This window comes from Pectinophora gossypiella, chromosome 4, assembly GCF_024362695.1.
Source record: "Pectinophora gossypiella chromosome 4, ilPecGoss1.1, whole genome shotgun sequence".
NCBI lineage: Eukaryota > Metazoa > Arthropoda > Insecta > Lepidoptera > Gelechiidae > Pectinophora > Pectinophora gossypiella.
The window spans coordinates 12,219,273-12,333,784 of NC_065407.1; the positions used below are offsets into that span (position 1 = coordinate 12,219,273).

Sequence of the window (114,512 nt, forward strand, 5' to 3'; positions counted from 1 at the left end):
ATACTTTGGATTATTACTACGTCACACTCACAGTATACAGGATGTTCGTGACATCGTAACGAATACTCAAAAATTAAAAAAAATTCCACTTGATATCAACTCAAAATCATGGCCTCAATCACCCCTCGAAGTTTTCGTTACGATGTCACTAACATCCTGTATATACTTATTACATAAAGTTTAATATAGGCATGAAAATAACCTCTTATGAAAAAGAAACAATAACCCGTGCCGTAAATACCTTCATAGCGAACCACCGCTCATTTGTATTGCGATATTTTAATAATCGCATATTTTTATACGAGTCACAGTCACGCTTTGCGATCAGACATTTTGTGAAAGAACTGGGAATAATAAAGTTATTGTACGATAGGTTGCAAAAGTCCAATCAGTTTCTTGCAAAGTAATAAATTAACTGGTTGCACTTAAGACCTCCTGGTTACATGTCGTTTCTGTAATAGACCAAAAACACATACATTTTATAATTATGACAGCTAATGGTTCATAATTTCGCCACTATTTACAAATAATTCGCTGGGCTCAGTGACTGCACTTTTGCTCTTTGGTTGTACTACTGCTGAATGTAGAATAAAACTCTAGGTACCTATATGATATAGCAAAGATCTAATAAATAAGTCCGTGGTATGTAGTGGAACTAATTGAAAAATCATATGCAGATATGCAGATACTACGACACTAGCGCCGTGGTCGCGGAGCTTCTTTCATGTCTGACTCTACATTGTATTATCTTACCTAAGCACGTATGTTTAACTATTTATTCCAGTTTTTTTGAAGTTAGGTATTGCCCACTTTGGCGAATCACCAAACACGACTACTGTCAGATGACAGTACGCGGAATTTAATAGTAGAGGTGCACCGCGCGGCGATGCCGTATTCGTTTTAGATATCAACGGATTACCTACTTTTAAGTACATACAAGTCAATGCCACCTAACCGAGCGCTTCACCGCCAACCTATAATTTTATACCCCGTAATAAGTTACACTGCCCTATTTTTCCCTAAAAAAGTAGCATGGAGAATGCTACACTGACAAGAGCGTGACTCTTGAATTAATGATGATGAATAAGTTACAATGAAAACACTTTTTTTTTGTCGTGAATAATTGTTGATTTACCTCAGGATGACATTCGCACCAGCATTATTTACACGATTCACACATATATGTTTTCGAGAGCTTCATCGTCCGATACAAAACTTGAAGACAACAGGTGCCTAGCTGGGAATAAAAACTAGTGATTGTTTTTTTACTAATGAACATTTCACAAATTGTCTCAAATAGTAAAACTGTCTGCAACTGGCGTAAGCCCCCATCCCACGCCGCCGTTCGGCGTGTCTTCAGAATTTTAATTAAATCGTTCATTGGCTCAATTAAATCGATTATGAAACCGAACAGTGTGTACATCGCATCAAGTGACATAGCGAAACTTTGTATGGTTACTATTTATTGAAACTGTACAAGATAAACTTAGGTTCTTAAGTATATTATTGGAACTGCGTTTTACCGAAATTACTTAACTCCGATATCGCGCCAGCGTGGTCGATGATTTCCCTCATTCAGCGCTTATCGCTATCGACCCACTAGGATCGATTAATTCTTTCAAATATTATCCTCTCAGACGATGCCCTGAGCCGAGGTTCGCGCCCAACTGGGCACCCTCAGGGCTGTTGTCTTAAATTTACAGAGCCCTTAGCACTCCCCTATTTGACTAACTGACTATTAAATATGAATAGAATAATAGAATAGACTATTAAACTAATAAATAAATATAATAAATGTTCTCCGGTTTGATTCCCAGTCGGAACAATATATCAGACAAACTTTTTTGAAATTGATTTGAGTCTGTTTCACCGACGCGCTGTAGAGTAGAGATGAGTGGTAGAGTACGCTCCGTACCCCTTCCAATTGATGGATAACGGACGGGAGGCCCAGAATAACTATTGTTACCATTGATTTACCACTTAAATCTATCATTGTTACCGACACTCATGACTTTAGTACTCTGCATCATCAAATTCAACCTTATTCTTTTTTCCACAAATAAACAATCACAATAACCACTTATGTTACTCTGAATCGAAAAATCCCACTGATTATGAAGATATTCTATTGAGTGATATTTTGTATTTTTATATATCTCTATTCGTTCTATGATTTATATTATGAGTTCAGACACCTACCTTGCACCTTATATATCTAATGCTAAACGTATTTAATTATGTACTTTTTTTACAATAAATAATTATTATTATTGTTTATAATATTTACTTAAGTAAAATTGCATTACATAGTCGAATTGGGAATGCCTGTAATGACTATGTAAATTGTGAATAAATAAATAAATAATAATTATTTTTATTTTTGTGATACTTATTTTGAAGGTGCTTCATACCTCTCTTCGTGGAGTTATAATAACACAATTCTATTAAAAGTGAACATTGTTGCAAGTCTAGGAGCGAGGTAAATTGCGTTTTGTTAGCGGAAGTGAGTATCATTACGATGCAGAAATAGCAGCCAACTATGTTACAGAACGGTTGCAGAAGTGGTATCATAAAACCGAAGGCGGTTTCTGAACTACTGTTTTAAAATACACGGATAATAATATTCATTCTGGCCCAGTAATCGGAAATCACATCAAGAGAAAATTTTGGGACTTTTTCTCTACTGAAGCTCACGCGTTGTAATAGCTCACGAGTATATCCCAATTAGGGTCAAAGGTACATCGCAAGATGAACTAGGTACACCACACTTCACGCTTCGCTAGACCAACGTTATAAGTGGTGAGTCGTATCGCCCCGTCAATAATGCTCGAGCCAACTGTGTTAGTGAAAATTGCATAAAATAAACATATCTCCTTCTTCTAATCTTTCTCTTCGCGATCTTTTGCGCCTTCTGTAGCTTGCTCTCATGTCATTCCGAGTTTTTACCTCACAGTCAACTGAACGTCGCCAGGTCTCTTTGGGCGGCCCCCTTTTGCGTTTTCCCCGCGCACACCAGGTCAGAGCTCGTCAGGACGGGTGCTCCACAGGTCTTCTAAGGACATGGCCAGTCCACCGCCATTTCCGTGTGCGGATTACAGCCTCCACAGTATTTTGCCCAGTCAATCTCCACAGTTCTGTTTGTAATAGTTTTAGGCCAGAAGATCTTTAAAATAAACATAATATGACATAAATTAATAACTCATCGGCGCAATTCCGGTACAGGGGTTTGAACCGGTGCTCCCTGATTGAGAAGCAAGCTGGTGTACCACAGGATCGCAGTGACTATAAAGCTGAAAACAGACCAAAATTCTTCCCCATCGTACCCGTCATCAATTGTTTCAAAGGAACATATGATTGGATAATGTGACCTACACTTTGAGGTCTGAAATGATAAACTGATAACTAAAGGTCACTCAATGTCTACCAGATATACCGTCATGTTGAACCTTTTAGAGGGTATTACTACGGTTTAGGATATTTCCTACCTTATTTCGTAATAATTATGTCTTTTTAGCATTTCATCTAAATCCAAATCATTTTCTGGCGGGTTAAAAGGGCCACATCGAAGCAATTCATCTAAAAAAGCAATATTGCAATTTTCATGTTTGGTCACGTGGAATCTAGTATTTGTGCTCGATTAATGGCAAAAGGCTCGTCCCCTATTACATGGGACAGCTGTCTAGCTGTCGAAGAGCGGGTGCAATACTATACCCCTCTGCCTACCCTTTCGGGAAATACAGTCGTGATGATGATCTATACATACAAAATAAATACATAAACAGCCTATATACGTCCCACTGCTGGGCACAGGCCTCCCCTCAATCAACCGGAGGGGGTTTGGAGCATTATCTAGCACGCTGCTCTACGTCATGCTATGTTATGGTTATATTATTTATAAAGTTTTCTTACAAAATGTGCGCCCCGTGCACTTAACGCAATCACCGCCGGTAATTATTGCAATATCGAATTATTGCATCTTGCCGTGTAGGCGTGTACTACAACATTGCAGTAACTTGGCCACTTTTATTATATTAATAAATATTTCAATAGCTTTTACTTATAGGTAGGTAGGTACCTGCTGACAATAGCGTTAATGTTCAACAAGAACAAGATTTGATGATTTTTGAGTGTCGACAATGAAGATGCTGATTTTAAAAATTTTGTTTTTATAGCACTTACACGTGTTTAGGAAAACTCAGAAATGCCGCCGGCGGCGTCGGCTTAATGACGATACATAGGTCGAAAAAACTTCGCATGGACAGGAGGAGGACCCGATGGTGTAATCGTTAACACGCTCGTCCCGGCTTGACAAAAGCTGCGGGTTCAAGTCCTGTCCAAGTCAGAAATTTTGTCCATTTAAATTTTCTCGACAATGGTTTTTGGATTGAAGGCGAGCTAAAAAGATTTATCTTAGTCGATAAGAAAGACGGTCGTAAGAAGAAAGGCCCTTCACTAAAATATGTCATCTACGTATAATGTAGGTACATGTGACAATATTATAAACCCCAAACATGCCATAGAATTAATAAAAGCCTTATGCCGTAGTAAGTAAGATTGGCATATGACCACGGCTATCTCCTAAACAAAAAAAAGAGAGCGACAATTATTTTCTTGTTTCATATCTACTTTTTCGAGCGCGTTCCTTAGTCGAGTTTTAGTTTTTAAACTTCTATTTGTATATGTATAATTACCCTAATAAATAGGTAATTTATACATTTACCTAAATCCGTATGAGTGTAGGTCCCTATGATGTATTAATAACTTTATTTATTTTACTCATAACATATATTTAAGCCCGAACAAATAAAATCAAACTCAAACAATTAAACATAGTTAATTATGTTCTATGATAAAATCCCTAACGTTGTGTGTACTTGTGCTATTGTTCTCGGCTTGAAGGCGTCTTATCAACAGTAAATGTGTGACATATTGTGGTATAAATTGAGGGCAATTAGTGGGGCTATAAATCGCCTCTACATGGATAGCCCCCAGGGCGTCATCGATACCTAATTTATCGCCTTTCTTGTGCGTGCTGGTTATACAGGGTGTTAGTGACATCGTAACGAATATTGAGGGGGTTGATTCAGCTCGTAATTCTAAGTTAATATCAAGTGCTATTTAAAATTATTTTCAATTCTATACTTTTGCGATGGAAAATTTCACTTGATTCTAACTAAGAATAATGAGCTGAATCATCCCGCTCAGTATTCGTTACGGTGTCACTTACACCCCGTACAAGTACGTACAGATAGGTAGCCAAACGAGTAGGCCCATGACTACTGTTAGTGACACCGTAACGAATACTGAAGAAGATGACTCAGACAATGATTCTGAGTTGACAGGAAGTGGAACTTCCAGTCGGAAAATTAATGACGATATTAGTATTTTTTTTTAAATTATATTTAGTTCCATACTTTTGCGACGAACAATTCCACTTCATATCAACTTAGAATCATGGTCTGAATCAATCCTCAAAGTATTCGTTACTATGATAGCTCACCGCCCACTATCAAATTCTCGCTACTCATACTTTGCAATACGAAATAAGATTTCGCAATAAAATCCTCATTAGCGACGTCCAATAAATCATCAAACTGTTTTTTATTCAATCCCTATTCTCACCCTTGCATATTGGCAAATTAAAAACAAATATCTCATGGAACTCGCGTGTCGAAGCGCCAAAGTTTTAACTCTTCCTGAACACATGTTCGGAAGAAAGTTCGGTTTAAGTACGGAGGGCATGATCAATCACCCACAATAGGAGAGGGCCCTCGAGGAAAAAACTTAGCGAGCGTAAGATTTATCGGCGTAGTTCGAATTATCACCATTTGCAATTCTTGCCGCGGCGAAATTTTGCAAACAACTTGGGATAACGACCTCTGGGCGGGAAGCGTTCGAAAACCACTATGCCTGTGAAGGCTATAAAAAAAACTGATGACTCCGTGCTTGGAAGGCGCAAAAAACCATTGGTACCGACTTCAATTAACTGTAATAAGTACGTAGTATGCACATGAGCCATGTCAGAAGCCTATAGTGGCTCATATCCATCATAAGACTTCGTATCAACAGTGGCTGCAAGTTGCCTTAGATTACTTACGGCTCTGCCTACTCCATTAGGGATTACTCGCCTAAATTAAACGACATAGCATTGTCAGAACTCATAAATAGGAGTCACTATGATCCTGTGGTATACCGGATTGCTTCTCAAACTGGAAACCGGTTCGAACCCCGGTACCGCACTTGCACCAATGAACTTTTAATTTATCTTAGTGCAATTTTCACTTATAGACGGTGATACGGCTCACCACCTATCACGGTCTGGCAGAAAGTCACCACGGTCGTGGTGAGGTGTAGGCACTTACTTAGTTCATCTTACGGTGGATCTACTTCTGACTACCCCATTGGGGAGTAGTCCTGAGCTTATACATAACATACATAAACAGCCTATATACAGGGCACAGGCCTCCCCTCAATCAACCGGAGGGGGTATGGAGCATACTCCACCACGCTGCTCCAATGCGGATTGGTGGAGGTGTTTTTACGGCTAATAGCCGCGACCAACGGCTTAACGTGCCCTCCGAAGCACGGAATCATCTTACTTTTTCGGACAATCAGGTGATTCAAGCCTGAAGTCCTTACCAAACAAAGGACAGTCTCACAAAGTGATTTCGAGAATGTCCCCATCGGGAATCGAACCCGGACTTCCAGATCGTGAGCCTAACGCTCTAACCACTAGACCACGGAGGCTGTTATGAGCTTATGTTATGTTATAAATATGAGTCATAAACAAATTTCAAACGAATTCAATATCCATACCCGTAACGGTTTTTCAATGGTATCACATTATACATAATTTATTATGGTAGCGTCGTGGTTCACGCCGCGACTTGTTCTGAGTGAGGCCCTTTTATCTCAGGACGTCCACCATTTTTGTAATTGTTTTTGTGAAATTTTTAAATCAAACAATTTCTATTCTATTCTATTCTATTCAAACAAATACGTCTATGAATCCGTTAGGTACGTATACAGGTAAAAGAGTTTTCCTGTCTGCAGTTTCAGTGCGGTACGTTCGCCTGGGGCGTCGACAGATGACACCCGAGGGACATCTTAGACCGCCCGGCAACTTCTTGAACTGAGCTTCCTATAGCATACGTTCGAAGAAAATGGTTAGGTATATCAGTACTTGCCTTTAGTTTTGATTTCATACAAGACTATTAACCCGGCTTCAGGGGGGACAGAGTCACCTTCTCTGCTCTCCACTGGGGCAATTCCTGTTTGGCGCGTCCTTGCCGCGGGGGCACCTCTTACTTCCCGCCGGAGTGAGATGGTGGCTGAGTTCAGATAGGGACCCAGACCTACGGGGTATAGCACTTATGATTCTTTCATATCCGACACAGACTGTGTCCTTCCTAACTTGATGGACGATAGGTTGATCTCTTATCACTATAAAGTTCATCATCATCTTACATAACACATAACATAAACATTAAACAGCCTATATACGTCCCACTGCTGGGCACAGGCTTCCCCTCAATCAACCGGAGAGGGTATGGAGCATACTCCACCATGCTGCTCCAATGCGGGTTGGTGTTGTTGGCTAATAGCCGGGACCAACGGCTTAACGTGCCCTCTGAAGCACGGCATCAACTTACTTTTTCGGACAATCAGGTGATTCAAGCTTGAAAAGTCCTTACCAAACAAAGGACAGTCGATTTCGACAATGTCCCCATCGGGAATCGAACCCGGACCTCCAGATCGTGAGCCTAACGCTCTAACCACTAGACCACGGAGGCTGTTATCATCATCTTAGGACTTTGTTTTAATAACTCATTGTCTGTGATTACTTATGGCTCTGCCCACCACATTAGGGATTACGGTCGTGAGTTTAGGTATGTGCTTACACGATTAGCACTTCACAATAACGACACGACATCCGCCTGACACTACAAGCCTACAGCGCAATCACAAACGACTTTAGCGTAATAAACGGACCCCACGAGCATAATCGCCAATCGTACGACCCTTAACCCGAAGTTAACACGCGGAGGACCTCAACGCATTAACTAGTTGCTAGTTGCGGACGGTATAGCTCCTCGACGATTATCTTAAAGTTAACCCCGTCGTTACGATCCTTATTTGCGGTTGCAACAAGCTTGGGTGTTTAGGTTGGGGGCACACTGGCCGTTCGGGTTGACTTATTGGTGGCACTTCTCTACTTCTTCTATCGTGTGGATTGTGAGGTGAATTACCAACCCCATCAACCCTGGTGTCAGGGTTATTACTATGCCGCCATAGGCCCCTGACATGACTCATGTAACGACTACGTACTTACATCAGTAAGTAATACCCGGGACCAACGCCTTAACGTGCCTTCCGAAGCACGGATCTTTTTACTTTGACAATCAGTTGATCAGCCTGTAATGTCCTAACCAAACTAGGGATCACAAAGTGATTTTTGTGATTTGTCCCCACCGGGATTCGAACCCGGGACCTCCAATCGTGAGCACAACGCTCAACCACTAGACTAGGCATACAATTAAAAAAACATGATTTTGTTTATATAAGGGTAAACTGATCAGTGATCACTATACGTGGGTCTGACTATAAAAGTAAAATGCGCAATGTCCACAATATTGCTTTCTTAGATAAATGCCTTTTGAAGCCTTTTGAGACTCCCAGTTACTGATATTATCCATCTTAAATGTAAGCTAATTGCCTTCTACTTATTGTGGGTCTGCCCACCCCTTAGGGCTCAAGAGTATGAGTTCATATCTACAAGGCCGAGCAAGCCTTGGATCTACAGCTCCTAAAGATGAAAATGACAAAAGGATTTAAAAAATATCCCCGTATCCTAACAAACTCAAACATAGGTACTTAAGTGTAGACCCTGGCTATTTCAGTAGTTATGAAGTCGCAAAGGCAGTTATACGATTCCCCGAATGAGATGCGTCGCCGATGGCCGCTTTGTGTCGCCGCCAGTCGCCGTCGCCACGCTATTCTCCCGATATTGCCCGTTACCGTCAGCTCCTGTGACTTCGATTAACTCTCGTGCCATCAAACTGGTACAATTCAAATTTAAACCCACGAAGGATCCGGGTAAGACTCTAACGACCCCGTTTTTCGAATCATTGCTTACTTTGAAATAAAACAGTATTTTACCGCAATCGGTAGGTACAACAGGTTACCTTCTTATTTTATTATTAAAACCCTGTAAAATATAACAATAAAAACATCAAAAAAATAAATTGCATAATTTGAACTTGTCATATAATTTAAATCAAACATACATGCGAGACAACTCTTCTCCCATTGAGATATCTTTATTCAAGATAGGCATTGCCTCGCTCAACAGGTCGCACTCCAGATCACTCATAGGAAAATTGCTGGAAGTTCTAACTATACCATAAGGCCCGACAGTTGAAGGTCCAGAGAAAAATCTCGTGCCAAAATGCGGATTTGCCGTGTAGCTGTGAACTTCGACTTGTTGACCCCAAAGAGCATCGATGAGTTTTTCCACAAATTCGTTTATCGCCCATGCCACCGCTAAAGAATCATATTCGGATCCGCCTTTGGTCATGAAGACATCAGTCTCGGCTCTCCTTATCAGCCTTGTCAGCACGTCGGCTTCGCGACCATCCAACACATAAAACTCTGGCATCATATTAGAAAATAAAGGAATTATGGTATCTTTCGAATGCCCCCCTATGACTGGTATCGACAAGTGACGCGGTGTTGCTTGCAACAAATCCGCAGCCAACGATTTAGTTCTTGTTACGTCGTCATTCGTTACTCCAAACACTCGAAAGGGATTGTAACTTCTGTATTTATACAGCATTGCACTCGTGAACGGCAGCATAGCGTTTATAGGGCTGGTGGCCACACATAAGAATGCGTCAGGATTTCTTTCGGACATCGCTTTGCACAGTTTTTGAACGAATGGTGCGTTGGCATTGAGGACTTCCTGAGTCGGTGTTGTGGGAGGAGAGGATACCCTGGACAGCATTAGTATGAGGCTGGATAAAGTGATGGCTGCGCTTAGTTCATCGTCCCCTGTGAAACCGACCGCGGAAGGACCGAGAGGCAGTTGGTTCAACTCCCGCGCGATCCCCTTCACTTTAGGATCGGAATCATACAGCTTCAACTTGGCCACCTTCGGATTCTGCTTCAGCAACAAACATACATTGGAGCCAATGCTGCTTGCGGCTCCTATGACTGATACCTGAACTTTCCTCGTGTGCATTGCGTCCAGTTTATATGACGATGAATAACGATGTGTTAAATGTGACACCGCGAGCAATCTTCGAGTAAGCATTTTCGCTGGAATTTATACGAAACTTTAGTTATATCTTACAGTATTTTAATTTTTTAAATTATTTTTATCTTTTATGCCTGACATGACATTATGTTTTAGACAAGTTTTAGAGTTACATAGAACTTTGATTATATTGTCTTTGGAAGTTTGTGAAGGTCCCCCATAGACTTCTCTCATTCTCGTACTTTGTTCTCGTAGATTGCATTACAGCAGGCCCAGCACGTTATGTAAGCGCACGCGACACGACGTGAGATAAAATAAGGTCCTTGGTACGCGCGACTACTGGGACATCCGCGATTTTTTTCGGTCTGCGTCACTCTACGGTGTGATATGTGTTAACCAAAACAAAAAATAATTATACGTTTGTCATTAAAGCAATGAATTTTTATCGTATTTTCTCAGGAAATGTTACGAAACCCGCCATCAAAACATATTAATACATGCTTTACTTATAGAAAATATTATATACTTATATCACCCATACATAGAGAAATAAACTCTTTAAGGCGATAAAATTAATACCAAGGACATCAATATGTTAAAAAAAGAACCATTCCTCCTTTATTTCCAAGGAAAATATAAAACCTCTAAAAATAAGGACTCTGTGCGTTTACGTTGTCTTTGACATCTTTTTAATCACATTTTCAAAAGTCAATTATATAGTAATTGAGGAACAAAATTAATGTAAAATTTTTAGTGATATATAAAATAGAATATGATAAAATATAAACATTAGAAAAAGCTATAATAAACACGGAAATGTTTACGAAAAAAATTTTTAAGTCTGTGAAACTTTTGATAAATTCGGTGAGACGGTACAATGTGACGGTAGTGGGGGGTGCGAGCGAGCTCGGCCAAGTGGTGAGTCTGTTGCTGCGCGGCGAGCCGGCTGTTACCAAACTGACGCTGCACGACACTGTGCCGCGCACCAGCGGCGTCCTCATGGACCTCTCACACATCCCCTCCCCCTCCCTCCTCGCCTGCTACAAGCAAGAGGACAACCTCATGAAAGCCCTCCTCGACGCAGACATAGTCCTCGTCACCGGAGGCCACCTACTCTCCCCAGACGTCCCAAAAGACGATCTCGTCGCCACCAACACCAACTTCATCAAACAAATAGCACCCAAAATATCCAGCATCCGACCCATGCCTCTCATAGGCATCGTCACAGAACCCATACACATACTCGTTCCTATGGCCGCCGAAATAATGAAATGCTACGGTCACCTCGACTCAAAGAAACTATTCGGCGTTACCGGAATCGACTCGCTCAGAGCGCAAGCTATATACGCCGGGATGCTCAACCTCCATCCGCAAAAATGTTCGGTACCAGTTATTTGTGGGCATACTGAAAATACTATTGTTCCGTTGCTGTCTCAAGCGGAGCCTTCTAGAAAGTTGGACTTCAGACGTATGCAAGACTTTCTTAGGAAGGTGCGCCAATCAGATGAACTAATTTTAACAGCAAAATGTGGATTTGCACCCAGCTTATCGATTGCTTACAGTGTTTTAATATTCACAAGAGCACTCATGGCAGCTTTAGATGGTAAGGAAAATACAAAGGTCGATGCCTTCATCGAAAACAATGATTTTGGGACTAGTTACTTCGGGGGTCGCGTGCGCTTGAACCATGAAGGAGTGGCTGAAATGGAGAGGTATCCAACTATGTCCGAAGGCGAATGTGAATTGTTACAAGCAAGCGTTAGTAAACTAAGAGCAGACGTATTAACCGGCAAAAAAATGTTGGAAATGGAATAAAATACGCCTCTAGATCAATTTAAATTAACTATAAGTTATGTGTTTTAGTAAAAAGGTTAAACGAAAAAACAAAGTTTACTTTCGAATGTGTATTCGAGTTTTATTTACAATACAACCCTGGTATACTCGACAAAGTAGTATAAATAACCAAGGATAACCTAATCATATCACAGTGAACAATTAATTCATCAACTTTTGACTAAAATAAAATCATTAGCAACTAGGAAAAGACCACTTACACAACAAACTATTTTTAATTTAATAAGAATCAATACTGAACACTTTCTTTTTGGCTATCCATTTGATTATTTTATAAAAATTGATTTTAAAGAAAATATTTCTCATTTAACCTATCTAATCAAATTTCCAATCAATTATTGAAATGCAAAAAAATATTGGTCCTTTAGTTATCTGTTCGTGATTTAAGAATGAACCACATCTGGCGGCATTTCATGGCACTTTCCTATCCTTATCTGTTACGTGGGTCAGAACCTTTATTTGCTAGAGCGAGACAAAGCGACCGTCTATCTGTCACGTGCGGTCGCTCTCTCTCGCTCTAGCAAATGACAGTTCCGTTTACCAGAAAAGGATAGAAGTATAGGAAAGTGCGATGAGGTGCTGACACACTGGATATCATAACTATAATTTTCATAACTAAAGAAATAACTTTAGTTGTTGTGCGTGAACAAGAACCTATTGACAAAAAACGTTTCTTCTAAACAACTTATATAAATGTTTTTCAAAATTAATGTAACATTACATTTTGAAAACGGCAAGTTTTACCAATAATCGTAAAGCAATATGTTGTACTTCTTAAAAAAATATAATAAGTACATAATTATCTAAGAGTGGGTTTACACCGAAGCGAAGAGGACACGAGCAGAGTCGTGCGGAATCAATCAATCACATCGTGGGGAGAGAAGACGCTCTATCGCTATCTCCCTCGCGGTAATTGGTTTTTACTAACTACCTAACTCAATTTGTCAACTAGTTATAGTTTCAAAATAGCCTGTTACAGCTATTCGAAATCAAGGAGCTAGAAAGAAATGGCAATAGTAACGCGCGACGTCACGCGTTTATAGTGTCATAGAAGCTATCACTAAGCTACATACAAATTCAGTTTTGCTAGAACGGGACGGAGCATCCACTTATTTTAACTATGAATATCTCCGGGGTTAAGTAAGACATTGACAAACGGATTTCAGAGATATCTTCAGCGTGTTCACGTGAGTAGCTGGCGTCTTGCGATGTTGTTCACGACAGTACATTGATGAAAAAAACAGTCAAATACGCTATCCACGCACTTCTCCGCTCGTCTCGTGCCTTCGCTTCGGTGGAATCCCACCCTTATTAGTGGGAAACAGGATTTCGAGTTTCTGATTTCAATACAAAATTCATTTGGACTTTACACTAGGACATAGAAAACGTTAACAATAATTGGACTACTCACGGCGCCTACTCCGTTCTAATACTCTAAATGGTACAATCAACACTGACCACAAACCTTATCCTACATACTGTCGAAACATATCGACGTATCTGAAACAAACAAAAAAACATGTATTATAAAAGCTATAAACATGTACAATCGAAGAGCAAAAGTCCAGTCACTGCGCCCAGTGAATTATTTGTAAACATACATACATAAACTCACGCCCGTAATCCCTAATGGGGTGGGCAGAGCCACAAGTAATCAAAGACAACTTGCAGCCACTGTTGATACGATGTCGTAAGCTGGATATGATGAACCTTATGGTGATAAGGGATCAGCCTATCGCCCATAACATTAGTCTATCATGTTAGATGACACAATCCCTCTGTCGGTTTTTACGACATGCCCGGGAAGACAAGCAGCTGAACGTTTTCTATGTTTTTTATTTGCTCCCAGAACAGCATAGAAGTATTTGTAAACAGTGGTAAAATTATGAACGATTAGTTGTCATAATTATAAAATTTATGTTTTTGTAGGTGTTTTTGGTCTATTACAGAAACGACATGTAACCAGGAGGTCTTAAGTCATGTAGTTAGTGTAGTTCGGGTTTGGAAACCCCGGAACCGGACTTGCACCAATGAGTTATTAAATCCTATGGGCAGTTTTCACTAACACAGTCGACTCGAGCATTATAAACGGCGACACGGCTCATCATCTATCACGTTGGTCTAACAAAAAGCTCGGTGAGGTGAGGCTCGGAATCGCCCCACGGCGATTCCCCCGATAATGAGTCTGTACAGTGACCTCTTGGCGGTTTTTTTATAAAAGCAATCATGGTCTGAATCAATCCTCAAAGATTTCGTTACGATGTCACTAACACCCTGTATACAGTAGGTACTTCTTAGCCAATGATAAATTTTCTCTCAATCTTCTATCGTGTGGGTCGTGAGGTGGAGTACCAACCTCATCAACCCTGGTGTCAGGGTCACTATTGAGCCGCCAAAGGCCCATGACATGGCTCACGTAACGACTACTTACTTACATAAGTAGTAACCTGAACCAACGGCTTAACGTGCCTTCCGAAGCACGGATCATCTTACTTTCGGACAATTTGGTGACCAGCCAGTAATGTTCTAACTAGGGACCACAAAGTATTTTTTTAGGATATGTCCCCCCACCGGGAATCGAACCCGGGACCTCCGGATCGTGAGCCCAACGCTCAACTACTGGACCACGGAGGTCGTTACAAAAGCAACCGCCATTGACCCTTCAACCTGAAGAAAATAAAAGCCCTGGCTACTGGCCTGGGTACCAGGTTTCATACTCTACACAAGACATCACATGGCTCCAAGAACATTTCATTCTTAATGTGACACTTCGAATTGCCACCTCGCCTGTTGATATTGTGTCCCTGAACGTGTAAGTACGTGGTTAAAAGAAGAATAAACTCACCTTTATTCTTCATTACTTTTACTAATATCGCTGCCAGTATCGCTGGCCGAAGAAGACCGCATACTGATGGAGGTCTCTTTAAACTGGCTGATGAAGTCTAGAAGCTTCTGCAGGTTGCGCTGTGTCTTGATCTGAGCTGCTAACAGTTGTCGCTTCTCTGCGTTGTGTTCGTCGAGGTTCTCCTTCAAAGAAGCGGCCCGCGCTTCCAGTTTACGGAGCTCTACGCACAATTCGATATTTTTCTCTTGTAGACGTTTCCGTTCTGCTAGTTTGTCTGAAACGACAGAGGTTGGCATAGATAAACGTTGGTGCTGATACCAATACACACCTTCTAATTTTATTTTAAGTTATACCTATCATTTTCTTATAGGAATAGGAAAAGGACGGGTAATCGACTCTCAAAATTTTACATTGGCCAATAACCCGACAGAATTAAGTTGATTGTACATGTGACACGGTATGCATATCAGCGAGCATACATAATTCGCCGGGGTTATTTATCATTCGCTCATTTATTCTAAAATTAACAGCTTTCAATCATTCGTCCCTTTCCTTTTCGGCGGATAAGAAATTGACGGGTATAACTTAAAATAAAAAATAAATAAATAAAAGAAATACTTAAGACAAAGAGACGCGTGCTTACGGTGCTAAGCCCGCAGGGTCGTGTTTTTAAAAGAAATCATCATCATCAGCCGTACGACGCCCACTGCTGGGCATAGGCCTCCCCCAAGGATCTCCACGACGATCGGTCCTGCGCTGCCCGCATGCCTACCCACTGAACGTCGTCCGACACGTGGTCGCCATTCTAGAACCTTTCCGCCCCATCGACCATCGGTTCTCCTCGCTATGTGTCCTGCCCACTGCCACTTCAACTTTGCAATTCTCCAAGCTATGTCGGTGACTTTAGTTTAGTATTTAAAAGAAATAAATATAATTATATATGAACATTTGTGTGTTTGTAGGCATACCTCTGTAGAGCTGCGTGTCGGGCACGTGCGGCGCGGCGCAGGCGGCGGGGTCGGGCAGAGGGGCGCGGCAGGCGGGCGCGGGGCAGCGGCCCTCCGCGCTGCAGCCCGTGTGCACGCACACGCCGCACGCGCTGCACCACACCAGCAGCGACGGCACATCTACAATAATAAACAAGGCAAGGCATAAAAATCAAGATTTATATTTGTCTGATGTGTTGTGACTTGAAACGTCAAAACGGTATCGGTTTCATACATTTAGTATAGTAACGTTCATACTAGTAATGCGTATTGTGTTTTGATGGCTTGTATTGTGTCTCATCAGAAACGATCGCGGTTGTCAGAGCTGTATTGATTCAAAATATCTTCATGAGACGTCAGAACATAACATATAAATGTGAAAACTAGCCATCACGTCACGACACGACACGTCAGAACACATCACACAAATATCTATATCTTTATGTCTTTAATCCACCTTTATTCTTTATTGCATATGGACTACTTAAACCGACAAACGTAGCCTACAACGCAGCGACTGTGGCAACGACCAACAATTTAACGGATATATCCTTTAAAAATCTGCAGGCTCTGCACGGCACGAATTTCGAATGTTATTTATTTTCCTCAGCCATAACATGACACCGCTAAGTAACGTAAAATCAAAAATAACTATAAAATTTACCATCCACAGCGATGATCAAGTTTTCTCCGCCGTAATTTTGTAGAAAAAATGGAGTATAATGGCACATTGTACAATGTATTGTAATAACAATCCGGCTAACTGTTACCCCGCCGCATTATAAAACGGCCATGTTTTTCAAAACGGCTAGCCGTAATGTAATACGGCGGATATTACAATCCGGCTGAGACAGATATATGACTTACCGTTTCTCCCGCATCCATGACAGACTTTCTTCGACGGCGGGTACACGGGCTCCACCGACAGCCCAGCCGGCAACGAAGACGCCCACGCCGGCTTGCCGTTACTCCAACCAGAACCTAGATTTTTAATATTAATAAATATTAATAGGCTTGGCTCCGGAAGCCCCGAGTTCGAATCCCGGTGGGGACATATCACAAAAATCACTTTGTGATCCCTAGTTTGGTTAGGACATCACAGGCTGATCACCTGACTGTCCGAAAGTAAGATGATCCGTGCTTCGGAAGGCATGTTAAGCCGTTGGTTCCAGTTACTATTTACTGATGTAAGTGAGTAATGGCATGAGCCATGTCAGGGGCCTTTGGCGGCTCAATCATAACCCTGACACTAGAAGCCAGTAATTCCACCTCACAACCCACACGATAGAAAGAAGATAAGCTAGTAACCATGGTAGCTCAGTTGGAAGAACCCTGTCGCAGGTTCGAATCCCAACACGGGCCTAAACCGAATTCATATTTGGATCTTAAATATTTGTCACGTGCTCAACAGTGAAGGAAAACATTGTGAGGAAACCCACATTCCCGAGAAATGCGTTTCGGAGGTATGTGGCCTAGGAAGATCAGACAGGCAGTCGATACTGTAAAAAAAAACCGGACCTGTCAAATATCCAAGTTTAATTTGCGAACCCTGTGAAAAATGTACTAAATAAATGGGTACATAAATTATATTTCATTGTTAATGACCATTACGGATTGAATTATCCGCATAAATATATATTATTATTTATTATTTGTATACCGTTTCCATATCTTGGGCCTATTATTATTAAGAATGACGGTAAATAACTAGCTAGCGGCGGCGGCTGGCGGTAGCTTTATCATGATTACCTTTATTTTCAGAAGACGACCCTGATGGCGAGCCTTCTCGCGATGATTTGTTCTGGTTCTGAAACAATTTAATACATCGCCTGACTTGGTATTTAGTTTCACACATAACTTCAGTATTGTTGGGAAATTAGTAGTAGTTTGAACCAGAATTTTATTCCTTATTTTCTTAGCATTATAAAACATAACATCACGGCTATATCAGATGAAGATTGCCAGAGGTACATCCATCGCAAGATGAACTAAGTATCCACGCATCACCAAGCTTTCCATCAGATCAACGTGACAGGCGGTGAGCCGTATCTATAGTCGAGCCAATAGTGTTAGTAAAAACTGCACTTAAGATAAATAGCATTTAAAAAATAAACAAATGTGGTGCTGATACCAATACACATCATCTAATTTTATTTTAAGTTTCACCTGTTATTTTCTTAACTGTCGAATAGGAAAGACACGGGCAATCGACTGGCATAAAAATGGAAAACACGTCAATTACAAGCAAAGATTTAAGAACCCCTCCCAAAATGTATATTGGCCAATAACCCGACAGAATTAAGTTGACAGCGCATGTCAAACAGCTTGAAAAGCAGCGGGATACCAATTTTACTCGCCCGGGTTATTCAGTCAGAAAATGACAGGTGTAACAAAATAAATTAGGAGGTGTCTGTAGGAATCGGGGCCACTATGTATATTATTATGTTCCCCTTAATAGAGACAGTATGAAAAGTGCTAATGGACACATTCTTAGTTATACCATAGAACAAAAAAAGTTAACCCCCCCCCCCCCCCCCCCACACACTTTATTCTAAATGGCCGCAAAAACAATAAGTATGAATGGAGACATTCTTCGTTATGCCATAAAGAATAATATTGCGTATAGAACGGTATCCCTCCGGCGCGCCGAGGCCTACATTTACATCACCCCCTACATGGCTGTAACCCGCTAAGGAGTAAGGCCGGGTTTCCACTGACGACACGGAGATGGGAGGAGAAGAGCGGAGATGTGCGGATTTGACCAATCGCAGCGTTCGAGAGAGCGAAAAACGAAGACGCTCTGTCACTCTCTCCCTCACGGTGATTGGTCGATTCCTGCACATCTCCGCTCCGCTCCGCTCAACTCAGCTCCGCGTCAATGGAAACGCAGCCTAACGGCAAGCGCGAGCGGACTGTCTGTCTCTCTCGCACTTACGCAGTAAGGCGAAACACGGTAATAAAGAGATTTCTATATGGAGTAGTGTCCAGGGAGTAGTTTTACTCTACTTAGCAATTTAAATTAAAATTCAGTTACTTCATAGTATTAAAAAAAATACAAAGCAAAAGAACATAACAAAAATGTACCTGTTGCTTCCGTAGCTTCGCAGAGCGTGTTTGTGGAGGGTCGTTGTGTGTCTGCAGATACGGGAACTGGTTCAGCTTCTTGCGTTTCTGCAATGATATAAAAGTGCAAGTATTTTAATATACTAATAACATAACATTTTATTCTGAATATGTGTACATTACAAATAGTCAATATTTTTTTCTTCCATCCAATTCAAATTCTTATTTTTTTTTTCAATATAATATAACATCATGCCTGAAATCCAGCCTTATATTATATTATGTTATGTAAACTTCTTATTTAAAAACTATAACGAAACTGAATTTAAGTAAACGGCGAAAGTATCATGGTTTGAGTTCAGATTTTTATTTATGCCTTTTACTGTGGAAACAATCAGCCCATGGGGTTCAGAAGCACGTCAGTATTTGAAAACAAATACAGACTGTCGAGAACTGACAGTTATATAACCCAACGAGCCAGTTTGGAGGTGCAGAGAGAAGACAAACCTCCGTAGTCCAGTGGTTGAGCGTTGGCCTATCGGCCGGAGGTCCCGGGTCCGAATCCCGGTGGGGACATATCACAAAAATCACTTTGTGATCCCTAGTTTGGTTAGGACATTGCAGGCTGATCAACTGATTGTCCAAAAAGTAAGATGATTCGTGCTTCGGAAAGCACGTTATGCCGTTGGTCCCGGTTACTACTTATTGATGTAAGTAAGTATTTGTTACATGAGCCAGGTCAGAGGCCTTTGGCGGCTCAATAGTAACGCTGACACCAGGGTTGATGAGCTTGGTAATTCACCTCACAACCCACACGATAGAAGAAGATTACAGTTAATATTCTGAGTGTTTTTGCAATGAAAAATAACAATGAACTTTATTTACAGGCATCATGTCATAGTTTCCATAGAGGAAATCCGTTCTGTTGGTGCTTGTCGTGGATCGCTTGCGGCGCTCACTACGCTTTTTCTCTAATATCTCCTTTTGTGAGTGTGTCACCAAGCCAATGAGTCTGTAACAAAAAGTAATACAATATACATACACTATAGAGCAAAGGCCTCTTTACTCTTACTCCTTTTACTATATTTGACTATATCGTGACTGAAATCTATCAAATCTATATCCAATAGGGACAGCTAGATACGGTATTAGTATGTATGCCGCATATAAATACCTCAAGAATGTCTCCTGAGAGACCAGCTCTCCGGGCTTAGGCAGTGGCGGGGGAGAAGGCGTTGGCGACAATTGAATGCCTGAACAGTCAGAGTCAGACCTCTGCTCATTCCATTCACTCGCTTGCTGCTGCATCTTCACCCCACTGGAAATAAAGAAGGGATTTATTATAATAAAAAACTCTAAAATAGCTCATCTTTGTTGGTTAGTTTTTGTATGTTTGAATGACTATTTGGATGGACAAAATCCTATAACAAATAATAAGACAAGGCTGACATAGTAATTCACAAAACAACATTAATCGGAGTAGAATAGATTTTACATTTGTAGAGTTGTGTTTGTAGAGTTCATTTGGTAATTTTTACAATAATTGTTTTCTAATGCATATCTGTTCCTCGCTATTCTTAGCCAAAGTGGGCCTTCTATATTCTTCAGACCATCTGAAATCGCTAGAGGCCTTTGTTTCGAAAGGATGCATGACACAGGGGACTGTTGGTACTTAAGAATTACATTTATTTATTTTACCATTGTAAACCTAAAAATCAAATAAAAGGCATTGAAATTGAAATTGAAAAATAATTGTTATTAACCTTTAAGATGTTTCATTCTTAAGATAGTCTAGGATATTTGTTTTATAGTTAGGGATGCTTAAGCAGTGGGATCTTATAGGCTAGATTAGTTAAGGATACTTACATAAGGGACTCCTTAACTTTGTTGAGTGCATTAGCAAAGTTACTCCTGCTGTCGTGGACTGTGGTAGGCAACTGAGAATAGTTCCTCTGATATTTATCCTTCTCATCCATCTCACTATGATTTGAGTTCTCCTTTTCATGTGATTTACTTTCATTGTCAGAGTCTGATATATTTTCTTTAAGATCCTCATTATTATTTTCTGCTTTTATATGGATCTCACTAAGGACTGATGGCTTCAACAGGGACACAGATCTACTTCGGCTACAATATTGCAACTGGTGGTCCCTCAATTGTTGGGCTACATAGCGGTTGTCATTTTCTATATTAATCTGCTTGTTTCTTGCTTTTAATCTCTGTTGATACAACTCCAACTCACGTCGTAATCTTTCTACCACTAGTTTCTGTAAAAAAATATACTATGTCTATACCTATTATCAAAATAAGGAAAATAATAAAATTATCTTGTTTTAAGCAACCCTAACTAGGTTAAATCAACTAAGTATCTACATATTACTGTTTTAATAATTGCACAATCTATCGAGACTTATATATTATTTAATTGTACTTACTTGAGTCTGGCCGATAGAAATTATTTCTTTTTCTGCTTCCTTAACTTTTGTCTTAAGATGAAAGTTCTGTAAATAAAAGTTTAATTAAGAATAAATTATGGTTTTCATAATAACGCTTCTTTCGGCTTCGCTGAAGTCGGATAACAAAAATAAATAGTACAAAACTTACGCTTTCATCATCTTGAAGTCGTGCGACCCAAATCTGTAATTAGACAGAAGAGAAGTTGAGAATAAGTCTTTTTGTCCATCAATTCTAATAAATGTCCATAGTAATAATTTAAACGTGGCAATTTTAGATTACAACACTATAAAGTTAGCACTGCATATCAAGTTAAATTAAATTAACTTACCTGATGAACTCGAATTGCATTTTTCAAATCCGACTGAGTTTTGCGAATCTCTTCCTTTATTTTATTAGACACTTCCATTGTAAATAAGACACTAATAAACTTATAAATAGCTTTTAGAAAACAAGGTCACAGAGAAATTCATTAATTACGATATGTTTCAGGAAGAATGAAACTCCGAACAAAACGACTAACACCTTATCACTTTACAGAGGTAACGACACAAGAACAATACACTTTATTATAAAACTTGCATAATGAAATGCACAAAAACTAAGTTAACTTTGCGAATTTTTATAAAACTCTACTTTGAGTCCTTGTAATTTATATAAGTACGCAAAAATAAAATAATTTCATTTGATTGAGAGAAAATGAAATGAAAAGGAAACTTGTGATTACAACGAGCTGTACGAGCCGTATGAAGAAAAAGGATAACATTATACATTCAGTGCTTCGTCTCGCTTCTTCACAAAAAAACGTTCGATGATTGGAGAAAGGACCAACATCTATGTTGTCTATGCTCTGTAAATAAACAATTACAAGAAACATTTATCATAAAAATGGTGCTAATTCCTGTAAATACCATCTAATTTTATTTTAAGTTCTATCTGTCATTTTCTTATCCGCCGAAAAGGAAAGGGACGGATAATCGACAAGCATAAAATTTATGGAACACACGTCAATTTTAAGCACAAATCTAAAACAACCGTCTAAAAATTCGCCCGGGTTATTCATTTATTTACTCATTCGTCCTAAAATTAAGAGCTGTCAATCATCCGTCCCTTTCCTTTTCGGCGGATAAGAAAATGACAGGTATAACTTAAAGTAAAATTAAGAGATGTCTGCAGGAATCGGGGCCAATGTGTTTTTTGAAATAATGGGCCTACAGTGAACATATTTACATCCGTATTCTATAACGGGATCAATAAACTCACAATCTCGAGAATGATCATGGTCATGCATGCATTATGGGATGATAATAAATATTGCACGTGTAAGGTACCTACATGTAAGGTACGCCAAGCCAAGCCAACCCACATCAAGCCACAAGCCAAGAATACCAAGAATATTATCAAAGTGGCAACACAGAGCTGTCACTTTGACAAATCATCCATAGACGAAATTAATTGTCATTTTACTTTTTAATCCATTTCAAAAGCGCAGCAAGGTGGTAAATGCTGCACTTATCGCGTTGTATTGAAATTTGATTAAAATTCCTTAGTTACAGAACTAAAATCCGAAACTGATTGTTGTTAACTATTTATAATCACAACATATTATACCTTTTATTTGGACAGTGGAGAAATCTGTGAGAAAATGAAATAATATAACCCGCCATCGCCACGGCACAAGACTCGTCACATTTGTAGTTTACTTAACAGTGTAGTGCATTCGACTTAGAATAATGTCTATTAAGAGACAAGCAACCACAGATTTAAACCATGAAAACTGGGATCAAGATGATCCATCAGAACATGAAGAAATGGGCACGTTTAAAAGTGCGTCCAAGGACGTTCTTGAAAAACGTGTGATAAGAACAGCTAAGAGAAGATCACAAGCTTCCGGCGATCAGGTAATATACGAACGATATGAATTATTTACCCTGTTGTAATACTTTTAAACACTTAAAGCAATTTAAACTTTCTTCTATTTTCAGGCAAATAAGAGTGTATTTAGTGGTTTCAGCGGTTTCAATAAAACACAACCATCATCCTTCGATTTCCTGGCAAATTTAACGAATGGTAGTAAAACTACTAATGGTACAACCACCAGTAAAGCTGATACAGCAACATCTTCAAGTCTTTTTTCTAGCAAACCAAATTCTGGACTCTTCAGTACATCTGAGTCATCATCAACACCTAAACCTACTTTTGGCATTCCTACTACACAGACATCTTTACCTGAAGGACAGTTAGGTGGGTCTAAACCTACCATGCAGTCTCCATTTGCTGTTTCTAAATCAGAATCATCTACAACAGATAGTCCTTTCAAAGTTCAATCTTCACCAATTGGATCAGATGCCAGTGTTAAAGATACAAAAACTGAAAATGCAACTTTTGGGACAACATCTGTGTTTTCGATGAACAAAGATAATACTTCGCCATTTAAAATGTCCAATACTACTCCAAAACTTGATTCCACTGGTACAAGCAAAGAGAAAAGCCTTGATGACAAAAATGAGGACAAGAAATTAAAATACTATGCTAAATTAAAAGGACTAAATGTGTCCGTATCAGACTGGATTAAGAAACATGTGGAAGAAACCCCTCTTTGTATATTAACACCCATTTTTAAAGATTATGAAAAATATTTAAAGGAAATTCAAGATGAATTTGAAGGTGCCGAAGACAAATCCAACAAACCCAGTGAAAATTTGACTTTAAACACAAAATCTAACAATGTTAGTGCTGCAGAAAAAACAAGTGACTCTGGGTCCTCTTTATTCTCAAATGCTAATAAGAAGGCAAACATTTTTGGTGTTCAACTTTCAGGAGAGAAGCCTTCTGGATTTGCTTTTGGTATCAACACCTCAACTAGCTCCAGTAAAACTACTTCTAGTGGAGGTTTTTCTTTTGGAATAAATAGTGCTCCACAAACAACTACAGCCACAAACTCATCAACATTCTCATTAGAGACAAAACCAGGAGCAGCACCTGCTGCTTCTGCTCCATTTTCCTTTGGGACTGGGAAACCATTTAGTTTTAGTCCCAATACAGTACAGAAGCCTGCAGAAGTAACAACTGAAGCTGGTGATGAACAAGATGAGCCTCCCAAAGTAGAGTTCACCCCTATAGTGGAAGAGAACAGTGTCTTTGATAAACGATGCAAAATATTTGTTAAGAAAGATGGTAATTTTGCTGACAGGGGTGTGGGTACTCTATATATAAAGAAAGTAGAAGATAGTGGAAAACATCAATTGTTAGTGCGGGCAAATACTAATTTGGGCACCATTTTGCTAAACATAATACTGTCTTCAAGTGTACCTACTCAGCGTCTAGGCAAGAACAATGTAATGCTGGTGTGCATTCCAACCCCTGATGCCAAGCCACCTCCAACTTCTGTTTTGATAAGAGTGAAAACACCTGAAGAAGCTGATGACTTACTAGAAACACTGAACAAATATAAAGCTTAAAGAAAGGCTGTATGTAGGGCTTTCAAAAGTACCTTAGTCTAGATATTGTCCTATATTTGGTCTAGGGGCTCTAGGAACAGGTAGACAATGTATCATTCTGTGTGTGTCAATGTCATTCTGTAGAGCATTTTATTACTGAAATAATTTTGCTCTAATAATTAAAATTCATCAATTAACATTATTTATGTAGTAACACAGATAGTATCTGTCAGATACCTCCTGGAAATAAGTAATTTTATTATGCTTTTGTCTGCAGTCCCTAGCAATGAGGATAAAATGTGGCAATGCATGCCAAATGAAACAAAATAGTATGAAAATGTAATCAATAATTATTTTCTATTATTTTAATTTGTATTGTCATTTTGTTCAAAATTTCTACAGAATTAAAATTCATAAAGATACAACATATATGCAGTGTTTCAATTTAAAATTAGAGTTAATATAATAGCCACTAGAAGTAAAAGAAATATTTAGTAAATGTACCTTTTATTACACTAGAAACAATACAATTCATATAAACACATTTCTCTCATGGCACGCTGAGCATATCATACACAGTCGATCTACATACAAAGTTCTATGAATATAATATATTTAAGATATAACAAGCTATGTTACCATTAACTTATAAAAATATATTTTCCGATTGCGGTCATGACTTAAATTAATTTCACCTATATTATCTGTTTTATACAACAATTTACATCATGTAATTATTTTGATGTCAGTTCCAGATTTAATAAATATGCAGTATATTTTATAAAATTCAAAACTGCAATTTTTGTTTATTCAAATTATGTATTATGTACCAGCAAGATAGCTACTGGACATTTGTCCCAAACCCATTTGAATTCTTTGCATGTGGATCTCCACTTTGTTTTGAAACAGTTTCCGGTGTTGAGGTTCCAATTTCAATTTTATTTGGTCCATAGTACCTTGCAGAACGCTCAACTCATATGCATTTTGATCTGAATCTGATAAACTCTTCACTTGTAACATGAGAGCTGTGAGGTCAGTGATGATGTCAATTATATTTGAATCCTTCACAGTTCCATTATTATTCTTTTCCACCAACATTGATGCTTCTTCTCGGCATTTTTCTCTTAGATGTGATGGAGCCAACATGGCTGCTAAACTAGGCCCAGGTGCAATCTGCTGGCAATACAGTTGAATTTCATTGATGTATTCTTGTAAATCCATATTCATTCTTTCTAGATCTATCACAACTGCAGCATATTTCCTCTCAAAATCTTCAGGCATCTTTTGTCCATAAGATTTCCTTTTTTCAGCTTCACAATTATACTCCTTCAGTTTATTTATTTTGCCACGTTTAGCATGTAAAATTTTTGTTAATTTTACAATAAGTTCCAAGAACTGGAATGGGTAAGAATTGACAGTAGACTCCAGTTGCTTGGTAATATCTGTGCATCCAATCATAGGATCCCCTTGAGAATTGCTTGTTGCTCCTGAGGGCTGATACAAATTGAAAATTTCTTGCATTACATAACGTGGTCTGAACTTCTGAGTAATGCTAGAAAGGCATAATGTGTCTGGTGGGTCATTGGACAAAACTTCATAGTCTGGAACAGAATGTGTCCCCAGTTTAGGTCTTTCAAATGTGATCCTGTATGTATTATTAGATGTGTCCACAGCATCAATACAACCAGTGAATAAGCCATCTTGCGGTTTGCGCAACCTTGCTGTTACTTTCGTGCCAACTACTAACTGCATGGGAATTTCATTTGGCAAATCTTTAATACAAATATCGGCAGTCTTCCTCTGCTGTACATATCGAATCAATTTCCTTTTTCTTTCAAGTTCTTTCCTTTCTTCAGCAAAAAACTCTTGAGAACATCTTCTAGGCTTGCCCATCATTCTTCTGATCTTGGCCCATTGAACTTGTGTTAATTTGCGATTTGTCAATTGAGGAAAAGATTCTTTGAGACAAATCATGAAGTCATTTTCACCGTCAAAAAGTGCCTTATCAATATTACTGTAGAAATATTCAAAACATACCCATTTATGAGCTTTGGGTAATTTTAGTAAATTTCTCAATCTCATACCAATTCGTTGTCCAGATTTACGATCAGGTGATTGATTAGCAACATTTTCAGATTTATCTTCATACTTGTCTATATTTCTTTGCACTTTTGAAGGTGACTTTTGCTTTTTAGCACTTGATTGTTTGTTAGGAGTCTTTGTTATCATTTTTGGGGTTCTCTTTGGTGACTGCCTAGGAGGTGAAGTATTTACAAAGTCATCAACAAAGATGAATCTGTTCTTTTTTCTTATCCTTGCAGGCATTCCTCTGGCATTAAGTTTCTGTACTGGTTCACTTGGTGTTGGTTTTGGCGGTAATTTAGTGCCAACTCTATGCAGCCCCAGCGCAGCAGGGCCGAACGCAGGCGGCTCCTCGTCCTCCTCCGGCAAGTCCATATCCATAGGTTCATCTTTGACCTTGTAGTCCGGTTCGGATGATTCACTGTCTTCATCTCTCTCTCCTAAAGAATAATAAGAACGTACATCAATATCTGCACATTACGAACAAAAACAAAAAGCACTTATTCGTTCAACTATCATTTAAGATTATAAAGGGGCCACAACTAAACGTAGTAAATATACATAGCAATGTGCGATATGAGTGATACAATTCAAATTTAGACAAAAATAAAGTGACAATTCGTCTACAAATTTGAATTTTTTCAAATTTTGAATCTAGCGTATACATCGCATTCGAAAATACACAGTACTGGAGTGTTTGGCAAAGTCGTGTAGAGGTAAGAAAATAAGCATATTTTAATATTTAAAACGGTCATGGGCCTAACAAGCAATATTGAAAGTAGTAAATTATAAATAAAACTTACTTTCTGATTTATCCGCCATGTTGATACTTAAATCTTAGATTTTGATTTCATTTGACGAGGAAAGCGCCAAGAACGAATCGGTATGTTCCGTTTTTATACATTAACATAGCAGGAACAGAAACATATCATCTGCCTCTTTTTAAATTCAATATTAAGAGCGAGATAGTGTATAAAATCTCAAAATGTCACATAATAGCGTGCAATGGAATATGGACCTTTTAAGTTCTAATTTAAATATAAATGGTATATTTTGATTACTATGAAAATACAAATTCATGACCCAATTTTAAATAATTTTCTTTTCAAATAATGATTCTCTAGCTTTATAATACAATAAAAAGACATTCACTTTCGGAAGTACCTTAGTGAATAGTGCTTCACCAATTAACCGATAACTATCGTAAAATAGTCATCATTCTAATTTTTCAACTCGACATTTTGGTATGACTATATAATATAAATAATATGAAAAAAAACTACTTAAATAAAACTCACATTATGGTTGTTTATATTCCTTTATGTATCGTCGATTCGTCGTATAATCGCCGCATCGCCGTATAGTTTTGCAAAATCACATGTGTGATTTTTGTTAATAATACCTCGATATACACTCACTAGTTTCAATTCAGGTAAAATTTTTAGTCTCAATTTTTACCTGGAATAAAATTAGTGTTAAGTTAAAATAATTTGGTTTTGTTGAAAAAATCACATTCGAATGTAATGTTTTAAATACGCTTACGTGGTTTTTAATTTGGCGACATTATAGATTCATAAATTATCGTTACATAAATTATTTATTATTACATTTACAGATCTGCTGAAGCCTACAAAATGAACCTAATTAAATTTATATCAAGATTAAACTTATTACTTATTTGCGCCCAAACATCAAAATGTAATATAATTGAATCTAAAATAATAGCCTGTCAAGATTTTTTTACTTTACTTGGTTCTGAGAAAAATACAGCAAAAGTCGTTGATGTAACAAAGGGGGCATCAGTGCACCTATACTGTCGCTTTTGGTGGGTTAGTTTAAGTACTTCCGTTAATTCTGCTAAAAGTCGCTGTACGTAATGTATAATATCAATTTATGGTAGCGTTACATGGGTAGGTCAAGAAACAGATGTCGCAGTGAAAGAAATGGCACTGTGGAAATTTGAAGAAGACAAGCCCAGTATTGAGGACTCAGATCGTAGAGACTAGTAGCATGAATTTTAATATTGTAATAATTTAGAAAACTTTTCAGCTCCGAAAATGATAATGATGAAGCAAAGTTTTGGTATTTTAAGAAGCGAGGCAGCTTTAATCCAGTAAAGGAAATAATGACTGAAGAAAAAAACAACACCAATAAAATATCTGTGAAAGCAGATCACACTTTAATAATTAAAAAATATGATCCATACATGGATTCTGGAATATACAGTTGTAAAACTGGGGATGAGATTGAAGGAAAAATGTTTACATATGTTTTAGATGGTAATTAAATTCGTTTAGTTTATATTTTTTGAAAATCTATCTTTTTTTTTTAAATTTAATAATTGTTCATCAGGTATTTATCTTAATAATGCACCGCCTTTCACTGGCGCCCTAGATGAGTGGTCAAAATACAAACGACAAATACTTAGTCGTATTAATGAACAATTTGAAAATCCCAAAGAAGAACCTTTTGTATCATTTGGCAAAGATTTCAATTTTTCATTTAGGATTAAAACTGCATGGGAGCCTTGGGGACAGTGTGAAGTTACAAATAAATCAAAAAGCATTCGCAGAAAATTGGGAAAATGTCGCTTGTTTGTTCTGCCGCAAAATATAACACAGGTACAGCAAAAGATCGTCTTTGTAAAATATATAAACGTGACATTAGTGGTTGATTTATTTATGTAGACATATTTTAAATTTTCAGAAGAAGACCACCCGTACAAATACTTACATACATCAGTATTATGCTATTGATAATTATGATGTTTCTTGTCAGTCAATAAACTTGGATGAGAAATTACCTGAAATTAGTAAAATCGTACGAAAAATACCAGAGTTTGAAGCTGTAGAGTCTTGTACCGTACTTCTAGATATGTTTATAGGTATTATTTGAAATATTTTAAATTATTCGACTTAACTACTCCCTTCAACCTATATGCACCTATAAAACAGATAAAATAAATGCAGGAAAAGGAAACGACAACAGCGAATACAAATATACATCAACAAACCAAATTGCAGAACAAAGCCACAGTATTCTGACTTGTCCTGGAGCTACATCAGATTCTAATGTACAGTGGTACAAGGATGAAATATTACTAAATTCTTCTTATAGGTAAAAATATTAATGGATCTTACTATTACTTATATGTACAATTTACTTATTTCAGTTTATTTTATTACAGAAATAATATGGGTGAAAGTGAAGAAGAACCACATATAACTATTGATTCCTATAATTCACTTTACATTTTTCATGCGACAAAGAAAGAAGAAGGAACTTATTCTTGTACTTTAGATGGCAAAAAAATAAAAAAATATGAAATTAAAGTCGTCGCTAGAAATAAACTTCTAAATGATGGTAAACGTAATTTTGATATAGGTGCTACATGTATTTGGTAACGAACGGTTAAGTAAAATTACTTTTATTTGTTTCAGATTTTTTCCGATATCTTTTTTATTTAGGATTTATTTTATCATTAACTATAACTTGTTACTGTGCCGGTATATGTGTAGCTTGGCATGGTAAAACTTCTTTTGCAGATCCATTAAACTTGAATATCAATAAAATTCAATATAAAAAAATAATTTCTGATCGAGATCCGGATTCAAGACCTTGACTATGGTTTGGACCAATTTATAGACACTACGGTCTTTTTAACAAAATGTAATAAAAATATTCAATTCGCATTATTCATTCAATTTCATTTAAACATATTTTAACCTCTTAAAGCCTGCATTTCTAGGCATCTGACCGGTAATGACTATAAAATAAATATCTTATGACAAAATGTCAACATGGAAACGCAGCTCAGAATTATATACTACGTATTTCGTGTCTTCGGTAAATTATCGGTTTTCAGACGATGCAACCATGGTGTTAGAAAAGGATAGATAAATAATTACTGCAGAAGTTAAACAAGGATAAAAGTTATTTTTTTATCGTCGTTCGACGTCCAACGACGTTCAAGTTCGCCGTCTTGTTTGCCCGTACTTTGCTTGTCAATGTCAAAAGTTTTTGACAGTGTTGTGGTAGTGTGTGTGTGTGTTAAGTTGAGTTCTCTACAGCTGATGATCGATGTTATTTAGATAATGAAAACTTTTATAAGGGAGAATACATTTTATACACGTTCAGTTTAGGAAGTGAAAATGAATTACAACGGGTTATTCTTGTGTACCGTAGTTGGCCTACTATTGTTGGATGGAGTCAAATGTAAGTATTGATTTCACTGCACATAATAATGACACGGATATGTTTTCTCAAGGTAAAGTGAGAGTGATCGTGTGGTTTACGACTCCTGCGGCTCATGAATTAATTCTGCTAGGCATGTCATAATAAACTTTAATTTTTTATATGATTAGTAGTTTATTATACCTTTCTACTATCAACAACTAAAAGTACCTAATTAGAAAACTGGACTTGCAACTTCTTTGTTACAACATAATCGTACAACATAGTCTAAGTCTATTAACTCTTTGATTATTATTGCCAATATTCGCATGCATATGTGACATTTACATTATTAATGAATTTAGGTTTTTCCTTATTGTTTCTTTGCCAATTATTTCATCTCTTTATTTTTATTTAGGTTTGCAAAAACGCTGCATCCGGTGTAGGTCTCGTGGTGAACTCGGGACCTGTGGAGACCCATTTCCATTTAATGTGACTGAACCCGAAGCTGATGCTGGCATCCATGTTGTAGCATGTCCCTCCGGCTGGTGTGCCAAGATTATTGAAGGGACTACTGGAACATATAGATCTGATGGTATGTGTTTGTTTACAGAGTTTATATACACACATATTATACCTATTTCCTAAAAGGGTAGGTAGGGCCTATGGAATTCTACTTGCTATAACCCTAACACACCACATCTCCTTTGTTTCTCCCACACTTTTAAGTATCTTCATATAAGACTAGATATTAAAGATAATTATCTGTAAAGTAATGAAAAGGGCTGGTTTAAAGAAACATTTCGTCATTCTCTTAATAATGTTTTTATTTTTTTTATTTTCTGCCATCATGAAGAAGAAAACAAAATCGTCCATCTCCAAAATGGACAAAATGTGTTCTTACCAATAAGTACTCAGCAAAAATTTTGTTTTTTCAGACTATGGGGCAGCAACACAAAGAATGTGCCTGCAAAGACCTCCAAGTGATTATGAGGAGAGGTGTGCATATACCTTATTTAATCACAAGAAGGTGTACATGTGTTTCTGTAGTGGAGACCTGTGCAACTCTGCTTATAGCATCTCTGCTGTCAAGTTCCCTATAACAATGTTATGTACAATATTTGTCACCATCTATATTTTTTTTTTATAATCATTTAGTAAGTCGAATTGAATGTGTGATAATTTTAAATACCTTTTGGAAGAATTTATAGAGTCATGGCCACAGTCTATTAGGGAACAAAATATTTTATTATAGTTTAGCTAACGGTTGCTATTACAATAATAATATGATGAAATCATAATAAGTATTATAATTTTATCCTTTTTAATGTATTATAATTATATCCTTTTTGGATCTTATGTTTTTTAATGAAACTTTTATTATCTTTTTACAAATGTATTTTGATACTTTGACAAATAATAGTGTACAACTTACGAATCTCATATTTAAATATTTTCATATATTTTTCAGTTTTCATCAAATACTTTGTTTTATCAATACAATCTATTTAATTGTTTGTGAGTGAAGTCAACTCATTAAAGTTATCTATCAAGATAAGGGGTAAAAAAGATAAGGGTTAAAGTTAAAAACTCATCAGAGATAATTACTTTTCATTAGACCTTTTGAATGTATCTTATAAAGTTATCTATGACAGACACATGAATTAGAAAGAAAGAAAACGGTTGAAATGCAATTTGATGGAAAAAAGAAATCACAAGATGTAAACGTTAAGTGTGCTGTGTTTGTAGATATTCCGTCCTTTTATACTCAATTTTATAATTAGATTTAATGAAACTATTTTTTATTATACTAAGAAAATCACAGTTAGCATAATAATTACATGTACTTAATCAGGATATTGAATACTCTATGTTAAGAAATGCAATATAGACTGAAATTGTAATAATCATTATCACTGCCATTTTTGATGATTTTGAATTTTTGATATGTCCATTACTCTGAATGTGTTAATGTTTGATGGGTATGTTATATATGGAATGCTTTAAGGCACACAGAGCTGTCAAACAATTACATTAATATATGTATAGGGATCAAATGTGGTAGTTGGGTATCTACTCTCTACTACGTAAGTAGGTAGGGTAGATAATAGGTATCTACCTATTACTATCTAGTTTATCACAAGATCTATTAATTAACGTCCAAAACACAGATAATGAGGTATACATTTATTATTATCAAATGCGAGTAGATTAATTTATGACTTTCTGTAAACGAGTATTTTTACATTTTTACAAGTAATAAATATATTTGATTATTTTTAATGTTTTCTTTATTTGTTCTGCTACGGTCGGTTGTATGGCCAGGTGTGTCGTATGCTGCCTAAACGATGGGGCTTCAGTCGGTTCTTGACTCGTAGTCCTTGATTGGCGAGAAGGGACTCAATGTGTGGAATATCGTGGAAGTAGAGCTGGCCGTGGTCCTTCGCTCTCGTTACCGCAGCAATAGCTTCCGAGCCTTCTAGTAGGTATGGATCCAGGGTATCTGATCCTGGGGGAAAAATGAGGCACATTAAATATACTTTCTGAAGGTGATACATTTAGCAGGTGATGACTCATGACATAACTGACACTCGTAACTTGCTGACTACATCGTTGCAAGTTCGATGATCAACCTGATCAATCCTGGTGTCTGTTACTATTGAGCCGCCAAAGGCCCTTGGCTCATGTGACGATTACGTGCTCTCTGTAGCACGGAATCATCTTTAGTTTTCGGACAATCGGGTAATTTCAGCCTGCAGTGTCTTGACCACGTCTTGACCAAACTAGGGACAGTCTCGTAAATTTATTGTGCCCACCGGGTATCGAACCCAGGACCTCTGGAGCGTAAGCTCAATCACTGGGCCACGGTGGTGATAATACTGATTACTGTTTTTATAGAACTAAGTAGTTCAAGTTCCCATTTTCTTTGAATTAGGACTGTCCCATCCAATTAGCTTTCCCCCTCATCATCTTCCTAGTATTATCCCTGCGACCTCAAAGTGAGAGGCAAGCGTTCTACCAACTGGGCTACCACGGCTCTAATCCAATTAGCTTTCCCCCTATTTCAATTAATTGACTGATTTGACAAGATCAAAAGCACCCTTCTGAATCGTAGACCCACCTCGAAATTTGGTGCATGCGTTTATGGAAGCAGCGTGGTAGAGTTAGAGGCTGGTATGTGTCCAGTTAATTTTTAAAGTGTTAGTAAAGGCCGGAGCAGTTGGACATATGCCCCGAAATTAATTATCCTATCCCCCTCCCCATATATGGTAAAGTATTAAAAAGGATCATTCCAAAAACAAAAAAAATGCATTATGTTTGTTATCCATGAAAATAGAGGGTTACGAAGGAAAAACTGTACAGCGCCTAGGAAGTCCCTCGAAAATATGGGAACGCGTGCATACAATCATTTTTTATGGCTTACTTCACGACCATAGACTAGCCTGAAAGGTAAAGACGAGACCTACGATGGAGCGCCCATCACCTAGAAGATGTTTGTATCGTCGGGTTATAAGAGCTCGAAAATACTTACATACGTTGACAGTCGTCACTTTCAGTGTGTGAGTAAGTAATATAAATTCAGTCACTATGCAGGTAATTACTATTTATTTTATTAGACCAGAAAGAGCCACTTTTCACCACTTTGTAGTGTATAAATATAATTGGTACTATTTACAAGTTTTACCTGATACCTGGCCGGAGTCTGAGCGACGGTTGGCAGCGAAGGTGTAGGGCCGTAGAGGGGGCAGGAACAGACCTTCAGGCCATAGCGACTCCGGGTCTGGCGAGTCCACTTTGTACGGAGACGGTGGAAGCACAGGGATTGGTACTTCTGAAATTATTTTGACTTATTAGCTGGACACATAACATAAACAGCCTATATAAGTCCCAGTGCTGGGCACAGGCCTCCCCGCAATCAACCGGAGGGGGTATGGAGCATACTCCACCACGCTGCACTGCAGGTTGGTGGAGGTGTTTTTTACGCCTAATAGCCGGGACCGACGGCTTAACGTGCCCTCCGTAGCATTGAATTAGCTGGATACATTGAACAAATTGGACACCTCCATAGATAGTACGGTCTACTCTGAACCGGCGTGCGTGTGTGAAACGATTGATGAATGTGGAAGAAGCGAGAGAAGTGTGTCAGGACCGAAGCAAATGGAATTCAATAGTCTCTGCTTACCCCGGCGGGAAATAGGCGTGAGTTTATGTATGATTGTACTTATTAGGGATCGGGACTGAAGAAGAGACAGAATGCGATTATGTGGCGCTTTTCATACCAAAGGGATTGGGTCCTATCCAAAATTGACATCACTGGGATGTCATAGAAACCAGCTAATGCTTGCTGCACACAGGGCCTTCGGACTCTGCGGATGGGAATATCGTTTGTGATTTCGTAAGTCCTGTGTCGAATTCTCTTGGTGCACTTACCCAGTTCTGTGTGATTCAGGCTCGATTTGGCAAAAGTGGCTGCAAGTTCGAAATTTAACTATTTGTCGCTCTAATAGGTATCTACTTATTACATAACTAACATAACATATACGGCCTATATATACTTACGTCCCTATTTGCGGGTTGGCGGGTTGCTCTAATACTTACTTATTATTAACAGGTAAGTACTTAAACTATCTTGTAAGTGTACCTTGAAAACTATTTTGCTGCCACGGCGAAATGTTGAAGTTGCTGGCAGGCCTCTCTTCGTTGTTGAATGGTATTGTCGGTTTTATTCTAGGGTAACCATTGCCTTGGTTCTGTGGTCCTGCAAAAAATTGAAATTTTGGATTCAGTCAATGTGTCCGCATGAGGTCCGCATCCATACGAAGGTTTATCTTCTGGGTATTTGTGGATTTATCCACTGTACTTATTCTTATTAGTGTTTAAGGACGTGAGCTTTTGAATTTATGTGTATTGTATACATACCTATGTACCTACAAGAACAATAGGAAATAGATAAGTTGGGCCCATCATGATAATAATTTACATTATATACCTACATTCCAGGATTTGTAAAAAGATTTAGAAATAAACATCTTTTTTATATAATAACCATAACCATCATAATAATGAGTGATTGGTAGTTTTCTGCACGTCTCACTTCGCTTCAGATTCTGTCTTTTTCTTCTATCGTGTGGATAGTGAGGTGGATTATTACTATCCTCATCAACCCCGGTGTCAGGGTTACTATTGAGCCGCCAAAGGCCGCTGACATGACTTACGTAACCACTACGTAAATAAGTAGTCATAATCATCAGTAATCAAAAGTAAAGGGATGTAAGGGGCTCCAAACGACACCTTTCGGAGCCCAAGCCAACCTCGCCTGCACGCGGTACATCCTGCTATTCAACGAAAGAGGCTCTGGCGACCCACCAACACGCACTGGACCAGCGCGGTGGGCTTATGGTCCAAACCCCCCCCAATATGACCTCAACACATAAAAAACGGCCCCCAGTCCCCGGCAGCCCCGTTGTCCGTGGCTACGGTAGCGGCTACGGTAACGGCGGGGCAGGGGGTGCGAAGAATCTCCGGGCTGGATTCGGCTACCACCAACGACGACTGTACCTGGCAACATACAACACGTGCACACTGAGGACCGACGAGAAGCTTACCGAGTTGGAAGAATCTATCAGCAGGTTACACTGGGATGTCATCGGGTTGTCTGAAGTCCGAAGAAAGGGCGAGGACACGATAACTCTGGGCTCCGGTAACTTGCTGTACTTCCGGGAGGGCGAACAACTGTCCATGGGTGGTGTCGGGTTTATCGTCCACAAGTCCCTAGTCAACAACGTGTTGACCATCGGTAGTGTTTCGAGCAGGGTAGCGTACCTGGTACTCAGAATATCATCGCGATATTCGCTGACTGTCATCCAGGTATACGCTCCGACCTCGGGACACCATGACGACGAAGTGGAGACTATGTATGAGGAGATTTCTAAAGCCATGCATAGCCATAAAAGCCACTACACGATTGTGATGGGGGACTTTAATGCACAGTTGGGGAAACGTTGCGGTAACGAGCTGAGAGTGGGGCAATTTGGATTTGGGGTCCGGAACACCAGAGGCGGGATGCTTGCGGACTTTATGGAGAAGGAGAACCTCTATATGATGAACTCCTTCTTCAGGAAGCCCGCGACCCGCAAATGGACCTGGATAAGTCCCAATGGCAGGTATAAAAATGAGATCGATTTTATCATGTCGACGAAAAAGCACATATTCAATGATGTCTCTGTGATCAATGCCGTTAAGACGGGAAGCGATCACCGCATGGTAAGAGGCACATTGAATATCAATATCAAGCTAGAAAGATCGCGACTGATAAAATCCACGCTCCGACCGGCGCCAGCCCAGATCCAAAACCCCGAGCGCTTTCAGCTCGAGCTTCAAAACCGCTTCGAGTACCTTGAGAACTGCGCAGACGTGGACGATATAAACGACCTGATGGTGGATGCTGTCCGTACGGTAGGTTCTAAACACTTTAGAACCCGCCGTACCAAAACGCAGAAACTCTCCGCACACACACTCGAACTCATGGATAAGAGACACGAAATGAGGCTGCAGGACTCAGCGGATGTCGTACGTTATAGACAACTTAATAGACAGATCTCGAAGTCTTTGACGAGCGACCTTCGCCAATTTAATACTAAACGTATTAAAGAGGCTATAGAGCGGAACAAGGGCTCCAAGGTGTTCGCAAAAGATCTGTCTATTGGGCAAAGTCAACTAGTGAGACTGAAAACTGAGGACGGCAGAATCATTTCGTCGACTCCCGAAATCCTGAGAGAGATTGAGAGTTTCTATAGACAGCTATATTCCACGAAAACACCAGGCGAAAGCATGGCTCGAGACCCTCGAGCCAAGCTTACCCGACACTACACTGAAGATATCCCGGACGTCAGCCTGTACGAGATTAGGATGGCCCTCAAACAACTCAAAAACAACAAAGCGGCAGGAGATGACGGAATCACAGCAGAACTTCTGAGAGCGGGCGGAACGCCAATACTTAAAGTCCTCCAGAGGCTCTTCAATTCCGTCATATTTCAGGGCAAAACGCCGAGGGCATGGAGCGGAAGCGAGGTGATCTTGTTCTTCAAGAAAGGGGATAAAGCCCTACTGAAGAACTACAGACCTATCTCGCTTCTGAGCCATGTCTACAAGTTGTTTTCGAGGGTCATTACGAATCGTCTCGCTTGCAGGTTTGACGACTTCCAGCCTCCCGAACAAGCCGGTTTCCGAAAAGGCTTTAGCACCATAGACCACATCCATACGCTGCGGCAGGTTATACAGAAGACCGAAGAGTATAATTTGCCACTTTGCTTGGCGTTTGTGGACTATGAGAAAGCCTTTGATTCGATCGAGACCTGGGCTGTGTTGCAGTCTCTTCAGAGGTGCCAAGTGGACCATAGGTACATCGAAGTGCTAAGGGACCTCTACCAAAATGCCACTATGTCAGTTCGAGTACAGAACCAGAGCTCTAATCCGATCCAACTGCAGCGAGGAGTGAGACAGGGAGATGTCATCTCTCCGAAACTGTTCACTGCTGCATTGGAGGATATTTTTAAGCTTCTGGACTGGAAAGGATTTGGCATCAACATCAACGGCGAGTACCTGACGCACCTTCGATTTGCCGATGATATAGTCCTAATGGCTGAGACCCTGGAAGACCTGAACACCATGCTCGAGCATCTCAGTAACGCATCCCAACGAGTGGGTCTTAGCATGAACATGGCAAAGACAAAAATTATGTCCAACGACCATGTCGCACCCACTCCAGTTCAGGTTGGGAACGTTACACTCGAAGTTGTAGACCAGTACATTTACCTAGGACAAATAATCCAGTTAGGTAAGTCCAACTTCGAGAAAGAGATCTCTCGTCGGATCCAACTCGGATGGGCAGCGTTTGGGAAGCTGCGGAATATCTTCTCGTCCAGAATACCTCAGTGTCTCAAGACGAAAGTCTTTGACCAGTGCGTGTTGCCAGTGATGACCTACGGCAGTGAGACGTGGCCGCTTACTATGGGTCTCATGAGGAGGCTCGGTGTCGCTCAGCGGGCAATGGAGAGAGCTATGCTCGGTATTTCCCTGCTGGATCGAATCAGAAATGAGGAGATCCGCAGGAGAACTAAAGTCACCGACATAGCTCGGAGAATTGCAAAGCTGAAGTGGCAGTGGGCAGGACACATAGCGAGGAGAACCGATGGCCGATGGGGCGGAAAGGTTCTGGAGTGGCGACCACGTGTCGGACGACGCTCAGTGGGTAGGCCCGCTACAAGGTGGACCGACGATCTGGTGAAGGTCGCGGGAAGCCGCTGGATGCGGGCAGCGCAGGACCGATCGTCGTGGAGATCCTTGGGGGAGGCCTATGCCCAGCAGTGGGCGTCATACGGCTGATGATGATGATGATGAATCATCAGTAAGTAGTAACCGGGACCAACGGCTTAACGTGCCTTCCTAAGCACGGATCGTCATACTTTCGGACAATCAGGTGATCAGCCTGTAGTGTCCTAACCAAACCAGGGATCACAAAGTGATGTTTGTGATGTGTCCCCAACAGGATTCGAACCCAGGACCTCCGGTTTGTGAGCCCAACGCATCAACCACTGGACGGAGGCCGTCAGATTCCCTTATTGCACTACGACTAACTAAACGGATCAACTAGTAGATTCTGTATAAACGCGTCCTTAGCTGCACAATAAATTCCGTTACCACGTCGTGATATTTTTATAAGTAATACTAAACATGTCATAATCCGGTTTCTCATAGTGACGTTACGAACAATGACCTCAGAGGTCAACATTAATCACAATTCCTAGTAACTATGTACCGTTGCCGCGGTCTGCGGTTTCTAAGATCAACTTTGACCACAACATTTGTAAAAGAGGTTGATACTAACTCTGTTGAATTAGAAAGATAAGTAAAGTAAAATATCGTTGATTTCGTTGCTTGATAGCAGATGTATGTGACCTAACCTGTATTGGGCTGGTTTTCCCTTCGAAGGAAGGTCAGACAGGCAGTCGCTTCTGACTAAAAAACCTTTTTTGACGCGACTTATTGTAGATTTGCCGCAGAAGGCATTAAATACTTGGCGGGACAAATGGGGAGCATTGAAGGCTCTCACCCGGTACAACGTTTAAGACAACAGGCCTGAGGGTGCCCAGTTGGGCGCGAACCTCGGCGTCGTCTGAGAGGAAAAATATTTAAAAGAATCAATCGACCCTAGTAGGTCGATAGCGATAAGCGCTGATTGAGGGAAGTCGTCGTCCACGCCGGCGGGGTTGGTATCGGGGTCCTGAAGTGTTTGGTGTCGCGAGCTGATTGGCTGCCTCTATGGCTAGAGTAATCGGGTTGTAAAAAACCGGACCTGTCAAATCTTCAGGACCTATCAATTTATCTACTTACACATTAATCTGAAATCCGTGTTAGCTCTGTCCAGAAAACGCATGACTTAATACATCATAGTTCACTATCGTTAATTTATTTATATCGTTAAAAAAGACGAAAAATCCATGTATTTTAGGATTTATTTCTACGTCATTACTACTTGACTGGATAAAATAAAAATGCTATAAAGTAAAGAAAAAGACATTTAGTTTTATTCCGAAGTATCTATTGCACGAGTCATCATCATCTCCATAGCATTATCCCGTTTTTCACAGGGTCCGCTTACCTAACCTGAAGATTTGACAGGTCCGGTTTTTGCACTGCCTGTCTGCCCTTCTAACCCGCGAAGGGAAATCCAGCTCAATACAGATTAGGTCACATACCTCCGAAAATGCGTTTCTCGGGTATGTGGGTTTTCTCACGATGTTTTCCTTACGCTGAGCACGTGATAATCATTTATGATCCAAACATTAATTCACGACCTACCTGTTTCACGAGTACATCCTGGAAATTCTGTTTCTGTTCATCCCAAGTGGATGTGGGTTAGGTAGTAACTCGGACACATGAAAACTAGCTCGTGTGCCAGTTGACACTAGTGCTGGGGTTATGTGGTTGACTCCTACGAATCTCTCGATAGATTACTGTGTGGAATCGTGTAGTATTACATAAAATAAGCTCACAGTTACATCCATCGCAAGATAAACTAAGTAAGTATCCACACCTCACCGAGCTTTCTGTTAGAACAACGTGATAGGTGGTAAGCAGCATCGCCGTCTATAATGGTCGAGCCAATTGTATTAGTGAAAACTGGAGGGTTAAAATGGTCACATCGAAGCAATTCATCTAAAAAAGCAATATTGCAATTTGACATTTGCGCATATAAAAGTAAGTGCGCAATGCAATCAAATGTCAAATAGCAATATTGCTTTCTTAGATGAATTGCAATTGTGACCACACAGAAGCCATTCATCTAGAATTGAATTGAATTGAATAGATGAATTTCTTCGATTGAATTTTTTCTGTGTAGTTTTTTTGGTAAGTAAGTATGTAACATTATCTAGGATTGCGTATTAAGTGAATAATCTTATGTCAATGAACTTACGTCTTCCATATCTCAATCCCGGTCGTTGCAGGGGACTCTGATAAGCCCTCCTCCCGGCGGGTATTGGATCCCCCACGCCATGGGAGTAACTCCTGGTTGGAGTGTTCACGGTCACGTGGGAAGAGAACTGGGACCCTCCAGACGCATACGACGTCTGCAGCACCAGGACAAGAAGGCTGCAGAAACTCTTGATCTGTTTCGTTGAGGGCTTCTGTAAAGGTAATATAGTTTGTGTACGGGGAAAACAAAGGAAAGCAATACCTTATTTTTTGACGTGACTTATTCTTGGTTGACTTGTAGGGCTATCATTAGCAACGTGATAAAATTTTGTCACGGTCATTTTATCGATTCTAACGATATAATTATGTCGGTTTGTCTAACAACGCCATCTAGGTTGTATTATTTTTGAGGAACGTAGCCTAAAAACTCCTCCTGGTTTTCTATTGGTCTTCCCTCTTCTTCTTCTTCTATCGTGTGAGTTGTGAGGGGGATTACCAACCTCATTAACCCTGGTGCCAGGGTTACTGAATCCATATAAGTCATGTCGTTCTGTCAAAATACGAATAAAATCACGTGACACGCATGTTAGAGAAAAACAAACTTATCGAATTCGACAAAATACACAAAATTGATTGAATCGATCGATAATTTTATCACCTTAGGCCTGCTGGCCGTATATACGATAATAATGCGTAGGTACGTTCACCATCCAACGCTGACGAATTTCTTTCCGACAATTTTTGGGTAAGTACAGGAAATCGTTTTAAAATAAGTAATTTTGTTGTTCAGAGAAAAATAAACGAAACCTACAATCTATAAAAACCGATTGCGTGAGCAGTATAGGTAAACAATTAAATTACTTATTAAAAATATCTGCCTACCTTAATATTGTGTTTGCGTGATACTTGATAGGATTAAAAGATGCTTAGTACTTATACAGGCTGTTACTTGTTAATTACATCGTAACGAAAACTTTGAAGAATGATTCAGACCATGATTTTGATTTGATATCAAGTGGACTTTTCCTTCGCAGTGTCACTAACACTCATACGTACTTGTATGGCTACCTGTACGTACTTGTACGGAGTGTAAAGTGACATCGTAACGAATACTCAGGGGGATGATTCGGACGAGGACTCTGAGTTGATATCAAGTGGAATTTCCCATCGGGAAACAGATCAGCTCTTTATTCTGAGTTAATATCAAGCGTGAAACTTTCCACTTCAAAAGTACAGAATTAGAAAATAATTTCAAAACCACATGGAGAATTTTGCGACGGAAAATTTCACTTGATATTAACTCAGAATCATACCCCTCAGTATTCGTTACGATGTCACTAACACCCTGTATGTATGTTTATAAGCGACCACAACATAAAATTGATGCGTGTCCGTACATTAATCAATGATTGTGACATTGATAGGTATTTTAGTTAGAAAAGCCAAGTTAGTAGATAAACCTAGCATCTATTTATTATTTATTTATTAAATCTTAATACTAAATATACAATTTATCCTATCGCTTATACCTACACGTAATGAAGAGTGTTTATCTCATTGTTTTATCATACCTTAATTCATTTAAGTAACTGTTTCATTGTACCTACAATACAGTGAACACCAACAGGACATTGCTGATCACCTGATTATCCGAAAGTAAGATGATCCGTGCTTCGGAAGGCATGTCGTGAACCATACATAATCATGTAAGGTCACGAATTATCTGAATTCTGAATCATATTCCAATACTGAATATGTGCATTAGATAGATATGCACATGCATCTGACTACACTATGTCTCTGCAGTGCTCTTACCTACTACAATAATTGATGGAATCAACAAGTTGTTTAACTATCTGAATATGGGGTAGAACCCCGCGAATGGCCTCCAACCGCCCCTTACAGCCATCCCTGTCCACCTGATTGAATTGATATGTTCAACTGATTGCCTGATAGAATCACCACAGCGATATTACCTACTGAATGCTTTACTGTTTACTGTCTGTTGTTCTATTTGGTAGTAACATTTCTGTATCAGCTAACACACATATAGCATAAGTGATAATTAGTAAAATATAACCAGGAAAACTGTATTAAAAGACTTACTGATAATTCTCCTTCCCCAACACACTAATATTGCTTATAAAACAGAACTATTCTTCTGGTTTTAACTACTGTAAATTATATCCTTTTGTTATATTCGTAAACACCGCCGGCCATCTTCCATAGAGTCATCGCATTCCCTTTTTTCTGGTGTCAGTGTTGTCATGTCATAAATGACACTACAAATCGATTACTCATTCGAGTAAATATAAAATCGATTGGATGCTTTTATTATGACAAATTATTATGAATTCGATTATTTAAATCGAGAACTGATTAAAGTTCGAGACACTGCCCGCCGCGAAAGTTATGAAATAATATAACAAAATTAGTTTGACATTTAGCTTTAATATTCGAAAATTAAAGAAATAACAAATAAAAATGGTAGTAGCATACTTGAATCATTGAATTGTGAATAGTAGTAATTAAATGTTTCTTTCCCTTTTACAAAATTATACTGATCAGCTGTTGCGTCCACTGTTTGACTTTCTCTCTAGCTCTCTGGGCAGCTTCTCTCTTCGTCCCAGTTTTAATCTGGTCAACTTGTTCAGTAGAATCTGTGCGACCTGATATGTCTAGTCCTGATACGTCATGTGTCGGGGTGTCTCGATATACAGTAGGTGTTGTTGGTGTTTCTGAATCTGTTTTTGCTGTAATATGAACTCCGTCTGCATTGTCATCTTCACTGTCTTCGAACTCGAGGGGATATAAATGACCGATTGATCGGGTCAAAGTTTCTCCATTAGGCATAGTTACTTTCACAACTCTGATTTGACCGTCCGAACCCTGGATTACCATTGAGATACGCCCAACTTTCCAAAATGCTCTACTCTTATCGTTTTTAATTTGTACTCTATCTCCAATATGAGGAATCTTGTTTACAACAACTCGTGATTGTTTATGAGTGTTTCCTCTCTCACGCAAGCTGGTTAAATATTGTGAAATAAACATGTTAATATATTCTTTTAAAATCATCTGACCTCTTTTCCATCCTTGAATTAAGTTATCCTTAGTCACTGTCGCGTTGTCTAAAAATTCTGTTTCCGATATATCTGTCAACTGTGGACCACCAACTTTTAAGAAATCAGCTGGAGTTAAAATTTGTTCAAATTCTTGTCCAACTGTAGTAAGAGGTCTGTTGTTTACCACTGCCTCTACTTCTTTTATAGTTGTACACAATTGGCTGTGGTTAAGCAGATGTTTATCAATTGTCCTTTTCAGGCAATTTTTAACTATACCAATCAAGCGTTCATAAAAGCCCCCAAACCAAGGCGCTAGTTCGGGAATAAAACGCCATGCAATTTTATTTTTGATGCAAAATTCTGAGGTTAATACGTTTGAAGTCAACTTAAACTGAGTGGCATTATCTGATGTGATAACTTGTGGAAGTCCTCTTACAGCGACAAATCTTCTAATAGCCATTAAACATTCCTCGGCCGATAAATCTCTAATTACCTCCATATGTATAGCACGGACCGCTAGACAAGTAAACAAGCAAACCCATCGTTTTTCTGCAATATCCTCCTGAATTTTAAGAGGACCAAAATAGTCTAATCCCGTAAACGTAAATGGAACTGAATATCGTACTCGTTCTGCTGGTAAAGGTGGCATTAACGGCATTTTGTAAGGCCCTCCCCCATATTTCCGACATTGCATACAATTACGTAAAACTCTTTGAACTTGTGAGCGACCTTGCAAAATCCAGTACTTATTCCTGACTGTGGCCAAAGTATGTCCTACTCCAACATGGTAATTATTTTTATGTATATCCTCTATAATTTTGTCTGTGAATTTAGAATTTTTAGGGAGAAGTATTGGGTTCTTCTTATCATCACTCCAATTTGCGTTTCCAAATCTGCCACCACATCTTAAAATACCTTTATCGTCTTTAAATAAGTCAAGTGACCTGGATAAATCTGTTTTGCAACCTTGTGTTTCTTTAGGGAAGTATTCTTTTTGCAATTTAATAATTTCTACAGATTTTGCGGTTTCTTCATTTTTTAAATTATTGCTTGCTTCTCTCATTTCTACATCTTCCTCTGTCATTTCCTCTACGTCTTCATCTGTTACTACGTTTATTTTTTCTGTGGTCTTTTCTTTATTTTTATCTGTTATATTTGATGACTGATTGTTTTCCTGTATCTGTGTATCTATATTTGTATTTTTAGAAGATTCTCCGTTAAGCGAAGAAGTTTGAACCTGAACCTGATCGATATTGTGATCGTTTTTGAATAATTTAGGCCATTTTTCTGTTGATAATGTTAAAAATTTAGGGCCTGTCAGCCAATATTTGTTATTAACTTCTGCATTTATTGGTCTGGTAGCTCCATCTGCTGGATTTAATTCGCCAGGAACATAACGCACGTGCAGGGTTTTATTCTGTTTTAATTCCTTTATTCTTCGTGCAATAAAAGGCGGCAACAATTTATTAGAATTGAACCAACTTAATACAATCTCGCTGTCAACCCACAAGAAATGATTTTCTATATGCAGTCGTAAGAATTTGGCGACATATTGAATCAATCGGTTTCCGATTACGGCACCTAACAATTCTAATCTTGGTATTTGCAATTCTTTCTGATCTTTTATAGGGGCAACTCTGGATTTTCCCATTACAAAGGTCGTGTAGGCTTTCCTTTTATTATTACTGTATACACGTAAATATACGACAGCTGCATAAGCTTGCATCGATGCATCTGCAAAACAGTGTAGCTCATAAACCATCTTATCATCATTTTTATTGGCAACGGTGTCAATGAGTGGTCGAGGAATATGCATGTCATTTATGCAATTGAACGTAGTCTGTATAGTTTTCCACTTTTTTGATATTTTTTCAGGTAATGTCTCGTCCCAATGTAGTTTCTGTTTCCAGAGTTCCTGAAGCAACAATTTCGCAGGTAATATTATCGGAGCAATAAACCCACATGGATCATAAATAGCTGCAGTTACTTTAAGTACTCCTCTTTTTGTGTTTATATTTGTCGCAGGTTCATAATTGGGCTTTAATCTTAATTCATCTCTACTTGTGTTCCATTCAATACCAAGAATTTTAATCACTTCATTGTGATCACGGTCATCTATAGGAATTTGATCAACAAATTCTTTTGAATTTGAGTTCCATTGGCAAAGATTCATAGACAGATCTTTAAAAGTGTCCTTTGCTGTTTTATATAATGTTAAGGCTTGTTCCGTGGTACAGCTACCAGAAACCACATTATCAACATATATATCTTCAGCAATTTGTTTGTTAATTGTGCTATCTGATTTAATCAAATGAAATCGAAGCGTCGCATTCAACAAAAAGGGACTGGAAATTACACCAAACGGAACACGACAAAACCGTAAATGTAAAAGATTGTCTGATGTCGCTTCTTTGCTGAGATCTTTAAGCCATAAAAATCGAGTGACGTCGCGATCATTCTGTTGTAGCCCGATTTGCAAGAACGCCTTTTCTACATCAGCTACAATACCAATTTTATGTTCCCTGAATCTAATCAAAAGTCCCGTTAACTCCTCTAATAAAAGAGGTCCTTTGTGTAGACACTCATTGAGACTGCTATTGTTTTTAATTTTAGCAGAAGCGTCGTATACAATTCTTAATTTAGTTGTTTTATCTTCTTGTTTGATGCAATGATGTGGCAGGTAATGTACAGGATGATCGTCAGGTAATGAATGATCATTAATATCTTCAATAATACCTTTGCTCAATTGATCTTTTAAAACATCGTCATATTGTTTGATGGTAACAGGATCAAGACGTTTAAGTAAATTTGTTAACCTACCCAAGGCTAAACCAAAATTCACTGGCAAATTTTCAGGTGGATACTCCGTCCACGGCCATTGCACATAATAGCGGTTTTCAATATATTCAGTTGTCTCGTTGAACCTTTTTATGGCTTCTTCTTCCCTTGTAGTTTTAGGGGAATCTACTATTCCAATTGATTCTAAATCCCATAACTGTTTTAGATTATCATTTTGAAGGGGCAAATCAGGTTCGTAAAAAGGAGTCATGGTATCTATGCTGGATTGAAAATATGTTAATACTGATAGGTGATCCTTTTCATGTTTGGACATTAGACACTGTCCTGACCACATCCAACCAAAATCTGTTTTAACCAAATATAAGTTTTCGTCAACTTTGACTCTTTTATTAGCCATAAATGAGTAATAGTAATCATTCCCCAATAGAATGTCCACTTGATCATCTCTAGAACCATCGTCAGCCAAAATTATATCTTCATCATGTATCAACTCCTCTACATTTCGTATATTGTCGTAAGGACACGGAACTCTATTTGTTATTAGCGGTACAATATTTGCATGAATAGTTGTTCTGGTGTTTGTCCGAGTCACGATATCAAAGGCTACTAATGGACTGTCAATCTCTTTAGGCGTTTGTGCACCGAAGGTAAATACTGTTAATTGATTTTCCTCTATAACTGGTAAATTCAATTCCTTTGCGACCTTGCTGGTTACGTAAGAGCGTTGACTTCCACAATCTAACAATATACGACAGTTAACATAGCTTGAGTTATCTCCTACTCTGTGAATATGCGCTGTGCTGGTTTGTAAAACTGTAATCGATTTAGACGTATTAACATGAAGCGTGTTAATATGACTCAGACTAGGAACAATACTGGGGCATAGAGCACGATTATGTATTCCGTACTTATCACAATGTCTACAATTTCTCTTTGCTTTGCAATCACTTCCTTTATGTCCTTTTCCAAAACAGTTAAAACAATGACCCTTTAACTTTCCTTTTCTGTCCTGTAGTGTTTTGAATGTAGAACATTCATCGTTAAAATGATCTTTCTCACAAAAAATGCAAACAAGTTTATTCCTTTTTGGTGCTGATGATTCGTACTGAGTTGGTTTAGTATTGTCATAGGGCCGTTTTTTATTGAAGGGTCTATCAAATTTCTTGTTGTCAAACTTTTTATAGCTTTCTGTTTTATTTTGTACATTGTATTGTCGTCGTCCTTGAAATCTCTTTCTGCTATTATTCTCTGTTTTTACGTGAAGTGTTTCAATAGTAATGTTTTCTCCTACATCCTTTTCAGTTTTTCTTTTAATTCTATTTGAAGTCTCTCTGGCTGATATAATGTATTCTAAATTCTTTCTAATATTCTCAATCGAATCTTCATCTGAGCCTAATTTAACCCTAAGCTCATAAATCAAGTCTTCGGGAAATTTCTCCATAATCATCACTCTTAGGTGATTATGATTTACATCTTCGCCTAGAGATTTCAAAACTCTTAAGTGACTTTCGACTTCACTGAATACGTTTCGACACTCTTTAACTGAACTACCTGCTGTGGGAATACGATACAGTGCAACGTAATGAGCATCAATAATTACGTTTGGTTTGCCATAACGTTCTTTAAGAGTTTCAATAGCAATTTTGTAGTTCTTGCTTGTGGTATCCAAGCCTTCAATAGCTTGTTTAGCTTCACCTCCTAAGACGGATTGTAAGTATAACAATTTGTCAACGTCATTGATATTACGACTGTCTACGTTTGACGCAAATTGATCCCAAAACTGGTGCCATTTAAGTACATCGCCATTGAATTTGGCTAGCTCCATTTTAGGTAACTGGCAAGTAACATTAATACCAGAATTTTCTCCAATTGATGTTGGTGAGTTTGGTTTCAGTTGTGTACGGACATCTAGCTCAGCTACGATTTCATCTGCTTGAATTTGGAGTGATGTATACTGAGATAAGTCATCTGCTGAAGGCACTTGTACTAATTTGTAGTAATTGTACATTTCTGACACAAAACGCTCGTTCATAGTTTTAAGTTTATTATTCGTAATACACGCCTCTTCAATAGTAATACTTTTATCGCGTAATTTTACTAGAGCATCTTGAGCATCGATTAGTAATTTTTCTACTGAATCGTTTATGAATTTTAGACGGGTTCGGACTACTTCCTCCATCTTAATCAAACACCGTATGTACGCAAACGAGAATGTTAAAAAACCACCGACACAAGACTATGTTGACAGTAAGTATTTCTCTCTGTAACAATATCAATTAATATTGTTAAAAACATTGATGAATTAAGAAAAAAAATCTAATTATGTATTTGATTTGATAAATTCTACTTTTTGTATATCCCTTTTTTTGATAATTTTATCTATTTATTTATTGAATTTATATTCAACTATTCCTGTTACACTAGCAAGACATTTAAATTACAAACAAACGACAATCATAATATTTTACTCTGAAATATATGCATACTGATGATTTACTACCTAACATTATGATGTATATAATATGCGTATTAAAGACAATAAAGTAAAAGATAAATAAAAATATAGCCAAATAACACAATTTTTTCAATAAAAATATTTTTAGAATCGATTAAAAAAATCGATTTTTATTTTATTTTTTACTAAACTTTCGAATAGGCTGACTATGAATGATTTCATTGCTTGTCCAGAATTTGTGAATATAACTTATGGCGGTAAAAACGTTTCCCGCTTACCAAATAAAATTGTTATTATGATGTTATTGTAGAATCAACAATAATCATTCAACGCTTACAAATGAACTGAATTATTCAGAGATGTTGATCTCTGCTGACCAAGTATTGATTAAGCACCTATTATGTATCTGCTGACTTTGTACTGGGTTATAACACTAAATTACATTATTTAATCACAGATCCCAGCATCTCCACCATGTCGTGAACCATACATAATCATGTAAGGTCACGAATTATCTGAATTCTGAATCATATTCCAATACTGAATATGTGCATTAGATAGATATGCACATGCATCTGACTACACTATGTCTCTGCAGTGCTCTTACCTACTACAATAATTGATGGAATCAACAAGTTGTTTAACTATCTGAATATGGGGTAGAACCCCGCGAATGGCCTCCAACCGCCCCTTACAGCCATCCCTGTCCACCTGATTGAATTGATATGTTCAACTGATTGCCTGATAGAATCACCACAGCGATATTACCTACTGAATGCTTTACTGTTTACTGTCTGTTGTTCTATTTGGTAGTAACATTTCTGTATCAGCTAACACACATATAGCATAAGTGATAATTAGTAAAATATAACCAGGAAAACTGTATTAAAAGACTTACTGATAATTCTCCTTCCCCAACACACTAATATTGCTTATAAAACAGAACTATTCTTCTGGTTTTAACTACTGTAAATTATATCCTTTTGTTATATTCGTAAACACCGCCGGCCATCTTCCATAGAGTCATCGCATTCCCTTTTTTCTGGTGTCAGTGTTGTCATGTCATAAATGACACTACAAATCGATTACTCATTCGAGTAAATATAAAATCGATTGGATGCTTTTATTATGACAAATTATTATGAATTCGATTATTTAAATCGAGAACTGATTAAAGTTCGAGACAAGGCACGTTAAGCTGTTGGTCCCGGTTACTACTTACTGATGTAAGTAAGTAGTCGTTACTTGACCCATGTCGGGGGCGTTTGGCGGTTCAATAGTAACCTTGACACCAGGGTTGATGGGGTTGGTAATCCACCATAGAAGAAGAAGAAGAGTGAAGACAAATAGAAAACAATGAGAGACTTTCCAGGCTTCGTTCCTCAAAAATAATACAACCTAGATGGCGCTGTCGAGATTTAACTTGCTAATTAACTACTTAATTATTTTTTCATTACTCAGGAACATAAATCTACACACATTGCCAGAGTATACGCTGGCAATGTGTGTAGCTCACATGGCTGGTGTGGAGCTCACATGCGGCATGGCGTGCGGGGCATTTGCATGCCTCGCAAAAATTGTACCTGCCTCAAAATTAGGCAATGGATAATAGATAAAGTTATACATTGTTTTAGGTTTACGCGGTTATTATCATAATTAAAACACTGGGAGTTTGGGAGTCTCATATCCCTGATTTAAACGCGGCAAGAACCCGTTATTATGTATAAAGTAATTATAGATAAAGTTGTAAAGAATAAATGGTATTTCAGACATTTTAACATAGGATTGCATTGCCTAACATTTACTAGAAGATACTTACTTATACTTTTAACAACTACATACCAATTCGAGCAGCGTTATTAACATGTTTTATAATATAGGTATCACAAGTTATTTTCGAAACTTATGTATTTAACGATTGTCTGAATTTTGTTCACTGAAGTTGCAAAATTGTATTATAATTCTTCTTATGAAACGTTTCCTATTTCACATGCCAACATTGCACATACCATAACCATTTTATAACTCACAAAAGCTTCATAGTTACAGGATGAATAAAATAACTCTGCGATACTGTGGCTTTATAATATTAAGTATCTTGATTTTCTACTATGAACCGGCGTGCGTGTATGGAACGATTGATGAATGTGGAGGAAGCAAGAGATGTCAGGATCGAAGCAAATGGAATTCCATAGTTTCTGCTTACCCCGGTGGGAAATAGTTAATAATATATATAATGAGTTTCTGTATGTGTGTTGATAAATTTCTTCAACGGTTCAATAGTTCCAGACATTATCTCTTACCATCATACATTCCAACTACTTATTTATCTCTTTATAAAATTAGATACTTTTTTGAGTACTTAAAACAAGTACTTAAAAAGTATGTTTATATAATAATAATAATATAATTTTTATTTTTCTCCAGTAAGTATTTTACAATATCGAAATTGTGGACCTGAAATTGTTTATAATGCAAATACAATTTTACTTTTTAAAGTGTTAGATAACATCTAGCCATTTTATAAAATATTAGGTGTGTATCACTCATAATGATATTTCACAGTTAGATCATAAAAATCACTTTGTGATCCCTGGTGTGGCTAGAACGTTACAGGCTGGCCACCTGATTGTCCGAAAGTAAGACGATCCATGCTTCAGAAGCCACGTTAAGCCGCTAGTCCCGGTTACTACTAATGAGTTTACCGGTTACTACTACTAACGAGGTTGGTAATCCACCTCACAACCCACACGATAGAAGAAGAAGACAGTTAGATATGACAAATCTACACTGCTGATTCCTAATCGTGCCATGAGCTAATCACGCTTAATAAGTAAGTATAAGGTTTAAGCTTGGTTCGAACTCTAACCAAGTAAATTCAACTTTATTGAATTTAAATTCATGTCTTGGTCATAGATAATTGATTTCACTTGGTATCCATAGAGTCGCTCCCTATTACATGGGACTTCAACATAGTTGGCGAGGAGTGGGTGTCTATACACCTAAGCCTACCCCTTTAGGGATACAGGCGTGATTATGTCAGGCTGGAATCTTTACACTTGAGAGTGCCTAGAGACGCGAGAGAACCAAGGCGGAGACCGCAAATGTTCCTGGTGCAGCCCTCGAGAACGAACATGGGGGACTGTGGTTGTCACTAGGGCATTGCGCTATATTAATGACATCATAAACATAATCATAAACTGCCTATATACGTCCCACTGCTGGGCACAGGCCTCCCCTCAATCAACCGGAGGGGGTATGGAGCATACTCCACCACGCTGCTCCACTGCGGGTTGGTGGAGATATTAATGACATAGCGGAACGTAACTACGAGGTTGACTTATTTACTTGTTCGGTGGGTACTATATGTTATTCATATTTTGTTTTATAAAATGTTTAATCGCATTTATGTATCGATGTCGCATTGGGTATATAAAGATATTGTTTAAGAATTATGGAAATAAATAATTAAATAAAAGTTGATATGTTTAAGTAAAGGTTATTTAGTGACACACGCATACTAAACTGAAGTACTTCATCAAGGTACGCAAGCAAGTCTCAACATTGTCTTAGCGCTAACTCCCAAGCCCTGCAATTGCTAGGTCGCTACTCCAACCCATTATAATTAACTTGTCCAACCATGTCATTACCCACTGATGACTGTGATGAGTCTGCCCAACAATAGTGTACCAGACCTAGATTGCTGTCGGTCCATTAGACCTACCAGCATGCTCTCACGCAGCGTTTTGCAACACAATGTCGTCTGAATTGGTTTAGCGCGCTGATTCGCGTCCAGTGCGAGAGGTTATCTGCGGTATCGATTGCTTATTTCTGTATTAATTTTGAATGTGTAACCATAGAATAAATACTAGAAGCAACTCTCCGCTCCTCACCAGCGGCTAAGCTACTTTTACCTGACCCCCTCTCGGTTTTACTTTAGTCTTGAACGGTACGGCGTCAGACGTCACACACACAGATGCGCGTGTACGATAACGTCAATGTGTAGTGTCTGTGTGCAACGAGGTGTTTTGTATAAAGTGTCCGGGGTGTGGTATAATGATCCTAATATTGAATATCACAGGAGACATATCAGTGGTTGTGTCGTTGAATAGATACAATATATGTTTGTGTACTTAGGTATGTAATGGGAATTAATTCAGTGTACAAATATAGTTAAACTAGGTATGAAGTAGGTAGGTAAGTACGGCAATGCGGGACGGAAGGGGCAAGTCGCCGGGACTGTAACCTGGAACCTAACAGAGTGCCTAAGTACGGCTTTGAAATAGACTTCTCTGGGCCCCATCCCATTCGCGTCAGACAGAATAATGTGGGGCGGAAGGCAAGAGGGAAATTACTGCCCTAAAAATTAGCATGAAAAATGCTACACCGACAAGAGCGTGGCTCTTAAATTAATGATGATGGTATAGTAAGTAGGTATGTCTTTGATTACTTGTGGCTCTGCCCACCCCATTAGGGATTACGGGCGTGAGTTTATGTATGTATACAGTATGTATGTATACAGTATGTATGTATGTATGTATGTATGTATTTAGTATTGTGCAAAGTTTGCAAAACTTTTTTAAATAATAACATAAACTTACGACTATATTCCAGATAGTGTAGTCAGAGATACATCCGTCGCATGATGAACTAAGTATGAGCCGTAACTAAAGTGATGAGCCGTATTACCGTCTATAAGGTGCCAACTGTGTTAGTGAATGTATGCATAATTAAATAAAATGCAGTTTTTCAGTCACAGTCAGAAGCAGCTATGTATATCAAAACTTATCTTTGAAGTGTACCGATGACATTAGAAGCGAATTGGTGACGCGCCGGCGCCGGCGGTGCTCGCAGTGGCGAAACGTGACACGTGGGACCTGTCACTTCTATTTGATGATAGGGATTGATGCGGCTAATCGCGTTACGAGACTTACAAGAGACGGGCTGGTTGCTTGCAATAATGTTCAGGTGGATTGAGGACTAAGTTAGTGTGGATGCTCTTTTTCTCATTTCGACGTGTTTTATTATAGACTCGCGACCCGCCCCGGCTTCGCTCGGGTGCAAATGCTGAGGAAAAAATGAAATTATTTACGACATCACATTAAATCCTCAAAACTAAGAGTATTTCTCCACTATTTAATGGATGTTATTATACATATAAACCTTCCCCTTGAATCACTCTATCTATTTAAAAAAACCGCAACAAAATCCGTAGCATAGTTTTAAAGATTTAAGCGTACATAGGGATATAGGGACAGAAAAAGCGACTTTGTTTTATACTATGTAGTGATTTGCCGCAAATGGCATTGAATGGCCAAGTATGGCCGGACAAATGGAGAGTGCTCTCACCTGGTACAAAATTTAAGACAACAGGTTTGAGGGTGCCTGGTTAGGCTCAGGTTTCTAAGAAGATTAAGTACTTATTTTTTTTTAAATAGCTTTTACTAGGTCGATAGCGATTTGCGCTGATAGAGAGCATGGGTACTCGTATGTCCAAGATATGTATGTGGGATGTGCCTTGTTATGTAGAAAATAGGCCCACAAAGGCCCCATGGGACCACGGAGGTCGTTATTAAATAAATACATAAACAACCTATATACGTCCCACTGCTGGGCACAGGCCTCCCCTCAATCAACCGGAGGGGGTATGGAGCATACTCCACCACGCTGCTCCACTGCGGGTTGGTGGAGGTGTTTTTACGGCTAATAGCCGGGACCAACGGCTTAACGTGCCCTCCGAAGCACGGAGTCATCTTACTTTTTCGGACAATCAGGTGATTCAAGCCTGAAAAGTCCATACCAAACAAAGGACAGTCTCACAAAGTGATTTCGACAATGTCCCCATCGGGAATCGAACCCGGACCTCCAGATCGTGAGCCTAACGCTCTAACCACTAGATCAAAACAGTTTTTACAACAGGAACAGTCCGCCAGGTTGGGAACATCTCGAGTACATCACTATTTACACGAAATCATGATTTTAGTCAACAGACCGTTGCTTTATTGTTTAGAATGGGAACAACAGAATATGTATCACGATTTTGTTTTCACTTCACAGTAGCAATCTATTTAGTAGGTCGCGACACCGAGGCTGAGAAACTGATTTAGAAAATATAGATAAGAAACCAACGGATTGATAAGATAAGTAACGGGATGCGGTTAGTCTATTGAATGACTACTTTTAATTTAAATTTTATCTCCTTTTATGTCGTCATTCGGTGATTCCCAAATGAAAATGACGAAAGTGTAACTATGTTACCTACTGAATAAAGATATTTCTTAATTTGAATTTGATATTGATAAGCAGTCAGTAACGTGTATGATAAAGTAGGTACTTATTAAGAGACAAAAAGTAAAAGAGAATGATTAAGATAATATATAAAAAATATTATAAAAATAGAGTTACGGAACAATGGTGAAGTATGCTATTCTCAAATGGGTTTTGTTTGTGTGTTTGGGTTTGAATCCCGTCTTGGGCTTTTCACCATCGAATTCGACTTTATGAGTTCGAATTTGTATTTGGATCATAGATAATTGATATTCAAATTCAATTCAAAAATATCTTTATTCAGTAGGTAACATAGTTACACTTTGAATCGTCAATTTTACATAACGAACGTCTCATCCGCCTAAAACTACTGCGTCTTCTCACAACCTGTATAGCCGGGGAAAAGAAGCTGCAAGAAAAACCTCGGCACAAGGCCCTAGACGTTCTTTAAAAAAATAAACATAAAACATAAAATATTGGTATACAATTGAGTAATTTAGCTGCCTAATATCAGTTCTCAGACAGTTAATCCCATGCATTCATATCTTCTAAATAATCACTAACTTTATAATAACCTTTTTTGTAAAGTTTTTGTTTAACTACTGTCTTAAAACAGTTGAAAGGCAAATTCTGAATGTCAATGGGAATCTTATTGTAAAAACGTATACATTGCCCCTTAAAAGATTTAGTAATCTTATGTAATCGACTGACTTGTAAAGCAAGTTTATTTTTATTCCTGGTATTAACAATGTGCCGATCGCTATTTTTTGCAAATAATCCTATATGTTTTTTTACATATATTAAGTTTTCAAAGATATATTGTGATGCCAAAGTTAAAATATTAATTTCTTTAAATTTATTTCTAAGTGACATCTTGGGTCCCAATTTGTAAATCGCCCGAATGGCTCGCTTTTGCAGAACAAAAATGCTGTTCATGTGGTTTCCATGGATAGCTGGCGAGGAGTGGATGTGATATACTATACCTCCTGGTTACCCCTTTGGTGATACAGGCGTGAAGCTATGTTATGTATTTGGTTGCTGTTCTAATGTATGATTTATTTTTTAATACTTTTTCGAAATGCTCTAAAGCCTTGTGTGTAACACTAGAACTTCATACAAAAGACATCAACGTTTTTTTTTTGACGTGACTTATTGTAGATTTGCCGCAGATGGCATTAACTATTTGGCCGGACAAATGGGGAGCGCTGAAGGCTCTCACCCGGTACAACGTTTAAGACAACAGGCCTGAGGGTGCCCAGTTGGGCGCGAACCTCGGCTCAGGGCGTCGTCTGAGAGGAAAAATATTTGAAAGAATTTATCGACCCTAGTGGGTCGATAGCGATAAGCGCTGAATGAGGGAAATCGTCGACCACGCCGGCTGGGTCGGTATCGGGGTCCTAGACATCAACGAGATTTTTACATTTATTGAGTAAATTCTAATAATATGAACTACTTATACCAAACTAAGTAATTAAAGTACGCAGACTCGTAATAAACGGGAGTTAGCATGGAAAACTAATCCTTCTAACTATGAGGTTATGGAAACGTAAAAGGTACAGACACATACATAATCCAAATTGGAGATGTCCTTAGAAAAGGTTTAATACGATCTACTCTGATACCAAAACCTACTCTACTCTAATTTTCCTGTACCCAAAGGTTGCCTGGAAGAAATTGCTGCATGAGCAATAAGGCCGCCTGTTGTGCTTTTCTGTATATGTTGTCCTTATCTCTGTATTTTGTGTCCATTGTGCTCAATAAAGTATTTTATCTATCTATCTATCTGAACCGGCGTGCGTGATGAATGTGGAGGAAGCAAGAGAAGTGTGTCAGGATCGAAGCAAATGGAATTCTATAGTCTCTGCTTACCCCGGTGGGAAATAGACGTGAGTTTATGTATGTATGTATGTATGTACATACATAAGAACACGCCTATATCCCGTCGGGGTAGACATAGACCACGGAATTCCACTTACTACTAACTACTACTACCAAATACTCCTTTTCTTGTGAATGTGGGAAGGGCCAAGTACCTAAGCTCGAAACGCGCCTATACAAGTATGATATATTATGTTTCGATGTGGCCGTTTTAAACCCGCAGAAAATAAAAGTAGTTTCTTGACAGATGGATTTCGTATGTTCTGGCATTAATGATTTGTGGGGCGGAAGTTAGAAGTTGTTAAAAGATGGAATTTGTGCTGATTGTTATGTCAGTTGTACGACAATGGACTTTTATTATCTAAACTAGAGACGTAGTAATGTAATCATATTTTAAAATTATATACATGATACTCGTATCGCTTTCGGTGTGGGCAGAACTATAGTTTACTCATCAATAAGAAATTGACACTTGTGGCAATTAGTAACATCTACATCTAAGTATTAAGACAGTAGTTAAACAAAAACTACAAAAAAGGTTATTATAAAGTTAGTGATTATTTAGAAGATATGAATGGGATGAACTGTCTGAGAACTGATATTAGGCAGCTAAATTACTCAATTGTATACCAATATTTTATGTTTATTTTTATTTTTTTAAAGAACGTCTAGGGCCCTGTGCCGAGGTTTTTCTTGCAGCTTCTTTTCCCCGGCTATACATGTTGTGAGAAGACGCAGTAGTTTTAGGCGGATGAGACGTTCGTTATGTAAATATTTACGATTCAAAGTGTAACTATATTACCTACTGAATAAAGATATTTTTGAATTTGAATATTTCAACCTATATATCTGTGAAGTTAATTAACTATCGTGTTATCTTTATTTTTAGGGAACATCTGGACTACATCATTGGACTTCCCACCGAACAGTCTTCAATATAATTTAAATGTAAGTACCTACCGACAATTTTTATTTTAGTGTTTTTTTCTTCGGTACTTTGACGTTGGCAGAATTATCGTTTCTAAACGATGCAGCCATAAATTTTTGAAAAGTGAAGCGAAGTATTTGATCGTAATGCGTAATCTTATTAATTTTATCACGGAAAATATTAACTATAAGTTGCGCTATGGCACAATGTTATTCAAAACGTTAATCCATCCATGGAACTTTCAATCAATCATTCAATAATTATTTTCAATAGACAAAATAAGCACAATGGGCGGCCTTATTGCTACACAGCAAAATAAAACATAACAAGGCAGAGATGTATAGTATAGAAGCCCACTCCTCGGCAGCTATGTCTAACTCCCATGTAATAGGGGTTCGCATATTGCCATTCCATCACCAGCCCATTAAAGTCCCCATTGCTAGGGCACGGGCCTTCCCTATGGATGGATAGATCGGGCCTTAACCACCACCACGCGGGCCCAGTGCGGATTGATGGTTATTAACGACTGCTAATGCAGCCGGGATCAACGGTTTAACGTGCCTTCCGAAGCACGGAGGAGCTCGAGATGAAAACTTTTTTTTGTGGTCACCCATCCTATGAGCGGCCTTTGCGAAAGTTGCTTAACTTCAACAATCACCGAGCTCCTACTTGGCTTATTGCTATTAACCGGGCACAAATCCTGGAAACCACGTAATTTCAATCATCTATGATCCAAACTAAGTACTAAGCGTTTTCCCTCTCCCATTTTGATGCGAACTGCAAAGGGCTGGAACTATCTGCCGCCGTCGTCTGTTTTTCCGACTCGTTATAACGTAGGAATCTTCAAGGCTAGACTGAATAGGCATTTGCTAGGTAAGCGTGATCCACCCTAGACCACATCGTCACTTACCATCAGGTGAGATTGTGGTCAAGCGGGAGCTTATTGTATTAAAAACAAAACATGAATTCAATATCGTAAAGTCGAATTCAGAGGTTTGAAGCGCTAACTGAGATTCAAACTTGTGATACTTCGATGTAAGTCACGCGTTCACCTAACAAAGCCATCACAGATTGAAAATAAAATATAAAAACAACAAAATAATAATTTTATTATAAGTAAATATCTCTTTACTGACGTATGTAGGTATTTACGAATTGCATACTTAACCGATTATCAGGAAGGTACATTTGCTTGTCAAATTAAAGTAACACTTTAGCATTTAATTACGTAAACTGTTGTCCGTCAGTTTTGCAGACACACGCCTATTTTAAGTACGTGTGTCAAGTGTTTTGCTAAGCAGTAAAGTTTGTTTGGATGGCTTTGTGCTTTGCGCGGAAGCATGGTGAAGTGAAGTACGGCGTGATGTCTCTCTCTTCTTAGCATTTATTATACCCATCTGATGACGGGGTCTGCCTTCTTCGTACTTCGCTCTGTCAGACGTGTCGTTCTCGGAGACATTGCACATGCACAGGTCCTTCTTTGACCACATCCGCCCATCTTGTTTTGGTCGTCCTCTTGGTCTAAGCCCTGGTATGTGTAGATTGGCTGTAAAATTACCCACATAATTTGGCGGTCTTCTTTTTACGTGCCCAAACCAACGGAGCCTGCTCTCTTGTAGCTTTTCGGAGATGTCGCGTACGCCGAGACTGCCGCGCACGTATTCGTTACGGATTTTGTCGAATAGTACGGCGTGATGTGTTACTGGCTTATGATCGTTTTATTTTAATTTTTGTACTTCGAATTCTTTGAGAAGTCGGTTGATTTTGCTGGCAGATCGAGACTGTGGTACCCCAGTTGGACAAACGCTTAAATCTTTCAATGTCCGAACAAATGATTTTCAAATTTGTTCTTGAATTCATGTTTGGAACATAAATAATTATCACGTGCTCTGCGGTGAAGGAAATCATGTTGAGGAAACTCACATTATATGTGACCTAACTTGTATTGGTTCTCATTTCGCGGGTTAAAACGTCAGAAAGGCAGTCGTTTCTGTAAAAAACCAAACCTGTCAAATGTTCAGGTTAGGTAAGCGGATCCTGTAAAACAGGATAACGCTAGGGATATTATGGTCTTCGGAGGTTGAATTTATAGGAGCATCTGGCAGCTCAATAATAACCCTGACACCAAGGTTGGTGGGGTCGGTTATTCACCTCACAGTCGCATGATAGAAGATGAAGACATATTCTCTCAGAAGTAATTGTTTACTTGCTCTTACTGTTAGCTGGTGACGAAACCGACCGTGACCTTACAATGGTAACAAATAGATCTCATAATGATCACCATCCAACTCCCCGCTAATGGTGCCGTATGATCTGAACATTATACCAAGGTAACGATCATCACAATGCTAAAATGCGTAACCCTGAAGACGGAACACGGATGAGCACGAACACTTAAATAGAACTATATGGTGGCGCACACGCATCGAAAAAATCAATGGACCACTCACGGATGATACTTGTCTACAAATACAAAGTAATCGCGCAATTACATTAATTAAACGAGCTTCCCCATAGCGCGATGCAATGCGTGTGATATCGGAACAAATGAAGATTTGAGTATACATTACCTACATTCAAATCGTCACAATAACAACCTAGATATACTTTTTACATTGAAATTGAGGCACCATGGACTAAATAATGGAGCTCTCAGTTTGTTAAATTCATATCTAGGTGATAGGATACAAAAGGTACAAATCAATAGTACGACTTCTTCGGGCTCACGTGTTCAAATGGGAGTTCCTCAAGGATCCATTTTGGGGCCGTTTCTTTTTTTAGTGTACATAAATGATTTACCTTATGTAGTACAGAACCAAGCTGACATTGTACTGTTCGCGGATGACACTTCTCTTATATTTAAAATCGATAGAAAGTTAGAGGAACTTGACGAAGCAAACAGCGCTGTGTCGCAGGTTCTAAGCTGGTTTGCAGTAAATAACCTAGTTCTAAATGCTAAGAAAACGAAGTGTATTAAATTTGTTCTACCAAACGTAAAGAAAGTAAATAATAACATTAAAATTAACGACGAGAAACTAGATTTTGTTGAACACACCGTTTTCTTAGGAATTACTGTAGATTCAAAATTTCAATGGGGCTCACATATTGTATCACTAGCGGGCAAGCTAAGTTCAGCAGCATATGCCGTCAGAAGAATCCGACAACTCACAGATGTACCCACTGCTAGACTTGTCTACTTCAGCTACTTCCACAGCATAATGTCTTACGGTATTTTATTATGGGGTCGAGCCGCTGATGTAGAAACTATTTTCATTATTCAAAAAAGGGCAGTTCGCGCTATTTATAATCTGCGTTGTCGGGACTCTTTAAGGGAGCTGTTTAAAGAAATAAATATACTGACGGTCGCAAGTCAATATATGTATGAAAACATTATGTATGTGCGTAAAAATGTATCTCTCCTTCCGAGAAACTGTGAAAGGCATAGGTACTTACAATACAAGGAATAAAAATAAAATTGTTGTTCAAAATTCTAGATTAAGTAAATTAAATTCATCTTTTTTGGGGTTATGTATACGTTTTTACAATAAAATACCAGATAATATTTTAAATTTGTCAGAGAATAAATTTAAAGCTCACGTGAAGCTTACTTTATGTAAAAAAGCTTATTATAAGATTAATGATACTTACCTAAATGATAAAAATGTCTGGTATTGAATGTGATTCTCTAGTTATTAAATAACTTGTAATGTACCCTCATTGATTTAAAAGATGTGTTGCTGTTGCAGTTTCTTGTCATTTCTTCTCCTCAGCCATAACACCTTGCGAAATGACGTAAATTCAAAAATGTTACATTGACCTTCAACAAGTTTATCCATGATAATTACGTTGAATAAATGATTCTAATTCTGATTGTCAAAACTGTCTATGGTATGAAATATTGAGATATGACTTCGTTTTAAATTGTATAACGTCGAACTTAATAAAAGTAAAATAAAACTCTTTATAACATAATAGTCTAAACTAGCCATCTTACCCTAAAATTGCACATCCACGCGATATCAAATTGCGGAGTACGGAAGATCCCAGTGCACACGCATACAAAAAGTCAATGGACCACTCACGCATGATCGTTGTCTTCAAAACACAAAGTTATCGTGCAATTACATTAATTAAGTTAAAACGTACCTTGTCAGGAACAATCAATCTATCAGTTGTCAAAAGCTTTTGCAAATTGTAATAGGTACAGCTCCCTCAAAACGTGACTCCAGTTTCGTCTGGTCGTAATTATCGATTCACCGATTTTACGATCGTTTTGGTATTGCAAAATTTAGTTTAGGTCCAATCCAGTGATGTAGCAAGATGGCACCCGGTCATAGAATAAGGAATAATACTACGTACAGAACGGCAACACTCCGCTCCCCACAAGCGGCTGAGCTAGGTTTACCTCACCCCCTCGGTCCTACTTTAGTCTTCAATTGTATGGGCGTCAGACGTCACCCACACAGATGCGCGTGTACGATAACGTCATGTGTGTAGTGTCTGTGTAAAACGAGGCGTTTTGTATGAAGTGTCCGGTGTGTGACGCGGTGTAATTATCGTGATGTCAGCCCAAGAATGACCACCACCATTAGGTAAAATATACCACCACTTACCATTATTTATTTATTTATTTATTTATTTATGAAACTTAGTTCATCTTGCAATGGATATACCTCTGACTAGCCCATTGGGATATAGTCGTGAGCTTATGTTATGTTATATTAAAATATATGAAAGTCAAACAGCAGTATAGCATAACCTATGCCTATCCCTTCGGGCATACAGTGGTATATTGTTTGAGATTACAACTTTGACGTTTGAGTCGCGTTTTCCTAACTTAAAGAACCTCCTGTTCATTCTATATTACAGAGGGTAACGCTGCGAGGGGTATGGGTAGGTACGTGTGGAAGGACATAACATTCATAAATAGCCTATCTCTCTTTCTAACCGGATGGGTTGATGCTCCACCACGGGGTGGTAGAAGAATAACTTGGGGTAAAAATGGCTATATGTCGTAGTGATTTATCATGGGAAACCATTATGTAACTTTTGTAATTATCATTTTTTTCCCAGGGGCCAACCCAAAGGGAATCCAAGGGAAAGGGAGCTGCCAGTACTATTCAGAGGCCGAGGACAGGAGTCTTAGTTGGCTTTGTAATAGACTACTCTGGGCGCCATCCCACTTGCGACAGACAGAGTACTGCGGGGCAGAAGGCAAGAGGGAAACACTGCCCTATTTTTCCCTAAAAAAGTAGCATGGAGAGTACTGCTACACCGACAAGAGCGTGGCTCTTAAATTGATGATGATGACCCCAAATGGTGGACCACCTAGCTACGCCCCTGTATAGTTCGATTTAGGAGGTAATCAGGTCGACTCTGGATCAAATGGTCGTAAAGCGACGCTGGTGCGAGGTTTATCACGAGAAGCGCCGGCGAAAGAAACTGAGGCGGTGCTAAAGGACGAAGCTCTCTAAACTTAATGTTATTACTTAGTTATTAAAAATAACTACGTAGACAGTGCTTTTGGAAGTCTCTACGACCGATTTAATTATAGTTCTAGAAGTCACAGTAGAATCGTCCGCCTAGCCCGATTTTTCACAGGGTCCGCTTACCTAACGTGAAGATATGACAGGTCTAGTTTTTTACAGAAGAAGCGACTGCCTGTCTGACCTTCCAACCTGCGAAGGGAAAACTAGCCCAATACAGGGAATGTGGGTTTTCTCACGATGTTTTCCTTAACCGCTGAGCACGTGATAATCAAATTCGACAATCATTGGTTTAGGCCTGTGCTGGATTCGATCCTACGACCTCAAAGTGAAAAAGGCACTGTAGAATCCGTTCATTATAAGATCAATAAAAGTCAATAATGTAAGTACTCCCCCCGGTTGATTGAGGGGAGGCCTGTGCCCAGCAGTGGGACGTATATAGGCAGTTTATGATTATGATATGTAAGTCTTCTTCTTCTTCTTCCTAGCGTGAATCCCGCCGTCTTGCGCCGGGGTCCGCTTTCCTACTGTTCTTCCTCCACTTTGCCCTATCCTGGACATCGTCTTCGGATAACCCGCAACTCTCCATGTCTTTCTCCACGACACTCAACCATCTCAGCTTAGGTCTTCCTCTACGTCGCTGACCAGTAATATTGAAGTCGAGTGCCACGTTGCCAATGTACTCAGGCGGTCTTCTTTTAACATGCCCATACCAACGCAGCCGGTTTTCCTGCAGTTTGTCAGCCACGTCACGTACACCGAGGCTACCGCGCACATACTCGTTGCGAATCTTGTCGAGCCTCGTCACGCCGCACATCCAACGTAACATCTTCATCTCTGCAACTTGGATGGACTGGACATGTTTTTTCGTTACGGCCCACGTCTCGCTTCCATAGGTTAAGACAGGTCTTATTACTGACTTATAGATAAGCCCCTTCAGCTTTACAGGCATTCGGCTATCACAGGTAACGCCAGTAACTTCACGCCACCTGAGCCAGGCTGCTGATATACGGTGCTGTATGTTGCTCTCCAAATTTCCGGAACTGCAGATTATTGTCCCCAGATATTTGTACTCCTCGCACTGTTGAACAACTTGTCCATCTACCACTATAGGGTCAGCGCTAGGGTTCTTGACGTTGCATTCCATATATTGGGTTTTAGCTACACTAAGTACTAGCCCACCTGCCTGCAACTGACTTTTCCACGCTGCGAGGGCATTCGCCAGTTCTTGTCGGCTTGATGTGCAAATCGCTACGTCATCTGCATATATGTAGGTCCATGTGGCTACTTTCTGAGCATCTTCAGTGAGGGTATCGAGTACGAGACTAAACAAATACGGACTGAGTACTGAACCTTGATGAACACCCTCAGTCACGGGGATGGATTGTGTGACTCCTACTGTAGTTCGTTCAAAAGAGCGGACATCCTTGTACATGTCGGCTACGATGGTGACGTATGCCTCGGGAACATTTTTCCTTCTGAGACTCCAGTATATTGTATTTCGGGGCACACGGTCAAAAGCCTTTTCCATGTCTAGGAATGCAATGTAGTGGGGTTCATCTTTTGCTCTGTGCTCTTCAGTAACCACGGTCATTGCAAAGATTGGATCAATAGTTGAGAGCCCTGGGACGAAACCATACTGATTCTGAGAGAGACAGCATTCCTGACGGAGACGGTTATCTATGATTCTCTCATATAACTTCATGGTATGGCTCATTAATTTTATACCTCGGTAATTATTACATTCATAGCGACTTCCTTTGCCTTTATAAAGTGGGATGATTGTACTCATCCTCCAAGCATCCGGCATGCATTTAGTCTCCAGGAGCATGGTGTTGAACAGATTCTCCAGTATTACGACTCCGGTATCACCCAAGCACTTCCATGCCTCAATTGGAATGCCATCCGGACCCAACGCTTTCTTATTTGACATTTTATTTAGCGCGATCTTAATTTCTTGAGGTATTATAGGGTAAATCAAACCCAGATTTACATCCTCCTGAGGCAAATTTATACTTGCAGTGTTAATATTTAATAGGTTGTCGTAATATTTGTACCACGTTTTCAAGATGTCGTCGTCTCTAAAAAGTAGATTGCCATCCGGTCCTTTAAGTACTTTTGTTTTGACGATATCTTTAGTAGCCTGATCCCGTGACTTCGCCAGCTTGTAAATGATTTTGTGACCATCCCTACTCTCTAAGGAGTGGTACAGATCTTTGTTCGCTTTCGATCTCTCGACAGCAACTACTCTTCTGGCAATCTTCTTTTTCTCCTTATATATATCCCGATCCTCTGTGGTTTTAGTAGACTGCCATGTTTTAAAGGCTTGTTTCTTATCCCTGAGTGTTTTCTGCACTGGTTCTGTCCACCACCAAGTATCTTTAGATATTCGTCTTCCTCCCTTAGTTCGCCCGAGTACTTTGTGTGCTGCCTTTAAGATCTGAGCCTGTATGTGCTGCCACGCTATATTTACATCTTTTCCAATGTCGTCAGGGATACAGAGGTGTTCTAATTCCTTCCGGAACCCTTCAATATTCTCACCCTTTAGAATCCACCATCTGGTGAGTTCTGGTTCCTTTTCTTTCTTAGGTTTTATTTTCCTTCTGAATTCCAAATCCATTACGACAAGTCGATGTTGTGGCGTCACACATTCTCCGGGTATGACCTTGCAATTTTTAACTCTTCCAATCAATGTTCTATTTAAAAGCAAGTAGTCGATTTGCGAACAATTTGTGCCACTTTTATATGTGATGAGATGCTCTGGCTTCTTTATGCAAAATGTATTAACTATTGCAAGGTCGTGAGACATGGCATGTTGCATAATAGTTTTGCCATCTTCATTCGTTGAACCAAAACCGTGACCTCCATGTACTCTCTCGAACGGCTTAAATTCCTGGCCCACATGGCCATTTAAGTCGCCACCAAGAACCGTGGTTTCATTGCTTGGTATCTCCCGTAAAATGTCATCCAGAAGAATCCAAAACTCCTCTTTTTCCGTTTTAAGACATCCTGTTTGGGGTGCGTATGCAGCTATCACATTTACCACTTCTCCTTCTATGACAACCTTAACGCTCATGGCTCTGTCACTAAACCGTTTTACTTCGACGACATTATCCAGGTGTTCCTGACTGATTGCAACAGCTACTCCATTTCTACCTCCTTTTGAGCCTGTATACATCATTTTGTAGCCATCTCCAATGTTGCGAGACTTTGCCCCTTGCCATCTAGTCTCCTGAAGACAGATAAAGTCTATCCTGCGGCGTTTACATAAGTCTGCGAGTTCCTTTGTCCTTCCGGTTAGTGTTCCAACATTTAATGTGGCAAAGCGGACTTTTAGGTTGCTCTCCGGGACTTGCGTCTTTAACCGAACCCGTCCTTGATCCGGTAGCCCTTGCAAATTTGTCACAGAGTTAGGGCGATGTGTCTGCGCGTCGTTATGCGGCGACGCCCTATCCATTATACAGTTATTATTTGGCAACCTATTCATCTTCATTCTACTTTATCGACGATTTGGGGTTTATTATGCTGATGCCGATTGTCATCTGACGCACCAAAACCTACTCTCTAGAAGTAGGAAAACCCCCTAATGCAGTACGCTTGCCGATTTATGAAAAGTATCCTCTTCTACCGCCAACCGCTTTCTGGTACTAGATCCTTTCGGTTCCACGTCGACCTCATCGTTTCTAGCCCAGTACTGAAAACGCTGCATATATCCGTCTTCTTGCTAGTTTTGGTTCGCGCCAAGTATTTGATTTCCCTGGTACCACTCATATCTGAGAGGCATTCCTCGATCCACCACCTGAGGACGCGCTCGATGGGAGGTTATAGCAACTCCACACGAGTGTAAGTACTTAGTAAAAAAAACTTGTTGTATTTATAAACATATTTAACGTTCCACATCGTATTGTTGTTGTAACAGAATTTTAACACGCATTTATAAGTTTCTACTTCAAAGTTTTACGCAAATAAAATATTCTATTCTCTTGATGTTAACTAACGAATGAATATTATTTCAATAAACTTGGGCGCAGATTGTGATCTAAGTACTTCTAATAGCCTAATTTAGATACATCAGTCAATTTTAAAAGCTTAAAGCAACTCCTATAGAAGGTCTTGTTATCCGTAAGTACATCTTTACGGATTTGCTCTAGCTCTGTTTTGTCTCGAACGGTCACGAAACAGTCACGGGTTTATCAAGGACACCTCAGCACTTGCGCCTGCGACGTTGACGAATCGCTCTATGATTGAACTGACAACTAAAAAGAAGAGGTGAAGACAAAACTGTCTGGCGCTTGTAAAGCGTGAAGAAATCGAGATTAGAGAATAGATAAAAATAGACAGGTCGTGGCGAAAGTTTCAGTTCGGAATTCAAAATTGACGATGATAATAATACTTATCTTAAGGACTTTTTTAAATTTGTATAATGAAAAGCCTGATGCTATTTGAGTTACGTAACCAAAGGTTCCAGAGGTACTAGAGGTTAAAGGGAAGAGAGGAAGGGGTAGACCTAGGATAACATTTATGAAACAAATAAAAGAGAAGGTGCACGTCGTGTCGTATCGGGAGGTGAAGGTTTTGGCGGGAAGAAGAGAGGAATGGCGATTACTCCACCGACAAGAGCGCAGCTCTTAAATAGGGCGAGAACCAAAGGTTCGTCGCCATATATGACATCTATACATAGGAACGTAGCCAATTATGCATGAGTCTTTCATTAAAATGTTGCGCACTGTATAGATACAATAGGTATAATTCTAGACAGTCTTGATCAATCTGGCATAACAAACTTTGTTAAAAACCCCTAAATGAAAAGAAAGGTACTATACAAAAGTATTTATTGTCGTCATCATGTCGTCCACACCGTATCCGGCGACGGCGACTCCTAAATATCTATCCCGGGTCGTTGTTGTGGTGGTCTCTGATATGGCTGGCGAAACCGAACTTAGACCTTCAGGTCCGGTCACATGGCACATTATAAAGCTGTGTGTGTGTGTGTGTGTGTAGTATTTATTGTACACAGATAAACACAACAAATAGAAGAATTAGGTATGTATTTGTATATGATACAAAAACATAGCTGGGGAGAAGTCAGTGTAGCGTTCGGGGCGTATTTAATTCGGGGATGCAGGCGTAATTTTACGTTATGTACGTGCACGAGCATTAATATGTATACACTTTAGTACCATGTCACATTATTTTTTTTGACAAATGGAACTGTAAGTCTCACTAAATGTCAAATATGTTAGTGCGACAGAGTCCTAAGGTGGGTACATTATATTGCTCATGACTATGTATATGTATGTGTGCATTATAATAGTTATTAATTTAACGTCCTTGACCATAAAATGCTGAGTGACATGATAGTGATATTATATAAGTAAACATTTTGTTTTGCCCATGCAAAGTCCGTTTCGTACTGGAAATTCTAATAGCATAATACCGTTATAAGTTAGCAGAACTTCAGAGATAAGATTCTGTGACTCAAAGTTGTTTATTTCACGCTTGCCAAGTTCCTTGAACTCGTATAAGTGCTGTGTTATGGTTATCCTTTATAATAAAAAAAGAACAGGAAAAAAAATCTAAGTTAACAAAATATGGTAGTTTTTGTCATAAGCTGTGTGGCCTTTAGAACTACGCAATACTTATACGAAATAATACCGACATGGGGTAATCAGATATAGGGGTTGTGTTCTTGTTATGGGCTATAGGCTGATCCCTTGTCTCTCTTAGGACTTCGTGTGTGACTTGTGGCACCCACCACCTCATGGGGATGAGGGATTACGATTGTGACTTTATGTATGTCATCATCATCACTAATTTAAGAGCCACGTTCTTTTCGGTGTAGCATTCTCCACTCTTGTCTATGAAAGGCCAATACTTTCACTTCCTTATAAGACACGACGTTAACCTTCTTTTTAATCTGTTCCATGTAAGCTCTTCTTGGTCTTCCCCTCTATTTCCTTGTAGCTTCCCTTTTATGATGTTTTTAATAAATTCATGAAGATGAATTGATGATGTGTTTATTTATTTATTGAAATTGGTCTTATCGATGTAAACTTACGCTAAAACAACTACAAGTAATAATTGCAAGTTTGCAAAAAGTCCCTATATCTACTTACAATAAGATAATCTTCCAAGATATTTTTTGGTTTTCCTTGTAAGCAGCTAGGTATCTTTTTGTGTATGTGTATGAAATGAAGTGTTTATTCATTCATGTATCTATGAAGTAAGAACCTTAACACTCCCTATTTGCTCGGTCAAGTAGTTGATGACTCGATGAGCTGAGGCAAATCAACGACAATCGACGTACAAAAATCTCACGTGGTTTCACACTGTGTTCAATAATCAATATAAAGCTCAATTTATAAAATAAATTATACACAAATTAAATTATTTTCTTTAAAATAACATTTTGGACGGTTCGCATTCAGAAGCGTCCCTTTAGCATATTATTAAGTATTATAAATATCATGCATAATTTTTGATTTCATACATCGTCATTTTCTTAGTGACGGGTTATAATAATGACAGCAAATCTCCCTAGTGTCGCTACGGTTCGTTATCCGAAAAATAACGTTACATACTTTACATCAATGGCATTAAGGTCAAGATGACGTATAATGACCGCCTATTGTGTCTCGTGTGGTCATTATCTTACATATATGATCAGGGGGGTTAAAATGGCCACATTGGAGCAATTCATCTAAGAAAGCAAAATTGCTACTTGAGAATCTGCAACCGTTAGCAATATTGCTTTCATAGATGAATTACTTCGATGTGGCCATTTTAACCCCCCTGATCTGGATCAGGGATATTGTCAAATTGATTCTGCTGGATAATAAAAAAAAGTTTCCACATTTGCCCGGAACTTAACACCCGTGTCGTTTATCATGCTAGAAAAGAAAGGACACAATTCCTCTGTCGGTTTTAACAACATAACTATTAAGCATCTAAAAAATATATTTTTTTGATATCACGTGATCTGAATTTTATTTTCTGAAAAGTTAAACGACGCTAAAAAACTTGCCTAGGATCCATTACCATAACATAAACAAACAGCGTATCTAAGTATGTCCCACTGCTGGGCACAGGCCTCCTTTCTATCACCCGGAAGGAGTGTGGAGCATACTCTACCGCGCTGCTCCACTGCGGGTTGCTGGAGGTGTTTTCATGTTACTTTAATATCCTTACAAAAGAAAGGACAGTCACACAAAGTGATTTCGACAATGTCCCCATCGCGAATCCAGACCTCCAGGTCGTGAGCCCAACGCTTTAACCACTAGATCACAGGCTGTTGTAAATATTAGCTTTACTCGTATTTAATCTAACACGCCTTGAAGCGTCTCATAAAATTCTCAGATACATAAACGTTGAATAGTTTTGCGAAAAGTTGCCTTCAAGTCTTACTGCAAGGTCATAGGGTCCAAACATGCATGTTATAATGGTGCTAATTCCTGTAAATACCATCTAATTTTATTTTAAGTTATATCTGTCATTTTCTTATCCGCCGAAAAGGAAAGGGACGGGTAATCGACAAGCATAAAATTTATAAAACACACGTCAATTTTAAGCACAAATCTAAACCAACCGTCTAAAAATTTTACATCCGTCAATAACCCGACACAGTTAAGTAGACAGCACGTCAAACGGATTGCATACCAGCGACGTAACTTTTGATTCGCCCGGGTTATTCATTCATTGACTCATTCTTCCTAAAATTAAGAGCTGTGAATCATCCGTCCCTTTCCTTTTCGACGGATAAGAAAATGACAGATATAACTTAAAATAAAATTAGGCGGTGTCTATAGGAATCGGGGCCAATATCTATCATAATAATATCATGACACATTAATAATCTGTATTATTTCGCAACTAAATTAAATTGGTGCGATAATTAAGTATCGAATATCGCGATATAGGTACCTATTACTATTTGAAATGGAGTTCTAATTGCTAACCAGCTACTTAATTACTTAATACACTTGATAGATTCTCGTATGTATACACAAGGTCGTCATAGTGTAGATCTTTATAATTTTTAAGCTGTTTTATTTACAATAGGTTCGCATGTGATCTAAAATGGAGTCACTATTAGCTTATGATGGAAAAGGGGAAGTAAATAAGAAAATATTTACTCACAAATTCAAATTATGTATGGTCACAAACCTCCCCCACTGACACCATGAGTTAGAGGGTTGATGAGGTTGGTAATTCACCTTACAACACACACGATATAAGAAAAAGAAGAATGAAAAGAGACTTGATAAAAGAATAGAAGTGTTAAGCGAACAACAGTGTATTAATTTAAAGAACCTTCTTGATCTGTAGCAATGCAATAAATACATTTGTATTTGAAGATGGTAAAATAAAGAACTATTAAATGAAAAGCATTTCGTGAAATCATGGTGTAAGTCCACAAATAAATAATAATTAAACTGTATTGTAAGTAAATATCCTGAAAATTCGGCATAGTCATTTAATATTAACCCTTTCACGGACAGAGATCATGGGTCATTGATCATAATAGGTAATATTACACCTTGGGATCGGAACGTCATTAGACGTTCTGTCCTTGAAAGTGTTAATAAAAAACCCAACAAGCATTTGTAATGTGACACAGTTGTAATTAGCAGTAGCGCCTGGACAATATGCAACCATGGCAGCACAATCGTGGCCAGATAGCGTTGCATGTGCATGTGAACGGGGCCGATGGGATCCATTGCATCGCCCCACTTCATTGATCACCTTGTTATAGAGTAGGGATATAAATTAGTTGTTAGAACGTTAGGCTCACGATCTGGATGTCCGGGTTCGATTCCCGATGGGGACATTGTCGAAATCACTTTGTGAGACTGTCCTTTGTTTGGTAACGACTTTGCAGGTTTGAATCACCTGATGTCCAAAAAAGTAAGATGATTCCGTGCTTCGGAGGGCACGTTAAGCGTTGGTCTCCGCTATTAGCCGTAAGAACACCTTCAGCAACCCGCAGCGGAGCAACGTGGTGGAGTATGCTCCATATCCTCTCCGATTGATTAAGGGGAGGCCTGTGCCCAGCGGTGGGACGTATATAAGCTGTTTATGTATGTATGTGTGTATGTATATGGAATAGAATAGAAAACCCTTCTAGAGGGCCAAAGGGCCTTGCCAAGTAGCAAACATTTCTATTTCTACAATCGTCAATGAGTGTGTCTTGTCTTTTACGTGTTTTGAACTTTTGGATTACCTAAACGTATTACCTAAATTTTGACAAGCCTAGTTAAACAGACATACATAAGTACTTACGCCTGTGTCCCACCGGGGTAAGCAGAGACTATGGAATTCAATTTGTTTCGATCCTGACATACTTCTCTTGCTTCCTCCACATCCACAAACATACACGCACGCCGGGCAGAGTAGATCGTACTGATCCTTTTCTAAGGACATCTCCAATTTGGTCAATGTACGTCCTTCTAGGTCTTCCTCTGTCAGCTCTACCACCAACCACCGTTTTATATACTGCTTTCACAACCCTATTATCCTTGTATGTGCTCAAACCAATTAAACATACCAGTAAAGTATAGAAATGATGTAACTTGGATTCTAATAATGATTTTAATTAAACTACTCTGTACTTTCTAGATTACTACAGATATTCAAATGCATACTCAAAATGTTATAAAACGGGCCTAATATGTATGAGTGAACGTCCATTTACATATAGATATGGGTAAGTGCGTTATAGATATGGTGTCCTGATTTTCCTATACTCCATATTGAAGGCAATTTGCGATAGCCACTCTCTCTCAGCCCTTTCTATTGCGTGATAGCATCCCGTGGTTAGGTCACACCAAATATAGATTGCAATATCATCCGAGGATTCAATTCTGATTGCACAAGGTATTGAATCGCTGATACACTTTACTTCTAAAGATTTCCGGGCTCCTACCAAGTATGAATACTCGTAGAACACTGTTTTATGTAAGTAAGTACAATTTTCCGGCCAACTAGTTAATGCCATTTGCGGCAAATTTACAATAAATCATATTATATATTATAAAATGTTTTATTCGTAAATTAAAAACAATTAGTCACTTATAAATTAAAGTACAATTAATTATTATTTTTTAGGTCAGACTAAAATGCCGTCCCCTCTCGTACCTGGTTCAGAGGTGCCCATTATACTGGCGGCGCACTATTGCCAAGGAAACCTGTTGAACCAGGAGCGAGCTGGCGCGGGGGTCACTGCCGCGGTCCCTCAAGCGCCTCCCCAACACGCGAACAAAATCCTTAGCCGCCGAGCACCACACACCTGAAGTTTCGACAGCAAAAGGGACAAAATCGTGGTGGGTCCGCGTTAAGTTCCCACTACAACATAGTAGGTAATAATGTTCAAAATTGTTTCAAATAAAATAAAAAGAATATTATTTATTTTATGGCAAACTAAGAGCAAATGGAACAAGTGTACTTAAGTACTTTAAATTTTATTTCACGCTCTTCTTGTTTTATATATTTGATCATTAAGACAATTGATAGTTCTCCGCCCACTGTTTTACAGTCTCCTGTCCTGAGTCGAAGCTCTTTATCCTTGAGACACCTACTAGACTACGACTGAATTGATCTAGGTAATGTTACCTTTTACTATCTGCATCATATTTCATCGGAGGAACTCTAGTGGGTCGAAATAGCTATCATTTCTGTTACAACCTACTTACTTACGATACTTCAAGTCTACTATGAAATACAACTACGAGTGGTTTTTTTTTTGACGTGACTTATTGTAGATTTGCCGCAGATGGCATTAACTACTTGGCCGGACAAATGGGGAGCGCTGAAGGCTCTCACCCGGTACAACGTTTAAGACAACAGGCCTGAGGGTGCCCAGTTGGGCGCGAACCTCGGCTCAGGGCGTCGTCTGAGAGGAAAAATATTTGAAAGAACTAACCGACCCTAGTGGGTCGATGGCGATAAGCGCTGAATGAGGGAAATCGTCGACCACGCCGGCGGGGTCGGTATCGGGTATTCGAGTGGACACAACAACATTTATTATCGTACTATGGTATTAAACCTCATAAGGCATAATGAACCACGGTTTCCATTGAACAAGCTCGAATAAAAGTAATATTTCTTAGATTACTGAATAGTGTATCTGGTGACTGGGTCGGACACACATACATACATACATAAACTCACGCCCGTAATCCCTAATGGGGTGGGCAGAGCCACAAGTAATCAAAGACAACTTGCAGCCACTGTTGATACGAAGTCCAAAGATGGATATGATGAACCTTATGGTGATAAGGGATCAGCCTATCGCCCATAACATTAGTCCATCATGTTAGATGACACATTCGGACACATTCGGATGGGTCGGACACATTCCCAAGAAATGCATTTCGGAAGAATATGTTTCTAAATTTTATTGGGTTGGTTTTCCCTTCGCGCGTTGGAAGGTTTTTTGACGTGACTTATTGTAGATTTGCCGCTGATGGCATTAACTACTTGGATTGACAAATGGGAAGCGCGGAGGGCTCTCACCCAGTATAAAATTTAAGACAACTGGGTACCTAGTTGGGCGCGAACCTCGACTCAGGGCATCGTCGTAATTAATCGACCCTAGCGGGTCGATGCAATAAGGTACGAATGAGGGAAAACGTCGACCACGCCGGTGTGTCGGTATCGGGGTCCAGTCGGTGTCGCGAGCTGATTGCCCCTCTATGGCTAAAATAATCGGGTCGTCAGCATCGTGTCTCGTTCGTACCTTCGGGGGCTGATATTTTTCACTTCCATCCCTAAGCGGGATATATTCGGAAGCCGCAACTACCATGGGATTTCAGTGGAGCGGAATCACAGAAAGCAGAATCGAAAAGGGTGGGAAGGTCAGACAGACAGTCTTCTGTAAAAAATCTGTTAAATCTTCAGGTTAGGTAAGCGGACTCTGTGAAAATGGGATAACGCTAGAGAGATGATGATGAAGATTAGTGTATCTGATGGGTTTGGTCCATGAGTGCAGTATTATGTAATATCTTCTTGTTTAACATACGATGATTTAATAATTAAATGAAACCAGTTGAACAGAAAAGAGCTTCGTCTTTACAAAGGTCAATAAGAGCGAATATTAAACCAATGGTATCGACTCCCAATTGACATTACCCATTACCTGTTCTAATTAACGTTATTGAAATTCCGACCGTATATAACACTAATAAATAGCTCTGGCTCTGGTTTATTGAACGTAATCATAGTCATTCTTTATTCTATTGTTGCTTCACCAATTATTTATGCCTTCGAGCGGTCAAAGGTACTTCATATGTGTCGGTGACCTATTAAAAATCAATCGCAATTGATCGCCATAGCAAGACTTATATCCCCTTACATGTACAGTCATGAGCAAAATAATGTACCCACTTTAGGACTCTGTCGCACTAACATATTTGACATTTAGTGAGACTTACAGTTAATTTTGTCAAAAAAGTTAATGTGACATGGTACCAAAGCGTACACATATTAATGCTCGTGACCGTACCAGCACATTTTTAAAAAGTCCCACATTAGGACGATTTTTTTGTTTGAAAAGGGACTGCAAATTGCCCTCTGATAAGATTATATAATTATCTGTAGATATGTAATAGCAAATTAAATATAAAATAGGATTAACGGTCATTCGTGGATTCAAATGGCCTGAAGATGACGCTAGTTGGTCAGTCATGTTTTTATTCTGTTGTTAAGAAAACTTTCCTATCACAGTAATCATTTAACCATGTTGATATATGTATCATAAGAAATCATAATGTTAGTACTAACTCAACTATAGTAAATGTATATAAGTACCTACTTATACTAACTTTCTGAATATATTTGTTTATGTCATGATTTGTTGTTTTTTTTAAATTGATTTGAAACAGAGCTCTGTTTCCAAAATTATCAAATAAATATATTTTATGTATCAATCGCCGACATAGATACTTATATTAATAAAATGTAATGCAAGTTTAAGTACAATGCGTACATCCTCGTAAATGCACGGCATATTAAGTATTAGGTTTTCTAAAAAGGGATATCTTTTAAGAGATAGGCAATAAACCTAGTTTAAACAATGAGACCAAGGCTGAATGAATGGTACGAATGGAATAGAAAACAATTTTTGTTGCTCTTAAGGATCTTCTGTAGAATTCAGAAAAAAATGGGTTTTATTAATATTCACTGTGCTTAAACGGTCACGAGCATTAATATGTATACACTTTAGTACCATAACTTTTTGGACAAATTGAACTGTGAGTCTCAGTAAATATCAAATATGTTAACGCGACTTGATTCTAAAGTGGGTACATGATTTGTACCCGCTTTAGGACTATGTCGTACTAACATACTTATTTGACATTTAGTGAGACTTACAGTTCAATTTGTCAAAAAAGTTAATGTGACACGGTACCAAAATGTATACATATTAATGCTCGTGACCGTACACATTTTGAAGCTAACTTGTTCGACGCTGACTAGGCAGCGTCTAGCCTGTGCATCTTATACTCTTATTTTGATCTACTGCTTACCTATTTAATTCATTTCCAGTCTAGCTTATAAGTGAAGTGAATTAAAATAGATGACTTGGCAATTAAATATTTTTGTTAAATCATCTAGGAAAGATGTGAAGCCTGATGACGATGTTATTAATATTTTTGTGTGTCTGTAAGTCTGTCGGTACTTATATGTATGTTCGTGCGTGACACAAATTCCGACAAAATTAATACTATAAGTATATAAGTAGGTAGTAAGTCTGAAATTAGACATGGTTTGTGTCATGCACAAACACATACATTTTTTAACCCAGATCACACCCCGGACACTTCAAACAAAACACTTTGTTTTACACAGACACTACTTAGCATTGACGTTATCGGGCGCCCATACGATTGAAGACTAAAGTAAGACCGAGGGGGTGAGGTAAACCTAGCGAAGCCGCTGGTGGGGAGCAGAGAGTTGCCGTTCTAGTATTATTCCTTATTCTATGCCCTAACCACAATATTGCTACCCGCGTCGTTGTAAACGTATATTAAAAGCTCACCATAAAGTTAAGCTTAGTACACATATTAGGTAGGCAAAGACGACCGAAAAACAATTAAATATTTAATGCGACCTTTATCTATAAAAATGTTAATAGTAAGGTTAATAGTAATTGATAGATCGTAAAATAAGTTGTACGCGAACAAAATCGCAGACACTTACTATCACTTCTATTGAAAGATGGGGTCACCGGATATGAAAGTAACTTAATAGTCATCAAATAATATTGACTTTATGTGACTACTTGCGAAAATGTTAAAAAGCTGCTTACACAACAAAATTATTTTAACACAAATTAATAAGTGATGTATTGGTATAACATGTATTGTTAACTGGGGGGTTAAAATGGCCACATCGGAGCAATTCATCTAAGAAACACCACACCCCACCACATGGTCATCAAGATATATAATCATATCCCTTGCCATATTAGGAGTATAGACAAACCTACACTCTTTCACAGTAATTTAAAAAAGTTCCTTGTAGGCAAATGTTATTATAGCATTCAAGATTTTTTTGCAGATAAACTAAATACTTAAATGCTTCGATGTCTCTTTTTTCTTAAGTTGTTTTTTTTTTTTTCTAATCTTGTTATTAAGTTTTACACGTGTGGTGCGGTACACACACTAAACAACTGTATGATATAATTTTGTACCTACCTAATTACTTAATAATAATATTTAGTTAGTTGTTATAATATTATTATAATAAGGCACCTAGTGTCGCCTCTTTTATATTGCCGTGCCCTTGCAGGGCGTCACATGTACCTTTTTACTATGTTCCACCTTAATTTATGTTTGTGACATGCAATAAATGAATATGAATGAATATGAATATGAAAGAAATAATGCTATTTAACATTTGTTTGCATTGTGCACTTACTTTTATATGCGCAAATGTCAAATTACAATATTGCTTTCTTAGATGAATTGCTTTAATGTGGCATTTAACCCCCCAGGTAACTAAGTATAACTTAACACGTTCCAGGATTGAGCGTTGAAAGACGAGCATAGAATTCTAAATTGATGCGACACAACGGCTGCCAAGAATAGCTTTAAGTTTGAATTATAAGCTAAACTCAAAGCAACCAATCGTAATGCAAAATATGGAGGCATGATGTATAATATTAGTGGCGTATTGTCAGGTTATTGGAAACCGTCACATTGTCAGTTTTACTTGTAGAAATGTGTAGAAAATAAATTTTAAATCAAAATATTCTTTATTACACACATATACTAATCTATCTACTCCTTTTCTTCCATAGTATATGTAGTAGTTTAAGTAGTGATATTTATTTATTATAACAATTATAATTATGTGTATTATTATTATTATTATATTTTAGTTTATGTAGTCGAAAGTGTATTTATTTTTATATGCACAAGTATTCCCATGCTGCACTATCCCGCTATATTACTTAATATTTAATATCTCCTATACTTAAAGGTTGCCTGGAAGATATTGCTACTTAGCAATAAGGCCGCCTATTGTACTAATTCTATTTCTCTTTTGTTTTGTATTTTGTTTTTTCCTGTTTGTGCAATAAAGTATTTGTTATGTTATGTTATACCTACACGAAACATTTTAAAACATACAAGTAAGAGCACAATTGCCGACCTTACAATACACCTACAGCATAATACAGGGTGTTAGTGACATCGTAACGAAAACTATAAGGGATGATTCAGACCACGATTCTGAGTAGTTATCAAATGGATTTTTCCGTATGATTTTAGCCTTTTGCCTCTTGACGCTCTGTTCAGGAACGTGTTAAGCTGTCACATAAATGAGGTACCTATCTCAACGTTGTGTGCTGTGGGGCTGGAGTTTATATGCAAACGGTTTAGTTTCGAAGCGAGAGCGCGTTTATATGTGGACACAAGGGTATCTACTGACTCGAAAAAACGAAGTATGGTCCCGGATTGCCGCCCCCGGTGCTGCTTCTTTTACCGTATGAGAGTCCTCAGCGGTCTCCATTTGTCCGTGCCAAGTAATTAATGCCATTTAAGGCAAAAAGTTAAGTCGAGAAAAAGTCAGCGACAAACAGTATCGGAGTTTTTTTAGGTAAGTATACTTACTACCAATTCGTATAAGTATAAAAAAAATACTTATTATGTTATTTCAAATCCATAGGTTATGTATGTTAGGATTTTATGCTAAACGCAGGATAATATAATGAGGAGCTTTCCAGGCTACGTTCCGGAAAAAATACAGTCTGGAAAGTCCTTCATTGGATAGTTTTAAATGTGACATTACGTTACATAACATATGTAAAATTCGGAAGATTGATATGTAATGTGTTTTGCAAATACAATAAAATTGTATGAACTAGGGCATAGTTCCGCCTCATTATGAATTCTGACTGAACACGGCCTATGGCGAAAGTTTAATGTTGTGCTAATCACTGTAGGTACCATAGGGGACATATCAAATATGTGATCTACTATAAGGATGGGTTACCTACATAATGGGTTATTTGGTATGCCTTTCTCCGGCCAAGTAGTTAATGCCATCTGCGGCAAATCTACAAAAAGTTACGTCAAAAAAAAAAAGGTATGCCTTTTTAGCAAGAGGTTAAATTGGAATACTTTTTTAACTTTTTCAAGATACAATCTATGCTATGCTTCTCAAACGGGAAGCGCCGGTTCTAACCCTGGTACCGGACTTGCACCAATGAATTATAAATTGTTTTAAGTTTACGCGGTTATTATCATAATTAAAACACGGAGTCGAGTAAACGGTGCCCTCACTGTGCGCGGGAGTTCACTGTAAAGATAGGCTACATAAGCCATCTTCGGGCGCATCAGCGTCGTGCCGACTAGGAGTCGAAGTGGTCGCCATGGCCGAAATCGGTCGGAGAGATCAATCAATCAATTAAAACACATAATAACGGGTTCTTACCGCATTTAAAATAGGGATGTGAGACTCCCGATATTTCGACACTGTTGCAAGTGCCATGATCACGGGATGACTGTCATCCGTGATTATGTGTTTTAATAAAGAGTTATAAATTTTCCTAAATGCAGTTTTCACAAACATAGTTGGCTCGATCATTATAGACAGCGATACGGCTCACCACCTGTCACGTTGGTCCAACTGAAAGCTTGGTGAAATGCGGGTAAGTACTTAGCTAATTTTACGTGGGATGTGCCTCTGACTACCCCATTGAGATATGATCATGAGCTTATGTTTGTCATGTGTGGGTATATAAGATGCGATTTTTTAAGCGATTAATGATTACCTAAATGATAAAATGCCTGGCATTAAATGTGTTCCTCTAGTTATTAAATAACTTGTAATGTATATGTAATGCATATGTTGTGTGTTGTAGGTCGTGTCGTATCGGGAGGTGAAGGTTTTGGCGGGAAGAAGAGAGGAATGGCTGTTACTCCACCGACAAGAGCGCAGCTCTTAAATAGAGAGAGAGAGAATGTATATCTACATTGATTTATAAAAGATGTGTTGCTGTTGCAGAGTCTTGTCATTTCTTCTCCTCAGCCATAACACCTGAATGACGTAGATTCAAAAATATTAAACTGACCTTCAACAAGTTTATCCAAGATAATTACGTTGAGTAAATTATTCTGATTTCTGATTTTCACAGACTTACAATAAGTAAGTCAATAGTGAACTAAACTAAAAAACTTTACTGAACTAAGTTAAAACTTACTAAATTACTAATATTATTATTGCTATTAAAGCAATAAGGCCGCCGGATGTACTTCTCTTGTCACGTAATTGATGTTCGTGCGTCACCCAACAGGGTCCACATAATATCAGCGTCGTGGTTCACGCCGCGACTTGTGCTGAGTGAGGCCCTTTTATCTCAGGACGTCCACCACCACCTTATGGTCATTTCGACAAACATCCGTCTTGCTTTTTTGTAATTGTTTTAGTGGAAATTGATATGATGTTGTTGTCTTTTTTTTGTGTGTGGCGTCCTTTTATAATAAACTTTTTCTATTCTAATTGTTCTTTAATGTTGTGTTTCAGATGTGGTATAAAGCGTTTTTGTCTTGTATTGTAAAATATACATAAGGATAGAGTAACAAATTCTCCTTAGTTCACGCGCTACGTGTTCATCCTTCAAATAAGTACATATTTACTAAGTAATCAATTTTTCACGCATGCATCATCGGATAGACAAGCGAAATATCCCTATTGTAGTCAACTGGCGGCGTCACGAATAACCGAATCTTATAATGCAAATTGATAGTTCTCAGACAGCATCACATGTCGGCGAAGTGGAGCAGTGTTCGTGATCCACAACACGTAGGTAAGTACTACAATGAGAGCATTTTGCGAGACGTTCGATCCATTGTGCAACCTAACCTTCGAGCGGTTTCGGCGTCCCGTTCTATATAGACGCCATAAATCGTATGCTGCATTGCAATAGCCATCTGAAATTGATTATACTGCGCGTCTATTCATCTCAGTTACAGTTTAGAGTAACCAGACGAATTGCACTTTCGGTATGCCCGGTAAAATGCTTCATGCTATCCGAGGCAACTGTATATATTTTCTTTCTAATTTCGAGCTATTTGCGGTCGGTCGTGTCATACGCAGGTGTTTAAAATTGTAAATTTTTGGGCGTTTATAATCCTGTGATTACATGGTCCCCGTTTCTGTCCTCTACGTCAATAGAATGTTCAACTCTATATTAAGTATAAAGAAGTAAAAGTTTGTAAGTATGTTTATAAGTTTGTCTGAAGGAAGTAATCTCTGGAACTAATGAACCGATTTTCACCAGTTGAAAGCTAAATATTTATTCCTGAGTCATATAGGTAAGTACTTAGTTTGAAGCAGGTGGATTCGCGAGCCGAAAGTTAGTGTACAATAAATCACAAAAAATAATTTATTTAGGTATATAATGATAAAAATGAACTGTAATAAATTATGCATCATTATCGCTACAAAAAACACGATGTTGTTTTGGCAACGAAAATTAAAATCGATTGAACAATTTAAAGATTTTCGTTTTGTCCCAAATTATGTGTTGGAAATAATTCTCCCTCCATAAACTAATAATAACTATTAAGTTATTATATTAGCCTGTATTAACAGGCTGATGTATTGTTTGTTATTTTAAACGTACCTAAATTGTTGGGATTTCAAAAATAAAAAATTGGTTGTGATTGTTTGTAAAGACAAAAGCTCTTTTGTTATATTATAAATCGATTTATAATCGTCAGTTTTCAGTACGACGACCCGAGGTTCATCACGAAGGCTTTTGTTCCAGTTGCAGTCAATTTTCCCAGAATTTGACGTCATCGATATTTTTTTTATTTGTAGGTATTAAGTAATTAGGAATCCGTTGGGCCGGATATAGCATGTAAATTCGTACATCTCTGTGTAATTAATTGCTGCAATTTGTACGTTTTTTTCAATAAGGATCTCTAAACGATACCTACACATGTTTTAGTTTAATTAAGCAGTTCAAAGTAGTCCGGTGTGGAATTAAAAAAAATACTATAATTTCCGTCGTTCTGTGAAGCGAACTCATCAATAAAAATAATAGAAATAACAAGGTTGTCGGTTAATTGCGATCGGAGAAGATATTTTATCGTACCAAGGACCATCACGAATAATCACGATGCGTGTTTCAAGTATTCGGCAGCCATTTATTGTTACACTAATTACGACTGATACATTTACGATATTAACAGCTCATGGCCAATTCAGTGAGTCAAAGGTTATAAGATTTATGTCATACAATCAGGATACGGAACACGTATTTTTTTAAGTACTTTTTGGATGTGTTATAATTACTAGTTTTGGAACTTGATTTTGGAGTTTTAATTATGCATCCATAGCAAGATAAACTATTAGATTGCAAGGTAAGGTTGTAAATCCTTTAGATCGTTTAATCCATTCACATAATTGGATGTGTAAGTGTTGTATTCATCGTTGAATTGAAGGTGATTATATGAATTAGGCGCTACTTTAACAGACATTCAGTCATTGCATTCATAGACATCGCATTGAGATCTGTATAAGTCGATTCAATCGATAAAATAATTTCATATCCAATATCGATAATTATTGGCAGAAGCATGACGACTTCCGTTAGTTCCAAATTGCTTAATGGTAGACTATAAAATATTGATTGAATTAGAATGATAACCCTCTATAACTTTTATTTTAAGGTCGTTACTTAATCTTTTCGTTTATCTTCAAAAGGTTTGTTTCCGGTTATTGATTTTTACCATAATTTTAACAAATAACAGATAATTTTACATATTAATCGTCCATCATAGAAAGAAAGAAAGAAAATATTTATTTCCATATTGGACGCCACATTTACATTATTTTTTTTATAGTGGTTTATGATTATGATTTTTTTACCACAACACAAATTACGCACTTGAGTTTATGTATACAAGTAAGTATAATACTATGTGTGTTCTACGGAAAGGCTTTTGATTAATTTATTATGCAAATTACTCAGCATTTGTTTAGTAAAGTGCTTTTATATAATACTAATGAAGTACGTGAACAGAAGCCGACTACTTATCACGAATCTACAACTACGCCTAATTGCATATCGATGTAGTTCGTATTTGTCTACTTTCGGTAGATTTGTCGAAATGTTTGCGCGTCAATTAGTAAACTTTTATTGACGTTGGCTTAGCTAATCATTATGATGACTGGTAGGAACCTGCTTCAGTATTAGCAGGGTGATGGATTAAGTACCTACAGAAATTGACATATATGCGTGACTTTTAGATGTTTGGTCAAGAAGTGTCTTTCTACATCGATATATAAGTAGCAAAATTACACGTACATGTGGCCATGGTATAAGAAAACCAGGTATGCTCAAAAGTGACAGCTAACATTTCAAGGTTAGCCCAGCTGACGTCATCCCAACCTGCGTTACCATTTTGGAAAAAAAAACCCGCCACCAATGTTTCTAATTGACTTTGCAAGGAAATTTTGAACTTTCAGTAAAAGATTTACTTACAGTTTTAATGAATATTATATATGAGACAAGTAATAGTAATTAAATATATTAGTTAGTAATTCACTTAATTGTCAGTAATAAAATTCACGTCCTTTGGAGATACCAACTTAATGGTAACACACAGTGGTAACACTTACGTCATAAAAAGGCTGGCAATGGCGGCTTGTCATAGGATTGAGCATACCTGGTCCTCTTATACCATACATGTAGCATGATTACAGTGACTATCTCACGTCTATTTCTTACTAAGCTGTATACTTTTCGTGCGAAAGAGAAATATCTCTTGTCTCTTTCACACCAGGCGATGTACTAAATCTTTGTCCTGCTGTCATTTTAATCTCTGCTACGTTAAACAGGGCACGTTTACTGTATCTATGACAATGTGAGTAAACTTATATGTAGTTATTTATAGAAATACACACACATACATACATAAACTCACGCCTATTTCCTGGTTAAGCAGAGACTGCTAATTCCATTTGCTTCAATCCTGATATTCTTCTCTTGCTTCTCTTGATTAGTAGAATAATCTTCTTTCACCCTAAGGTTGCCTGGCAGAAATTGCTGTTTAGCAATAAGGCCGCCTATTGTGCTTATGTTTTATTCGTATGTTTATGTCCTTTGTTTTGTTGTTGTGCAATAAAGTATTATTGATTGATTGATTGATTGAATAATTTTCAGAAACTAGATATGATATTTTTCTTCATCTTGGATCGATAAATGTACCTCTGACTACCCCAAATGGGATATAGTCGTGAATCGAGAGCTTAAGTTATGTTCAGACTCTTGATTTATGTAATGTAGGTACCTAGTCGATAAGATAGATAAGATAAGATTCTTTATTTGCCATAAATTCAGTGTGACTTTATGGCATTTAAATTACATAAATCATGTAAAATCTATAAAGTCGGGAAGAAGTACCCAATTATGAATCAGTAAAAGAATGCCTTGGATGCTTTTCGAAAAATGCCACCCATTAGAGTTTAAGCGTAATTACAACATTTTGCATAAGTACCTACCTATGTGCGTGTTTTCTATAGCGTTTATCTTTCTCTATGTAAAAAAAAATATGAGTAGACATGTTATGTGAAATTGGTAAGTAAAGGTAATCTCCCACCTAGCTACCCAGTTAATCTACTACGACTATTGAGTACTAAATCTTGAGATCTAAATCTCAAGTAACAAATAGGTCGCATTAGCATCTGTTCCTACACAAACAGCTTTCCCAGCAATTTCTAAGATGTACAATAATCAAATATGACCAGACTGGCAAGTAAAAGCTGCAAATGAAAGTAAGTAATCAACGCCGGACAATCTGAAATCTGCGACGATTACGATCTCCTTTCTTCTCAAGTGAGCTACCGACTACCGAAGATTGTAGGTTAGCCATCATTCTGTGTGGCTTCAGTTCAATCATAATATTATGCATTATGTAAGTAATGGGACTTACAATAGGCTTTTTATATATTTCCTTTACCTAGAGTTATTGTTAACTCGGATGGGAGTTCTCATTCAGTACTTACTTACAATAAGCTAAGCTATTTATACTAAAAATACTTATAAGTTATGGATATAATTATAAAAGAGAATTCATAAAAAATGTTTCATATTTCTTCAATCCATACTCGATATTTTAGATGCATTAAAATATTTAAAAGCAATCCATTAGTAAGTATATAGGTAAGTAAGTATGTAGTGCGGATATGTAATTAACTATGATAAACAAAATGGCATATAACACCGAAAAAGCTTTTATATAAGTAGTTATGTTTCCATTTGGTCTGTTTGTATGAATTTAGAAAAAAGTTACGTACTCGTTACGTGCATGTTTTTTTCGAAATCGAGAGTTAATTTTCTAGATAGTAGATAGAATTATAGGTGTCTTTTGTTTATAGTTAGGAAGCTACTTACGGTCACGAAATGCTATATTTCTGCTGATTCGCAACAATCTGTCGTGACATGATGACAATTTAGTAGGTACTTATGACCTTCAAAGGTAATTTAGAGAGTCGCCTACGCGAAATGCCTTCGCGTTTTGACGCTATATTGACATCGGTAAACGTTATTTTGTAACGTTGCCAGCTTTACAGACATGAGACAAAAATCAAATTCATTCTATAACATATCTACCTAGTAATAGTCCATAATAATACCGGGCCGCGGAGGCACGTGTTGCTGTATGATAATAAATTATAAAATGAGAAAGTGACGTGTCACAGAGATCGATCAAAACCGAAGGGTATATAATCCAGAGGCGGTCTTAGCTTATTATCAAATTAAACCTAAGACCTTTGATTTTCATTTTAATAGATCTTAGGTACTTATCTATCGAAGTATCAATGATAAAACGTGTGTTTTGTTTTGTTGTTTAATTGAAGTATCGACATATTTTAAATAATTTTTATACTATACTTTGTGCTACTATTGAGAATATATTAAGAAGATCATATTGTGATCCCTAGTTTGGTTAGGACATTACAGACTGATCACCTGATTGTCCGAAAGTAAGATGATCCGTTCTTCGGAAGGCACGTTAAGCTGTTGGTCCCGGTTACTACTTACTGATGTAAGTAAGGAGTGGTTTCGTTGAGCCATGTCGGGGGCCTTTGGCGGTTCAATAGTAACCCTGATACTAGGGTTGATGGGGTTGGTAATCCACCTCACAACCGACACGATAGAAGAAGTATTAAGAAGTAATACAATTTTAATGGATACATCTACATGTACAAGTAAAAGTAAAGTCCCTTCTCAATTATTGTTTAAGACCTATCTATATACGTATAATATAAGATATGTAGATATAAGTAGAAGAGGTAAGGTAGAGTAAGGTAGATAGATAAGTAGATAGGAAAGTGCAGGTCGTGTCGTATGAGCAGGTGAAGTATTTGGCGGTAAGAAGAGAGTAATGACGATTTCTCGACCAACAAGAGCACAGCTGTTAAGTTATGAGAGAGATAAATTCTTTTTTAAGAAACTTCTTATCTAAAACGAAGAATCACGTTGGTTTATATGTAGGTAAGTATATACCTAAGATATGTTTACGACGTCGTTAAATGAGGTAGGTAGGCGAATATGTTGAATACTCCTTTCCATATAAGGGGACCTCCGTGCAGGGGAGTTCTTTACAACACAAAGGAAGTGGGCAGTTGATATAGAGCTGAAATTTTATCTACCATCTGACGAACAGATGGACTGGAAATAAAATTATGAAACTTTCGATATTTCTGCTTTGGTTCAGTGGAATGTTAAAAGCACATTAAGTTCTTGTTGCGGTCAAAAATAATGAACATAAGCATCAATATGAGCGTAGGAAAGGCCGGCAATGCACTTGTGACCTTTCTGGTGGTGGTGACTGTGGACGACGGTAATTGTTTGCCATCAGACGATCCATCTGCTCATTTACCAAAATTAATAAAATGTAACTTAAAACCAACAATACCTATAAATCCTATAAATACACAACAACCAACAAGTATAAATATTAAATTTTACCAATAAGTACTTACTTACAAACATTTTATTTTTTTTTGGCATGGGAAAAGAAAAGTAACAGCCTCTGTGGTCTAGTGGTTCGAGCGTTAGGCTCACGATCCAGAGGTCCGGAGCGAGATACTCAAACCCCTCTTGCTAAAGGGTCTTTTTGCAGGATTTACTGAATAATATTAATTTACTAGAAGTATTGTTTTTGGTGGCGGTTACTCCACCGACAAGAGCGCAGCTCTTAAATAGAGAGAGAGAGATTGTTTTTAACAATACTTTCCCCTCCGGTTGATTGAGGGGAGGCCTGTGCCCAGCAGTGGGACATATATAGGCAGTTTATGTTTATTGTTTTTAAAATTGCAGGTATAAAGTTAAAGGTACTTAGTTAATTTACATCATTGTTCGGCGTGTGATATTTAAGAGTTAACATTTATATTTTCATTTGATTATGACACTAGTGATGTTCTATTTTATTTACTTATTCATGTATTTTATTTTACTGCTATGGATTTTCCATGCATACAGATATATAATATATATATGTGGTAAGTACCTATGTACTTAGTACCTATGAGTGTAGTTATCCTTGGCTAACAGACAGATTGTGAGAAGCTGCAATACGAGTAGTTCATTTTTTTCTGCAGCCTAGTTGATGTCCCACTGCTGGACAAAGGCCTCCCCCTTTCCTATCCAACCATTCCTGTCTTGGGCATCGTTCTGCCAGATGTTCTGGAAGTTCATCTAGCTCGTCCCTTCATCGTCGTCATAGTAGTTCGTTAGTAGAGAAAATATATACTTAAGTATGTAAAAAATACGCTTCAAAGTGTAACTATGTTACCTAAACAATAAATAAAAAATATTATTTATTGAAAAATTGAGGATTCCAATTGTAATTTAATAAATAAAGTATTTTTGAGTTTAATTTTGATACCTGATATTTTATTGATTATATTTTTTTAAATAATAACAATTAATTTTGAAAATAATTAAAGTAAATTTTGTTTATTGTTAATTCTGTACGTATCTGTAGGTGTTAGGTTTCCTTTTTTAATATTACTCAAAAGTATATTAATAATACAATATTCCTTAAGATTTCTGGTACGAGTAGACGTAAGTATAGTAGTTTGAATGATGCTTCTAGTGGCTTTATTCAACGAACAAAAAAAAGAAGTAAAGAACTACTTGTAGTAAGTTGTGTTTTTAAGTCTGGAGCCAATCCATCAAAGTATAAAAAAAAACGAACGCTATAATCCTCCCGGAACCTTTGGATTTGGTTATAATCATTTTTGGCTTAAATACTGAAAATTCCAGTTTGCCAAAGCTTACTACTTAATTTAATTAAATGGTACTTTTTTTGGCTTAAAATTCCAGTTTGCCAAAGCTTATTACTTTAATCAAATGGTAAAAGGTTAACATCACTAGGTACTCAAAAACGGACTACAAAAAACAAACAGCCATTAACTTAAAGGCTGAGAAAATACAAAAATCTTGAGTTCTTTATTTTATTATGTTAGGCAAAGAAGAAAAATGATTTACTTACTATATAAATGTATAGGTAAGTATGGTATTTTTTAAAATTCATAATAGTACAGTACCTACTTTATAAACGTGAAAAAAAATATTTTGTAAGTAATTGATATGTCTTGCAATTCAATTACAGTAAACACAATTGCAATTTTACGACTGCACAAAAAGCTTCATAATGTTTTGCAAGATAGTACAACGTATATTCTTTAATAGGTACTTACGTGTAATAAGATTCACTTTAACAATTTATCGAATTGCTAAATATAAAGTAAGGTATGTGAATGACAATATTCTATTATAATAGTACTATTATTAGATTTTTTCCCTTACTTACTTACAATAAATAACAATAATAAAATAGATCCCAACTAAAATTATATTCAAATTTACAAATACATATATTTATTTAGTAGGTAACATTTACACAGTTACACTTTTAATCGTAATCTTTTACATAACGAACGTCTCATCCGCCTAAAACTACTGAATCTTCTATTTCTATACTTATATAACAAAATAACTCAAAACAACATCGCGCTTGTATCTCCTAAGGGGTAAGAAGAGATGTATAATATTTAGGTATATTACACTCACTCCTTGCCAGCTAGGTTTGTTTAAGCCCTGTAATTAGGAGCGATCCTTTTGCCGTTTACAGGGTACAAATCCAACAACGTTAGAATGAAGCAGCTACATTGTATGAGAATGTCAAATTTTCCTTCAAATCTGTCTGTCTTGCAATCTTTGAGGGCTAATTACTTAGTTTTATGCCCTTATTAAGGGTACTTTTTTTGGATGTTTCTAAAAGCCTATTAAATGGAGCAGTTTTTAGAAATACTTTCAGGGTCCATGACAATCTCATGTGTTTATTATTCTTCGGCGAAGTATTAACAACTGTAACAATTTTGGTCGAATTCTCACTTTGACTTCCGATAACTTTTTTTTTATCTTTGATTTCACTTTGATTTATCTTTGATTGAGCGGTACACAGCCTTAGGCATAGTTGTGAAGTAAAATAAAATAATTATTAAGAAAGGGATAGCGACAAAATGATTATTTCTGAAGTAAGGTAGAAAATCTAGAAAAAGGTACAAAATGGGTCATATCTCCTAAACCGTAAATAATTGCTGAACATACATGGGGGTGTTTCTGGTAGCTAATGAGCCCCTCTATCTAATTTTTCATTTTGAACCTGAACTTCTGGGCCACCCTGTATATGCACATGTTTTAAAGGTGAAACGTTAAAAAGTTCCGGGTTACTTACCATTTTAATTTAAAAAGTAACACGTAAAACAAGACAAATATTATAAATTCGTTGTTTCCAAATAAAAAATATTCACTGTCAATAGCAACACTTTTAAAATTAAAATCAAAGTTCAATTTTAGGTTTCGACAATAAATAAAAACAAAAGTGCGTTAGTTTAGTTTCCCGCGTAAAAGCGCGCGGGAAGCGGCCGGTGTTAGTACGAATGCGCGAGGCGACCGCGCGGATTGTCTTCTGCGTGAGAAGCGCGCGCAAATCCGTTCACCCACCATCCGCGCCGGCTCTTTCTCCTGACAAAGCACGTGATGTCTTATGAACAGGGTAACCATGCTTATATACGTATGTTTGTGTCTAGGTAGTTAAGTATGAATAAATGACTTTAAATATAACAAAAGCTCGCGCGCTTCTTTCTCTACTAAGTAGGTATGTCTGAGGTACCTACTTATATCTATACTACTGAAGCTCACTTTTATGTAAATAATAAGTAAAGTACTTACCTAATACAATAAAAAATCCGTTTCCGGCGCTGAAAAACAACAACCTACATATTACATTATAATTTTGTAATTCATTAATTACCTATTTAAAAACTTATTGCAGACCTTAATATATTAAGAAAGTAAGGATACAGGCTGTAAAATATACCTTCTCTTAAGATTAAATAGGGTTTCCAGCTTTACTAGTTTTAAGTTTTAATGTAAAGCTTGGGAACCCTACAGTAGCTAGAAATTACAGTGGAATTGACCGGTTAAACAAGATTTTCTGTGACCGATGAACTGACTGTCTTAGTAGTGTACAAGGTAAGGCTTTCAAGAAATGAGGATCGGAAGAGCAAATAATGTATTTTTGAATAATGATGTAGGTGCCCGAGCAATGAGAAATAGATAATTATTACAGGTTAAATTTGTACAGTGCCATCTATAGTTTTTGGTAGCCTTTAAAGTCCCCGTGATGAAACTATTATTTTATTATTAGGTAAGTACCTACATCACATCAGTTTGTTAGCAATAGACTTCACGGTTTCATATAAAAGACATCAACGAGACCGTGGTTTTTCCTAGGTTTTCCATGGCAAATCGTTTTTATTTTGTGGCTACCTAATTAAAATTTAATTTGAGTGTTTTAGTAAAAGTTCCATTCTTCATTTAAGTATGATATTTGTAAGTGCAAGAGATAGTTTAGGAACAAAATCGCCAAAATCGCCCCCCAAGTCTTAATCAAATTGTTGGCAACATTTTTTATTGTAATATACATATTTTGCTCAAATAATATTACTGCACTTACGCCGTGGGCTTTGCCGACGAGGTATGTTTTTCTTGTCTTTTAACCTATGTAAATTATTTCCTAGTTTGATTAATTAAAGTCCGATTGAACACCATCTCGAAGGAGTTTTATTTACCGGAGCTAACACCGCCTCCAACATTGGTTGTCCGAGTGTCGTCAACACAGATTTCGATGCATATTAGAGGTGGTAGGGACCTTAGAATATACCTAGAATATGTAATACATACTTTTTTCTTTGCTTGCTGTCTAGATTCCGGCCAAGTAGTTAATGCCATCTGCGGCAAATCTACAATAAGTCACGTCAAAAAAAAAAAAAAGCTGTCTAGATACAACGCGGGAGAGCCACAAGTCATACAAAACCAAACATCAGCGTTATTGTAGAGTAAAATACTGAAAGTTAAGATTTTATGGTATTTTCGTATAAACGATACTCTTTGGAACATTATGCCATATCGCCAAAACATTTCAAGACGTAAATGACAATGACATGAAAAGAACAGCCGCGACATTTTGTATTGAATGTAGCCGAAATAATTTCTGATATATTTACAATTTATTTTTATATCAATGCTGGATTTTATAGATAATGTACGAGACGAATTATTTGAAGAATTTATAAATATTTTAGATTATTTATCATTTGAAAGCAATAATCTTTATGACAAGATAACCGAAAACCTCATATTAACACTTAGGTCAAGATTTAGGAAACCTAGATGTGGTCGAGACAAATTTTTGGTATGAATTAAGTGAGAATTTCATTTAAGGGAGGGATTTCAAATTAGTTGTAAACAATGGCTGATGACATGACGGGAGATGAAACCAAGACTGCCGGGGCGGCTGAAGCAGGAGCCGACGCTCCGCCTGAAGGAATGGTGGAGGGTGAACCGAAAACAGATAACGAAAAACCCAATGAAGAATTGTCAGGAGAAGGAACAGGTGCAAGTGAAATCGAAGATTACGAGGAAGACTTGGAGGATATGGATGAAGAAAGCGAGGAGGGTTCTGAGGAAGCAACGGTAGAAATTGAACAGGAGCTTCCGAAAGATGATTTCCTTGAAGAAGATATGTGGGCAGAGATGGAAGGTGAATTCGAGGATGAAGGAGAGGAAGAGGGAGAAGGGCAGGAAATTTTTGAAGAAGAAATAGTAGAAGAGGGGGTAGAAGAAGAAGGACCTCCAGATCCTGCTGCCCCTTACAACTTGACCGACTCTAGTGAAGCTCTTAAGGCTCCGTTCGCGTTAAGTCCTAATCAATTTGCTGAAGTTCAAGAACTGTGGCAACTTTATCAGGATTATACACCCGCATACACTGAACTTGATAACTATGTCACCTCAGTGGAATTAGTATATATGTTAAAAGCATTAAATCTCATGACGTACACTCCTGAACAGATGCAAGAACTCATAGATTTCTGTGTAAGGCCACCGAATGAAGAAGGGCATGTCTTTTTTGATCATTTTGTTCATATGGTAACCATACGACAAAGAGATATGCCCATTGAAGAAGATATACGTTTAGCTCTAGAAGTAATGGATCCAGAAAAAACAGGACTTCTCGACCGTGAATATGTAAGAGAAGTTCTTGGTAACAAGGGCTACAAAATGAAAACTGTAGATATGTTCATAAAAGAGGTAGACATGTCAAATGATGGTACACTGGGTATTGAGGATATTGTTGGCACAGTGTGCCTCGATTTGAATAGAGATGATATTATAATGTTATATAACAACATTTATCCTCCTGAAGAGAAAACTGATAATATTGATAATCTTATATAATCCAAAATTGGGGTGCAAATACGTATAAATGTAAATCTTGAGTATATTAAAAAAACTACAGAAACATAATAGTTTTTTTTTCAGAATGTACCTAGCCCAATTTATAGGGAAGCTAAAATTAGTTTGATATCAACTAGAATAAATATCAACTATTAGAATAGGATAGGTGACTATTAGTACGCCAGTATTCTTATTGGGGGCAGAGAGAGACCTAGAACCTCAAGTAATTAGAAAATCATCTTACGACAAAGAAGCCATCTGCCGGGCACCTCTAGTTTTATTTTTAAACTTGTTTGTTTACCGCCTTGGGGAAAGGCAAACTCGTCGTCTAATGCATTTCGGACCCACGATACCTCCATTGTACACATTTCGTATTACCACGTATCATTTGAAAACCAACGCGCACAGCGCGTTTTGTTAGTGACAAACAAAAACAACATGTAAGGCAAGAATCAAACATCAAACGCTCAAAGCTAGTTAAAAATAAAATAAAACCATTAATTACTCTGTCTACGATTACACTGGCACTGACAGTCAAAGCAAAGAAAGCTTACCGATAACTAGGCAGCATGGTCATCAGTTCTTAGCCTTATGTAGACAAAGAAAAAAAAAATACACTGACAGTGACAGTCAAGTCAACAAACCGATTTCGCCGCGGCTTGTTGTGCGGTGAAGTTGTGTTTGCGATTGAAACGAAACGACGTTTTAACGTTTTTTGGTTCAGATTTTATGTATAAAATGAAGCTGTATGTAGTTTCGTTTGTTCTACTATCGATATTTAATCAAAGTAAGTGAAACATTAAGTGGATTTAAAATTACAGGCACATACTACAACGGTCAAGTTTATTGGGTGTGGTGTTCTGAATGGGATTCAAACTTCGGTCTCAATGGCTGAAGAATATAAGATCAAAATGTATAGTTGCATTGTGTTGATGGTTTATTTGTGAACGATGAAAGGAATATCATGTTTCATTCAACATTTGGAAATGTTTCTTCAGGTCTTGCAATATGGTGTTATCAGTGCACAGCAGCTACCCCTGGGTGTGTGGAGTTCAACTGGCGAGCTATGGGGTACCTGGGGAACCCATGTCCTGATGCTGAAGATATTTGTGTTAAACTCATTGAGAGGAAAGGAGGTAAACTATATTCTATGTAGTCTGTTGTGTAAGTCCTCAAGCACAAGCATAAAATAAACAAGAATATTTAATTATATAGAAGGGCCACTCCACCCTGTAAAAGTACAAGCTTGATTGGATACTTTAGTATTTAAGCCAATAAGGAGTAAGGGTGAACATGGGGAATATTTGTTTCGCTCACACAGAGTGTGTGGTGGCTTACTGCATCTGTGTTCTCTCTGTGTAAGGATATTTTGTATGGAGTGTCTAGGCTGTCCAGGCTGTCACACGTTTCATTATTCATAGTTGTGTAGAATCTCCTTTTAAGTGGTCATAATTATTTACTTTTATTTTTCCTACTTTCTGCATCACTATAATATTTGTATATCGGTAGTTTAGTGGGTATATGTGAGTGTGTACAGTGTGTGTGAATAAGGTAGTTTCCTGAAAAACTGTAAAATTAAAGCCCTTAGACAGTTAGAGGGTTGGTATATGTGTAGAGGACTTTGTAGTAACTAAATTATTGGCATAATTTTAATATAAAACTTGGTTAAATATTTTTTCCAGCACAAGAAGTCATAACCCGAGACTGTTTGAGCAACTTCCGAGCATTCCGCACTGACATACCGGCAGACACTTATGAAGGCTGCCGTCCTGCTGCAAAGGATGTCAACTTGGCCAACTATGTCAATAATTCTATAAAGGAACTTGATGTTAAAAGGTAATTGCAATTAGAATCCTGTATCTACTTATCTGTGCTGTGTCCTAAAATAAGCTATTTGTATGGCTGATGGGCTGATTCCTTGTCACAGTAAGGTTCTTCATATCTATCTTAGGATTTCATATCAACAGTGGCTGCAAGTTGTCTTTGATTAATTGTGGCTCTGTTCACCCCACTAGGGATAACGGGCGTGAGTGAGTCTCTTAGATGCCGAAATTTCTAGACACAACAGTTGAACAATGAATTTTGAATTTTAAAAGGAGAGGCTGTCTTACAACTTTTATGTATGTGTGTGTATGTCTGTATCTACTTCTCAGTATTACAAATATTATAAAAAACTTTGGAAGAGGAAAGAGAGGGAGGACTATTATTTCATTACAATAGTGTGATAGAATAATTTAAAAATAATGGACCATCTGTGAGGTTAAATGTGGGAAATAGAGCCTACTACTATGCCAGAAAAAAAAATACACTCTGAAGTTGCTAGCTGTACATTATAGATAGTACATAAATACATACATACGTAAACTCACGCCTATTCCCTACCAGGGTAAGCAGAGACTATGGAATTCTATTTGCTTCGATCTTGACTCTCTTCTCTTGCATCCTCCACATTCATTAATCGTTTCATATACGCACGCCGGTACAAAGTAGATCGTAATAAACCTTTTCTAAGGACATCTCCAATTCGGTCTTCTAGGTCTTCCTCTGCCAGCCCTACCATCAACCTTCGTTTTATATAGCGCTTTCATAATCCTATTATCCTTCATTCATCCACTCTATGTGTCCAAACCAACTTAACATTGCCTTCTCAATCTTAGTCAAATTATTATGTATATACATATATATAGTGTGTAATGTTGTCTGAATTGTTTACTTTTTTATCTTTATCTAATCTGTTATGTTACAAATCCAATCATTTATATCTCTGCCTACCCAACAGGGCTATCGAGTTTGAATCTAAGTACATACAATAATTATGTACGCAAGTCCGCCGGCGGACCGTTGTACCCTCGTAATATACATAAAAAAACACGCTAAATAAATCTTATAAAAGCGAACAATCACTCACTCATTTAATCACGAAATCTCATAAACTATCATCATTATCATCAGCCCATTAACGTCCCCACTGCTGGGGCACGGGCCTTCCCTATAGATGGATAGGGAGATCGGGCCTTAAACCATCACGCGGGCCCAGTGCGGATTGATGGTTATAAACGATTGCTAATGCAGCCGGAACCAATGACTTAACGTGCCTTCCGAAGCACGGAGGAGCTCGAGATGAAAACTTTTTTTTTTGTGGTCACCAAAAACTATAATACCTACAAACTTGAAATTTGGCAGGTAGGTAACTTATAGGGTGTACACATCCGTTTTACGAAACTCCACCCCTAAGGGGTTAAAAGGGGGTTGGAAGTATGTATGAAAGTCCTATGTTTTTGGAGTAAGAGACTCCACTGCGGTAGCCGCTAATACCATATGATTTTTTTTTCAGAGACTGGTATGACGAGACAACCTGGTGTTTCTGTTTCCTCGATCACAGATGTAACGGCGCATCAGTCGCTGGCGCTTCAATGGCGTTGCTAATGTTATATGGTATGCTTGTATTCAGTAGACTATTGTTCTGATGCCCTCTGATGATTTAAGGTCGCTGCATACGTGACTGTGCGCCATAGAACGTGGACGGGACGTGGTTAATAGGTGCCACGTCCGTTCCGTCTGGTTAACCGTGAAATATGTTCTTTTGTATACTTCAACTTCAACTTTATGGTTAATGGCAACCGGTCGTCGTATAGTAGACAACCATTACTGCCAGAGTCAAGTATAGAAAAGACACTTGTCCATAGAGAATGTCTGATAAATTTATCCAAAGTCAATTCCAGGGATAAGTAGTTCTTTTGTATACATTTACGAAACTTAAAAAAAAAATATATTTCCAAAACTTCAAGCTGCCGATCCGTCAGAAATCGGGATGAAAACACATCACGTATGCAGCGACTTTTATAGCTAATTGCTACTGATTCTGGCAGACACAAAAGTTTATTTTATCTTAGTTTCACATATCTGAATCTAATACTATCCCTATCTCATCTCTTCATATCGTAAGTAAAGGAGGGAACTAGCAGCTTAAATTAAATTGAATTTGCGCCAGCCAGAATCGGGGTAATAGTATATGTTAGAGAAAGTAAATATAATATCAGATTATACAGTGATGCCGATTCGCACAACCACCGCAATTTCACCATAATTTGACAGGACTAAAACTAGCTCTATCTATATCCTTCATCTGTCTACCGTAAGTGAAGGACGACATTAATTTAGGGTTGTTTAGGTTATACAGGGTGTTAGTAACATCGTAACGAATACTGAGGGGGATGATTCTTGAATTTTCTATTGAATTTTCCGTCGCAAAATTAATGGTTTTTTATTATTATTTTTTTATTATTTACAATTCAGCGATGAAAAAATCCACTTGATATTACCTCAGAATAATGAGCCGAATCATCCCCCTCAGTATTTGTTACAGTATCACTAACATCCACAAGTACTTGTATGGCTACCTGTACTTGATTCTGAGTTAATATCAAGTGGAATTTCCTGTCGGAAAATTCATGGAAATGTTAGTGCTTTTTAAAATTATTTTCATTTCCATACTTTTGCGACGGAAAGTTGTACGTGATAACTACACAGAATAATGGTCTGAATCTGAATCTCTAAGTTTACTTTACGATGTCACTAACACCCTGTATAGAATCATAAATAAATAAATAAATCATGATATACCTAGGCGTATCACATATTTACAATATCTGAGTTATATTAGATCTGTGCAAAGAATGATAAAAAAACTTATGTTGGTCACCTATACAATATAATTTATTGTTGCGGTACATATCTACAATACATAGATATTGCATATTTTAAGCACTTCTTGTATGCTAAGACTATTTTTTTTAATAATATTTACATTCCACAAGGTACATACTTTTTTGAATATATAACAAATGAAATTATTTTATAACATAGGTGATATATGAAATATTACTAAGTGAACTATCCGTCCAATTTGTGGTTTTAATTATTTTTAAGATGTAAAGCAATATATTTCAAGAAACGGCTGTATAGAGTAGGTAGTTGAATAAATTGTATTCATAAGACTGTAAATGGTTAACGTCCTTATTTTTAACGGTTATAAATGTGAATATATTTACGAAACTCTTTTATACGTATATATTGTGGCTGATTTTGCAAACTGACGTATCTAAAAAGCTTTGTGTCTTATTGACAATAGCAAAAGGTACAAATCGAATTCGCCAAAAATTTCAGATACGTTAGTTAGCGACAGCAGCGATACTACGATATTGTGCAAATTACTAATGCAGGTCGGAATTTATAAATCAACCTTAATTCAAATAATAAATATTGAACATGTAATATGCATTTATAGTGTAGACTTTTTTTATTTCATCACATTTTTATGACGTAATAAAACTGTTTGAAATTATAAAATGTTATTATGATTTATTATCACTTATTATATTACAAGTACGTGTGTACTTGGGTATTTTCGTAGGTCAAAAATAAATTATGAAATTCTGATTACTAAATAAAGGCAAGAGAAATAAAGGTGAAAAAAGAGGTTTTCCTTTTTCTATTTTTCTATTTAAAATTTAGTAAGTGCGACATTTTGTAACGTTTTCCTGTGACGTCACAGGTTGCTTTTTCAAACAAATTCCATAGAACTTTCGTGTTTTGACGTTTGGTAAAAAGTAGCCAATTTGGTTAGTTGGACTCTACCCTATTCATAGATAATGAAAAGCTATCTACCTAATAGTAAATCTATAAATTATACATACTCCTTCATACTACTAAGAAAGAGTCGAGATAATTTTATATCTCTATTATATGTTATTCTAATCATGTTACATTATATGTTGCGGATACAACTCAACACGCATGATATTCAAAATATTCAAATACTATTTGTATTGAAATTGAAGCAGATAATTAAATTGATTGTAATCTCCCTAGCAGCGTTATCCCGTTTTCACAGGGTCGGATTACCTAACTTGGTGATTTGACAGATCTTTTTTTATATAAGTAAAAGTAGATAATAGAATTATAGACTTAGTTTAGGTGATTGAAAATCTTAAAGCTACGTTTATATTGTTAGTCCTCTAGATCTGAATATTCACTTTACAAGATAGCAAACTGTAGTAAAGTGACGACTAAAGTGGACACTACATTAAAGAACCTGACTAGAAACACTGCGTTGACGTGCCACATGTCGTACACTGAGAATATCGGCGGTGATTCTTCTATCATCCTGCACATCCGCTTCGCCTTCGCTCTCAAGGGCCCTTAAAACAATTTAATTATCAGTATGTATAAACAATTGTTTTAAGTTTACGCGGTTATTATCATTATTAAAACACATAATAACTGGTCCTTACCGCGTTTAAATCAGGGATATGAGACTCCCGATATTTCGACACTGTTGCAAGTGCCATGACCACGGGATGACTGATGGATGAGATTGGAGTGGAGTAGGTAGATCCATATTTTTTTTTTCCTTATATATACCTTATATAATATCGGGAGTCTCATATCCCTGATTTAAACGCGGTAAGAACCCGTTATTATGTGTTATTAGTATGTATAATATTATGATTTTAAATACCTACTCGCTATATGAGTCCATTCATAATTAAACCCTAAGTTTACATCCAGCCCAAAATCGGGGCAGCTAGAGTTAGGGCGCATCGCGAGTTATGTTCACACACACACGCATTCTTACACGCAGGCGCGCACGCACGCACGCACTTACGCGCGCACGTTCACACACACACAGGCACACACGGAATTTGTCTTGCGCTCGTCTAGTTAGCGATTTTTGTGTAGAAGACAAAACATCTAATTTAGCCATTAATTCGACCATAATACTCTTTCACTTCTAGCAAAATGTACATTCGACCTTCATATGAGATTATGAGCCATGCCACTCGTGAACAAGTGGCATGGCTCATAATCTCATATAAAGGTCAATCGTGTTAGAAAACACACTATTCCGTCGGTTTATACGACTAGTGTCGTCAAGTAGGTAAACGCGGTCAATATTTTTAATCGCGCCCAGTCCAGCATTTGCGATATTTCCTGATTTACCTATTACGAGAGATATGAGAGGTAAGATTTACGATAAAAATTATAAATATTTCGACAAATTATAAATATACCTAATAAAAATTATTTTTAAAGGCAAAGACGCACCTTCGAAGTACAAAGACATGACAATGACAGACAAGCGTTTCGTTTCTTTGATCTCTCTGTTGAAATATTCGATGCGTATAATCAAAACCAGGATGAGCAACAGCGCCGGCCCCAATACTGATGGAGCCAATGTCAAGTCTGCCTGGTTAACAACCTGGAACAGACAATTCGCAATCGGGGTAGGCAGAAGCACAAATCACCAGAAAAGAGGTTGATATTAAAGTTCGTAGAAAGATATGATTCGTTATTTTTTTGTTTATTAGCATGTTTTTGTGTGGAAAAACTCTCGGACGGGATAGGGCAGCTTGATAAGAGCTTCATGATCCTAATAAGTATTAATAAAAAAAGATTATCCAACTTACATTGCGCTTTAGACCATAAACGACGAATTCTACAGATGCTAATGTATAAAACATGAATGCTATGAAATAAATAGCAACCTGAAACGAAAATAATATGTAAGTAACTATCTTACGTGTGGAAGTAACTAGTACGGAGTACTGGTGTTGGTTTCGGAGACGCGTGGTTCGAGAAATCTAAGATAAAATCGTTATTAATTATATAAGTACCTACTTAGGTACCTTCTAGAGGTTTGGAAAAATTCTGACTGAGATCTGCTAAATGGTTTGCATAAAACTTTGAAAAGGTTCATTCTCTCTGAAATCTTGAATTACCTGGGATGGGCTAATCAGAAACTTCAGAATAGAAACATCATCAACACATTATTTTACTAATTGTTTTCGCAAGCATAATAATCTAATGACGTGATGACTTACCGGATACCTATACAGATCTTGGTAATTGTGGAAACATTCCAACACGGCCTTCAGATATACATCTATTTGGCTGGTCCGGTAATCACGTGTATGAGCAGCCACATATCTGAACACCTCTTTAAATCGACCTGACAAATATTTTGGCTTTTTCATCGGAACTTTTCCTTCGACAAAATTGATCAATATCGAATTAATAAAGCGAATTCGCGCGAAGAAATACGATATTAAGTTAGAGCATAAAGTCAATTCCATTACTACCGTCAATAGAGTCCACATGGAGGCTATAAACGCCACCCCCATAAGTAGTCCTCCAAAGAATATGGTAACACTGACAGTGCTGAAGATACTGACTGTAATCGCAACCGTTACATTATTTATTCTTTGGAGCATGTTGTTTATTGTCTTGTTGTGTTGAATCCCCATGAGTCGGTCGATCTGCTGCATTTTTATATATAATTTGATGTTCGCGTCGTTGTGTACAAAACGTGCGTAAATAACAAAATTGCAGTAAGCAAATGCGGTGATGACCATGGTAACTATAGCTATATTTTGCAGTTCAGAGTATGGAAATCTTGTCGTCAGGTAGATGATTGAAGCCATAAAATGCAAAGTCATAGCAGTCGTTACGAGTACTATAGTATACAGTTTTTGCCACTTTGTCGGGGCGCTGATGAAGCGATCTCTTGCATCGACGCGGCAAGTGCCCAGTAGCATCTGAGCTTTGAGCAAATACCAAAACACTTTCACAAAATCGTCTTCCAATATATCCTTTGAGACATATTCAGTCGGTGTTTTGCGATTCTTCGTGTCCTTCCTTTGGTTCTTATTCGACGACATTTGCATCAGAATTAGTTGATTAGAATATTGGTGAAACTTCTGGTTGATCTAGTAGTTATTAACTTAATTGAAAATCTATACCATTTGCAGCCGGAATAAATATGACAATCATATAACGCGACGCGATTATTTAACCAATAGAATTGATTTATTTTAGCGTATTGCCAAAAGCGTTGGATCATAAAATAACGAAACGCGCGCGACATGCGGGCAACGTGCTGCGGGGACTGTAATACATTTTTATCTATTTTGAAAAATCTTTTGTACCGACCGTGGTATGGAGAGTTAGCTACTGTCCACACCAAATTATGAATCGGTTTTGCACTACGTGTTTGTATCCAGTTATTATACATATGTAATACTAGCTTTTGCCCGCGACTCCGTCCGCGTGGCGTGTTATAAAAGAAAGATCTTTGTGTGTGTGGGAGAAAGGTTAAAAAATGCTTAATTTTATTATTTTTAAATGAGGTTACAGTATAAGTAGCTCAGTTAAATAATGAATTGTTATTAATTTCTAGATTATTAGTTTATGATTTGGTTTCATATTTTAGGAAAATACGATCAGTTTCGAAAATTTAAAAATTACAATAGAAATACGCCGTGAAACGTCCGCCTGGAAAATTCAACAGAAAACTACCTACGAAAGATTTGAACCATCCAAGAATAGTGAAAAGTTCGCCCGCAAAATTGAATATTTGACACGACCATCAACGACGTCTGCCCTCACGCGTCTGCCGCGTTCCGGTTGCTCACTCGGGTATCTGCCCCCCCTCCGCGCCTCGCCACCGCTGTCGCCGCCCCACAAACGCCGCCGCGGCCGCGACGTTTCTTGGTTGCCACTACCGCGAGCTATAAATTTCAAGCCTCTCAGAAATTTTTAACTTTGCATTCACTAAGGTATATAATATATGCATGTCAAATTTCAAGCATCTAACTTATGCAGTTTAGAATTTTTCATACAATTTTTTTTACCCGCCAATTCCCATTTTTCAAAATACAGCCATAACTAAAATTTATATTTATTAAGGTATGCATGCATGCTTTTATTCGTAGCATGCATGCTAGATTGAAAACATCTATCTTACGCGGTCTAGATTTTATCATACAAATGTTTTTTTCCCGCTAACTCCCGTTCCCGTGGGAATTTTGCAATATCCAGTTGCAACTAAGCTTTAAGTTACCTGCCTGCCTGTTATGGTACCTGCATGCCAAATTTCAAGCGTTTAACTTAAGCGGTTTAGAATTTTTATACAAAAGGGTTTTCCCGCTAATTCCTGTTCCCGTGGGAATTTCGAGAATTCCTTTCTTAGTGCACCTCTACGGTACCTAAGCTACGTCCCTTCCTAATTTCAAGTGTCTACGTTTAGCCGTTTAGGCTGTGCGTTGATATGTCAGTCATTCAGTCAGTCAGTTTCTCCTTTTATATATTTAGAAGATATTTCCGTCATACATGATTTCTATGTAACTTTAACCATTAAGGCTGCTCACGCGACGGAATCTTAAAAAATGGAGTAACTTCTCCCGTTTTCCCAAAATTTCCCTTCACTACTCTGTTCCTATTGATTGTAGCGTGATGAAAAGTATACTATAACCTGCCCAGGAGTATGAAGAATAATTGTACCAAGTTTCATTAAAATCCGTCCAGTAGTTTTTGTTTCTATAAGGAACATACAGACAGACAGACAAAAATTTTACTGATTGCATTTTTGGCATCAGTATCGATCACTAATCACCCCCTGATAGTTATTTTGAAAATATATTTAATGTACAGAATTGACCTCTCTACAGATTTATTATAAGTATAGATAAGTACTCTAGGTATTAAAAAATAGTATTAAGCCATTAGGTAAATTACGATCATAGATTTTCACGCCTACCTGTCGTCAATTGCGTAATAGCTCATTTTAGTAAGTATATTGACATAGGTATAAAATAATTATATAATGACTGTTTCATAAAGTTGGTTCGTAGGTAATCATAATTATCTATGCAGATAGGTATACATATTGGTCATTCGTTGGTCATTATAAATGTATAGAATACATTAAAAGTACGTAGAGTAAGAAGATAATGAATTGTTTTTCATCATTTATCATTATTTTAAGGTACAATAACCCTGTCAATCATAAAATTCATAAATAACTTCTAGGTACCTACTGTTTTCTATAGGTAATAGGGCTACCTATCAGTTTGAGCGGAAACTCGGGTTAACGTACGTACCAAGTACGTTAACCCGAGTTTAGCTTACCTTGGCCTCTCTGGGGTGCACCCATGCCAGAATACAATTTGTAGCCAAGTCACAATTGACATAGAAACCCGAGAAAATATGATTACTCCTTTAAACTCTTAGGTGTAGTTAAATTAGTCTGGAAAATTTAGTCTGTTAATTCCACTGGGAGAGTCAAAAATCAAACTACCTATATTATTACATCATAACCGGACTGGTTAACTTACAAATATACAATTGTTTAGACATTGACTAACAATCCTAAAACCTGAATAATATTCGCTTTACAAAACCGTGAACTGCAATAAAGTGACGACTAAAGTGGACACTACATTAAAGAACCTGACTAGAAACACTGCGTTGACGTGCCACATGTCGTACACTGAGAATATCGGCGGTGATTCTTCTATCATCCTGCACATCCGCTTCGCCTTCGCTCTCAAGGGACCTTAAAACAATTTCATTAGGTATTGGTGTTGATTCCGGTAAACACCCTCGTAAGTTTATTTTAAGTTGTACCTGTCATTTTCTTATTCGCCGAAACAGAAAGGGCCCATCCTTTATGCCTGTCGAGCATAAAATTTATGGAACACACGTCAATTTTTGGCAGAAATGCAGTCATGGTTCCGAGGACGTCAAACGGATTGCATATGAGCGAGATGCCTTTTTTATTCGCCTTGGTTATTCATTTTAAAATTAACAGTTGTCAATTATCCGTCCCTTTCCTATTCGGCGGATAAGAAAACGACAGGTATAACTTAAAATAAAATTAGGATGTGTGTGCAGGAATCGGGGCCATTAATAATATATTTTTTATTTATAATAAATATCCGAGAAAAAAAGTATAAACGTTTACCTTCGAAATGCTGCGCCATGACCATTACGGTCAACCGTTTAGTTTCCTTAATTTCTCTATAAAAAAATTCGATTCGAATTATCAGACCCAGACCAAGAAGTAATATCGTTCCCAATATCAATGGAAGCAGTGTTATATCTGTATAAGTAATAAGCTGAAAAATACAATGGCATGAATATTCATAGTAAAATCAAATTTTCTATAGAATTATTTGGTAGGCAATTATCCATCATACGTACATGAAGCTTTAGACCCAAGATTGCGTATAGTACGGATGATAACGTACAAGTTAAGAATAGTGTGAAGTAAATAGCGACCTGAAAAGAAAACATTGATAAACTTATACTTTATTACAGCCAAGGACAATTGTTTTTTTAAATCAAATAGGCTCGCGTTTGACCACAATCTCACCTGATTGTAAGTGACGATGTGGTCTAGGGTGGATTACGCTTGAGTTGGAAAAACAGACGGCGGCAAACAGTTCCAGTCCTTTGCTGTTCGCGTCAAAAAAGAATAAAAAAGGAATATCCACAACATAAGGATGAAATGCCTGCCGACGTCTAGTTGTCCGTAGATGGAATGGAGTGAGAGACTATGCATCCAAATAGACGCCTAACGATGTATTTTTGCATAGAATTCACAGGACAATGATTGAATTATCTAATAATGTGAAGAAAGTGCGATGCTGCGTACTGATTGGCTCACTCAAGATCCTAAACACGTTTAAAGGTTGTTGCGGACTGTTGACAGAATCTGTTCGCCTGTTATTTGAAGTCTAAGAGGTTTGAAATCACAATGAGAACTATTATCTTTGTACCTACCCTATCGATTCGGTGCTGGCGCCATTTTAGTAAGCTCTAGCTAAAGTATTCGAAATCTGTGGATGCCTTAATTCGATGTGGCCTTTTAAACCACCCTGATGCTTGCTACTACGGTCATACTTATTTCTCTATGTACCTATATATCGCTTCACTACTTCTACGTAACTCAAAATTTGTGATGCATGACTTAGTTAGACTTACCGGAAATCTATACAGATTTTGATAGACGGTGAAACATTCTAACACAGCGTTCAAGTAGACGTCTATTTGGCTGGTTGGGTAGTCACGCGTCTGAGCAGCCACGTGTCTAAGGACATCTTTATGTGGGCCTGAGAACTTCGACTCCCTTATCGGAACTTTTCCCTCGACAAAGTTGATCAATATCGAATTTATAAGCCGTATTCGTGTGAAGAAATATATTGATAAGTTAGAGCACAAAGTTATCTCGAAAATAACTGTCATCAAAGTACATATGGCCCCTGTATATGCTATGATCGCCAGCAGTCCTTCAGACATTACGATAAATAATATACAGATGATTAATACAACAATGATCAATACTGATATATTATTTGCGTTGCGGAATATGTTGTTAATTATCTTGTTACGTTCAACTCCCATAAGTCGGTCAATTTTCTGCATTCTAATAAATAAATTAACGTTTTCGTCGTTATGTATAAAACGTGCGTGGATGGTATAACAGCAGAATGCGAAAGCGCTGACCAACACCGTAAATCCAGTTATTCCTTGTAGTTCAGGAGTGGAGGGATACTTTACTACCACGTATAAGCTTACTGACAATAGAAGTGTAACCATGGTGTATATGGTAAATAATACGGTATACAGTTTTTGCCATACAGTTGGAGCGCTGATGAAGCGATCCCTTGCATCGACACGGCAGGTACCCAGTAGCATCTGTGCTTTGAGCAAATACCAAAACACTTTAATAAAGTCTTCTTCCAGTATGTCTTGTGAGAGGTATTCAGTTGTGTTAATCCGTATTTTCGTAGTCATCGCGTCTCCTATTATTCCAAATCGATATTTGAAGTGTATGTATCTTAATGTCTTGTATACATTCATTTAGATTTCACCATAATTATACTTATTTCATGGTAGTTATCTACTTAAGAAGATATTATATGTAATATATTATAATGCGTAGAAAATAATACAATAATTAAAATAAAACATTTTAGCTAGGTATTTAAGAACTTTAGCACAAACACGTACACAAGTGTTATCACGAGTTCTTTACAACTTATACTAAACAAAGAATAATAATTAAACTACATATTCCTATATTATTAGATGTTATTAATAAATAGGTGTTCAAAATAAAATTTTGTGAATTTGCCATTAGGTAAATTAGAATGATCAATTAATTGTAACGTTAGTGGGGGCAATAAATTATTTATGAATTGTCGTGCTAGCTATTACAGATAATTTATAGAATTAGAGTGTATATTACTATTCCATTAGGTTAATATACATGTATAATAAATACATATATCTAAACAAATGGGGTGAATACCATGGCTAGGTACGTTTAGAAACCCCTTGAAATTCAGAGTAGGTACGCAAATTCTTAACAACCAGAGCGTTGAAGCTGTAAAATGTCAATGCCTTCGCAGTCGTTGCGAATACTATAGTATGCGGATGTAGCCACATTGTCCGGGAGTTAATTTAAAAATCTATACCATCATCTGTAGGTTTATATTTTCAGCTATTCTGAACTCCCATTGCATTTCTGAGGTAAACCTAGCTCAGCCGCTGGTGGGGAGCGGAAAGTTACCGTTCTATACATTAGTAACCTAAAAGTACGTAGAATAAAAATAAAATAAAATGTCTTTACCATTGATTATTATTATTAACTAAATCACAAATAGCATCTACTTTTACGACACAATAAAAGTACAATCACGATGTAGGAAGTGTACCAATAAGATATTGTTTGTAAGGTTTCTAGTTATATGTATTAGAACTTCTTAAGACTAAGACTTTACACAAATAGATAAATATAACTTACTACGGTAATCCCGGCGTGGTCACAGCTACAGCGCCTACACCAGGGGGACTAAAAGCGCCACATTGAATCAATTCATCAAATATAATAAAACTCACCTTCTATATTTATCAACATATATTTATTCATTCCTCTTCTTTAAACATATTACTCTTAGGCTTCTAATCCAATTTTATAAACATCCAGTGCGCAATGTCAACAAATGTCAAATAGCAATATTGCTTTTTTAGATGAATTGATTCAATGTGGCCTTTTTAACCCTCCAGCACCCGAGGCACTGCAACCGGCGCGAATTATACCGAGGACTTCGACCAATAGCCGTACGACTTTTATCTGCGTAGTAGTAGTAGCATTTATCTACTGGTCGAGGTCCTCGATATAATTCGAACAGCGCGCGGCGCAATTGCTGTGTCGTGGGGGCTGAAACCTAGATCGTACTCGTAGGTACCCAACTTTGGTGTAAACTCTAGAGATGTCTTTACGAATATTTTTGTATCTTTTCTACATTACAATTCAAGTAAGTCAAGGAAAAGCAGAGTCACTAATCAAATAAATAAGTACCTACGGATATCAATAAACTGAATCAAACTATTCGAGTAGGTATGCCTACAAGACAAATACTAACATAGTACTAGATTATTGTTTAGATGAGGGCGACTCGTGAATATTCGCTTTACAAAACCGTGAACTGCAATAAAGTGACGACTAAAGTGGACACTACATTAAAGAACCTGACTAGAAACACTGCGTTGACGTGCCACATGTCGTACACTGAGAATATCGGCGGTGATTCTTCTATCATCCTGCACATCCGCTTCGCCTTCGCTCTCAAGGGACCTTAAAACAATTTGATTATTAATACTACAATAGATACAACACTAGTTGTAACAAGTGTTATTGTTCAATATTTTGATGTCATGTTTGGGGAATTTAGTCTGGTTCAAATTATCAGGTGCACCACTCTCTCTGGAAAAGAAAAGTCCGCACTAAGCACAGGAACCGCACCGCGCGCGGCGCATATTATATTGAGGGCTTCGACCAAAAACCCGCGGGTAAAAGCTAGTAATATGTATATATTTGAAATGTGCAAATTATGTCCTTTCATTTGATACCCAACACAATACCCTTGGATTTTCCTTTTTCTTCCTTAGTTTATGCTCTCTAGATGGCGCCACATAGGATTTTGCGCAACATCACATAACCTACACCAATGAAACAATCAAGACGCTTCTAATGACACCTCATTTGTTAAATTCTGATTAGTGATTTAGAAACTAGAAGGGAACAGACACATAACATACATAGTATGTCGATAGTTTAATATTATTTCAGTAGATCATGCCATTGTTAGTCACCTAATGAGAGCGAAAAAAGAATTTAAGTACTTATAAACTATTATAAACGTTTACCTTCGAAGTACAGCGACATCACCATGACGGTCAGCTGTTTTGTTTCTTTAATTTCTTTATTAAGCAGCTCGATGCGGATAATCAAAACCAGACCAAGAAATAACGTCGTTCCCAACAATATAGGGGGCAACGTCAAGTCTGTGCTGCTAATAAGCTGAAAAAATAAATCATGAATAGTTACTTGTCAAAATGAGTAGGTATATTAGTACTGGGGGTCTAAAAGAGCCACATGGAAGTCAGAAAAGCAATATTGCATTTTGACATTTACGCTTACGTCATGAAATGCCGAGTAATATTGCTTTTTTAGATGAATTGCTACTATGTGTCTTTTTTAATCCCCTTTCAATAGAATTGTGTAGTTTCTTAGGTCAAAGATAAATTATGAAATTCTGATCACTAAATAAAGACAGATCTAGGTAAAGGTGACAAAAAACGTTTTTATTTTCTATTTAACGTATTTATGAATTTTAATAAAAAAAACATGTAATAATAAGTACGACAATTTGTCACGTTTTTCTGACGTCACAGGTTGCTTTTTCATACAAATTACATACCTAGTAATTTCGTGTTTTGACGTTAAGTAAAAAGTAACTGATTTGACTAGTTGGAAAGTACCATATTATATTGAACTTTACCCTCATACGTACATGGTTCTTTAAACCTATAATAATGAATTGTACTGATGATAACGTATAGGACAGGAGTATTGTAAAATATATGGCCACCTGAAAAAAAAACCACAAGTTATATTTATGTATTTCATGCTTGATTGTTATTTGATAAATAATGCAGGCCTATTTAGTTACATCCTTAGCTTCGACTAAACACTTTAAAATATTATTTTTTTAAAATAACGCTATTAAAAAAGGAATGGTATTTTTTATTATAGACAGATCTTAGTAACTAGAAAAAAATATTCTAATGATATTTTATCATAAAATAAAATTATTTTCTTCAATAACATCATTTTACAATCAGCCCCTGCTGCTTCGTCTACGGCTCTACGGCCTATTGTCATGCTGCATAATGCTTTATGTCAAAAATTGTGAATATTTATGGCTTAGCTAGACTTACCGGAAATCTATATAGATCTTGGTAGATAGTAAAACATTCTAACAGACTCTGCAAGTATTCATCTAAATGCGTAGTCAGGTAGTCACGCGTCTGAGCAGCCACATGTCTAAGGACATTTTTATATGGTCCTGAGTACTTTGACTTCAACGGAACTCTTCCCTCGATAAAGTTGATTAATATCGAATTTATAAGGCGTGTTCGTATAAAGAAATATATTGTTAAGTTAGAGCATAAAGTTATCTCGAATAAAACTGTCAATATAGTCCACATGCCCCCTGAATATGTCAATAACGCTAGCACTCCTTCAGACATCACCATAAGTAACATACAGATGAAAATTAATACATTAATCAAGACTGACACTATATTTGCGTAACGGAATATGTTATTTATTGTCTTGTTATGTTCAATTCCCATGAGTCGGTCAATTTTCTGCATTCTGATGTAGAAGTTAATGTTTTTGTTGTTATACATAAACCGAGCGTGGATAATATAACAGCTGAAGGTGATTGAGTTGATGCACGCCGAAAAAACAGTTACTCCAATCAGTGATTCATTGAAGGGATACGTTAGCACCAAGTACACGGCTATAGACAATAGATGTATAGCATTGACAGTTATTGTAAGTAAAATTGTATACAGTTTTTGCCACTTTGTCGGGGCGCTGATGAAGCGATCCCTTGCGTCGACGCGGCAGGTACCCAGCAGCATTTGTATTTTGAGCAAATACCAAAACACTTTTATAAAGTCATCTTCCAGTATGTCTTTTGAGAGGTATTCAGTTGTGTTTATTCGTTTTTTCGTCTTTGCGTCCGTCATTTCGTCTCCCATGGTTCTAAGTCGATTTATGAAGTACTTAGTTATACTTTAATGACTTAAAGCAGTCAGTCAGATCAGACCTGCTCTCTTCCGATTTCGCTAAAATTAAATAAATAAATAAAATTTATTTCACACACAACAACAATTTACATATTTATTAAACCTTACATTAACAATAAAATATAATTTTGTTGTTGGCTATTTAAAAGCAGAAGGTAACCCTGTCTTTCAAACTAGGAGACATGTATCTTGAGAAGCAGTGTTCAGTTTTTACAGTTTTTTTTAAAATAGCATTGAGTGGAACTATATAATTTATATCCGAAATAGTCAAAGTGCTCGAACAACAAAAATATGCAGATACCTAGAATAATTTGCGTGAATGATGTAAATGTATGGTGTTATATGTGTGAGAGTGCATGTACGTGTGTGATAGTGTGAAATTAAACTCCTTTCATCTTCTGTAAGATGTATTTTTAACTATGTATGTATGAAGCACTTTAGAAACACAAACAAGTGTTATCACAAGTTCTTTATAACTTACACTAAATAAAATATTAAGTAAACTATTGTAGACGACAGGTCGACATGGCAATTCTCTAGTGACGTGACGTTTTCAATATCGATATATTTTTATTATGTATGTAACAAAATGTGAATAAAATAATACCACGTTTTCATTTAAGTTAATATTTATTCATCTGAATCATCTAACGTATCGCTACAAAAACTTAAAGAATAAATTTGTAACAATTATTTTTCCGTTCAATGTCACAATTTTCTAGCTAGTTCTCGAGCTTGAGAGTGAATTATTGGTTTTTTTGCTTGAACACGCGACGAAGATGCAACCGTAGCCATTTTTAAAACACAATAGTAATAAATTATGTGAGCGAGATTATAATCGATAAACGCGGTCGATACGGACTCGTGCGACACTAAGACTAAGACGCCGCGGGGACTGTGCGGGTGTGCGGGGCGACCCCGCCTCCGCGGCTCACCTCATGCTCCGATTGCCATGTCGACCTGCCGTCAACAGTATGGGTACCTGTGGGTACATTGTCACTTGAAGTAACAATAATACTACGTACATACTTTAGCTGTTCAAAATAGAATTAGGTATTTGTCATTAGGTAAATTGTAGGGGTCAATCAATTAGAAATAAGTTAGGCTGTTGTCAATAAATAAATTATTTATAAAATATCGTTCGCGCTATATACAATGAGGGACTTTCCAAGCTACGTTCCCTAAAAAAATGTAGATAAATTTGCTTTCGTTTAATCTTACTGACGTATGCATCTTTTATCTTTGGTTTTGAGAATAAATGATGAGTTGTTATTACACCCAGGCACAACACATCTTCCACCTATTATTATTCTGATCAAAATAAAGAGAAGCAATATAGGTTGCAAGATAATTCTAAGTATACATCATCACCAGCCCATTAACGTCCCCACTACTGGGGCACGGGACTTCCCTATGGATGGATAGGGCGATCGGGCCTTAAACCACCACGCGGGCCCAGTGCAGTAACGACTGCTAATGCAGCCGGGACCAACGGCTTAACGTGCCTTCAGAAGCACGGAGGAGCTCGAGATGAACTTATTTTTTTTTGTGGTCACCCATCCTATGACCGGCCTTTACGAAAGTTGCTTAACTTCAAAAATCGCGGACCGAGCGCGTTTACCGCTGCGCCATCGAGCTCCTAGTTTGGTTGGTTGGTATCTGATCCAAA

The 114,512-nt window shown here is 37.7% G+C and overlaps 10 protein-coding genes across 11 annotated transcripts; 5 read left to right on the forward strand and 5 right to left on the reverse strand.

Moving 5' to 3' along the window:
• Positions 1–9,277: 9,277 nt before the first annotated feature.
• LOC126366451 (malate dehydrogenase-like) lies at positions 9,278–10,240 on the reverse strand. Its single transcript, XM_050009559.1, has one exon. The coding sequence runs from the start codon at positions 10,238–10,240 to the stop codon at positions 9,278–9,280; it is 963 nt and encodes a 320-aa protein (XP_049865516.1).
• An 831-nt stretch (positions 10,241–11,071) lies between these two features.
• On the forward strand, positions 11,072–12,070 carry LOC126366452 (malate dehydrogenase-like). The gene has a single exon (XM_050009560.1). The coding sequence runs from the start codon at positions 11,072–11,074 to the stop codon at positions 12,068–12,070; it is 999 nt and encodes a 332-aa protein (XP_049865517.1).
• A 74-nt stretch (positions 12,071–12,144) lies between these two features.
• Positions 12,145–22,832, reverse strand: LOC126366055 (PHD finger protein 21A-like). Its single transcript, XM_050008957.1, has 13 exons — positions 22,793–22,832; positions 21,789–22,307; positions 21,608–21,640; positions 21,439–21,504; positions 20,870–21,270; positions 20,178–20,321; positions 19,889–20,015; positions 19,025–19,111; positions 17,690–17,747; positions 16,808–16,921; positions 15,923–16,081; positions 14,955–15,228; positions 12,145–13,609 (listed from the first exon to the last, which is right to left on the reverse strand). Exons 2-12 carry the CDS (start codon positions 21,864–21,866, stop codon positions 14,957–14,959), a joined length of 1,539 nt encoding a protein of 512 aa, XP_049864914.1. The 5' UTR covers positions 21,867–22,307; positions 22,793–22,832; the 3' UTR covers positions 12,145–13,609; positions 14,955–14,956.
• A 97-nt stretch (positions 22,833–22,929) lies between these two features.
• On the forward strand, positions 22,930–25,057 carry LOC126366054 (nuclear pore complex protein Nup50). Its single transcript, XM_050008956.1, has 2 exons — positions 22,930–23,358; positions 23,443–25,057. Exons 1-2 carry the CDS (start codon positions 23,191–23,193, stop codon positions 24,916–24,918), a joined length of 1,644 nt encoding a protein of 547 aa, XP_049864913.1. The 5' UTR covers positions 22,930–23,190; the 3' UTR covers positions 24,919–25,057.
• Positions 25,058–25,387: 330 nt separating this feature from the next.
• LOC126366051 (protein lin-9 homolog) lies at positions 25,388–27,865 on the reverse strand. The gene is made up of 2 exons (XM_050008952.1): positions 27,783–27,865; positions 25,388–27,419 (listed from the first exon to the last, which is right to left on the reverse strand). Exons 1-2 carry the CDS (start codon positions 27,799–27,801, stop codon positions 25,720–25,722), a joined length of 1,719 nt encoding a protein of 572 aa, XP_049864909.1. The 5' UTR covers positions 27,802–27,865; the 3' UTR covers positions 25,388–25,719.
• A 3,137-nt stretch (positions 27,866–31,002) lies between these two features.
• LOC126366095 (uncharacterized) lies at positions 31,003–33,430 on the forward strand. The gene is made up of 3 exons (XM_050009029.1): positions 31,003–31,194; positions 31,571–31,747; positions 32,091–33,430. Exons 1-3 carry the CDS (start codon positions 31,131–31,133, stop codon positions 32,300–32,302), a joined length of 453 nt encoding a protein of 150 aa, XP_049864986.1. The 5' UTR covers positions 31,003–31,130; the 3' UTR covers positions 32,303–33,430.
• Positions 33,424–92,004, reverse strand: LOC126366084 (uncharacterized). 2 transcript variants are annotated; one of them, XM_050009012.1, is made up of 5 exons: positions 91,770–92,004; positions 41,630–41,840; positions 35,795–35,911; positions 34,838–34,984; positions 33,424–33,661 (listed from the first exon to the last, which is right to left on the reverse strand). In XM_050009012.1, exons 1-5 carry the CDS (start codon positions 91,770–91,772, stop codon positions 33,456–33,458), a joined length of 684 nt encoding a protein of 227 aa, XP_049864969.1. In that variant the 5' UTR covers positions 91,773–92,004; the 3' UTR covers positions 33,424–33,455. The 2 variants fall into 2 exon arrangements, with proteins under 2 accessions (XP_049864969.1, XP_049864970.1); XM_050009013.1 differs by having other exon boundaries at positions 33,509–33,661; positions 34,845–34,984.
• Positions 92,005–93,847: 1,843 nt separating this feature from the next.
• Positions 93,848–94,834, forward strand: LOC126366453 (uncharacterized). The gene has a single exon (XM_050009561.1). It carries the CDS (start codon positions 93,848–93,850, stop codon positions 94,832–94,834), a length of 987 nt encoding a protein of 328 aa, XP_049865518.1.
• Positions 94,835–95,473: 639 nt separating this feature from the next.
• Positions 95,474–98,947, forward strand: LOC126366092 (uncharacterized). The gene is made up of 4 exons (XM_050009024.1): positions 95,474–95,621; positions 95,833–95,970; positions 96,517–96,670; positions 98,169–98,947. Exons 1-4 carry the CDS (start codon positions 95,564–95,566, stop codon positions 98,299–98,301), a joined length of 483 nt encoding a protein of 160 aa, XP_049864981.1. The 5' UTR covers positions 95,474–95,563; the 3' UTR covers positions 98,302–98,947.
• Positions 98,948–100,703: 1,756 nt separating this feature from the next.
• Positions 100,704–103,554, reverse strand: LOC126366454 (uncharacterized). The gene is made up of 4 exons (XM_050009562.1): positions 102,718–103,554; positions 102,304–102,381; positions 101,942–102,095; positions 100,704–101,034 (listed from the first exon to the last, which is right to left on the reverse strand). Exons 1-4 carry the CDS (start codon positions 103,552–103,554, stop codon positions 100,871–100,873), a joined length of 1,233 nt encoding a protein of 410 aa, XP_049865519.1. The 3' UTR covers positions 100,704–100,870.
• Between the last annotated feature and the right edge of the window lie 10,958 nt (positions 103,555–114,512).

Coding starts and splice junctions, on each gene's coding strand:
- LOC126366451 (XM_050009559.1), bottom strand. CDS start 10,240: ATGCACACGAGGAAAGTTCAGGTATCAGTCATAGGAGCCGCAAGCAGC.
- LOC126366452 (XM_050009560.1), top strand. CDS start 11,072: ATGTTTACGAAAAAAATTTTTAAGTCTGTGAAACTTTTGATAAATTCG.
- LOC126366055 (XM_050008957.1), bottom strand. CDS start 21,866: ATGGAAGTGTCTAATAAAATAAAGGAAGAGATTCGCAAAACTCAGTCG. Junction 21,271..21,438: donor TTTCTATCGGCCAGACTCAA/GTAAGTACAATT, acceptor ATTTTTTTACAG/AAACTAGTGGTAGAAAGATT. Junction 20,322..20,869: donor AAAGTTAAGGAGTCCCTTAT/GTAAGTATCCTT, acceptor CTTTATTTCCAG/TGGGGTGAAGATGCAGCAGC.
- LOC126366054 (XM_050008956.1), top strand. CDS start 23,191: ATGTCTATTAAGAGACAAGCAACCACAGATTTAAACCATGAAAACTGG. Junction 23,359..23,442: donor CACAAGCTTCCGGCGATCAG/GTAATATACGAA, acceptor TTCTATTTTCAG/GCAAATAAGAGTGTATTTAG.
- LOC126366095 (XM_050009029.1), top strand. CDS start 31,131: ATGAATTACAACGGGTTATTCTTGTGTACCGTAGTTGGCCTACTATTG. Junction 31,195..31,570: donor ATTGTTGGATGGAGTCAAAT/GTAAGTATTGAT, acceptor ATTTTTATTTAG/GTTTGCAAAAACGCTGCATC. Junction 31,748..32,090: donor TGGAACATATAGATCTGATG/GTATGTGTTTGT, acceptor TTGTTTTTTCAG/ACTATGGGGCAGCAACACAA.
- LOC126366084 (XM_050009012.1), bottom strand. Junction 35,912..41,629: donor GGGATTGAGATATGGAAGAC/GTAAGTTCATTG, acceptor AATTTTTTGCAG/GACCACAGAACCAAGGCAAT. Junction 33,662..34,837: donor AGACTCCGGCCAGGTATCAG/GTAAAACTTGTA, acceptor TTTTTCCCCCAG/GATCAGATACCCTGGATCCA.
- LOC126366453 (XM_050009561.1), top strand. CDS start 93,848: ATGGCTGATGACATGACGGGAGATGAAACCAAGACTGCCGGGGCGGCT.
- LOC126366092 (XM_050009024.1), top strand. CDS start 95,564: ATGTATAAAATGAAGCTGTATGTAGTTTCGTTTGTTCTACTATCGATA. Junction 95,622..95,832: donor ACTATCGATATTTAATCAAA/GTAAGTGAAACA, acceptor ATGTTTCTTCAG/GTCTTGCAATATGGTGTTAT. Junction 96,671..98,168: donor AAGGAACTTGATGTTAAAAG/GTAATTGCAATT, acceptor TTTTTTTTTCAG/AGACTGGTATGACGAGACAA.
- LOC126366454 (XM_050009562.1), bottom strand. CDS start 103,554: ATGTCGTCGAATAAGAACCAAAGGAAGGACACGAAGAATCGCAAAACA. Junction 102,096..102,303: donor TTTATGGTCTAAAGCGCAAT/GTAAGTTGGATA, acceptor TGTCTGTTCCAG/GTTGTTAACCAGGCAGACTT. Junction 101,035..101,941: donor CATGTCTTTGTACTTCGAAG/GTGCGTCTTTGC, acceptor AATTGTTTTAAG/GGCCCTTGAGAGCGAAGGCG.